Raw genomic sequence first — 122782 nt, forward strand, 5'->3', positions numbered from 1 at the left:
GCCCTCTATTATCCCCTCCTAATTATTTGCCTTGGACTCATGGAAATAACTTCTGCCTGTAGACACAAGTATTCTCAAGACAAGACTGGCCTACCCAGACTGGTTGTTGTGTTCAGAAGAGAGAGAAATGCCTCTGTCTCACTTCTGACTTGATTTCAGGTAAGGGAGGCAAAGACATTTCCATGAGTTTGTGGAGACCAGAAGTGCCTCACCTCTCTCCACAAGGCTGAAAGCAAAGTGTTCATTCTGGAGCTTGGTGTGTAAGATTGGGACCTGCTAGAGTCAATACTCACATTATCATCCATTTGTCCTCTTTATGAAATAAATGCAGTGAGGACATATTACGTAAAGGTAAAGGGACCCCTGGCCATTAGGTCCAGTCGTGGCCGACTCTGGGGTTGCAGCACTCATCTCGCTTTATTGGCCGAGGGAGCTGGTGTACAGCTTCCGGGTCATGTGGCCAGCAGGACTAAGCCACTTCTGGTGAGCCAGAGCAGTGCACGGAAACGCCGTCTACCTTCCCGCCGGAGCGGTACCTATTTATCTACTTGCACTTTTGTGCTTTCGAACTGCTAGATTGGCAGGAGCTGGGACTGAACAACGGGAGCTCACCCCTTCGCAGGGATTCGAACCTCCGACCTTCTGATCGGCAAGCCCTAGGCTCTGTGGTTTAACCCACAGTGCCACCCGCGTCCCTTCAAGGACATATTATTATATTCAAAGCAGATCACCTGCTGATAAGGAGGTGTGTCTTTCCCCTCTTGGCAGAGAGCCAGAAACCACCTAAGGCTACTCTGAAGAAGGACGTAAGCATCTGATTTTGACAGCCAAAACCCCAGTGTCAACGTCTTTCTGATTGGTTGGGTTATTCGGAACCAAACAAGAGCTGAAAGGGGATAAAACCAGACGGGGCAGGACTTCGCTGGAAGCAGGGAGGTCTCCGTGTCAGTTTCACTAAGAGGTTGGGTAGTTGTGCTGATTCCAAGGTGAGTTGATGTGATGCCTGAAGCCTGGATCATGCCCCCCACACCCTGAATGGGCATATTGAAAACTGCATTTAACCAAAACAAGATTTGTTGAAGAACTGTTAGGGGTTTCCAGCATTCTGGAGGATGACTCCTCTCCTGGTCAACCTTGATGGATCTGAATGCCTCTTCAGCACTCCTGGCTGTCTCCAAAGCCCTCTGAGGCTGCTATGGGGGAGCCAGACCACCCCACCCCATGGCTCCAGTACGAGCTTCCCCACAAGAACCCCTCCATACAACCACCTAATGCCATGTGGGCAGTTGCAATGCATGAAGGACTCAAAAAGGGCTCATGACTTGGTCCCAACCCAGGTAACAGTTTGCAGCTCTGAGCTTGGATTTTATATAATGCTTAGTTCCCTGGAGAAAAGCATTTCATGCTTCTAGAACCCCCTTCTTCATGGTGTTTTGAATTTAAGACATCTCTGATGTAAAAACCCACCCACTCCATTTGTTTTCCTGACCACAACAACAGCAGTACAAAGTTGTTCTCAAGGGTTGTCTTACAAACTACCTTGGCACTTCCTAAATAATGGCCCATCTTCCTGATGGGTTGTAAACCTCCACTCAGCTTCATGGTAACAGCTTTAGGAAATGTCAAATTAAAAACAAAACATTAATTATATCTAATTTCTGGTGTTAACCCCTCCCCTCCCAGCACTATCATCAGGAATCGCTTCAAGGAGTTCTGGCCCTGGACACTGAGGAACCCTGAGAACTGAGGGAATTTCTGTATCTGCTTCCTCTTAGAGCAGAAGTCACCAACATCTCTAGTTGTGTGACTAGCTCCCTTTGTGATAGATTCTTAGCAAACGGGACTTGCAGTTCCCACACATGGTCAGTCTGCTCTCTGGTTCTGTTTTCTAGCACGGGCAAAACCATGCACCCTCTTGGTTTTGAGGGCCTGCTGAACAAATTGGAGAGACAAAAGAAGGCTGTTCAATGGATATTTATTGGAGAGTCAACATGGGTTCAACTAAATCTGTCCCCTCCCCCAGTGATTCCTAACACTGGTCACCCAGCTTTGTCCCATAGACCTCCACCTCACACAGCGTCAGGGTGGATGCATCTCCTGGGAGGTTCACACTGACATAGCGGCCCTTGAGCCAGTGGCAGTTGAGGCTACTGAAGGAGCCACGTCTGGTGTCGGTGATGTTCCCACAGCTGCAAAGAGAAAAGGGAGGTCAGACACATCTTTTTCCCGATGCCTCTGCACAGCACTGGGCTCACAAAACCATCCATGGTTGCACTGGAAGAGCCCTGAAGCCACCTGGGCCAGCATCCTGCATTCACAGTGGCCAACCAGGTGCCCCAATGGAAGTCCGCAAGTGGGACTTTAGAGCAGCAGGGCTCTCCATGTGGGAGTCCCAGAAACTAGTATACACCTCTGACAGTGGAGGGAGAACATACCCATCATGGCTAGGAGCCATGGATAGCCTTGTCCTCCAGGAATTTGTCTAATACTCTTTTGAAGCCATTGTGATGGCCTGGGACTCAGGCTCGGACTTGGAACCAGAGGAGACTCAGTCTGCACAGGATCCTTTGCCTCAGGCATCATCTGAACCAAGTCTGGGGCCTGATCCTGAAGAGTCCCAGTCTGCACAGGTTCCCCTGGAACAAGCACCAGCTGGGCCGAGTCAGGGGCCTGAGCCTGCCCTGGCTCCAGATGTGGGGATGACCTCGTTGCCTCCAGCTGGGCCATCACTTACAGCTGCTCCACTACCAGTTGGGTCAGGAGAGGCTGAGGCGGCCTCTGGGTCCATTAACCCACGGACATCTCCCCAGCTGCAGAGACTGAGGTCTGAGAGAAGGAGAGACCTGAGTACTCGCAGGAGGAGTGCTCACCTTTGGGCAAAACAGGGAGGTGAGTCGCCAGGGGATCAGGACCAGCCGCTACCCCAACAAAGATAAAAGGCTGTTGGACCCCACCCCAGGTTGCAGGAGCAACATTGCTGTATGCCAGATCCTGCCTGAGATCCTGTACCTGTCCTTGCCTGGTTTCCTGCACTGTGTCCTGCCTTGACCCTGTTGGACTGACTCCCAGCAGAACCTTCGGATTCTGGACCGGTCCTGGACCATGTTTCACGGGTTACCCCCAGGCCCAGCACAGCCATCCAAGATGGTGGGGATCACGATTTCTTATGGGAACAGACTGACAGCTCAAAGCTGAGAAGTGAGCTTCTGTCGGCTGCCTTTCCAAAGCAGCCAGAAGCTTATTAGCCATCTTGGTGCTGGAAAGTGGGCAGCTCACCAGTGGAGTTGGGAGAGTAAGCAGGAGACCAGAGAAGAGGTGGCCAGAATGTGGAAAAGTTTTAATACAGGAGAGAAGAAACATGATTCGGCAACAAACTGTCAGGGACTGGACTGAGGAGGAATGGTATAGATGTAGAGCAGTGGTTTGCAGAAGGTCATAGTTCTGAGGCTGCAGAGAGGAGAAGCTGGGAAATATTAGGAGAACAGCAGGAAGAAGAAGCACTGGGGAGAGACAGCTGACAGACTCAGTGTCTTTGGAAAGCATTCCTGACCTCTCCCCTTTCTCCCAGGACCAGGCGTGCATTGAGAGTAGTAGAACAGAAATCTCAGAGGCAGAAAGCACAGATCAGCTGGCACGTAGAATAGGAGGGACTGAGGGGGTGGGACTTTACTCGGAGCAACGCCATTATCTAAGAGAGACTGCGTTCCTTCTTCTCTCTGTGAATATTGAATAAACCACTTGGTAAGAACTCTTGTTTATCTGCTTCTTGGCTGACACTGTGGGAGGGATCAGATTCCCTGAAGCCTGACACAAACTTAATATACGATAATCTTTATTGTCATTGTCCCATACAGAACAACGAAATTGAAAAAAATCTACATCAGACATTCAAAAACCAACAAGCCTGCTATCCCAGCTATCCCAACCTGGTTAGCCCCCTAAAAATTCTGATACCCCATAATTAAATACAATATACTCCCCCAGAGACTACCTTACACTGCGTTTGAAACCAAAATCGCATTTGGGTAGAAACTGTTTCTCAGGCGGCTAGTCCTGGTCTTTATCACCCTGGACCTTCTTCCAGAAGGCAGAAGCTGAAAGAGATCATTTCTGGGGTGCACACTATCCTGCGCTATCTCTGCAGCTTTCTTATGGCACCTGGATGCATAGATTTGATCCAAGGGGGGAAGAGTGCACCCAATTATTCTCTCCGCAGTCTTTACAACCCTGGACAGCATTGTTTTTCCCCTGACCGTGCAGCTCCCAAACCACACACACAGACCATAAGTTAATACACTCTTCACAGTACAATGGTAAAATGCCATCAACAGGTCCTTTGAGAGATAGTTTTTCCGGAGGATTCTTCAAAGATGTGCAGGATCCGCTTTTCTGCTACTCTCCCTTCTCCTCAATTATGAATGGGGGGGGGAGGAACTACAAGTGATCTTGAGGGATGCAGTTGCTGCAGAGCAGGTGGGGAGCAGAGAGGCAACTGGTACTTACAGGGTGTTGGATTTGCCATGGTCAGCCACGGAGTCTCCCACGCGGATCTCGGCTCCCAGGAGTCTCTCGCTGCAGCAGTCCTCGCGGTTCTTCACCACCACAGTGGAGATGGCGTACTGCTCCCCCAGGTCCACATGCCACCATGGTTCTTTCTCAGTGCTGGTGTGGGTGCAGGAGCCATGGAAGAAGTTCCCGTCACAATTCCCGTCTATGGCTTTGCTTGCTGACGGAATAATTGGATGTGAGTAGATGGAGGACTGACAGGCTGGGCGGCCTCTGGCCAGGTTGCGAGCTGGAGAAACAGCGTGGTGGAAAGAAGATGGGGAAGAGAAAGAAGAACATGACGAGAGGAACAGCATTCCGTGGGTTTACTGAGCTTGTAACTGCAGGAAAAAAAGAAATGAGATTTACAGAACTGTAGAGTTGTGTTGTTGTCTGGCAGAACTTGTTTTTGCAAAACCCATGCTGGGTCTTAGTAATCACAGCATCCTTTTCTAAGTGCTCACAGACAGACTATGGAATTACCTGTTCCAGGACCTTTCCTGGCGTGCTCTGGTCTAGGGGGTCACGAAGAGTCGGACACGACTAAACAACTAAACAACAACAGGACCTTTCCTGGTATCGATGTCAAGCTCACTGGTCGGTAGTTACCTGGGTCTTCCTGTCCCCCCCCCCTTTTTGAAGATGGGGACAACATTTGCTCGCCTCCAGTCTGCAAGGACCTCACCTCTTCTACCAGCTCCATCTGGTACACTGGCTGAGACCCTTCCTGCCCACAGACTGTCTTGCCAGAGTGGTGCATGCTCTGGTTATCTCCTGCTTAGACTACTGCAATGCATTCTACGTTAGGTTACCTTTGAAGGTGACCAGGAAACTGCAATTAATCCTGAATGCAGCAGCTAGACTGGTGACTGGGAGCAGCTGCTGAGACCACATAACACCGGTCCTGAAAGACCTACATTTCCAAGCAACATTCAAAGTGTTGGTGCTGACCTTGAAAGCCCTAAACAGCCTCGGTCCAGTATACCTGGAGGAGTGTCTCAACCCCCATCGTTCTGGACACTGAGGTCCAGCTCCGAGGGCCTTTTGGCGGTTCCCTCCCTGTGAGAAGTGAGGTTACAGGGAACTAGGCAGAGGGTCTTCTCGGTAGTGGCGCCCTCCCTGTAGAACGCCCTTCCATCTGATGTCAAGGAAATAGACAACTATCTGACTTTTAGAAGACATCTGAAGGCATGATGTGGAATTAGCAGGGGGTGGAATTGTTCTCCCATCATGGCTTGTCAGGACAAAACTTTGGTTCCCTGTCAGATGCGGGTGATGGTTGCTTGTGAGTAACCAGGCAGGACCTGTCTTTTACAGGTTTTGTTTGGTGCAAACTATTTACAGTGCATAACCCCAAAGTCCATGTCTGTCTCAGTCACTTGCAGATTTTGGGAGTGGCCCCTTCTGGCTTTCCCCCCAACATAAGAACGTGGACACCCCTTCACCCGGCTACCCCCTTACCCCTCTGCTTCGCTGGCGGTGTGGCTTTCCCCACTGCCAGAGGAGGATGCTTCTGAGAAGCGTTGGAGGCTCTCTGTATCCCCCTGCCTCCCTCCCCCGTTCCAGTGGCAGTCCCCTGACATTCCGCCATCAGGCTTTGCAATGGATCATGGGGAAATGATGCCAATCACCACCCACTGGGTAAGATGATGCCCAGGATTTCATTGTCACAAAGCAGCTTAGAGGCCATTGGTTTGGGCAGAAATAAGAGGGCCCTATGGGGATAGGGGGCAACATTTGGCTTTGTCCACAAACCAGTCTCCCTTTCCCCAGGTCTTACCAGCACCTCGCAGGTCAGGCTTGCAGCTCTGGGCCTCTGCACATTCTGCCAGGAGCGCCAGGACCAGCAGCCAAATCCAGATGGGAAGCATCCTGCAAGGGAGAAGAAGAAGAAGAGTTTGGATTTGACATCCCGCTTTATCACTACCTGAAGGAGTCTCAAGGCGGCTAACATTCTCCTTTCCCTTCCTGCCCCACAACAAACACTCTGTGAGGTGAGTGGGGCTGAGAGACTTCAGAGAAGTGTGACTGGCCCAAGGTCACCCAGCAGCTGCAGGTGGAGGAGCGGAGATGCGAACCCAGTTCCCCAGATTACGATTCCACCGCTCTTAACCACTTCACCACACTGGAGAAGGACAGACGTCAGTGAGCAGGGAGCCTGTACTGGAGCCATGGGGGGGGGGTTGGCTCCCCCTTAGCACCATCACAGGGTTTTGGTGACAGCCAAGAGTGATGAAGGGGCATTCAGAATCAAGGGCCATGTTAGTCATAATATTCTCCAAAGCGCTAGAGATCCTTAACAGACTTTAAAAAATAAAAATACAGCTTTTGATCTACCCAGTAAGGATCAGGACCTTCTTTTTTGCAGAGGGGGTGGGGTAGGAAGTTCTAGACCTCAAAGATCACATCCAGTGGGTTTTCTCGACTTACCTTGCCTCTCTTTCTCGGGATCTGCAGGCGCGTCTGTTGCTCTTGGTGGGACAGGAGACACAGGTTCTTCTCCCCAAACTGGAACTGAGACTTCCCTGCTTCCAGAGGAGTCCTGCACCTCCAGGTTTTATCCCCTTCCCAATGGACAGTGCTTGCCTGACGTGGCTCAACTTGGCCAATCAGAAAGATGGTGACACCAGGATCTGGGGATCAAGATCAAGTTTTGACATCCTTCATCTGAGCTGGGTCTGAGTGGGCTTGTGTGGTTTCTGACTCTCTCCCAAGAGGAAATAACGGCATCTCCTTGGCAGGAGATGATTTTAGAAGAAGACATCCTCATTCCACTTATCCCATTTAGAGGTCAGATGGGTGCCAAACTTGAGTACTGATACTGGCAGGTCTCAACCACATCAGCCAAGCTCCAAAATGAACACTTTTTGGTCAGCCTTGTGGAAGGAGAATGAGTTATTTTGAACTTCTACCACGCCATGGCTCACCTCCATGTTCTCTGGGCAGCTGTGTCAGCATCACAAACACCAGCCTTGGATCCATCACTACCTTATACTGGAAATGCCTCTAGGGCTGCTCTGAGAGACTCCACATCCCTCAACAGGCAGAGTTCTTGACCTTGGGCGAGGTGGAGATCTATTGCACAAAGTCAGAAGTCTTATGTTAGAGATCAACTATCTGTATAAGCTTCATTAATATGTAACCCTGAAATTTTGGATCCCCTCCAAACTGACACCAATGTTTTGTGCCTGTTTTGTGTCATTTTGTACCCCAAACCTGTATTTTGCACCTCCCACAAACTGAGGAATTGATATTCCATAGGTATCTGCCCCAAACCCAACATTATCCGGTTCACTGCAAACTGGTGCCAAACTTTTGCAATAATTTCAAATCCTTTCGCACCACAAACCCCACTCCCAAAATGATACTAATCCCTAGTAGTTCATGCCACTGTTAACTGCACTCAAAATCCTGCATTGTGCGACTGGCTCCGAACAGTGCCCAGTTTCTGCATTTGTTTTGCACTGTTTTGGAGAACAAACTGCATGTTTTGCATTGCCGCTTAAAAAGCACAGTAAGTGATACATCAAACCTGGGAACTATATCTGTCCAGAGGTCTTAGAGCAGCGCGAGTGGTTCTGCCTCACAGGGCGCTAACCGGGGGGGGAGGGGCAGAGCTCCCACCTCTTTCCCAGAGGAGCCAGGTAATAATAATAATAATAATAATAATAATAATAATAATAATAATAATAATAATAAATAATAATAATAATAATAAATTTTATTTATATCCCGCCCTCCCCAGCCGAAGCTGGGCTCAGGGCGGCTAACAACAATCAAAATAGTCCAACATTCTAAAACATTCATTATAAAATTAATTAAATCAAATTAAAATCAAATTAATGGCAACCATCAAGCAAAATTTTGTGCAGATTGCCAGAGGAGGGGGTCAGGCTGCGCCCTGACAAAAGGCCTGGTGGAACAGCTCTGTCTTGCAGGCCCTGCGGAAGGATGTCAGGTCCCGCAGGGCCCTAGTCTCTTGGGACAGAGCGTTCCACCAGATCGGGCCCACGGCCGAGAAAGCCCTGGCTCTAGTTGAGGCCAACCTAACCTCTCTGTGGCCTGGGATCTTTAGGGTGTTTTTATTTGCAGACCGTAAGTGTTGCCATTTGCATTTTCAACTTGAATCTGACATCTCACCATGAAGAAATAATTGGATGAGAGTTTGCACAGATGCCAAAAAAGAAAGAGAAGAGCTTGTTTATATTTGTCTGCTGTAAAATCTGCTTTTATTAATTGAAACTCAATGCAATTAAACACACACACAAGCAGATGTATATATAACTATGAAGCAGGCTCTGGCTGGCAATTGCTTATGGCATCACAAAAACTGTTTCTAAATTCCCACAGGTAGGTAGCCATGTTGGTCTGACGCAGCTGAAATAAATAAAAAATTGTCCAGTAGCACCTTAGAGACCAACTAAGTTTGTTCTGGGTATAAGCTCCCCCCCCCCCCATTTTATTTATTTATTAGCGTTCTTATGTTACATATGCACACACTGTCATATTATAAAAAGTTCTGTAATGTAATATGACAATGTTAATTTCAATGTAAATAAGAACGTTAATTTCCAACATGTATACGAAGTATAAATGTATACAAACTTTATATACAAAGTTTATATACCTAAAGAAAGAAAAAGGAAAAAGGAAAAAACAAAGACAAAAAGCTATTCCAAAATCATATATGTACCAACACTACGGACTTCCTGTCAATCCCCTTGTATATTCCTTTTTTACAAATGAATGTACTCTTATTATTGTATATTTCTTTACATTTTATCTAATACATTCCCATATCAGTATGTACCCTTAATCTTATTTCTCAACTCAATTTCTCTCCAACGTCAATCGAATGCTAGCATAGATAGTGAACCTTTACTGTATTTTGGAACATATATCTTATATCTATCCCAGGGTGGTATGAATTCAAAAGAGCTCATTCTCCCTCCTAAAGGTTAGGAACCACTGCTGATGTGGTTAGGAACTGCTAGTACCAGTACTCAGTTTGGCACCGTCTGTTCTCTAAATGGGATAAATGGAATGAGGATGTCTTCTTCTAAAACCATCTCCTGCCAAGGAGGTGCCCTTTATTTCCTCTTGGGAGAGAGTCAGAAACCACACAAGCCCACTCAGATGAGAAATGTCAAGAGCTGATCTTGATTCTCTACATCCTAGTGTCAACATCTTCCCAATTGGCTGGGTTCTTCTAAGCCAGGCAAGAGCTGCCCTTTGCAAAGGGGATAAAACCTGGAGGTGCAGGACTCCTCTGGAAGCAGGGAGGTCCCAGATTTGGGAGGAGAATCTGTGGTTGCAACCCACCAAGAAAGGCAGCAGACATTGCTGCTGATCCCAAGAAAGAGAGCCAAGGTAAGCTGAGAAAAACCATGGGATGTGATCTCTGAAGCCTAGAAAATCCCCCCAGATCTGGAATTGGAATACCTGAAACTATATTTTTAATTTTCAAAACTCTATTAAAAGTTCATTAGGGATCTCCATCAGTTTAAAGAAGGGCATTCTCATGGCTGCATGGTCTTTCATCAATCTGGGTTTTATTATTATTATTATTATTATTATTATTATTATTATTATTATTATTATTATTATTATTATTCATTTTTCTGTTTTCCCATCATACATTGTTTCTGTACAGACTTCCCAGCACAGCATTCCATGGAATTCATAATATACCTAATTTTGCTGCATATCTGTTAATTTATCCCCTTCTAATCCATCGTGGTGGATTATAGAATTACCCCTACTTGTAGATTGATTTTACTATCGTATTTTCCCACTCACTCCTTATCTGTTTTTCATCCCTGATCCTTATTTTGGCTGCCATGTTCTGCCAATTCTGCCAATTCCTGCAGCCCAATAGATAGACTTTCCTCCACCTGAACATGATCCCCCCCCCCTTGTCGAGCCTGGTCTCCCACTTACGGCCACCTCCCTCCCTTGCAGGATGCTGCTCACCTGGACTTGGCTGCTGGCTCTGATGTTCCTGGCAGGGCATGGGGAGGCCCAGAGCTGCAGGCCTGGCCTGCAAGGCATTGGTAAGACCTGGGGGAAGGGAGGGGGGGAAGGGTGGCCAGTCTGGGAGCAAAGCCAAGTGGTTTTTCCAAGTGCACTCTTCTCCCCCCCTTTTTTTTGTATATAAATTTTTTATTAGTTTTTTAACATATCATTTTCAACAGTAATTAAACATACTATTACATTTTATTCAATTGACTTCCATCAATCCTGTCTTCCATCAATCTCTTAGTATTATCTTCCCCATTACATTTCAAACTCATAACCAATATCTCTATCTTTTCTTACTTTGTAACACTTCGTATAGTCCTCCTTACAAAACTTCTTGCAGTCCTACTAGCGTAATTTGTTGGTTACAATTGCTCTTCAAATAATTCATATACTTCTTCCAATCTTCTGTAAATCTCTGGTCCCGCAGGTTTTGAATCCTTCCCGTCATTTTGTCCATTTCTGCATAGTCCATTAATTTTGTCTGCCATTCTTCTTTCGTTGGAATTTCTTCTTGTTTCCATTTCTGGGCTAACAATATTCTTGCTGCAGTTGTAGCATATAGAAACAATTTAACATCTTGCCTATTAATGTCCTGACCAATAATACCAAGTAAAAATACTTCTGGTTTTTTAAAAAAATGTATATTTCAATATCTTTTTCATCTCATTAAATATCATTTCCCAGAAGTTCTTTACTTTTTTACATTCCCACCACATATGATAAAATGTTCCTTCTTTTTCTGGTTTTTCCAAGTGCATTCTTATTCCTCCCCAAACCAGTGGCCAAAAAGCTTTGTGACAGTGAAAACAAAGGCGCCATCTTTTTCAGTGGATAGGGGTGTTGCATTTTCCCATAATCCATTGCAAAGCCTGAAGGGTGAACCAAACCCTGGACACATGCAATTTCTGGACCAATTGCAAGGGAAGCCCCACATGAATCACAGTGGCCAAGCTTCACTCAGAGGAGAAGATGGTGAAATGCAAACAGGGGACACAGAAAGGGCTGAACTCCTCAATGCCTTCTTTGCCTCAGTCTTCTCCGATAAGGAAAACAATGCCCGACCTGAAGAATTTGGAGCAAGTGATTCAGCAAAGGAAACACAGCCCAGAATAACTAAGGAGATAGTACAAGAATACTTGGCCAGTTTAGATGTATTCAAGTCTCCAGGGCCAGATGAACTGCATCCAAGAGTATTAAAAGAACTGGCAGATGTGATCTCAGAACCACTGGCAGTCATCTTTGAGAATTCCTGGAGAACAGGCGAAGTCCCGGCAGACTGGAGGAGGGCAAATGTTGTCCCTATTTTCAAAAAGGGGAAAAGAGAGGACCCAAATAATTACCGCCCAGTCAGTCTGACATCAATACCAGGGAAGATTCTGGAGCAGATCATTAAGCAAACAGTCTGTGAGCACCTAGAAAGGAATGCTATGATCACCAATAGTCAGCATGGATTTCTGAAAAATAAGTCATGTCAGACTAACCTGATCTCGTTTTTTGACAGAATTACAAGCCTGGTAGATGAAGGGAACGCAGTGGATGTAGCCTACCTTGATTTCAGCAAGGCATTTGACAAGGTGCCCCATGATATTCTTGTAAAGAAACTGGTAAAATGTGGTCTTGACTATGCTACCACTCAGTGGATTTGTAACTGGATGACTGACCGAACCCAAAGAGTGCTCATCAATGGTTCCTCTTCATCCTGGAGAAGAGTGACTAGTGGGGTGCCACAGGGTTCTGTCTTGGGCCCGGTCTTATTCAACATCTTTATCAACGACTTGGATGATGGACTCAAGGGCATCCTGATCAAATTTGCAGATGACACCAAACTGGGAGGGGTGGCTAACACCCCAGAGGACAGGATCACACTTCAAAACGACCTTGACAGATTAGAGAACTGGGCCAAAACAAACAAGATGAATTTTAACAGGGAGAAATGTAAAGTATTGCACTTGGGCAAAAAAAATGAGAGGCACAAATACAAGATGGGGGACACCTGGCTTGAGAGCAGTACATGTGAAAAGGATCTAGGAGTCTTGGTTGACCACAAACTTCACATGAGCCAACAGTGTGACGCGGCAGCTAAAAAAGCCAATGCAATTCTGGGCTGCATCAATAGGAGTATAGCATCTAGATCAAGGGAAGTAATAGTGCCACTGTATTCTGCTCTGGTCAGACCTCACCTGGAGTACTGTGTCCAGTTCTGGGCACCACAGTTCAAGAAGGACACTGACAAACTGGAACGTGTCCAGAGGAGGGCAACCAAAATGGTCAAAGGCCTGGAAACGATGCCTTATGAGGAACGGCTAAGGGAGCTGGGCATGTTTAGCCTGGAGAAGAGGAGGTTGAGGGGTGATATGATAGCCATGTTCAAATATATAAAAGGATGTCACATAGAGGAGGGAAAAAGGTTGTTTTCTGCTGCTCCAGAGAAGCGGACACGGAGCAATGGATCCAAACTACAAGAAAGAAGATTCCACCTAAACATTAGGAAGAACTTCCTGACAGTAAGAGCTGTTCGACAGTGGAATTTGCTGCCAAGGAGTGTGGTGGAGTCTCCTACTTTGGAGGTCTTTAAGCAGAGGCTTGACAACCATATGTCAGGAGTGCTCTGATGGTGTTTCCTGCTTGGCAGGGGGTTGGACTCGATGACCCTTGTGGTCTCTTCCAACTCTAGGATTCTATGATTCTATGATTCTATGATTCTATAAGCTGTCCCTGTCCCAGAAAGGGCACAGTTGGCGTGTCAGCCTAAGGGGATAATGAGTGCTTAGAATCATATAACTGTAGAGTTGGAAGGGCAGGAACCTCAGCTAAAGCATCCATGGCAGATGACCATCCAACCTCTGCTTGAAAACCTCCAAGGAAGGAGAGTCCACAACCTCTCGAGGGAGACCGTATCACTGATTCTCCTCTCACCACAGAGGTCATCTGAGGCTCCAGTGAAAAAGATGGATCTAGGAGCTCCAAAAGAACTCCACATCTCATTCTTCAGAGAGTTCACAACCCCATTCAGAGCTGGTAAAGTCCCCAACTTCTGGACCTGAGAACTGCTCACCAGGAAAGTGATTATTGTCCCTGAGCCAAGGGAAAGAGTGGATGAGGGGCCCAGCAGAGTCACAATAATCCCCCCCCCCGTGCCCTTTGACACAAGTGTAATAACCATAGTGGGCAGCCCACATCCCCACAATTTTCTGGAGTGTGACTGAAGTCAGGGAGCAGCTTGAGTCTGTCGTGCATCAATATGAGAAGAACAGGAGGGAGGGAATGTGAAATTGATTATTGATTAGTTAAGTGGGTGTTGTGTTGTGTTTCTGCAAACCACTTGGAGGTTTTATTACAGTCAAATGCAATTTTGTAAAAAAAACCAACAGAATGAGATTCATTCTCAATTTATTGTTGCTGCTGTTAACCTACTGATAATATGAAAGAAATGTAGAAGCATCTGGGTGGCCACTGGGTGAACATGGGCCCCTCTGGCCAGATCCAGCGGCTGCAGGTCTCTTCTTAACTTGATATTTCTCTTCCCATCGTCTTTCCACCATGCTGTGACTCCAGTCCGCAACTTGGCCAGCGGCCGCCCAGCCTGCCAGTCCTCCATCATCTCCCATCCACTTGTTCCATCAGCAAGCAAAGCCGTAGACGGGAATTGTGACGGGGACTTCGCTCATGCCTCCTGCACCCTCACCAAGTTTGAGAAAGAGCCCTGGTGGCATGTAGACTTGGGGGAGCAGTATGCCATCACCGCCGTGCTGCTAAAAGTCTGTCAGCACTGCTGGTGCGAGAGCCTCCAGGGAGTCGAGATCCATGTGGGAAATTCCATTGCTGACCATGGCAAGTCGAACCCCCTGTAAGTTCCCGTTGCCTCTCCCCTCCCCACTCGTCCTTCAGCCAAGGCATCCCAGGAGACGCTCTCAAGATGCCTGCAGATTCGTTAACTTGTAGCTCCTTTGTTCTCTTCCCAATCAGAGTGGGGGGAGCAGGGGGAAGTGGATCCTGCCCATATTTCAAGACCTGCTTCTGTGTGGCATGGCAAGAGCTAATTCCTACTCCTGGGTGGAATGGCCTCTCTGACTTCTCCACTTGGATGCTTCACTGATGTCTCAAGTTCAATAAGTCCAAGACTGAACTTCTCATCTTTCCTCCCCTCCCTCTTCTTTCACTCTCCCTCTTCCCTGACACTCTTGCCTTCTTCATCAAGCATGAAGCCATGACTTTCTCTTTGACTGTTCTCCATCCTTTCTCCTGCACCACATCTTTAGTTTGTTGCGAGATGATGTCTCTTCTCTTATAAACTCATGACAAAAGATTTTCCACAATCTGTTGACTTCCTACTTTGAGTCCTGCAACCTCCTCCTCTCTGGTCTCCCCCAATGGTGGGCTTCCCGCTTTCCTCTTGGCCCTGTAGATGTTGTTGAACTACAACTCCCATCATCCCTGAGTATTGATCATGTTGGCTGATGGGACTACTATCAAGAGGACTGCAGGTTAGCTACCTTAACATACAGTAGTTGGGTCTGTGGGCTTGTCATCAAGCAGCGCTTGCCTTAACATTTGGGGTAAACCATGCATGGGTCATATGACATCAAGCATCAAATTTAAGAATTATGTTCAGATCAGGGTTAATTAAGAGAAGCACTAAGCACAACAGCACCAAAATCAGAGACAGGCTTATATCCAGTCTGAGCACTGTGGTTTTTAGCACTAAGATTGGAGACTAGCCTGTGCCTGCTCTTTGAGAGTCAGCTTTCAAGAACCAAGTAGCTTTTCCTCTTATGCCCAATCTTAGCGCTGTGGGACCACAGCTCTAAGATTGGAGATAAGACTTCACCCAGCCTTTAAGAGGCAGCAAGCAGAGGCTTATCTCTGATCTTAGCATGGAAGCCTCACAGCACTAACATCAGAGAGAAGCAGATGTCTACTCCTACAGATCATTTTGGGACAACCACATCCATATATCAATCACGTCATGTCAGATGATACTGGGTGCAAAAGTCTGTTGTCTCCAATAGTGCTATATTTCAGTTGTGGTGGCCTGGGGCTTAAAATAATAGCAGTTCATTCACTCATCTCCAGTCTAAGTGTCCCAGTACTAAGATCAGAGACAAGCTCACATCCAGTCTCAGTGACATGGTGCTTTGTGCTATTGCTGGTGCCAAGGGAGGCTGTTTTGCTGGCTGACTTTAAAAGGCTGGTGCTTAACAGATCAGAGAGGTGTCCCTACCTGCTCTTTGGTATGAACATGACATGTCTCCATTCTGAGAGCTGGGGCCTCACAGCACTAAGATCTGTGCTAGTTCTCCGCCTGCTCTTAAAAGGCAGCAGACAGAAGCTTTTAGCTGACATTTGCACTGCAAATTGAGGTATGGAAGTCCCGTCCCCCCACAAGAAATAGTGAGTTCCACCAACATGGATGGTTTCAAATGAGGATTGGACCAGTTCGTGGAGGATACTCTCCGTGAGTTCTGTCCCTACTTGCCTGGTCTAGTCTAGATAGTATGAGTCCCTGACACCTGTGCTATTGGGTTCCTTGGAGCATTGTCACATACAGTGGACGCTCGGGTTGCGAACGTGATCCGTGCGGGATGCACATTCGCAACCCGCATCTGCGCGTCTGCACACGCGCAGGTTGTGATTTGGTGCTTCTGCGCATGCACAACGCGCAATTTAGCACTTCTGCGCATGCACAGCCTCCGAAACCCGTTCTGGTACTTCCGGGTTTCAGCAGTCCGCAACCCAAAAAAACACAACCTGAAGTGCCTGTGACCCGAGGTATGACTGTACGTGTGCAGACAGAGTTATTTTGAATGGCTTCCACCCCGGCTGACTTCCTTTTTCTCTCTGCAGCTGTGGAAACATTACAGACCCCACACGTGGTTCCATCAGTACCATCTTCTGCCAACAGCTCAAGGGCCGCTACGTAAGCGTGAATCTCCCTGGACGCAAAGCTGCCCTGACTCTGTGTGAGCTGGAGGTCTATGGGACAAAGTCAGGTGCTAAGTGTTAGGAATCGCCAGCCCAGCCACATGCTTTTGGGAGAGGGCAGAGCAGATTGTATCGCCCACTCTCCAATAAAAATACTTTGAGTAGGCTCTGTCTCTCCCGTTTGTTCATCAGGCCTTCTGATCCAAGAGGGTCTGTGATTTTGCCTGTGCCAGAGAACAGGCTGAACGGCCCCTTCTGGAGCTGCGAGTCCTGTCTGCATATCAAATTCTGCTCTACGAGGATGAAGATGCGGAAATTCCCTCTGCGAGCAACATTATGAAGTGGCTACACCCCACCGTTGTCGTTCATTGGGGTGAGGTAGATAGGGTTGCCATAGGATTGGTTTTCCCCAGACATGTCTGGGATTCCAAGGACAAAATTACCACCCAGGGGGAAATTTTCTCCCCCCCCTTTTTTTTTTGAATTTGCATTTTATTTATTTGTTAACATTCTTATATCACATCAGTAAACATTGTCATATTACATTACAGCATTACAGGACTTACTATAATTTCCAACCTGTATACAAAAATTATATACAAATTTTATATACCTAGAAAGAAAATGAAACAAAAAAAGAAAGGACAAAGATTTTTCCCAAAAATCATATACATACCAACACACTAGACTTCCCGTTGCATATTCCTTTTTTACAAATGAATGTACTCTTATTAGTGTATATTCTTAACATTTTATCTAATACATTCCTATATCAATACGTACTCTTGGTCTTATTTCTCAACTCAGTCTCACTCCAATGTCAGTCAAATGCTAGCATAGATAGTGACCCTTTACTGTATTTTTGAACATATGCTTTATATCCATCCCACTTTTCCATAAATTTTTGTTTTTAATTGCCTCTCAGGGTATTTGTCAACTGCGCCATTTCAGCAAATTCTTGTAGCTTGTAATGCCAGTCCATTATTGTCGGGGCTTCTTGTTCCTTCCACCCCTTTGCCACCCAAGTCCGAGCTGCAGCTGTTGCAGATAAGAATACCTCCCTAAAGGCCTTCGGGATGATATCCAGGGGGAATTTTTCTAAATCAGTAGGAAGTGTGTGTCCCCAAAAAAGCTCAAGGCAATTTCCCCCAAGAAGCTCAACAACGTTTTGTGTCATCATTTGGCAACCCTACGACATATAATTTATTTCTTCGTTTTTATTTGACATTTCCTCAAGTTGCTATCATGAAGTTCAGAAGAGGTTCAGAACCCTTCAGGAAGACAGCTTCAGCTAATGAGGGGCCATTATTTGCTCTGCAAGAAGGAAGTGTCAAGGAGTATGTAAGACAACCCTCAAGAACAACTTTGTACGACTGTTGTTGTGGTTAGGGAAATAAACAGAGTGGACGAGTTTTTATGCCAAAGGTGCCATAGAAACCTTAAGAAGTGGAATTCAGAAGCCTGAAACTCTTGTCTCAGGGGAGCAAAGTATTATATAAAATCCAAGCTCAAACTGCTACTCAGGTTGGGAAGGAGGAAAGAAGCATCTAACCTCATGAACCCTCTTCAGTTATTTATTGATATTTACTCTAGTTATATACCACTGTTGATTAAAAAAAATCACTGGGTGGTTTAGAATTTGAAAGGGCAACCCCCACCACAGGTTGCATAACATACTGTAATAACAACAAAATAATAATACATGTACACAGAGAGAAACATTTAAAAGGCCATAGTTTGTATAAATAATAATAATAATAATAATAATAATAATAATAATAATAATAATAATAATAATAATAATAATAATAATTTATTTATACCCCGCCCATCTGCCTGGGTTTCCCCAGCCACTCTGGGCAGCTTCCAACAAAACACTAAAATACAGTAACCCATTAAACATTAAAATCTTCCCTAAACAGGGCTGCCTTCAGATGTCTTCTAAAAGTTTGGTAGTTATTTTTCTCTTTGACATCTAGTGGGAGGGCGTTCCACAGGGCGGCGCCACCACCGAGAAGGCCCTGGTTCCCTGTAACTTGGCTTCTCGCAGGGAGGGAACCGCCAGAAGGCCCTCGGCGCTGGACCTCAGTGTCCGGGCAGAACGATGGGGGTGGAGACGCTCCTTCAGGTATACTGGACCGAGGCCGTTTAGGGCTTTCAAGGTCAGCACCAACACTTTGAATTGTGCTCGGAAATGTCCTGGGAGCCAATGTAGGTCTTTCAAGACCGGTGTTATGTGATCTTGGAGGCTGCTCCCAGTCACCAGTCTAGCTGCCGCATTCTGGATTAGTTGTGGTTTCCGGGTCACCTTCAAAGGTAGCCCCACATAGAGTGCATTGCAGTAGTCCAAGCGGGAGATAAGCAGAGCATGCACCACTCTGGCGAGACAGTCCGCAGGCAGATAGGGTCTAATCCTGCGTACCAGATGGAGCTGGTAAACAGCTGCCCTGGACACAGATTTGACCTGTGCCTCCATGGACAGCTGTGAGTCCAAAATGACTCCCAGGCTGCGCACCTGGTCCTTCAGGGGCACAGTTACCCCATTCAGGACCAGGGAGTCCTCTACACCTGCCCATCTCCTGTCCCCCCAAAACAGTACTTCTGTCTTGTCAGGATTCAACCTCAATCTGTTAGTCGCCATTCATCCTCCAACCGCCTCCAGACACTCACACAGGACCTTCACTGCCTTCATGCATTGAAAATTGGGTACTTGGGTGAGGCAAGGGGTGTGCTGAGGAGAGCAGCAACCCACTATTGACATGTAAATATTTCAATATTGTGAAATCATGTGTCAAATTACACATGGTGACGTACGGAATTCACCCATGCTCTTAAGACCCCATAACAGAATTTTGTCAGGAAATATGTATACTTATAATGTAAATACTATGAAATTACATAATGCAACACACACACGGGCCCATATGGCCCCCCCCTCTGTCTGGGCCTGCGGGTGCTGCAGGGCGTCTGCCCGTCCCCTTCCCCACTTGGGGTGCCCCTCGAGGGCGGAGTCCTGGGCCCACGGCTGGGAGGGCGGGCGCCCACATGGCGAGGCAGCGGCGAAGAGGCCCGCCTCCGTCCCGGGACAGGGGTGGGCTTCGGGGGCCGTCTGAGCAGGCGGCGGTCGCCCCGGCACCCTTTCTTAGCTCTTTCCTTATTTTATTCCTATTTTGAGAGAAAACTTTTAGTAGGCAGCGGCCGGGCTCTTCCGGGCACGATCAATTTGTTGTGTTCACTTTGAAAGCATCCGATAATACTTTTTCCCCCCAATAAAAGGATGCTTATTCCCAGGTGCATCAGGGCAGCAAATAGCAGCTTTAAAAAGGAGGAAATGTTCGTGGTCAGAGGACTTCCCGCTTTTAAACTGGGCCAGGGGCTGGCAAGCCTCATCCTCTGTAGTCTAAAATATCAGAAACACAGAAGCCGCAGAGAAATGGGCCTGGGGTCTTTCCCACCCCCGCTTCCCTCTTCTCCTGCCCTCCCCAGATGTTGCGGGGGGAGGCAGACTGGCAGCTGGGGGTAAGGGCTCCTTCCTCGACGGGATCCCCGGGAGAACCCTGTTTCCGAGGGTCAGCCTGTCTCTGAGGGTGAAGGGCTCTGGACCGCCCCCTCTCCGTCGAGTTTCGGCCCGGGCTCCACTGCGTTGGTTTAGGGATGAACGCGGAGGACTTGGGGGGGGAGGGAGAGAAAGGGGTCTCAGCGGGCACTGGACTCCGCCTTCCCTCCCCTACTCCTCCCCCCCCCCCATGCCTGTGGGATGGACGGGGCTACGGGGGAGTCGGGGAGGCGGTTGTGGCGTGCGCTCCCTCGGAAGTGGACAGGAGCGCTGCCAAGGAGGAGGAGACTTTCTCTTCTCTGTCTCCCCCACCCTCTTCTCTGCAAAGCTCACTTGATGCTCTCTCGCCCCCTTGGCATCTCTGAACCCCCTGAGACTCCTCCCCGCATCGACTACATGGAATTGGCAGAAATGACTGGCAGAATCCGAGACCAGGGAGAAGAGTTGGTGAAAGAAGACTGGAAGAAATTTAAAGACTATTTACAGAAATATTGTAAAATTTATGAATGTTAGAAGGATGTTGGATAGAAACTAAGGGGTTTCCAGCTGTAATGCTTTAGGAGATACAAAAAAAAAAAAGGTTTACAAACGGGTAAAAGCTTAATGGTAAGGATTTGCTGAACTAACAAATTGAAGTGGAATACAAAGAAGGGAGGTATGAGGAGGTCTGGGGAAATAAGCGTAAGGAAGATATGTTATGGAAAATTATTTGTTTTTTAACTGTTTTTATGTTGTATTTTGTATTTTGTTTCTTTTTCTTTTTTTCATTGTTATATTTTAAAAACTTTAATAAATATCTTTTTTTGGGGGGGGAAAGAGACTCCTCCCCGCGTCTTCCACGCATGGGACCCCCTCCCCACACAAGTGAAGGACGCCAGAGCGAGGTTCACGCATTTTATTGCTCAGAGGCACAGCGGAGACGGAGTGCCCGAGACTGGGGGGCAAAAGGCAACTCCGAGGCGAGGGGGCGGGCGGTGGGGGGGGGGCTCATCCGTACTTCTGGGTCAGCACCTGGGCCACCACGCAGAGGAGCTAGCCTCAGGCCAGGTAGGTCAGGGCGTTGTAGTCTCCGCGGAGGCTGGGGGCCAGAGGCACGTGCATGCGCCTGGGCAGAAACTGGAAAGGAGAGAGAGAGAGAGAGAGAGAGAGAGAGAGAGAGACGGGGGTCAGTGAGGGGGGGAGGATCAAAGGAAGACCCAAGGCGCGCCCTCCTGGCCCTCGCCCGCCCCGTCGGCGCGCTTGCCTTGAAGTTAAAGGGGTCCACGCGGAGGTTGGAGGCGTGCAGATCGCTGCGATCCATGCGGGTGTTGTCCATGTTCATGATGGCGCTGTACGTATTTGTTTTTCAGTCCTAGAAACAAGCTCCTGTTTCTCACACGCAGAGAGCTATTCCTGGTTTCCCCCTCCCCACCAAAAAGCCAGCTTTCATCTGTTCCAAGAGCTGAATTTGAAAGCTCTTGTTAAACAATCCGGGACCATAAAAAGCGCTGCAAGTTGTTTTTTTCTAAAACCAAGCGGTATATAAATGTTATGAAACAAACAAACCAACAAGTCCCAGAAGATCTACCACGAATCACTCAGTAGATCCTGATCTACCCCCTGCTCCCCCCCAACATACCACTTCCTCCCTCCCATCGTTGAGGCAACTTTACGCCATCCCTTGACCTGGTGCCAGGAGGGTCTCAACCTGGTCCTCCTCACAGGGTTGTGGTGGGGAGGAGGACGACCACGTAGAGCACCGTGAGATCCCTGGAAGATATGCATGTAATAAATAAATACAATACAGCGAAAAGGAAAAAGAGTCTAGAAATATTTTTGGAATTCAACATTCTGAGGACCTAACTGCACATGACATTAAGTGTGTGGTGTTGTGAGTGGTTTGGGTTTTTTTTAAAAAAAACAGTTGATATGGGGAGGCACTTTTACAGTAGGACCACAATGTTGGGAGAAGGGAAGTTTCATCTTTGCACCACAGTTGTGGAAGGATGCAGAGAATGTAGGGAACGCCAGGCAGCCCTAGCCAGAACCAAGAGGACCTCTGGCACCTCCTGCCCTACTGTGCTATGCCTCAAGCCCTTGCCATGTGGGCTCTCTAATAACAATAGTAATTATAATTATAATTATAATTATAAAGATTATACTTATACGGTAATTATTTTTGTTTATACCTCACCCATCTGACTGGGTTTCCTCAGCCACTCTGGGCAGCTACCAACAAAATATTAAAATGCAATAATCTGTTAAACATTAAAAGCCTCCCTAAACAGGGCTACAGGTTGTGGAAGAAAGGGGTTAAGTTCACTGCATCCACTGTATTAAAATAAAATATTATGAAAATGATGTATAGATGGTACTTAACCGCTGTAAAGTTAGCAAAGATTTATCAGACAGATGATAATTTATGTTGGAAATGCAAAGAAAAAGAAGGTACCTTTTATCATATGTGGTGGACGTGTCCCAAGGTGGAAGACTTCTGGGAAAAGATTTATAATGAGTTGAAGAAAATGTTGAAAAATACATTTATTAAGAAACCAGGAGCTACTTGGAATAATAGGTCTGGAATTGCCCAAAAAGGATGTTAGATTGTTTTTGTATGCCACTACTCTTTCATGCAGAGATTTACTGACCTTTGGGTCCTGAATCTGGGTCAGGAGGGGATTGGAGTTGTGGGGGCCTTTGGATCTGGGGGAGCCTGGAAACATGATTTGAGATATTGTATGGAAACTGGTTTTAGCTGTGGAGAGTTGGTTGGTCTGTCGAGAGGGAATGGGGGCATGGGTGGGTCAGGGCCCCCCCAAGATCTGCGCTTCAGCACCCTCAGCGTCAAAGATTATTAAGAAAAACTGCAGAAGGGACTTGGAAAAGATTTAAGAGCCTCGGACAGACGATCTCCAGGTTGATGAACTATATGGAATGGACGGAAATGACTGGCAGAATCCGAGACCAGGGAGAAGAGATGGTGGTAGAAGATTGGGAAAGTTTAAAGTTTATATATAGAAATATTGTAAATTTAATGAGTGTTAGAAAATTGTTGGAATGAAATTTTATGGCTTTAGCAGAAATGTTATAAGGAGTTAGGTATGAATAAGTATTTCAGTATTAATGGAAAATAAGGTACAAAATATGTTAAGATATTCATAATGATAAAAATAGAGAAAGATGGAAAGGAATTGCTGAAACAAGTAATAGAAGTGGAATACAAAAAGGGAGGTGAGAGGAGGTCGATGAAAGAAGGAGACAAATTGAAATTGCAGAGTTTTGAGAAACTAAAAGACAGAGTGTGAGATTGGCTTCATTATTACCAGATAAGAGAGGTATACAATTTGGATAAAAAAATTGGCTTCCAGGTGGAAAAATCAAAGTTGGAAACAGAACTGTTAGAACCCAAAACTAAGATTTTGTCAAAGATGTATAACTTGCTGTTGAAATGGAATACTCCGGATGAAACGGTGAAATCTCCTATGATTAAATGGGCACAAGATGTTGGACATAACATTATGTTTGCTGACTGGGAACAGTTGTGGACCACCGGGATGAAATTTACAGCATGTAATGCCTTAAGAGAGAATATTATGAAAATGATTTATAGGTGGTACATGACCCCAGTCAAGCTTGCAAAAATGTATCATTTGCCCGATAATAAATGTTGGAAATGTAAAGAAACTGAAGGTACATTCTTTCACCTTTGGTAGACGTGCCCAAAGATTAAGGCTTTCTGGGAAATGATCTATACTGAAATGAAAAAGGTATTTAAATATACCTTCCTTAAGAAACCAGAGGCCTTTCTCCTGGGCATTGTCGGCCAATTGGTGCCAAAGAAGGACAGAACTTTTTTAATGTATGCAACAACAGCAGCAAGAATATTGATTGCAAAGTATTGGAAGACACAAGATTTACCCACACTGGAAGAATGGCAGATGAAGGTGATGGATTACATGGAATTGGCAGAAATGACTGGCAGAATCCAAGATCAGGGAGAAGAGGTGGTGGAAGAAGACTGGAAGAAATTTAAAGACTACCTGCAGAAATACTGTAAAATTAATGAATGTTGAAGCGATGTTGGACTGAAAATAAGCGGTATTGGTAAAAAGATGAACAAGAATATGTAAGTGTGGATTGACAATGGTTGGAAATATATAGTTATAATAGGTTAAGATAATAAGTAAAGATGAATGATAGAGGGTAAGGATTTGATGAACTAACTATGTGAATTGGAATACGGAAAGGGTGTGTGTGAGGAGGTCAGGAAATAGGTAAATGAAATATAAGACATGAAAATATTGATTTTTTTTAACTTTCTTCTTTACTTTTTATGTATTTTGTCTTCGTATTTTTGTTTTTTTGTCTTTTATCATTGTTATGTTTTTTATTTTCTATCTATAATTTTGTAACTCTATTGTCTGAAAAAGTTTAATAAATATTATTTTTAAAAAGAGAGAGAGAGAGGAGGTTGATGAAATAAGGGAATGAAAGATAGAGTAATGAAATGGTATGATATATGTTTTTAAATTGTTGTTGTTTTGCTTTGTTTAGTTTAGTGGGTTAAGGTTGTGTTTTGTATTGTTTATTGTATTGTATTGTTTTGTTTTTTCTTTTCTTTCTCTTTTTCCATTTTTTTTCCTTCTCTGCTCTATTTTGTCTTTTTCTTTCGCCTATTTTCTTCTTTCTTCTTTCTTTGTAAGTTTCAAAAGCAACAAAGATTATTTTTTAAAAAGGGGGATAGGGATTAGCGGTTAGAGGGGTTGGGGTTAGGGGTTAGGGGTTAGGGGTTGGGGTTAGGGGTTAAGGGTTTAAGGTTAGGGTTTTACGATTAGGGTCAGGGTTAGGCATCTGGTCGGCCACTGTGAGAAGAGGATGCTGGAGGAGATGAGTCCCTGGCCTGCTCTCACCGTCTCTTCGCAGAAACCACAGGAGGGGAGACATGCTCCTGCACTCAGTTTTGGTCAACTCTCCACTGTGTGCTGACCACACCTGCCACTTAGCTATGCTGCAGTTTCTCTTTGATGGTAGCGTGACATCCAAGTGTGGAACAGGTGAGTGATGCCTCCAGCGACCTGGCAGAGGCAAGGAAAACAGAGAAACCCACACAAGACGTACCCTGGCTGCATTTGGTTCATATTATTTACCTTTAATGGTTGGGTTTTTTTACAGGGCATTATTGACAACTGGAAAAGGCACTTCAGGTGTGGTGTGGTGGGAGGAAATGAACGAATTCCTAAGCCCCACAAATAACCCAGGGACGGTGGACCAGCCCACGGCTGAAAAATGTTGCTGAACCCTGATCTAGATCAATGGGTATGGTAAACCTGTTGACAACTGTTAACAACTGCAATTAGTCCTACAGGAAAAAGCAAGGGATAGTTTGCAGATGACCAAAATAAGCTTTAGCGTGTGTAATGAGATAAGAATCCAATTTTTCTATTCAGACCAGGTCTCTCCAAAGTTTTGGCTCATGTGCTCATGAAGAGTCGGACACGACTAAATGACTAAATAACAACAATAAGTTGTAATTCAACAATTTCTCTTTCAAATCTGTTTCTGAAATTCTTTTGCAATAATACAGCTGCTTTGAGATCTTGTATTGACTGTCCTGGGAGATGGAAGTGTTCTCCTACTGATTCCTGGTGTCAGATTTATGTCCATTTATGTGCGCTGTGGGTCAAACCATTGTGCCGCTTGGGCTTGCTGATCGAAAGGTTGGCGGTTCGAATCCCCGCAACGGGGTGAGCTCCCATTGTTCAGTCCCAGCTCCTGTCAACCTAGCAGTTCAAAAGCACAAAGTGCAAGTAAGTAAATAGGTACCACTACGGTGGGAAGGTAAATGGTGTTTCCATGGGCTGCTCTGGTTCCAACAGAAGCAACTTAGTCATGCTGGCCACGTGACCCGGAAAAACTGTCTGCAGAAGCGGACAAACGCCAGCTCCCTCGGCCTTTAAAGCGATATGAGCACTGCAACCCCAGAGTCGTTCGTGACTGAACTTAAATGTCAGGGGTCCCTTTATGCTTTGGTGTAGGTAGGGTTTGACCTGTTTGTCCAATATAGAGAGCTGAAGGGGACTGCTGGCATTTGATGGCATACACAATGTTAGAAGGCCTGAGATGGTATGTTTGATGTTGTTTGGTCCAGTGATGGTGTTGTCTAGGTGTATGTGGCAGCCAAGGTGGCATCTGGGTTTATTGCAGGCTCTGGTACCAGTGTGCATGTCAAGCCTTGTTGCTTAACATGGGTGAGGAGTTGTTTAAGATTGGGTGGCTGTCTGTAGGCAATGAAAGGTCTTCCTCCCAGAGCTTGAGAAAGAGAACTGTCATTGTCTAGGAGAGGTTGTAAATCTCTGATGATGCATTGAACTGTTTTAGCTGTATGAGATTACTAGTGGTGTTCTGTTATTTTCTCTTTTGGGTCTGTCTTGCAGCAAGTTATCAGTCTGGCTTTGTTGATCTGTTGTTTAACTTCATCAGGCGGATATTTTAGTACAGATCTAGCGTGGTATTGCATCGCTCAGGAGGGGTCCATGTGGAGTCTCTTTTTTTGTAACATTTTTCGATGGCAGTTTGTGGTCAATGTTCTGTTCATTGATTGCCATCATGATTATTATTTTTATTCATTTTTGTATAAGCAGTTGTTAACTTTTTTGTTTCTCCCATTGAGGAGCTTGTTTTGAAGCTGAAAAGCAGGTTCTAAAACAGTTCAAAAGAAGAAAAACCTCAGGTGTGTAAACACCCAAGGTTGACACTGACATAACTGGCTTTTAAGTTGATCTAGCAGAGAAGATGAAATATGTGCCTCTCCCTCCAGCTCAAGAACTGGAAGAGAGCTGGCAGCCCAGGTCAGGCAGGAAGGCCGAGCGGGAGGGCAAGCGCCAGGCTCGCCAAGCTCGCCTTTTCCTTCAAGCCAACAGTTTAGTTCTGGGGAGGAAACGTTCCATTCCCCCGCTCCTTTCCCTCTTCCCACGCACTCTTTTTCCCTCGCCTCCATCCAGGGAGCAGGGAAAACGACGGCCGACAGCCGCGCTCCCCTGACCTTCCACACTCGTCCTGGAGAGTGTGGCAAAAAGTTCTGGCCGATCCCTCAGCCCATGGGCTCCTTCCTCCTCACTGCTTCTCCTTTGGAGCTGTCTGGGTAGCAGAACTAAATGCCCCCCCCCCCCGCTGGGCGGATTTTTGCACCCCAGCACTGTGGGATGTAAACACAGGAGCAGTCAATGACAACATTCCTAGAGTGTACATGTTAGAACATGGGGAGGGATGTCTGTCCAGCAAGCAGGTAAACTTCCTGGAGACGGACTTCCTCCGCATGTGACCAGAGGTGGGTGTGGCCTCACCTGTGCAGGTAAATGATAAAAGCACAGGGCAGGCAGCCATCTCTCTCTCTCTGCCATTTTTCTTCAATGAGGAAACATCTAAGGATGCTCTCTTGGCTCCCAGCCAAGAGAGGAGATAAGGACTATCTTGCTACAAGATAGATTCTAAATGTATGTAACCTTTTTAAGCTGTCTGCCTTCTGGGATCATATTGTGAACAGAACATGAGTAAACTCTTTTATACTTTTATAAAGACTGTGTTGTGTCTTGTATTTTAAGAGGGAGCAAAGGGAAAATTACCAGAGTAATTATTATAGAGGTTCTAGCGAACCTGTGCACACGTTACCGTTGCGAACTTAAAGGGGAATGTCTATAAACTCTGCTGATATTTTGGGAACTTGTTAGCACAAGTTGGATAAGGATATAATCCCACAATATATCCTCTCCTGCACCCCAGAACATTCCCACAGGCACCGCTTATGCTAAAGAGGGCCCTGCGTCCAGGCCCCCAGGGTCCCTCTCTCTCCTTCCCGCCCGCCTCCAATTTGAGCGCAAGAAGACTCGAGAGATCAGGGCGAGTCAAGAGCAGGTTTATTGGGGTGTTTGGGGGTCGCGGGGCGGCGTCGAGGAGGCTCCTCTGCGGCGGGCACGGGCTTTGTGGGGCCTAGCGGTCCCTGGAGACCAGCATGACACCGATGCGGTACAGGAACATGTCCAATTCGAGGATGACGTTGCGGGCCGTGAGGAGCCCCGGTTGGTTGGCGGCGGTGGACACCAGGTTGCAGTGGCTCAGCGGCTGCGGGAGAGGCAGAGGGGGAGCGTTAGATGCACACGAAAGCAAATATCAAGAACAAACTTAGTTGGTCTCCGAGGTGCTACTCCCAAGGTGCGGGAGGCAGTGGAAGACAGGAGTGCCTGGCGTGCTCTGGTCCAGGGGGTCACGAAGAGTCGGACACGACTAAACGACTAAACAACAACAACAAAGGTGCTACTGGACTCTTTTTTAATTTTTTATTTCGTTTGCAGAGGTACTGCGTCAGACCACCACAGCTACCTACCTGACGCTGAAAACGAGTAACAGGCCCTGCTCTCAAAGCGTCCGCGGTCTTTCAAGAGCCTTTCGACAAAGCACCTCACCAACTACTCCCGAGTAAACTTAGCAGCGAAGGAATAAGAGGAGTTGCTTTCCCTGCGGTTCCTGCATCGCAGGGGGTTGGAACAGATGACATTTGAGGTCCAACTCTTCAATTCCATGATTCTAAGAGCAGAGAGGTCCTCTTCCGGATCAGGAGTTGGCTAAGTTTCAGGAAGCAGGGAGAAATGGACCCGGCCGCCAACGGAGAGATGTAGAAAGTGGAGTCCCCCAAGGATCGGGACCTGTGCTTTCTAAACGACCCTAGAGTTATAGATGGGCGGCGAAGTGGCCACGTTTGCTGGAGGCACTAAACTGGTTAGGGTCATTGTAACCAAAGGGTTACAATGGAGCTCTACAGAAAGACCTCTCCAAACGGAGCGAATGGGCGGCAGAATGACAAAGGCAATTCATTGCGGACAAGTGTCTACAATACACGAGGGCGAAAAGTCTAAATGTCGCCTATGTTTATGGAGTCTGAACTGACAGAGACTGGCAGCATCGCGACTTTGTGGCCCTAGCGGAGATACGGATGAAGATGCGCCCTGCGTGCGCGGCAGTTGTGGAAAAGGCAACCTCCGCGCTAAGGATCATTAGGAAAGGAATTGACAATAAAGTAGCTACCCATTTCATAATGCCATTATTCAAATCTATGGGGCGACCGCAGGATATTGTAGAGCTGGAAAAGGTTCAGGAAAGGGCCACAAAATGATCAAGGCGCCGGAGCGACGGCCCTATGGGGGAAAGTTGCGTGTTTGAGGCTGGTTTAGAGAAAAGGCAAATAAAACGAGACTTGGGGGAAGTTTAGAATGTTAAGCACGGCCTGGAGAAAGTGGAAAGAGGAAAGTTTTTTCCTGCCTCTCGCTGCCACGGGAGGCAGGCGATGGGCGCCAGCCTGGACGGCTTGACAAAAAGATCGTATAAAATCATCGAGGAGGAGGAGGAGGGGGGGGTCTATCGAGGGCTACCAGCCACGAAGGCTCGCTCTGCCCTCCACAGTCAGAGGCAGCCATGCTTCTGAATACGTTACGGGAAACCACAGGACGGGAGAGTGTCGCTCCTGGGCCCGGATCCTGCCTGCTGGTTTCCTACGGGCATCCAGTTGGCCACTGTTGCCTTTCTGATGTTCTGACATCCGTCTTTCCTCGCCGACGCCCCCAAGGACAGCTGCCTTCTCTCTCCGTTCCTCGACGCGCCGGACTCCATCCTCTCTCTCCCTCCCCAGACGCTGAACTCGGCGGGTCCCTGGCCAGGGGGCTCCAGGGGGCTGCCTGGGCGAGGCTCGCTAGCCTCTTTGGCGCGGCCCATGGAAGCCGTCCAGCGGCGCCCATCCCCGTCACCGTTGCTGGGATGCCGGCGGCGCCCCCCGCGCAAGACCAGGGGAGGCTTACAGCTGCCCCCCACATTCCTCTCTACCCCCAAACAGGCACTCCAGAGTCTTTGAACTGCGCTCTGCCTGGGCCGCCACATGCCTACTCCGGGTAGTCCTCACAACCCGCTTGCGGAGTAGCTCAGTGTTCCCTAAATATATAAAGTGCTACCTCTGGTTACGTACTTAAGTCGTTCTTAACCTGAAACTGTTCTTAACGTGAAGCACCACTATAGCTAATGGGGCCTCCCGTCGCCGTCGCGCAATTTCTGTTCTCATCCTGAAGCAAAGTTCTTAACCCGAGGTACTATTTCTGGGTTAGCGGAGTCTGTAACCTGAAGCGTATGTAACCCGAGGTACCACTGTATTATTTTCGCAATAATTCCTCTTGGTACGGCCGCTTTTTTACGGGTCTTCTCAATAGGCTCGCTTAAAATTACGTTACAAAATCTTCATTCATACATTCATTCATTCTGATTTTGGGAGGGTATTATTGGGTTGTTTCAATTTTGATTATATACATTGAGGTTTTTATGCTGATCATTTCTGTGAACCGCCCCGAGACCTCTGGGTATAGGGCGGCATATAAATTCAATAAATAATCCTTATCCTTATCCTTATTTTGCGTCCCCTCGGCTCGGTACCCTGCGCTGCTCTCCTTCGGTGTTTTGCGCCTAAGCGCCAGAGGAGGGTGTCTACCTTGACGTTGCATAACGCCATTAAAGATGACACGTGTGTGTGGGTCCCTGGGACGTGAGACCTTGGCCCCGTCAAAGCACAAGAGCCGGAGACAGGCGCACCCCGCAACTCCCCGCCCCACAAGCGTCAGCCCCAAAGGCTTTCCAGGGAAGGGTCGTTGCGGAGCCAAGGCGGGAGTGCCTCTGAGCAGGGGCAGAGCACCGTCCCCTCGGAGAAGGAGGGTTTCCAGACGGCAGTAGGGCGGGAGCACGGGAGCATGTGCAGAGTGCTCTGGAGCAGCTCTGGCGAGAAGGACGGGCGGCCCTCTCGCCCACCGAAGGAGTCATGCTGCTCCATGTCAAGGGCTCGGCGGGGGAGCAGGAGGGGCGCTGCAGGGCGTCTGCCCGTCCCCTTCCCCACTTGGGGTGCCCCTCGAGGGCGGAGTCCGGGGCCCACGGCTGGGAGGGCGGGCGCCCACATGGCGAGGCAGCAGCGAAGAGGCCCGCCTCCGTCCCGGGACAGGGGTGGGCTTCGGGGGCCCGTCTGAGCAGGCAGCGGTCGCCCCGGCACCCTTTCTTAGCTCTTTCCTTATTTTATTTGTATTTTGAGAGAAAACTTTTAGTAGGCAGCGGCCGGGCTCTTCCGGGCACGATCAATTTGTTGTGTTCACTTTGAAAGCATCCGATAATACTCCCCCCCCCCCAATAAAAGGATGCTTATTCCCAGGTGCATCAGGGCAGCAAATAGCAGCTTTAAAAAGGAGGAAATGTCAGAGGACTGGAAACCAGTGGCACGTGCATGCGCCTGGGCAGAAACTGGAGAGGGGAGAGAGAGAGAGAGAGAGAGAGAGAGAGAGAGAGAGAGAGAGAGAGAGAGAGAGACGGGGGGCAGGTGGGGGGGGAGGATCAAGGGAAGACCCAAGGCGCGGCCTCCTGGCCCTCTCCCGCCCCGTCGCCGCGCTTGCCTTGAAGTTCAAGGGGTCCACGCGGAGGTTGGAGGCGTGCAGATCGCTGGGATCCATGCGGGTGTTGTCCATGTTCATGATGGCGCTGTCGTTGGAGCCGGGGAATGGGTTGAAGCCCGAGTAGTAGATCCTGGTCAACGGGAAGACCCGGAAAAGCCTAAGGGGAGAGAAGGGAGCCGTCAGGAAAAGGGACGGGACGGGAGGAACCAGACTGGGCTTCTCTCCCTTGGCCGCCCCGTCGAGCCTACCTGTCCAGCGCTTCGCCACCCTTATCGTCGCTCGAGGGGAACCCGAACTGGATCACTATGCGCTCTCTAGCAGTCAGCACCACGTTGGCAGCAGGCGAGGGTCGACCTGCTCGATGGGTGGCGGGAGGTGGCGAAGCTGAGAGCCCTGCAGAGGCCGCCGCTTTTATAGCGGCCCGCGCTGCCCTCCTCCGCCCGCCCCCGCTTATCTTCTCGCCCCGGGGCTGCCGGAGAGGTCGGCTGCGCGGCGGAGAGGCCAAAGCCACCGACGGCGCAAGGAGGAGCCTCGGCGAGGGCGGACAGAGCTCAGCTCCTGCCTTGGCGGCCGAAAGAGCCGGTACTGCGGGGGAGAGCCGAGTTAGAGGAAGACAGCAGCATCAGAAGAGACGGCTGGATCCGTGCAGCCTCGTGTTTTCACGTTGTCACCCAGGTGCCTCTTGCAGAAAACGCGCACGCGGGATCCGAGAGCAAGAGCTTCTTCCTCCATCAGCCGCTGCCATCCAGAAGCATTCATGCCTCCACCGTTAGCCCTCTCTTCCCCCGCCATCCTACTTGGACCGGGGGAGCCTTCTGCTGGGGCACGCGGCAAGTGGGAAGACGACACGGGACTGCCAAAGTTCAGACGACCAAAGAACCCGGGTGGATGCCCCGACTCTTTTCGCCACGCGGGAGAGGCCGGAGGCTTCTAAATCCGACCGCCCCCACCCCATTTCATGGCCTCGCAGGTCCCCAACCCAAATCAAACACGCAGGGGGTGTACGGTATCCGTCTGAAAAGCCTCTCGAGACGCCCCAGTCGGTGGCATGAGGGCCACGCAGGAGACGGACTGGCGTCAGGCTGATGCGTAAAGCGCATATTGCTAAGATCAGCCAGGCAGGGAAAGGTGTGTTGTTGCTTTTTACTTTAGATCAAGCTCAGAAAAAGGGGTCGAGAGATCCTTGAAAGGCAAGCAGGAGACATCTGCAGCAGTCTCTGAGGCCAAGTATTTGTTTTCAGTCCTAGAAACAAGCTCCTGTTTCTCACACGCAGAGAGCGATTCCTGGTTTCCCCCTCCCCGCCAAAAAACAGTATTCATTTGTTCCAATAGCTTCATTTGAAAGCTCTTGTTAAACAATCCGGGACCACAAAAAGCGCTGCAAGTTGTTTTTTCTAAAACCAAGCGGTATATAAATGTTATGAAACAAAGAAACCAACAAGTCCTAGGAGATCTACCACGAATCACTCAGTAGATCCTGATCTACCCCCTGCTCCCCCCCCCCAACACACCACTTCCCCCCTCCCATCGTTGGGGCAACTTTACGCCATCCCTTGACCTGGTGCCAGGAGGGTCTCAACCTGGTCCTCCTCACAGGGTTGTGGTGCGGAGGACGACGACCACGTCGAGATCCTTGGAAGATATGCATGTAATACATAAATACAATACAGCGAAAAGGAAAAAGAGTCTAGAAATATTTTTGGAATTCAACATTCTGAGGACCTAACTGCACATGACATTAAGTGTGTGGTGTTGTGAGTGGTTTGGGGTATTTTTTTAAAAAAAACAGTTGATATGGGGAGGGAGTTTTACAGTAGGACAACAATGTTGGGAGAAGGGAAGTTTCATCTTTGCACCACAGTTGTGGAAGGATACAGAGAATGTAGGGAACGCCAGGGAGCCCTAGCCAGAACCAACAGGACCTCTGGCACCTCCTGCCCTGCTGTGCTATGCCTCAAGCCCTTGCCATGTGGGCTCTCTAATAACAATAGTAATTATAATTATAATTATTTATACCTCACCCGTCTGACGGTTTCCTCAGCCACTCTGGGCAGCTACCAACAAAATATTAAAATGCAATAATCTGTTAAACATTAAAAGCTTCCCTAAACAGGGCTGCCTTCAGATGTCTTCTAAAAGTCTGGTAGTTGTTGTTCTCTTTGGCATCTGGTGGGAGGGCGTTCCACAGGGAGGGCGCCACTACCGAGAAGGCCCTCTGCCTGTTTCCCTGTAACTTGGCTTCTTGCAGTGAGGGAACCGCCAGAAGGCCCTTGGCACTGGACCTCAGTGTCCAGGCAGAACGATGGGGGTGGAGACGCTCCTTCAGGTATACTGGACCGAGGCCATTTAGAGCTTTCATGGTCAGCACCAACACTTTGAATTGGGCTCAGAAACGTACTGGGAGCCAATGTCGGTCTCTCAAGACCGTTGTTATGTGGTCTCGGTGGCCGCTCCCAGTCACCAGTCTAGCTGCCGCATTCTGAATTAATTGCAGTTTCCGGGTCACCTTCAAAGGTAGCCCCACGTAGAGCGCATTGCAGTAGTCCAAGTGGGAGATAACCAGAGCATGCACTACTATGGCGAGGCAGTCTGCGGGCAGATAGGGTCTCATCCTGCGTACCAGATGGAGCTGATAAGCAGCTGCCCTGGACACAGAATGGACCTGCGCCTCCATGGACAGCTGTGAGTCCAAAATGACAACAGGCTGCACACCTGGTCCTTCAGGGGCACAGTTACCACATTCAGGACCAGGGAGTCATAGAATCATAGAATCATAGAATCATAGAGTTGGAAGAGACCACAAGGGCCATCGAGTCCAACCCCCTGCCAAGCAGGAAACACCATCAGAGCACTCCTGACATATGGTTGTCAAGCCTCTGCTTAAAGACCTCCAAAGTAGGAGACTCCACCACACTCCTTGGCAGCAAATTCCACTGTCAAACAGCTCTTACTGTCAGGAAGTTCTTCCTAATCTTTAGGTGGAATCTTCTTTCTTGTAGTTTGGCTCCATTGCTCCGTGTCCGCTTCTCTGGAGCAGCAGAAAACAACCTTTCTCCCTCCTCTATGTGACATCCTTTTATATATTTGAACATGGCTATCATATCACCCCTTAACCTCCTCTTCTCCAGGCTAAACATGCCCAGCTCCCTTAGCCGTTCCTCATAAGGCATCGTTTCCAGGCCTTTGACCATTTTGGTTGCCCTCCTCTGGACACGTTCCAGTTTGTCAGTGTCCTTCTTGAATTGTGGTGCCCAGAACTGGACACAGCACTCCAGGTGAGGTCTGACCAGAGCAGAATACAGTGGCACTATTACTTCCCTTGATCTAGATGCTATACTCCTATTGATGAGGCCCAGAATTGCATTGGCTTTTTTAGCTGCCGCGTCACACTGTTGGCTCATGTCAAGTTTGTGGTCAACCAAGACTCCTAGATCCTTTTCACATGTACTCCACACCCGCCCACCTCCTGTCCCCCCCAAAACAGTACTTCTGTCTTGTCAGGATTCAACCTCAATCTGTTAGCTGCCATCCATCCTCCAACCACCTCCAGACACTCACACAGGACCTTCACCATGTTCACTGGTTCCGATTTGAAAGAGAGGTAGAGCTGGGTATCATCCGCATACTGATGAGCACCCAGCCCAAACCCCCTGATGATCTCTCCCAGAGGCTGCATGTAGGAATTTCACTTTCCATATTCAACTACAGTAATGTGATCTTGGATGAAATAACTGTGATCTTGCGAATTAAGTACGTAACCAGAGGTACCACTGTAGTTTGCACAGACCCAGTTCTTTGAAGTCCCAATGGAAGGAGTCCATTATGCTTTCAAGTGACTCCATTCACCAGAAAATTCTTCCTAAGGTTTAATTGAAATCTCCTTTCTTGTCATCTGAATCCACTGGTTCAAGTTCTCCCCTCTGGAGCAACATAAAACAAGTTTCCTCCATGGGACAGCCCTGCAGGCCTTTGAATATGGCTCTCATGTCACCCCTCCGTGTCTCTTCTCCAAGCTAAACATATCCAATCCTTTCAACAGTTCATCACAAGACTTGATTTCCAGGCTCTTCATCTTCTTAGTCGCCCTTCTTGGCACACCTTCCAGCTTGTCCTTCATAGAATCATAGAATCATAGAATCATAGAGTTGGAAGAGACCACAAGGGCCATCGAGTCCAACCCCCTGCCAAGCAGGAAACACCATCAGAGCACTCCTGACATATGGTTGTCAAGCCTCTGCTTAAAGACCTCCAAAGTAGGAGACTCCACCACACTCCTTGGCAGCAAATTCCACTGTCAAACAGCTCTTACTGTCAGGAAGTTCTTCCTAATGTTTAGGTGGAATCTTCTTTCTTGTACTTTGGATCCATTGCTCCGTGTTTGCTTCTCTGGAGCAGCAGAAAACAACCTTTCTCCCTCCTCTATGTGACATCCTTTTATATATTTGAACATGGCTATCATATCACCCCTTAACCTCCTCTTCTCCAGGCTAAACATGCCCAGCTCCCTTAGCCGTTCCTCATAAGGCATCGTTTCCAGGCCTTTGACCATTTTGGTTGCCCTCCTCTGGACACGTTCCAGTTTGTCAGTGTCCTTCTTGAATTGTGGTGCCCAGAACTGGACACAGTACTCCAGGTGAGGTCTGACCAGAGCAGAATACAGTGGCACTATTACTTCCCTTGATCTAGATGCTATACTCCTTATCCTTATCCTCTCAAACTGTGGTGCCCAGAACTGGACAAAGGGCTCCAGGTAGGCTCTGGCCAAGGCTGAATAGAGTGGTGCTATGACTTCCCTTAAGGGACGCGGGTGGCGCTGTGGGTAAAACCTCAGTGCCTAGGACTTGCCGATCGTATGGTCGGCAGTTCGAATCCCCGCCGCGACGGGGTGAGCTCCCGTCATTTGGTCCCAGCTCCTGCCAACCTAGCAGTTCGAAAGCACTCTTAAGTGCAAGTAGATAAATACGTACCACTTTATAGCGGGAAGGTAAACGGCGTTTCCGAGTGCTGCGCTGGTGCTGGCTCGCCAGAGCAGCTTGTCACGCTGGCCACGTGACCCGGAAGTGTCTGTGGACGGCGCCGGCTCATGACCTCTAGAGCGAGATGAGCACACAACCCTAGAGTCGGACACGACTGGCCCGTACGGGCAGGGGTACCTTTACCTTTACCTTTATGACTTCCCTTAATTGGGACACTAGACTTCTTTTGATGCAGGCTGGAATTGCAATAGCTTTTTCAGTCTTTATTTCATGAGATACTATGACAGCGAAGAAGAGAAATGCAGCATGAAAAGCAAAACCACATGACAAGATACAACCAGGGTTGCCACCTTTGCTCTTGCAAAATACAGGACGGGACTGGGGGGGGGACTTAGGGTGAATTCCCACCCCCACCTGGTGCTGAAATGACTTCAAAGCAATCCATTACAATCCATTGCAGCCTAATAGGAGGACATCTCTGGACTACTTCTCTCTCACACACATTTGTAAATCTCTCTGTTCTCTGCTACCCAGAGCTAAGTACATTACCTTTCACACACCTGCAGTATTATACAGCAAAGTTGCATCACATAACCTTTCTTTTTTGCATTCACATTCACACAATCATTTTGTTGCCTTCACATGGGATTTGCTTGTGAAAGCATACAAAGGCTCATAACAAGATGAGACCGCAGCATCCTACTGCCAAAATGTAGGGAACAGATTTTTGTAGAGAGTCAGGAATGCTTAGTTTATGGCACAAGGTTACATGACATTATTCAAAACTGTGCACGCATTGTACATGAAATACATATTTCATTAAGAATTGCATAAATCTATGGAGAGTAAATGGTTGAAATATGCTGATTTATTGTTAGAAGACAATGAAGGATTTAAATTACTGGTCAACTCACCACTGTGTGCTAACCACACCTGCCACTTAGCTATGCTGCAGTTTCTCTTTGATGGTAGCGTGACATCCAAGTGTGGAACAGGTGAGTGATGCCTCCAGCGACCTGGCAGAGGCAAGGAAAACAGAGAAACCCACACAAGACGTACCCTGGCTGCATTTGGTTCATATTATTTACCTTTAATGGTTTTTTATTGCCTCATGGCTGTCAAAGTGACACAATGGCTTGAAGAGTTATAGGTGAGTGGTAATGACTGTCCTTGAGCTAATGAGGCTTAATTACTTCAAATTTGCAAAGTGCTTTGAAACAGGCTCTTGCTCCGGCCCATTGGTGGTGGGTGGAAGGTATGAGAGCAAGTTCAGGAAACCAGCTTTAGGGGTTAAGGGTTAAGGGTTAAGGGTTTAAGTATCAGGGCTAGGATTAGGGTTAGGGTTAGGTTTAGGGGGTTAGGCATAGGGGTTGGGGTTAGGGGTTAGGGGTTAGGGTTAGGGGTTAGGGTTAGGGATTAGGGATTAGGGGCTAAGGGTTAAGGGTTTAAAGATTAGGGTTAGGGTTAGGGGTTGGGGTTAGGGGTTAGGGGTTAGGGGTTAGGGATTAGGGGCTAAGGGTTAAGGGTTTAAAGATTAGGGTTAGGGTTAGGGGTTGGGGGTTAGGGGTTGGGGTTAGGGGTTAGGGGTTAGGGATTAGGGATTAGGGGCTAAGGGCTAAGGGTTAAGGGTTTAAAGATTAGGGTTAGGGTTAGGGGTTGCGGTTAGGGGTTAGGGGTTAGGGTTAAGGGTTAGGGTTTAAGTATTAGGGCTAGGATTAGGGTTAGGGTTAGGCTTAGGGGGTTAGGCATAGGGGTTGGGGTTGGGGTTAGGGGTTAGGGGTTAGGGTTAGGGGTTAGGGTTAGGGATTAGGGATTAGGGATTAGGGGCTAAGGGTTAAGGGTTTAAAGATTAGGGTTAGGGTTAGGGTTAGGGTTAGGGTTAGGGTTAGGGGTTGGGGTTAGGGGTTGGGGTTAGGGGTTAGGGGTTAGGGGTTAGGGATTAGGGATTAGGGGCTAAGGGTTAAGGGTTTAAAGATTAGGGTTAGGGTTAGGGTTAGGGGTTGGGGTTAGGGGTTGGGGTTAGGGGTTAGGGGTTAGGGATTAGGGGCTAAGGGTTAAGGGTTTAAAGATTAGGGTTAGGGTTAGGGGTTGGGGGTTAGGGGTTGGGGTTAGGGGTTAGGGGTTAGGGGTTAGGGATTAGGGGCTAAGGGCTAAGGGTTAAGGGTTTAAAGATTAGGGTTAGGGTTAGGATTAGGGTTAGGGGTTGGGGTTAGGGGTTAAGGGTTAGGGTTTAAGTATTAGGGCTAGGCTTAGGCTTAGGTTTAGGCTTAGGCTTGGGCTTAGGTTTAGGGGGTTAGGCATAGGGGTTGGGGTTAGGGGTTAAGGGTTTAAGGTTAGGGTTTTACGATTAGGGTCAGGGTTAGGCATCTGGTCGGCCACTGTGAGAAGAGGATGCTGGACGAGATGAGTCCCTGGCCTGCTCTCACCGTCTCTTCGCAGAAACCAAAGGAGGGGAGACATGCTCCTGCACTCAGTTTTGGTCAACTCTCCACTGTGTGCTGACCACACCTGCCACTTAGCTATGCTGCAGTTTCTCTTTGATGGTAGCGTGACATCCAAGTGTGGGACAGGTGAGTGATGCCCACAGCGACCTGGCAGGCGCAAAAGTGGGCACTGACAGAGAAAACCGAACAAGACGTACCCTGGCTGCATTTGGTTCATATTATTTACCTTTAATGGTTGGGTTTTTTTACAGGGCATTATTGACAACTGGAAAAGGCACTTCAGGTGTGGTGTGGTGTGGTGGGAGGAAATGAACGAATTCCTAAGCCCCACAAATAGCCCAGGGACGGTGGACCGGCCCACGGCTGAAAAAGGTTGCTGAACCCTGATCTAGATCAATGGGTATGGTAAACCTGTTGACAACTGTTAACGACTGCAATTAGTCCTACCTGTATTCCTTGCACCAACCGGTCCTCCCTAATCATGTTCAAAAGCACCTCCAGGACAGAAATAAATAACAGAGGGGATAAGGGGCAACCTTGTCGTGTTCGTTTTTCAATTTTGAACTCTTCTGTCACCACATTGTTAACTATCAATTTAGCTTTTTGCTCTGAATAAATTGCCTCTATTCCATTTTCAAACCCCCGTCCCACTCCCATCCCTTCCAAGTTTTTCTTCATAAACTTCCAAGAAATGTTGTCAAAGGCCTTCTCCGCATCTATAAAGATTAATACTGCTTTTGTATTGATATTAGTTTGCAAAGGTTCCAAAATATCAATGATATTCCTAGTGTTATCAAACAAATGTCTACCTGGGAGAAAGCCTGCCTGATCTTTATGAATTACTTCATTTAGTACTTTTTTAAGTCTACTTGCCAAGATATCTGCAAAAATTTTGTAATCCACATTTAGGAGTGAGATGGGACGGTAGTTCTTAAGTTGGGTCTTTTCAGTTTCCACTTTAGGTATCAATGTGATGAAAGCTTCTTTCCACGATTCCGGTGCCTTCTTCCCCTCCATAATCTGATTGCATACCTCCATTAATGGTTGTATCAAGAAGTCTTTCAATGTCTTGTAGTACTTGGAGGTGAGTCCATCTGGCCCTGGAGATTTGCCTAGTTGCATATTCTGAATGGCACCCTCAATTTCTTGTTGAGTTATCTTATAATTCAGGATTGTTCTTTTTTCTTGAGATAATTTCGATAGCCCATTAGCTTTTAAGAATTGATCTATCTCCGTCTCTTCTTGCGGCCCTTGCATATAAAGTTGTTTGAAGTATCTCTGGAAACACTTTCTAATTTCCTCAGGTTTCTGGATATTTCTCCCTTCAATCTCTAGGTTTGTAACCGTATTCAGTTTTTGTCTCTTTTTCAACTGCCAAGCTAGCAGTTTCCCACACTTATTCGCTGATTCAAATGATCTTTGTTTCATTTGTTTAATTTTCCACTCAACTTCTTGATTTATCAATTTAGCATATTGTGCTTGGTAGAACTTAATTTCTCTCAGAACCTCCTGTGATTTTGGTTTTGATCACAATTTTTTCTCACCATCTCTTATCTTCTCTAAAATCTTATCCTTTTTTTCATTCCAATGTCTTTTCTTTATCATGTTCTGTTGTATCAAAAACCCTCTCATAACGGCTTTACTTGCGTCCCAGATTATTCTTTTTTCCACCGTAGTGTTCAAATTTATTTCAAAATAATCTTTTAAGGTTTTTTGGGCCTTCTTCACAATCTCCTGATCTCTTAATAGGGTGTCATTCATTTTCCATCTGAAGGAACCGATGGGAGTCCGGCTCACCACATGGTCTGAGGGACGGTGGACCGGCCCACGGCTGAAAAAGGTTGCTGAACCCTGATCTAGATCAGTGGGTATGGTAAACCTGTTGACAACTGTTAACGACTGCAATTAGTCCTACAGGAAAAAGCAAGGGATAGTTTGCAGATGACCAAAAATAGCTTTAGCGTGTGTAATGAGATAAGAATCCAATTTTTCTATTCAGACCAGGTCTCTCCATAGTTTTGGCCCATGTGCTCATGAAGAGTCGGACACGACTAAATGACTAAATAACAACAATAAGTTGTAATTCAACAACTTCTCTTTCAAATCTGTTTCTGAAATTCTTTTGTAATAATACAGCTGCTTTGAGATCTTGTATTGACTGTCCTGGGAGATGGAAGTGTTCTCCTACTGATTCCTGGTGTCAGATTTATGTCCATTTATGTGCACTGTGGGTCAAACCATTGTGCCGCTTGGGCTTGCTGATCGAAAGGTTGGCGGTTCGAATCCCCGCAACGGGGTGAGCTCCCATTGTTCAGTCCCAGCTCCTGTCAACCTAGCAGTTCAAAAGCACAAAGTGCAAGTAAGTAAATAGGTACCACTACGGTGGGAAGGTAAATGGTGTTTCCATGGGCTGCTCTGGTTCCAACAGAAGCAACTTAGTCATGCTGGCCATGTGACCCGGAAAAACTGTCTGCAGAAGCGGACAAACACCAGCTCCCTCGGCCTTTAAAGCGATATGAGCACTGCAACCCCAGAGTCGTTCGTGACTGAACTTAAATGTCAGGGGTCCCTTTATGCTTGGTGTAGGTAGGGTTTGACCTGTTTGTCCAATATAGAGAGCTGAAGGGGACTGCTGGCATTTGATGGCATACACAATGTTAGAAGGCCTGAGATGGTATGTTTGATGTCGTTTGGTCCAGTGATGGTGTTGTCTAGGTGTATGTGGCAGCCAAGTTGGCATCTGGGTTTATTGCAGGCTCTGGTACCAGTGTGCATGTCAAGCCTTGTTGCTTAACATGGGTGAGGAGTTGTTTAAGATTGGGTGGCTGTCTGTAGGCAATGAAAGGTCTTCCTCCCAGAGCTTGAGAAAGAGAACTGTCATTGTCTAGGAGAGGTTGTAAATCTCTGATGATGCATTGAACTGTTTTAGCTGTATGAGATTACTAGTGGTGTTCTGTTATTTTCTCTTTTGGGTCTGTCTTGCCGCAAGTTATCAGTCTGGCTTTGTTGATCTGTTGTTTAACTTCATCAGGTGGATATTTTAGTACAGATCTAGTGTGGTATTGCATCCATCAGGAGGGGTCCATGTGGAGTCTCTTTTTTTGTAACATTTTTCGATGGCAGTTTGTGGTCAATGTTCTGTTCATGGATTGCCATCATGATTTTTATTTTAATTCATTTTTGTATAAGCAGTTATTAACTTTTTTGTTTCTCACATTGAGGAGCTTGTTTTGAAGCTGAAAAGCAGGTTCTAAAACAGTTCAAAAGAAGAAAAACCTCAGGTGTGAAAACACCCAAGGTTGACACTGACATAACTGGCTTTTAAGTTGATCTAGCAGAGAAGATGAAATATTTGCCTCTCCCTCCAGCTCAAGAACTGGAAGAGAGCTGGCAGCCCAGGTCAGGCAGGAAGGCCGAGCGGGAGGGCAAGCGCCAGGCTCGCCAAACTCGCCTTTTCCTTCAAGCCAACAGTTTAGTTCTGGGGAGGAAACGTTCCATTCCCCCGCTCCTTTCCCTCTTCCCACGCACTCTTTTTCCTTCGCCTCCATCCAGGAAGCAGGGAAAACGCCGGCCGCCGGCCGCGCTTCCCTGACCTTCCAGACACGTCCTGGAGAGTCTGGCAAAAAGTTTTGGCCGATCCCTCAGCCCATGGGCTCCTTCCTCCTCACTGCTTCTCCTTCGGAGCTGTCTGGGTAGCAGAACTAAATGCCCCCCCCCCGCTGGGCGGATTTTTGCACCCCGGCACCACATATGCTAAAGAGGGCCCTGCGTCCAGGCCCCCAGGGTCCCCTTCTTCCCGCCCGCCTCCAATTTGAGCGCAAGAAGACGCGAGAGATCAGGGCGAGTCAAGAGCAGGTTTATTGGGGTGTTTGGGGGTCGCGGGGCGGCGTCGAGGCGGCTGCTCTGTGGCAGGTGCGGGCTTCGTGGGACCTAGCGGACCCTGGTGACCAGCACAGCGGCGACGCGGAGCAGGAAGTTGTCCAATTCGCGGATGACGGTGCTGATCGTGAGGAGCTCCGGTTGGTTGGCGGCGGTGGACACCAGGTTGCAGTGGCTCAGCGGCTGCGGGAGAGGCAGAGGGGGAGCGTTAGATGCACACGAAAGCTCATACCAAGAACAAACTTAGTTGGTCTCTAAGGTGCTACTGGACTATTTTTCTGATTTTTTATTTCGTTTGCAGAGGTACTGCGTCAAACCAACACGGCTACCTACCTGACACTGCAAACGAGTAACAGGCTTTCAAGAGCCTTTCGACAAAGTACCTCACCAACTACTCCCGAGTAAACTTAGCAGTCAAGGAATAAGAGGAGCTGCTTTCCCTGCCGTTCCTGGGTTGGAACAGATAATAATAATAATAATAATAATAATAATAATAATAATAATAATAATAATAATAATAATAATAATAATAATAATAAAATTTTATTTATATCCCGCCCTCCCCAGCCGAAGCCAGGCTCAGGGCGGCTAACAACAATGAAACAGTACAAAAGTACAGCATAAACAACACTCTAAAATCATTCATTATAAAATTAATTACATTAATTTACATTAATTTTAGGTCCCTTCCAACTCTTCAATTCCATGATTCTAAGAGCAGAGAGGTCCTCTTCCGGATCAGGAGTTGGCTAAGTTTCCGGATGCAGGGAGAAATGGACCTGGACGCCAATGGAGAGATGTAGAAAGTGGAGTCCCCCAAGGATCGGGACCTGTGCTTTATAAACGACCCTAGAGTTATAGATGAGTGGCGAAGTGGCGACGTTTGCTGGAGGCACTAAACTGTTCAGGGTCAATGTAACCAAAGGGTTACAATGGAGCTCTACAGAAAGACCTCTCCAAACGGAGCGAATGGGCGGAAGAATGACAAAGGCAATTCATTGTAGACAAGTGTCTACAATACACGAGGGCGAAAAGTCTAAATGTCACATATGTTTATGGAGTCTGAACTGGCAGAGAGTGGCCAGGATCGCGACTTTGTGGTCCTAGCGGAGATACGGATGAAGATGCGCCCTGCGTGCGCGGCAGTTGTGGAAAAGGCAACCTCCGCGCTAAGGATCATTAGGAAAGGAATTGACAATAAAGTAGCTACCCATCTCATAATGCCATTATTCAAATCTACGGGGCGACCGCAGGATATTGTAGAGCTGGAAAAGGTTCAGGAAAGGGCCACAAAATGATCAAGGCGCCGGAGCGACGGCCCTGTGGGAGAAAGTTGCGTGTTTGAGGCTGGTTTAGAGAAAAGGCGAATAAAACGAGACTTGGGGGAAGTTTAGAATGTTAAGCACAGCCTGGAAAAAGTGGAAAGAGGAAAGTTTTTTCCTGCCTCTCGCTGCCACAGGAGGCAGGCGATGGGCGCCAGCCTGGACGGCTTGACAAAAGGATCGTATAAATTCATGGAGGAGGAGGAGGAGGAGGAGGAGGAGGAGGAGGAGGAGGAGGAGGAGGAGGAAAGGGTCTATCGAGGGCTACCAGCCACGAAGGCTCCCTCTGCCCTCCACAGTCAGAGGCAGCCATGCTTCTGAATACGTTACGGGAAACCACAGGACGGGAGAGTGTCGCTCCTGGGCTCGGATCCTGCCTGCTGGTTTCCTACGGGCATCCGGTTGGCCACTGTTGCCTTTCTGATGTTCTGACATCCGTCTTTCCTCGCCGACGCCCCCAAGGACAGCTGCCTTCTCTCTCCATTCCTCGACGCGCCGGACTCCATCCTCGGGGGTTCGGCGGAGCCAGTGGCGTAGCGTGGGAGGTGCAGGGGGGGCCGGCCGCACCGGGTGCAACACCTGGGGGTTAGGGTTAGGGGGCGCAAATCCACGGGTTAGGGGGCGCAAATTACTTGCCTTGCCCCGGGTGCTGACAACCCACGCTATGCCACTGGGCGGAGCAGGCTCTCTCCCTCCCCAGATGCTGAACTCGGCGGGTCCCTGGCCAGGGGGCTCCAGGGGGCTGCCTGGGCGAGGCTCGCTAGCCTCTTTGGCGCGGCCCATGGAAGCCGTCCAGCGGCGCCCACCCCCGTCACCGTTGCTGGGATGCCGGCGGCGGCGCCCCCCGCGCAAGACCAGGGGAGGCTCACAGCTGCCCCCCACATTTCTCTCCACCCCCAAACAGGCACTCCAGAGTCTTTGAACTGCGCTCTGCCTGGGCCGCCACATGCCTACTCCGGGTAGTCCTCACAACCCGCTTGCGGAGTAGCTCACAACCCGCTTGCGGAGTAGTTCCCTAAATATATAAAGTGCTACCTCTGGTTACGTACTTAAGTCGTTCTTAACCTGAAACTGTTCTTAACGTGAAGCACCACTATAGCTAATGGGGCCTCCCGTCGCCGTCGCGCGATTTCTGTTCTCATCCTGAAGCAAAGTTCTTAACCCGAGGTACTATTTCTGGGTTAGCGGAGTCTGTAACCTGAAGCGTATGTAACCCGAGGTACCACTGTATTATTTTCGCAATAATTCCTCTTGGTACGGCCGCTTTTTTGCAGATCTTCTCAATAGGCTCGCTTAAAATTACATTACAAAAACTTCATTCATACATTCATTCATTCTGATTTTGGGAGGGTATTATTGGGTTGTTTCAATTTTGATTATATACATTGAGGTTTTTAGGCTGATCATTTCTGTGAACCGCCGCCCTGAGACCTCTGGGTATAGGGCGGCATATAAATTCAATAAATAATCATTATCATTATCATTATTTTGCGTCCCCGCGGCTCGGTACCCTGCGCTGCTCTCCTTCGGTGTTTTGCGCCTAAGCGCCAAAGGAGGGTTGCATAACGCCATTAAAGATGACACGTGTGTGTGGGTCCCTGGGACGTGAGACCTTGGCCCGGTCAAAGCACAAGAGCCGGAGACAGGCGCACCCCGCAGCTCCCCGCCCCACAAGCGTCAGCCCCAAAGGCTTTCCAGGGAAGGGTCGTTTGTGCGGGCGGGTCCATGCGGAGAAAAGGCGGGAGTGCCTCTGAGCAGTAGGGCGGGTGCACGTGAGCATGTGCAGAGTGCTCTGGAGCAGCTCTGGCGAGAAGGACGGGCGGCCCTCTCGCCCACCTAAGGAGTCATGCTGCTCCATGCCAAGGGCTCGGCGGGGCAGGAGGGGCGCTGCAGGGCGTCTGCCCGTCCCCACTTGGGGTGCCCCTCGAGGGCGGAGTCCTGGGCCCACGGCTGGGAGGGCGGGCGCCCCCATGCCGAGGCAGCGGCGAAGAGGCCCGCCTCCGTCCCGGGACAGGGGTGGCCTTCGGGGGTCCGTCTGAGCAGGCAGCGGTCGCCCCGGCACCCTTTCTTAGCTCTTTCCTTATTTTATTTGTATTTTGAGAGAAAACTTTTAGTAGGCAGCGGCCGGGCTCTTCCGGCACGATCAATTTGTTGTGTTCACTTTGAAAGCATCCGATAATACTCCCCCCCCCCTAATAAAAGGATGCTTATTCCCAGGTGCATCAGGGCAGCAAATAGCAGCTTTAAAAAGGAGGAAATGTCAGAGGACTGGAAGCCAGTGGCACGTGCATGCGCCTGGGCAGAAACTGGAAAGGAGAGAGAGAGGGGGGGGTGAGGTTGGGGGGGGTCGTTCGGGGGAGGAGGCTCAAGGGAAGACCCAAGGCGCGCGCTCCTGGCCCTCTCCCGCCCCGTCGGCGCGCTTGCCTTGAAGTTCAAGGGGTCCACGCGGAGGTTGGAGGTGTGCAGATCGCTGGGATCCATGCGGGTGTTGTCCATGTTCATGATGGCGCTGTCGTTGGAGCCGGGGAATGGGTTGAAGCCCGAGTAGTAGATCCTGGTCAACGGGAAGACCCGGAAAAGCCTAAGGGGAGAGAAGGGGGCCGTCAGGAAAAGGGACCGGGCGGGAGGAACCAGACTGGGCTTCTCTCCCTTGGCCGCCCCGTCGAGCCTACCTGTCCAGCGCTTCGCCGCCCAGATCGTCGCTCGAGGGGAACCCGAACTGGATCGCCGTGCGCTCTCTAGCAGTCAGCACCACGTTGGCAGCAGGCGAGGATCGACCTGCTCGATGGGTGGCGGGAGGTGGCGAAGCTGAGAGCCCTGCAGAGGCCGCCGCTTTTATAGCGGCCCGCGCTGCCCTCCTCCGCCCGCCCCCACTTATCTTCTCGCCCCGGGGCAGCCGGAGAGGTCGGCTGCGCGGCGGAGAAGCCAAAGCCACCGACGGCGCAAGGAGGAGCCTCGGCGAGGGCGGACAGAGCTCAGCTCCTGCCTTGGCGGCCGAAAGAGCCGGTACTGCGGGGAGACGCGTCTGTGCTGCCGGGGGTGGAGTGGGGGCGATTTAGAGGAACAGAGCAGCATCAGAAGAGACGGCTGGATCCATGCAGCCTCGTGTTTTCACGTTGTCACCCAGGTGCCTCTTGCAGAAAACGCGCAAGCAGAATCCGAGAGCAAGAGCGTCTTCCTCCATCAGCCGCTGCCATCCAGAAGCATTTATGCCTCCACCGTTAGCCCTCTCTTCGCCCGCCATCCTCCTTGGACCGAGGGAGCCTTCTGCTGGGGCACGCGGCAAGTGGGAAGACGACACGGGACTGCCAAAGTTCAGACGACCAAAGAATCTGGGTGGATGCCCCGACTCTTTTCGCCACTCGGGAGAGGCCGGAGGCTCCTAAATTCGACCGCCCCCACCCCATTTCATGGCCTCGCAGGTCCCCAGCCCAAATCAAACACGCAGGGGGTGTACGGTATCCGTCTGAAAAGCCTCTCGAGACGCCCCAGTCGGTGGCATGAGGGCCACGCAGGAGACGAACCGACGGCTGGCTGATGAGTAAAGCGCATATTGCTAAGATCAGCCAGGCAGGGAAAGGTGTGTTGTTGCTTTTTGCTTTAGATCAAGCTCAGAAAAAGGGGTCGAGAGATCCTTGAGAGGCAAGCAGGAGACACCTGCAGCAGTCTCTGAGGCCAAGTATTTGTTTTCAGTCCTAGAGACAAGCTCCTGTTTCTCAAACGCAGAGAGCGATTCCTGGTTTCCCCCTCCCCGCCAAAAACCAGCCTTCATCTGTTCCAATAGCTGAATTTGAAAGCTCTTGTTAAACAATCCGGGACCACAAAAAGCGCTGCAAGTTGTTTTTTTCTAAAACCAAGCGGTATATAAATGTTATGAAACAAACAAACCAACAAGTCCTAGGAGATATACCACGAATCACTCAGTAGATCCTGATCTACCCCCTGCTCCCCCCCAACACACCACTTCCCCCCTCCCATCGCTGGGGCAACTTTACACCATCCCTCGACCTGGTGCCAGGAGGGTCTCAACCTGGTCCTCCTCACAGGGTTGTGGTGGGGAGGAGGACGACCACGTCGAGATCCTTGGAAGATATGCATGTAATACATAAATACAATACAGCGAAAAGGAAAAAGAGTCTAGAAATATTTTTGGAATTCAACATTCTGAGGACCTAACTGCACATGACATTAAGTGTGTGGTGTTGTGAGTGGTTTGGGGTATTTTTTTTTAAAAAAACAGTTGATATGGGGAGGGAGTTTTACAGTAGGACAACAATGTTGGGAGAAGAGAAGTTTCATCTTTGCACCACAGTTGTGGAAGGATACAAAGAGCCCAGCAGCAGTTGACTTGGGAAAGTCAGGCAGCCCTAGCCAGAACCAACAGGACCTCTGGCACCTCCTGCCCTGCTGTGCTATGCCTCAAGCCCTTGCCATGTGGGCTCTCTAATAACAATAGTAATTATAATTATAATTATTTATACCTCACCCGTCTGACGGTTTCCTCAGCCACTCTGGGCAGCTACCAACAAAATATTAAAATGCAATAATCTGTTAAACATTAAAAGCTTCCCTAAGCAGGGCTGCCTTCAGATGTCTTCTAAAAGTCTGGTACTTGTTGTTCTCTTTGACATCTGGTGGGAGGGCGTTCCACAGGGAGGGCGCCACTACCGAGAAGGCCCTCTGCCTGTTTCCCTGTAATTTGGCTTCTTGCAGTGAGGGAACCGCCAGAAGGCCCTTGGCACTGGACCTCAGTGTCCAGGTAGAACGATGGGGGTGGAGACGCTCCTTCAGGTATACTGGACCGAGGCCATTTAGAGCTTTCATGGTCAGCACCAACACTTTGAATTGGGCTCAGAAACGTACTGGGAGCCAATGTCGGTCTTTCAAGACCGTTGTTATGTGGTCTCAGTGGCCGCTCCCAGTCACCAGTCTAGCTGCCGCATTCTGGATTAATTGCAGTTTCCGGGTCACCTTCAAAGGTAGCCCCACGTAGAGCGCATTGCAGTAGTCCAAGCGGGAGATAACCAGAGCATGCACTACTATGGCGAGGCAGTCTGCGGGCAGATAGGGTCTCATCCTGCGTACCAGATGGAGCTGATAAGCAGCTGCCCTGGACACAGAATGGACCTGCTCCTCCATGGACAGTTGTGAGTCCAAAATGACAACAGGCTGCGCACCTGGTCCTTCAGGGGCACAGTTGCCCCATTCAGGACCAGGGAGTCCCCCTTACCCGCCTGCCCCCTGTCCCCCCAAAACAGTACTTCTGTCTTGTCAGGATTCAACCTCAATCTGTTAGCTGCCATCCATCCTCCAACTGCCTCCAGACACTCACACAGGACCTTCACCATGTTCACTGGTTCCGATGTGAAAGAGAGGTAGAGCTGGGTGTCATCCGCATACTGATAAGCACCCAGCCCAAACCCCCTGATGATCTCTCCCAGCGGCTGCATGTAGTAATTTCACTTTCCATATTCAACTACAGTAATGTGATCTTGGATGAAATAACTGTGATCTTGCGAATTAAGTACGTAACCAGAGGTACCACTGTAGTTTGCACAGACCCAGTTCTTTGAAGTCCCAAAGGAAGGAGTCCATTATGCTTTCAGGTGACTCCATTCACCAGAAAATTCTTCCTAAGGTTTAATTGCAATCTCCTTTCTTGTCATCTGAATCCACTGGTTCGAGTTCTCCCCTCTGGAGCAACATAAAACCAATTTCCTCCATGGGACAGGCCTGCAGGCCTTTGAATATGGCTCTCATGTCACCCCTCCGTGTCTCTTCTCCAAGCTAAACATATCCAATCCTTTCAACAGTTCATCACAAGACTTGATTTCCAGGCTCTTCATCTTCTTAGTCGCCCTTCTTGGCACACCTTCCAGCTTGTCCTTATCCTCTCAAACTGTGGTGCCCAGAACTGGACAAAGGGCTCCAGGTAGGCTCTGGCCAAGGCTGAATAGAGTGGTGCTATGACTTCCCTTAAGGGACGCGGGTGGCGCTGTAGGTAAAACCTCAGTGCCTAGGACTTGCCGATCGTATGGTCGGCAGTTCGAATCCCCGCCGCGACGGGGTGAGCTCCCGTCATTTGGTCCCAGCTCCTGCCAACCTAGCAGTTCGAAAGCACCATTAAGTGCAAGTAGATAAATACGTACCACTTTATAGCGGGAAGGTAAACGGCGTTTCCGAGTGCTGCGCTGGTGCTGGCTCGCCAGAGCAGCTTGTCACGCTGGCCACGTGACCCGGAAGTGTCTGTGGACGGCGCCGGCTCATGACCTCTAGAGCGAGATGAGCACACAACCCTAGAGTCGGACACGACTGGCCCGTACGGGCAGGGGTACCTTTACCTTTACCTTTATGACTTCCCTTAATTGGGACACTAGACTTCTTTTGATGCAGCCTGGAATTGCAAAAGCTTTTTCAATCTTTATTTCATGAGATACTATGACAGCGAAGAAGAGAAATGCAGCATGAAAAGCAAAACCACACGACAAGATACAACCAGGGTTGCCACCTTTGCTCTTGCAAAATACAGGACGGGACTGGGGGGGGGGACTTAGGGTGAATTCCCACCCCCACCTGGTGCTGAAATGACTTCAAAGCAATCCATTACAATCCATTGCAGCCTAATAGGAGGACATCTCTGGACTATCTCTCTCTCACACACATTTGTAAATCTCTCCATTCTCTGCTACCCAGAGCTAAGTACATTACCTTTCACACACATGCAGCATTATACAGCAAAGTTGCATCACATAACCTTTCTTTTTTGCATTCACATTCACACAATCATTTTGTTGCCTTCACATGGGATTTGCTTGTGAAAGCATACAAATGCTCATAACAAGATGAGACCGCACCATCCTACTGCCAAAATGTAGGGAACAGATTTTTGTAGAGAGTCAGGAATGCTTAGTTTATGGCACAAGGTTACATGACATTATTCAAAACTGTGCACGCATTGTACATGAAATACATATTTCATTAAGAATTGCATAAATCTATGGAGAGTAAATGGTTGAAATATGCTGATTTATTGTTAGAAGACAATGAAGGATTTAAATTACTGGTCAACTCACCACTGTGTGCTAACCACACTTGCCACTTAGCTATGCTGCAGTTTCTCTTTGATGGTAGCGTGACATCCAAGTGTGGAACAGGTGAGTGATGCCTCCAGCGACCTGGCAGAGGCAAGGAAAACAGAGAAACCCACACAAGATGTACCCTGGCTGCATTTGGTTCATATTATTTATCTTTAATGGTTTTTTTATTGCCTCATGGCTGTCAAAGTGACACAATGGCTTGAAGAGTTATAGGTGAGTGGTAATGACTGTCCTTCAGCTAATGAGGCTTAATTGCTTCAAATTTGCAAAGTGCTTTGAAACAGGCTCTTGCTCCGGCCCATTGGTGGTGGGTGGAAGGTATGAGAGCAAGTCCAGGAAACCAGCTTTAGGGGTTAAGGGTTAAGGGTTAAGGGTTTAAGTATCAGGGCTAGGATTAGGGTTAGGGTTAGTTTTAGGGGGTTAGGCATAGGGGTTGGGGTTAGGGGTTAGGGCTAGGGTTAGGGATTAGGGATTAGGGGCTAAGGGTTAAGGGTTTAAAGATTAGGGTTAGGATTAGGGTTAGGGGTTGGGGTTAGGGATTATGGGCTAAGGGTTAACGGTTTAAAGATTAGGGTTAGGATTAGGATTAGGGTTAGGGGTTAGGGATTAGGGGCTAAGAGTTAAGGGTTTAAAGATTAGGGTTAGGATTAGGGTTAGGGGTTAGGGATTAGGGATTAGGGATTAGGGGCTAAGGGTTAAGGGTTTAAAGATTAGGGTTAGGGGTTAGGGTTAGGGTTAGGGTTAGGGGTTAGGGGTTAGGGGTTAGGGATTAGGGATTAGGGGCTAAGGGTTAAGGGTTTAAAGATTAGGGTTAGGATTATGGTTAGGGGTTGGGGTTAGGGATTAGGGGCTATGGGTTAACGGTTTAAAGATTAGGGTTAGGATTAGGATTAGGGTTAGGGGTTAGGGGTTAGGGGTTAGGGATTAGGGATTAGGGGCTAAGGGTTAAGGGTTTAAAGATTAGGATTAGGGTTAGGGTTAGGGATTAGGGATTAGGGGCTAAGGGTTAAGGGTTTAAAGATTAGGGTTAGGGTTAGGATTAGGGTTAGGATTAGGGGTTAAGGGTTAAGGGTTAGGGTTTAAGTATTAGGGCTAGGCTTAGGCTTAGGTTTAGGGGGTTAGGCATAGGGGTTGGGGTTGGGGTTAGGGGTTAAGGGTTTAAGGTTAGGGTTTTACGATTAGGGTCAGGGTTAGGCATCTGGTCGGCGACTGTGAGAACAGGATGCTGGACGAGATGAGCTCCTGGCCTGCTCTCACCGTCTCTTCGCAGAAACCACAGGAGGGGAGAGTTGCTCTGCACTCAGTTTTGGTCAACTCTCCACTGTGTGCTAACCACACTTGCCACTTAGCTATGCTGCAGTTTCTCTTTGATGGTAGCGTGACATCCAAGTGTGGAACAGGTGAGTGATGCCCACAGCGACCTGGCAAGTGCAAGAGTGGGCACTGACAGAGAAACCCAAACAAGACGTACCCTGGCTGCATTTGCTTCATATTATTTATCTTTAATGGTTTTTTATTGCCTCATGGCTGTCAAAGTGACACAATGGCTTGAAGAGCTATGGGTGAGTGGTAATGACTGTTCTTGAGCTAATGAGGTTTAATTACTTCAAATTTGCAAAAGGCTTTGAAACAGGCTCTTGCTGCAGCCCATTGGTGGTGGGTGGAAGGTAATAATAATAATAATAATAATAATAATAATAATAATAATAATAATAATAATAATAATAATAATAATAATTTATTTATACCCCGCCCATCTGGCTGAGTTTCCCCAGCCACTCTGGGCGGCTCCCAATTGAGTGTTAAAAACAATCCAGTGTTAAATATTAAAAACTTCCCCCCAAAGGGCTGCCTTTTAAAGATAGGATATCTGCTTATTTCCTTCACATGTGAAGGGAGGGTGTTCCACAGGGTGGGTGCCACTACTGAGAAGGCCCTCTGCCTGTTTCCCTGTAACCTCACTTTTCACAATGAGGGAACCGCCAGAAGGCCCTCGGAGCTGGACCTCAGTGTCAGGGCAGAAAGATGGGGGTGGAAAGGAATTGCTGAAACAATAAACAGAAGTGGAATACAAAAAGGGAGGTGTGAGGAGGTCGTGGAAACAAGTGAACGAAAGATAAGATAATGAAATGGTTTTGTTTTTGTTTTATTAGTTTTATGTGTTAGTGTTTTTGTATTGTATTGCATTGTCTTCTTTTTTTTTGCTTTTTTGTAGTGTTGTGTTTAAATTGTTGGAAAATTAATAAATATTATACAAACAAACAAAAAAGACACTCCTTCAGATATACTGGACCAAGGCCGTTTAGGGCTTTAATGGTCAGCACCAACACTTTGAATTGTGCTTGGAAACGTACTGGGAGCCAATGCAGGACCGGTGTTATGTGGTCCTGGCAGCCGCTCCCAGTCACCAGTCTAGCTGCTGCATTCTTGAATAATTGCAGTTTCCGGGTCACCTTCAACGGTAGCCCCACATAGAGCGCACTGCAGTAGTCCAAGCGAGAAATAACTAGAGCATGCACCACTCTGGCGAGACAGTCTGCGGGCAGGTAGGGTCTCATCCTGTGTACCAGATGGAGCTGGTAGACAGCTGCCCTGGACACAGAGGTGACCTGCGCCTCCATGGACAGCTGTGAGTCCAAAATGACTCCCAGGCTGCGCACCTGTTCCTTCAGGGGCACAGTGATCCCATTTAGGACCAGGGAATCCTCCACATCCGCCTGCCCCCTGTCCCCCCAAAACAGTACTTCTGTCTTGTCAGGATTCAACCTCAATCTGTTAGCCACCATCCATCCTCTAATTGCAAGAGAGCAAGTTCAGGAAACCAGTTTTAGGGTTTAGGGTTCAGGGTTTAGGGTTTAAGGTTAGGGTTAGGTTTAGGGGTTGGGGTTGGGGTCATGAAGAGTTGGACACAACTAAGCGACAAAACAACAACAACAATAACAAGGAAAAGCGGGACATTCTGAGATCAAATCAGAAACAGGGACAGCTTTTCTAAATCGGTGGTGTTCCTGGAAAATAGGGACACTTGGAGTCTGATCTACTAGTCCAGGATCCTGCTCTCTCAGTGGCAGTTGTCCATGAGAAGTCCGCAAGCAGAAGAGGAGTGTAGCAACACTCTCCTCATTTGTGATTTGCAGTAATTAGAATTAGGAGGATTGAGGAAGGACTTCGGCATCATGGCCACGGAAGGTCTAATTCCCACTCTGACACTCAACTTGCACGGATCAGAGATAATCCTGACAGGAGAACTTGGTAGTCGTGGAAGGACTCAGGAAATCTTAAATTGACTGCTGCCAGCTGGCCTACACTTGGACCTTGTTCCGGGGGAGGCAGGCAGAGATGTTTCTATGGGCTGGAAGAGGCCATTTCAACACAGAAGTGCCTACCCATTCTCCACAAGGCTGACCGCACAAAGTGTTCATTTTGGAGCTTGGCTGATGTGGTTGGGACCTGCCAGTATCAGTACTCAAGTTTGGCACCCATCTGATCTCTAAATGGGATAAATGGAATGAGGATGTCTTCTTCTAAAATCATCTCCTGCCAAGGAGATGCCGTTATTTCCTCTTGGGAGAGAGTCAGAAACCACACAAGCCCACTCAGACCCAGCTCAGATGAAGGATGTCAAAATTTGATCTTGATCCCCAGATCCCGGTGTCACCATCTTTCTGATTGGCCAAGTTGAGCCACGTCAGGCAAGCACTGTCCATTGGGAAGGGGATAAAACCTGGAGGTGCAGGACTCCTCTGGAAGCAGGGAAGTCTCAGTTCCAGTTTGGGGAGAAGAACCTGTGCAACAGACGCTTCTGCAGATCCCGAGAAAGAGAGGCAAGGTAAGTCGAGAAAACCCACTGGATATGATTATTGAAGCCTAGAACACCTCCCAAAAAAGAAAGTCTAGACCCTGAATGCCCCACAGAATTTGCATATCTAAAACTGTGGTTTTCTTTTCTTTTCTTGACATTAAACGTCGGTTAGGCACTGTGGCGATCACACAGGGTCCCCGGACGTTTATCGGTCTACTGATCCCTGTGCCACCACTGTGCTCGCTTCCCTGCTGCCACCAGCCAGTTACTCTCTGGTAAAACACTGAGTCCAGTCAGTTGTTAAAAGTGAGCCAAAAAAAATTTTATTGTACAAACAATAACAAGTTTATGGTTTCTCAGATAATATTCCTGTCAGTATCTTAACTTTAGTTTCTTTACCGGCCTATGCTTTCCTAAGGGACGTGGGTGGCGCTGTGGGTTAAACCACTGAGCCTCTTGGGCTTGCCGATCGGAAGGTCGGCGGTTCAAATCCCTGCGACGGGGTGAGCTCCTGTTGCTCGGTCCCTGCTCCTGCCAGCCTAGCAGTTCGAAAGCAGTTCGAAAGCACGTCAAAGTGCAAGTAGATAAATAGGTACCACTCCTGCGGGAAGGTAAGCGGCATTTCTGTGCGCTGCTCTGGTTCGCCAGAAGCGGCTTAGTCATGCTGGTCACATGACCCAGAAGCTGTACGCCGGCTCCCTCGGCCAATAAAGCGAGATGAGCACCGCAACCCCAGAGTTGGTCACGACTGGACCTAATGGTCAGGGGTCCCTTTACCTTTACCTTTCTAATACCTTCTAACTGATTATCTCAACTGTTTGACTGACTCCTCTTAACAAATTCTCTCTCTCTCACACACACACACACCAGACTAGCCCAACCCACAGACTTATCCTGTCTCTTCTAACTCCAGACTGTCTTCTCAACAACTCCAACTCTAACTCTAACTCAAAAACCATCTGGGCTTAAACCTTATACACAGCTAACTCCACCCCCTGGGTTCCCATTGGTTAGTCATTTTACAATTAGTTAACCCTTTTCCCTATGAACCCAGTATAATGTCACACACATCGGAGGGCAAACGCCACAGGCACCTCTATCACTTTGGAGAAGAAGAGTTCTCCAGGCCAACCCAATAGCTCTTGTTGCAGGAAACCCCTCCCCCTCCCCAATCATTCAGTTTGTACAAACACGACACACACATCATACACGACGCTTCTGTTATAAATTCATAGAAAATCACCCGTACATCGGATCTGCACCATTCCACTTTTATTTTACACCATGAGGGAAGGACTATCAAAGATGGGAGACTTGACACAAGGCAGCCAACATGTCCTACCCAGTTGGCATGCCAACCTTGTCCTAAAGAGAAGATAATTCCACTCACAAAGGACCTGCAAATGGGAGTAGATTCAGTACGGACTGAAACAAAGGACAGTGACCAGCCCTTCCCTCTGGGGGCAGGAAACAGTGAAGTCCTCTTTGTCCTCAGGAATGTAATCATGGGGAGGGGAAAAGGAGGAACCGGACAGGTGACAAGACACTCAGGTTACCACCACAACTCCTCCCTCAACCCCTCCTCTTTGTGATGTGTCAATGATGTAGTCGTGATGTAGTTATGTTGTAGTCTTAGGGGTGTAGCATGGGGGATTAGCAGCCAATAAAGTCTGGGGGTTCCATTGTTTGGGGCTTCCATCTGGTGGCAGGTGGGAGTCCTGTCGTGACCGTCTTCAATAAAGACCAAGCCTCCTGGCTGCTGTTTTGCCCTGGTATTCCTGGCTGGTGTCCTTGTTTTTTGTCCAAGGGAGCCCTCAGATTTCTCCGTTAACATGCTGCTAAGGAGGAACACGACCCCCATGGCTTCCAGCCTAGCCTTCCCTCACTGCCTTCTCTGCTCCCTCCTTGCAGGATGCTCCTCGTCTGGACTTCGCTGCTGCCCCTGGTACTTCTGTCAGGGCGTGGGGAGGCCCAGAACTCCGAGCCTGGCCTGGAAAGTACCAGTAAGAGTGGGGGAAAGGGAATGGAAAGGGGTAATCGCCTGTGGGCAAGCAAAACGGTGCCCCTCTCCACGAACAGAGGTCACTCTTATTCCTCCCCCAACAATGGTCTATAAGCTGGTTTCCGACAGTGAAAATCATGGAGGTCACCTTACTCCATGCATGGGTAGGTGGCCTAGGAGTTGGTGGGGGGGAGCAGCAATGAGGAAGATTTCCATGTTGTGGCTGGCATCCACAGCAATCTCTCAAAATTCAAAATGTAGCCACTGGTCCAAAAAATAGGTGACCCTCCAGGTCTATGCCAGGGCTGAAACTCCTTCAGTTCACCTGGTCCCAAGTCGTTCAGGTGTTTACATGTTAGAAACAAGTCCTCGAAGATGCCCCGGCAGGTAACTGACAGCTTCCTCAGCACAGGTCCACTCAGCAACTTGGCCGCAGCATCATGCACCAGCTGCAGCTTCTGAACCCATCCCAAGGGACGTCCCACATAAGGTGCATTACAGTAGACCAGTTGTAAGATTACCAACGCATGCATCGCCGTGGCCAAAGTATTCCTGTCCCGGAAAGGGCAGAGTTGGTGCAAATGGGAGCTTCTGCCCACAGAGGTAATCTGAAGCTCCATTAAGAAAGATGGATCTAGGATCCCCCCAAAACTCTGCACCTCATCCTTCTGAGGGTTCGCAATCTCATCTGGCAATGGGGAAGCCCCCAACTTCTGGACCTGGAAACTGATCGCCCACAAAGTCTCATTCTGGCCAGGATGAGTATGATGACTGCAAACCACTCGGAGGATTTATGACTGGCAAATGCAATATAAATTTTGTAAAACAGAATGACATTTATTGGCACTGCTGTTATCTGTAGGTTAACTGCTAGTTCTTAATATGGGTGGTGACTGGGAGAACAGGATGATGGACTAGATGGGCCCTTTTGGCCTCATCCTGCTGCGTCAGGACTATTCTTGTGTTCTTACTGCTCCCTTACTTGCAGAGCCAGCGTGGTGTAATGGTTAAGAGCGGTGGACTCGTAATCTGGTGAACCGGGTTCGCTTCCCCGCTCCTCCACTTGCAGCTGCTGGGTGACCTTGGGCCAGTCACACTTCTCTGAAGTCTCTCAGCCCCACTCACCTCACAGAGTGTTTGTTGTGGGGGAGGAAGGGAAAGGAGAATGTGAGCCGCTCTGAGACTCCTTAAAGGGAGTGAAAGGCGGGATGTCAAATTGAAACTCTTCTCCTTCTTCTTCCTCTTCTCCTCCTTCTTCTGCCCTGTCTTCTTTCCATTAAGCTGTTGCTCCACCTCGCAACTTGGCCAGAGGCCGCCCAGCCTGTCAGTCCTCCACTAACCCCCATCCAAGCGATCCGGCAGCCGGCAAAGCTGTCGATGGGAACTCTGACGGGGTCTTCGGTCATGCCTCCTGCACCCACACCCATAAAGAATATGGACCATGGTGGCATGTGGAATTGGACGACCGGTATGCTATCTCCTCTGTGGTGGTGAAAAACCGTGCAGACTGCTGCAGCGAGAGACTCCTGGGAGCCCAGATCCGTGTGGGAGACCACGTGATTGACCAGGGCAAGTTCAACCCCCTGTAAGTTCCCGTTGCCCCTCCCCTCCCTACTTGTCCTTCAGCCAAGGCATCCCAGGAGACACTCTCAAGACCGCCTGCAGATTCGTTCACTTGTAGCTCCTTTGTTCTATTCCCAATCGGGGGGGGGAGCAGGGGGTAGTGGATTCTGCCCATATTTCAAGACCTGCTTCTGTGTGGAATGACCTCTCTGATTTCTCCACTTGGATGCTTCACTGATGTCTCAAGTTCAATAAGTCCAAGACTGAACTTCTCATCTTTCCTCCCCTCCCTCTTCTTTCACTCTCCCTCTTCCCTGACACTCTTGCCTTCTTCATCAAGCATGAAGCCATGACTTCCCCTTGGACTCCCCTTTGGTTTGAATCCTATCCTTGAGAGTGAACAAGCATGTTCCCTCCTCCATGTGACAGCCCTAAGATATTGGAAGATGGCTATCATATCTCCTCTCAGTCACCTCTTTTCCAGGCTAAACGTACCCAGGTCCTTCAACTGTGCTTCCTAAGGCTTGGTTTCCAGACCCTTGATCATCTTGGTTGCCCTTTGTGGCGTTTGCCCTCCTAGGTGGGTCATAAGGAAAGGGTTAAATGAGTGTGAAGTGATTGGCCAGTGGGAACCCAAGAGGAGGAGTTAGAGTTAGAGTTGGAGTTGTTTGGAAGTCAGTTGGGAGTTGGAGAAGGAAGAGGGAAGACAAGTCTGTGGGTTGGTCTAGTTTTGAGGTGAGAGTGAGCGAAACTGTTAGGAGGAGTCAGATAGACAGTTGGGATAATCAGTTAGAAGTTATTGGGAAGGTATAGGCCAGTATAGAAACTAAGGATAAGAAACTGACAAGAAAAATTATCTGAAACCATAAACCTGTTAAGGCTTATAAAATAAACTTGATTATTTGTTTTAATGTTAACAACTGTCTGGACTCAGTGTGTACCCGACAGAAACGGGTTGGTGGCAGCGGGGTAGTGATCATAGTGGTGGCACAGGGATCAAGAGACCGTCAAATGTCCGGGGACCCTGTGTGATGCCACACCCTCCTCTGCAAACCTTCCAGCTTGTCAACATCCTTCTGAGACTGTGGTGCCCAGAACTGGACACAGGACTCCAGGCATGTTCTGACTAAGGCAGAATAGAGGGGTACTATTATTTCCCTTGATCTGGACACTAGACTTCTGTTGATGCAGCCTAGAAGAGCATTGGCTTTTTTTGCTGCTGCATCACACTCTTGACTCATGTTCAGTTTGTGGTCCACCAAGACCCCTAGATCCTTTTCACATGTACTGTTAGTGAGCCAGGGGCTCCCGCAGCCATGGAAATACCTCAGAGGGTAGACGGAGTCATTCTGAATTGTTTCCACCCCAAGGTTGACCTCCCATTTCTCTCTGTAGTTGTGGAACCATCACAGATGATGGCCTTGGCTCCATCAGCACCATCAATTGCCAAGGGATGAAGGGTCGCTATGTGAGCGTGAACCACTATGGACTAGCTATCCTGACCTTGTGTGAGGTAGAAGTCTATGGAACAAAGTTGGAGGATGAGTCTCAGGGATAACCAGCCATGTGTCACGCGGAAAGGGGCATGGGCAGAACTGATGGAATCGGTGTTCGTTGTCCAATAAACATCATTTGAGCAGCCTTCTTTCGTCTCTCCGATTTGTTGGTCAGAACCAAGGGGGTCTGTGGTTTTGCCTGTGCCAGAGAGCAGAGCCATAGAGGAGGCCAAGTGACGCCTTGTGGAGACTGCAAGTCCTATTTGCCAGGGATCCCTCACAAAGAGAACTAGTTGCACGACGAAGAAGGCCAGAGAATTATGCACTAATGTAGTGATCAGGTGGGATTGCTATGAGGAATTATAAAAAATATGGAGCAAGCCAATTGTGTCAGCAATGAAAGCATTGTGTTGACTGGGGTTGAGACATTTTGATATGATTTCTGATCAATCCATGCCTCTGCGTCTCTGTCCTATGCCCGACAGGCACGTATCAGCATTCTAAACACAGGCCAGTTGTTCATCAGGCATCCTGGGTCCTAAAGCTAGTAAGCAGCTTCTTTGATGTAATTATTGTTAGTTTTGTTAATCTTAGGGCCAGGAAGAGAGTTCACAAAGATGGTAAATACTGCCATCCTGCCCTTCCTGTTTACTGCTGTTTACGACCTCCAGAGTTTCCTAAAAGCATTCCTCCTTGCTTCCTATTTTATTTACTCTGAACTATGCATGCTCAAGTAGGAAATCTTTTCTTTGTAGTTAAAAGAATTGCTTCTGATCTGACTTTGTCCCATGTGGGGTTTTCTTGAGATGTTCAGAGGAAATCTGATTGGTTCTTACGAACACTGTGTAAAAAGTTCTTTTGTGAATAAAACGACCTGGGCCGGAGGGTGGAGATGAATTATTATTATTGGCACCCCTCCCAGAGTCTTGCTGGTCAAGCCTCCTGTGTATTCTATTAATCAGAGTCCAATCCTTCCTTGCTTTGGGAATGCTACACACTAAGACAGAGGTCCTCGAACTACGGTCCGCGGGCCAGATCCGGCCCTCCAGGGTCCTGAACCCGGCCTGCCTGGCAATTGCCTCCACCACCGCCACCCAGCACCTTCGGGCACAAGAGGCAGGGAGGCAGGCTCCCCCCAGGCCCAGGGAAAATCCTCGCAGAGCCCAGAGGTTCCACCTCTCTACCTTATTCGTATGTCTTTGGCCTCACTCCCGACGCACATGCGCCCCTTGTCAGTTGGGGAGGTTTTTCTACGGCGCGTGTGATGGGACGTACATGGCCAAGATGGTGGCTGCTCCCAGAGGCGGTTCTTGACCAGCCAGGAGCAGCAGTGGGGCCAGCATGGAGGTGGATGTGGCAGATAAGCATGGGAGGCAGTGGGGGGGTGCCTGACTGGGGGGGGGGTGGAGGGGAAGGGCAGGGACCCCGGGCCTCCTCCCTTAGTCCTCACACTCCCTCGGTCTCTGCAGTGTTGCAGGAAACCCACCCCCCATCATTCAGTTTGTACAAACTCGACACACACACTCACACACGACATACGTGACGCTTCTGTTATAAATTCATAGAAAATCACCCGTACATCGGAGCTGTACAGTTCCACTTTTATTTTACACCACGAAGGAAGGACTACAAAATGGTGAAGGTTTGATACAAGGCAGCCATAATCTCTCGAGGGTACCAACACGTCCACAGGAAACCTGCCCAGTTGGCATGCCAACCTTGATGGTCCTAGACAGAAGACCATCACACTCACAAAGGACGTGCAAATGGGAGTGGATTCAGCAGGGACTGGAACAAAGGACAGTGACCAGCCCTTCCCTCTGGGGACAGGAAACTGCAAACTCCCCTTTGTCCTCTGGAAAGTACTCATGGGGAGGGGGAAAGGAGGAACTGGACAGGTGACAAGACACTCAGGTTACCACCACAACTCCTCCCTGAACCCCTCCTCTTTGTGACGTGTCAATGATGTGGTCATGATGTAGTCTTAGGGGTGTAGCATGAGGGATTAGTAGCTGATAAAAGTTGGGGTCTTCTTTTGTTCAGGGCTTCCATCTTGTTCCACCTGGTGGCAGGTGGGAGTCCTGTGGTGACAGTCTTCAATCAAGACCAAGCCAACTGGCTGCTGTTTTGCTCTGGTATTCCTGGCTGGTGTCCTGGTTTTTTTTGGTCTAAGGGAGCCCTCAGATTTCTCAGTTTACAGCAGCGGCAGCGGCGATGATGGTGTTGGGCGTGACGGGGAGTGTGTCAGTAGCCCTGCACCCGCTCGTCATCTTCAAAATCAGCGACCACTGGATCCGGATGCACTCGCAGGAAGGGCGTCCCCGTGAGTAGGGGCAGGAGGAGGGGAGCTGCACCTGTTGGACTTCCGCCTGCGAGCTGGCAAGGGGCAGCCTCCCACAGGACCCTGGAGTGAAGGAACCGAGCCTCGCCAGGGGGGCCAACATGTCTCCTGCAGCCCCAGGCCGCCCACCTTGCAAAGGCGCCCGGGAAGGGAGCAGAGAGAGAGAAGTCCTCCTCCGCCCCCAGCTCTGGTGAGACTCGAACTCGCATCGCCCTGGAGCACAAGCCTCACTGGCTGGGGCTGGTGGGAGGAGCCATCCCTGTCCTGAATCCCCCCTCCCCGTGGGAAGCCTGTGGGCTCCTCAGACTGCTCATGGACTACAACCCCCATCAGCCCCGGCCAGCACAACCTGATGGGAGATTGAGTCTGAGAGCTGCCTGAGGGCCACTGGTTCTGCTTCCCTGGAGTAAGGGCCGGGATGCTGAAGGGAGGCTTTGTTTGCTGGCTGGATTTTGGGTTCTAGCTAGGCAGGTCTAGTTGGTGGATTGTCCTCTTCTTCTTCTTTGTATGATTTTTATTGAAGATTTAAAGAAAACATATTATCCAAAAACATATCATCCTTAATTCTTTTTCCCCATTTTCCTCCCTCCCCCCACCCCACCCCCCACAAAACCCACCCACCCCAGCTTCCCTCAGTTCCAGTGTTTGATTTCTCTGTGAATGCTGTCCTCTGCATGTAACAACGTTGTATAAATCCTTAAATTATTTAACTGATTATTGTCAATAAAAAGCTTGTGAATGTTTATTCAAAACCTGCCAAGGACTCCAATTCACTTTGTTGCCTCTTCAAATACTTTGTGAAAGGTTCCCATTCATCTTTAAAGTCACGGTTATCCTTGTCCCATAGCTTATATGTCAATTTTGCCAGTTCTGCATAGTCCATCAGTTTTTCTTGCCATGATTCTTTAGTTGGGGTTTCTTCAGTCTTCCATCCTTGTGCTATTAGGACTCTTGGGCCGTTGTCGCATACATGAAGATGTTTTTCAGTTTTTTTGGTAGGTATTTCCCTACAATCCCTAACAAAAATGCTTCAGGTTTTTTAACAAATGTTAGATGGAACATTTTCTTCAATTCATTGTATATCATTTCCCAATTTTTTTAAATTACCGTATTTTTCGCACCATAGGGCGCACCGGACCATAGGGCGCACCCAGTTTTTAGGGGGGGAATTCAAGAAAAAAAGTCTTTTTCCCCCCCGCAGCCCCAAAGAGCAGCGTACAGGCTGCACACAACCTCTCCCTGCCGGAGGGGTTGCGTGCAGCTATGGATCAAGCCAAGGCAGCGAGCGGGATGGATCCCGCTCGCTGTTTTGGCTTCCCCTTTAGCCCCGTGCAGCCTCTCCTTGGCGGAGGGGCTGCACAGGGCTTTCCTGGCTTCACTGGGAGGTGGGGGGATTCCCTCACCTCTCCCCAAAGCCCGCAGAAGCCGTGCAAACCCTTTAAAGAGATCACGGCTTCTCCTGGCTTTCCTGGGAGGCGGGGGATTCCCCCACCTCCCGCGAAACCGGCAGAAGCCACGCGCCTTTTAAAAGGGCTGCATGGCTTCTCCTGGCTTTCCTGGGAGGCGGGGGGATTCCCCCACCTCCCGCAAAACCGGCAGAAGCCGCGCGCCTTTTAAAAGGGCTGCATGGCTTCTCCTGGCTTTCCTGGGAGGCGGGGGGATTCCCCCACCTCCCGCAAAACCGGCAGAAGCCACGCGCCTTTTAAAAGGGCTGCACGGCTTCTCCTGGCTTTCCTGGGAGGCGGGGGGATTCCCCCACCTCCCGCAAAACCGGCAGAAGCCACGCGCCTTTTAAAAGGGCTGCACGGCTTCTCCTGGCTTTCCTGGGAGGCGGGGGGATTCCCCCGCCTCCCGCAAAACCAGGCTCCCCCCCCCCAGCCTTCTAACCAAGTCGGGGGACAGCGGCAAAGGCGCGCTGCGCCCCTGCCGCTGTCCCCCGAGTTTGCGGGGCTGGCGACGGGGAGGAGCAGGCTTCTCCCCCCGCCAGCCTTCTAGACAAGTCGGGGGACAGCGGCAAAGGCGCGCTGCGCCCCTGCCGCTGTCCCCCGAGTTTGCAGGGCTGGCGACGGGGAGGAGCAGGCTTCTCCCCCCGCCAGCCTTCTAGCCAAGTCGGGAGACAGCGGCAAAGGCGCGCTGCGCCCCTGCCGCTATCCCCCGAGTTTGCGGGGCTGGCGACGGGGAGGAGCAGGCTTCTCCCCCCGCCAGCCTTCTAGACAAGTCGGGGGACTGCGGCAAAGGCGCGCTGCGCCTCTCCCGCTGTCTCCCGAGTTTGCGGGGCTGGCGACGGGGAGGAGCAGGCTTCTCCCCCCGCCAGCCTTCTAGACAAGTCGGGGGACAGCGGCAAAGGCGCGCTGCGCCTCTCCCGCTGTCTCCCGAGTTTGCGGGGCTGGCGATGGGGAGGAGCAGGCTTCTCCCCCCGCCAGCCTTCTAGCCAAGTCGGGGGACAGCGGCAAAGGCGCGCTGCGCCCCTGCCGCTGTCTCCCGAGTTTGCGGGGCTGGCGACGGGGAGGAGCAGGCTTCTCCCCCCGCCAGCCTTCTAGCCAAGTCGGGGGACAGCGGCAAAGGCGCGCTGCGCCCCTGCCGCTGTCTCCCGAGTTTGCGGGGCTGGCGACGGGGAGGAGCAGGCTTCTCCCCCCGCCAGCCTTCTAGCCAAGTCGGGGGACAGCGGCAAAGGCGCGCTGCGCCCCTGCCGCTGTCTCCCGAGTTTGCGGGGCTGGCGACGGGGAGGAGCAGGCTTCTCCCCCCGCCAGCCTTCTAGACAAGTCGGGGGACAGCGGCAAAGGCGCGCTGCGCCCCTGCCGCTGTCCCCCGAGTTTGCAGGGCTGGCGACGGGGAGGAGCAGGCTTCTCCCCCCGCCAGCCTTCTAGCCAAGTCGGGAGACAGCGGCAAAGGCGCGCTGCGCCCCTGCCGCTATCCCCCGAGTTTGCGGGGCTGGCGACGGGGAGGAGCAGGCTTCTCCCCCCGCCAGCCTTCTAGCCAAGTCGGGGGACAGCGGCAAAGGCGCGCTGCGCCCCTGCCGCTGTCTCCCGAGTTTGCGGGGCTGGCGACGGGGAGGAGCAGGCTTCTCCCCCCGCCAGCCTTCTAGCCAAGTCGGGGGACAGCGGCAAAGGCGCGCTGCGCCCCTGCCGCTGTCTCCCGAGTTTGCGGGGCTGGCGACGGGGAGGAGCAGGCTTCTCCCCCCGCCAGCCTTCTAGCCAAGTCGGGGGACAGCGGCAAAGGCGCGCTGCGCCCCTGCCGCTGTCTCCCGAGTTTGCGGGGCTGGCGACGGGGAGGAGCAGGCTTCTCCCCCCGCCAGCCTTCTAGACAAGTCGGGGGACAGCGGCAAAGGCGCGCTGCGCCCCTGCCGCTGTCCCCCGAGTTTGCAGGGCTGGCGACGGGGAGGAGCAGGCTTCTCCCCCCGCCAGCCTTCTAGCCAAGTCGGGAGACAGCGGCAAAGGCGCGCTGCGCCCCTGCCGCTATCCCCCGAGTTTGCGGGGCTGGCGACGGGGAGGAGCAGGCTTCTCCCCCCGCCAGCCTTCTAGCCAAGTCGGGGGACAGCGGCAAAGGCGCGCTGCGCCCCTGCCGCTGTCCCCCGAGTTTGCGGGGCTGGCGACGGGGAGGAGCAGGCTTCTCCCCCCGCCAGCCTTCTAGACAAGTCGGGGGACAGCGGCAAAGGCGCGCTGCGCCTCTCCCGCTGTCTCCCGAGTTTGCGGGGCTGGCGACGGGGAGGAGCAGGCTTCTCCCCCCGCCAGCCTTCTAGACAAGTCGGGGGACAGCGGCAAAGGCGCGCTGCGCCTCTCCCGCTGTCTCCCGAGTTTGCGGGGCTGGCGATGGGGCGGAGCAGGCTTCTCCCCCCGCCAGCCTTCTAGCCAAGTCGGGGGACAGCGGGAATGGCGCGCTGCGCCTCTCCCGCTGTCTCCCGAGTTTGCGGGGCTGGCGAGGGGGAGGAGCAGGCTCCCCCCCCCCCGCCAGCCTTCTAACCAAGTCGGGGGACAGCGGCAAAGGCACGCTGCGCCCCTGCCGCTGTCCCCCGAGTTTGTGGGGCTGGCGGTGGGGCTCTCCTGAAGCCTGGAGAGCGAGAGGGGTCGGTGCGCACCGACCCCTCTCGCTCTCCAGGCTTCAGCGAAAGCCTGCATTCGCACCATAGGACGCACACACATTTCCCCTTCATTTTTGGAGGGGAAAAAGTGCGTCCTATAGTGCAAAAAATACGGTACATTACAATCCCACCACATATGATAAAATGTCCCCTCCTTTTCCTTACACTTCCAACATATATTTGAACTAGTTTTGTACATTTTCCCTAACTGCACTGGTATCGTGTACCATCTGTACATCATCTTCATGTAATTCTCCTTCAACATGGAACAATCTGTAAATTTTAAATCAGTTTTCCATAATTTCCCCCAATCTTCCATCATAATGTTGTGACCTACATCTTGTGCCCATTTAATCAGGACTGATGGTGGGTTGTCATTCTTGGGAAGGGCTCAGTATGGGCTGTTTTAGCTTTTCGCAGAAAACCAGCAGAGTTGGGCTTCTCAGGCTTACAGTGGGGAAGATACAGCACTAAAGGAAAAAGGAGAGGGAGGAGGTGGAAAAGCAAACCTCTTTCTTCATGACTGTTTTCTTGTAATGAGCTTGTGGAATGAGCCCAAAGCCGCTTGCATCCCTCACTATGACTAGCAGTGACAAATATGGAACCGGATATTGACCATCTCATTAGCCAAAAGCAGGCCCATACTTCCTATTGAAATACTTATAAATTTATGTTGATTAAAATTTTAAATATTATATTGTTTTTCCACCACAAATAAAATATGTGTAGTGTGCATAGGAATTCGTTCATATTTTTTTCAAACTGTCATCTGGCCCCCAACAGTCTCTGAGGGACAGTGAACCGGCCCCCTGTTTAAAAAGTTTGAGGACCCCTGCATTAAGAGGACATGGATGTAGAAATCCCACCTGTGCACATCATTCCCCAGGTTGGCTGGGGGAACCCAGCCGGATGGGCAGGGTATAAATAATAAAATTATTATTATTATTATTATTATTATTATTATTATTATTATTATTAACCAGAAATCCTTGAAGCGATTGCACCTCAGCATTCTTGATAGTGAAGGTGAGGAAATACCACAGCAGATTACATACAATTAATGTCTTGGTTTTTATTTGACATTTCCTCAAGCTTTATCATGAAGCTTGGCAGAAGTTTAGAACCCTTCAGGAAGATGGCAATTCCTTCTTTCAAAGTCAATAATTGGCTAAGAGATCCCTCAGGAACACCTGTGCACCATGGTGGTTGTGGTTCAGGAAACCAATGGAGGGAATGGATTTTTTACATCAGCGGTGTCTTAAAAGCAAAACACAGAGAAGAAATGGATTCCGGAAGCAGCAGGGAGAAATCCAAACTCTTCTTCCTTCAGGTATACAGGGCTGTGGCCGTTTAGGGCATTAAATTCTATAAATTCCTAGGGGGTCATCTGTCAGTATTTTCATCCCTCCCATTGCAAAGGATCACCTGATCCTATTGTCTACTTTCATACTGTGAGAAAGGAAGGGGTGGAAGCCACTCTTCGAGACTTCCGTCCTTGGTACTGTTGTGCTTTTTCTGGCAAGGAGGCAGGATCTCCTCCATGTTTGAGGACTTCCGGGTTGGCGCGATCTGGAAATGGCGGATTCCCTCCGAGCTGCGGAGGGAATCGGCTCAACTGAGGACGGGTCTTGCCGCGCCGGCTACGCGGGGACCCTTAGAAACCGCAGGCGCTGAAGCCTGCGGACTAGAAGACTCGGTGGGCGCCTTAAGCGCCCCCCCGACCCACGAAGAGCCTTTTTAAAGGCTGCGGAGAGGGTACGGAGGGTGGCGTGGCGCTGAGAGTCGATCGCTACCTCGGTTGAGCGGAGCCGCGAGCCATGACTGGAGAGCGCTGACTTCCTTCCTTGAAATTCGGACTGAAAAAAGAATAACCCGTGAGTAAGATGAAATTGGACTTTAAGAATATTTTCCTGTGAATTCGAGACAACCGGGGGGTGTGCTAAAAGGAAGTCCGCACCCCCCCTCTTGCAGATGATCTAAAGCAACTATAGAAGAACTAAGCTGGAGAGCCTACCCTTTGTGGGGTGAGTTAAAAAGGACATTAACTTCCAAGATTTGGCAAAAAGAAATTTTGAGCTGGAGTGAAAGAGTGGAATTTTAGAAGCTTTTTTTCTGTTGTATGTAACCCCCCCTCCCGGGCCCGGGAGCGTCCTGTATTTGAGCTTGTGGAAGAGGAATGCGGAGTTTGACAGCTGTTAAAGCTGTCAAACGGACAGTTTAAAGTTGAAAAATTGTCATCTAAGATCCCTCTGGATTAAAATCAATTAAAATTGAACTAAAATTGTTGGAAACAAAGTAACAACAACAAGTCAGAGGATTATTGGAGAAAGATTATTAAGTAACCAGATTCCCTCTAGGGGGAACTCTGTGACATTACAATGGCTGTGGATGGAAAGTTACTAGTGGAAATTGAAAGAATGTTTCATTTGGTGGGAATCTTACAAGAGCAGAGTCTGGCTATGAATAAACAACTCATGACCTTGACTTCTGGAACAAGCAGCTCTGCTGAATGTATTGAGGACCTGAATGAGAAAGGATCTGCAGCTGAATCGGAAATGATAACTCAAGAAGTGGAGGAGATTAAACAAGGAGAAGAGAAAGCAAAGATGGAAAGTACCAACCAGAAGCTTACACCAGTGGAATATAAGCAAGGAGACTTTTGGATTACATTGACTACAAATCTGCGAAAGATGCAAAAGACGAAGGAGGAGGCCCGGGGAGTATATGGAATACAGGAACTCAAAATAAAGAAGAAATATGATTGGGGCCTTCACTCTGACTCTGAAGATGCATGGCCTGAGGAACTTTTGCAGCAGTTGTTTTCAAATGTCCTTGTGGGAAGAGAACCTGGTTTGATGGGGACAGAACTCCTTCGAGATTCGACGACCAATATAAAGGACTACCAACAAGACCGGCGGAGAGGGACTGAAAGAGACTTGAAAGCCTCGGACGTGAGGAATCCAGGCTAAGAACTGTTATTTTGGACATGTATTGGGGAAGGGACGAAAACCGGGGATGGGAGGGAGGGAAGAATAGAACGTTAAAAACACTCAGGACTTTTGGGTTTAGTTAATTTGACTTTTATCTAAGACAAAATGGGAAATCGATGGAAGGGAATTTGAGTCCAACTTAGAAAAACTTTTTTTTCTTTAATAAAAGAGGTAATATTAAGATGGTTAAGAGGAGAAATACCAATTTGCTGACATAATTATGGGAATTGGGATGCATGAAGGGGGGTGGGGGGAAGTTAAGGAACAAGGTTAAGAAAGTAGGATTTTCTGAAATTATACATGTTTTCGTCTTTTGTCTTTTCTGTGTGTGTTATGTATTCATAAAAGGTGAAAAACCAATAAAAATTATTTATTTATTTTTTAAAAAAGGATCTCCTCCATGTTTGTTATGTTCTTTTATTTGAGTAATTGCAGAAATAAATTAGGTATGCTGCAAAACCTCCACAGCTTTGCTTCTGTTGACTCTGCTGAGTTTGGGTGCAAACATGAGCAGCTGTGAGTCCACAGCCACAGGACCTGCTCCTCGTTGGTGTTCCTATGTTCCTCTGATCGGAGGGTCAGAGAAGGAATTCCGGTCGCCCAGCCCCTGCAGGCGCTGAAGAGGTGGGCTAACAGGCATACTGAAATCATCCTGGCTGAGGCCGATGTTTACGACTTTTGTAATTCTGTAGATCTTGTTATGCTGAAAGCCACCTTGAGCCTTGTTTTGCAACTGTGGAAAGGCGGCATACAAATGAAAAATGAAAAACGAAAAAAATGAGATGAGAGCTGTAGTCAAAAACATATTCAAAATAAAAAAAATTCCTTCCTGTAGCACCTTAAAGACCAACTAAGTTAGTTCTTGGTATAAGCTTTCGTGTGCATGCACACTTCTTCAGATACACTGAAACAGAAGTTGCCAGATCCTTCTATATATAGAGAAGGTGGGGAGGGGTATTACTCAGAAGGGTGGTGGGAATCGGAGATTGGCAGATAGCTGAGATGAGCCTGATGAGCCTGTTGACGACTCTTAACGACTGTAATAGGTCTTACAGGAAAAGGCAAGGGGTGGGAAGGTGAGAAATGGTTTAGTCATGTATAATGAGATAAGAATCCAATGTCTCTGTTCAGACCAGGTCTCTCCATTGTTTTAAGTTTGGTAATGAGTTGCAATTCAGCAGCTTCTCTTTCCAGTCTATTTCTGAAATTCCTTTGTAGTAAAACAGCTACTTTGAGATCTTGTATAGAATGTCCTGGGAGATTGAAGTGTTCTCCTACTGGTTTCTCTGTTCTGTGATTCTTGATGTCAGATTTATGTCCGTTTATTCTTTGGCGTAAGGTTTGGCCTGTTTGTCCAATATAGAGAGCTGAAGGACACTGTTGGCATTTGATGGCATACACAATGTTAGACGATGAGCAATTAAATAGTCCCGAGATGGTATGTGTGATGTTGTTGGGGCCAGTAATGGTGTTGTCCGGGTGTATGTGGCAGCAAAGTTGGCATCTGGGTTTATTGCAGGCTCTGGTGCCAGTGTCCGTGTTAAGTCTGGTTGTAGTATTATTGTGGGTTAGGAGTTGTTTAAGATTGGGTGGCTGTCTGTAGGCAATGAAAGGTCTTCCTCCCAGAGCTTGAGAAAGAGAACTGTCATTGTCCAGGAGAGGTTGTAGATCTCTGATGATGCGTTGAACTGTTTTAACTTGGGAGCTGTATGTGATGACTAGTGGTGTTCTGTTATTTTCTTTTTTGGGTCTGTCTTGCAGCAAGTTCTCTCTGGGTATCAGTCTGGCTCTGTTGATCTGTTGTCTAACTTCATCTGCTGGGTATTTTAGTTCTGAAAAGGTTTGCTGTAGATCTCTAAGGTGAGAGTCTCTGTCTGTAGAATTGGAACAGATGCGGCTGTAACGTAGTGCCTGGCTATATACAATGGACTGTTTGGTATGTTTGGGATGGTAGCTAGAGGCATGTAGATATGTTTGTCGGTCAGTTGGTTTACGGTATAAGGTGGTGTCTATGCGTCCATCCTGTATTTTTATAGTAGTGTCCAAAAAATGTATTTCTTGCATAGAATTATTCATTGTAAGGTTGATTGTGGGGTGAAAATCATTGAATTTCTGGTGAAAGGTGTCCAGGGTCTGTTGACCATGTGTCCAGATGATAAAAATATCATCAATGTATCGCAGGTACAAGAGAGGTTTGAGTGGGTGGGAGTTTAGGAAACGTTGTTCTAAATCTGCCATGAAGATGTTGGCATACTGTGGGGCCATGCGGGTGCCCATTGCTGTGCCGCTGATCTGAAGGAACAGGTCATCACCGAATTTGAAGTTGTTGTGGGTAAGGACAAATTGGCAGAGTTTGGTGGCAAGGTCCGCTGTGGTTTTATCTGAAATGGTGTTCCTTATAGCTTGTAAACCATCGTTGTGTGGGATGTTGGTATACAGGGATTCCACGTCCATAGTAACTAGTATAGTATTGTTGGGAAGGTTATTTAAAGATTGTATTTTCCTCAGAAAATCTGTGGTGTCACGTACATAGCTGGGAGCACTGATGGCATATGGTTTCAGAACAGAGTCCATATAACCGGAGACACCCACTGTAATAGTGCCAATACCTGAAATGATGGGGCGTCCTGGATTTCCTGGTTTGTGTATTTTAGGTAGAAGATAGAAAACATATGATTGATATATATGAGACCCTGGGATTCCTATAACAATTCTGGTGTGGGGAGCTCTGGGCTGCCACTTGGATGAGGAGGATGTTGTCTGGATGCTGCACAATGAGACATCAGCCGCTTCAAATCTGCAGTGGACAAGCTCTCTGTTAACTCTGTCCAAAGGTGCCCAACAGGCAATGTGACATGGCTGCTGTGTCCACACTAGGGCATAAATACATGTTCCTGTGGGTCACGGCTTCCGCTGGGCACTTTTGATTCCATGCCTCCCAAATCCACCTCCCTCTTTCCTGTCCCCACTGGTGGGCAGTGTCAGGTGGGAGGGCCTCACACTCTTTGGGGCCCCCCCTCTGCCCTGCGCCCCACGGCGACAGCCAGGATGTGGTGTGAGTGGCAGGATTTGTCCCAGGAGGACGTGTTGGGTTCCCAGTGGGGTGGGTGTGAAGACACCCTGAGCAGCTGGGCCAAACATCTCCCCCACCTGAGCATTGGGGGGGGGGACTAACAGTGTTTTTAATAACCAACAGACAAAGAAATAAGTCACTGAGCAACGGGAGCTCACCCCATCACGGGGATTCGAACCACTGACCTTTTGATCGGCAAGCCCAAGAGGCTCAGTGGTTAGACCACAGCGCCACCCGCGTCCCATTAAAGGAGCTTTAAATGTGCCATTAAATGTATAGGTGTGTGCTGTCAGGGGGTTAGGTTCACCATTAAACAGAAATAAATTATTTAATCCAGATCAGAAGATGGTGGTCTGCCTGGCAACAGGGAGCACGTCAAACGAGAATTCCAAGGATGCTGGGTGTGGGGAGATATGGGGATATTTCCTGGGGAGGTTATATTTATTTAGAAAAGCATATATCCCTGTCCTTCCAGGACTCTTGCATTGCTCAGGGTGGCTTAGACCAATTTATGACTTTTTATTAGTAAGTGAACAAACGGTCCATTGGTGCTGAGGTGCAGCCCCAGTTGCGATGCCCAAAGAGGTTATGGTGACGCGTCCACAGCTGCTCCCATTGGCTGGGGGCTGTCTATGATGTCACAAAGGCACCTGTCAGCTGCCTGGCTATAAAGGTGGCCTCTCCCTCTTCCCAGCATAGACCTCGGTGGGCAGCGGCTGTGGCACTCAGCTCTGGGGGGTCTCCTTCCTCGGGGAGGCAAAATGGCAGGAGGAAGGAGGCACTCATCCTGCAATGGGATGCTGAGGAACAGGCAGAAGGCAAGTTCACTTTGTTATGGAAATGACGGGGGGGGGCCACATCTTTAAAGTTGTTACAATGTTACAAATATCATGCCTGGATGTATCCTTTTGACTTGACAGCTCAGGGAAGATACCTAGCTTTATAAATTCGTAGAAAATCCATACTTTAACTGGCTCTCCTCATTCCAACACCATTTTAACCCTTAAAGAAATTTGGCTCCACCTCCCTCCATGAACCAAGAAGCGGGAAGCCATGCAGGCAGCAGGAACAGGGCGTCCCACCATAATTCCCCAAGCCTGAGAGCACAAACATGGCCCCCACCAAGAAGGTATCAAGAGTTTTATTGTTCTTTCGGTGATGGGGACTTAAGAGGTGTTGGGAAAGGGGTCTGAGAAAGTGACCTCATGTTGGACTTGTTTACCCCCCCCCCCATTTGTGACATGCTAGTGATGTAGTGATGATGTATCAGTGATGCCTCTCAAAGTGTATTCTGGGGGAAGGAGGGAAGGTTTAAAAGTCAATGTCACCTCATGCTCGGGGTTCTTACTCCTGGGGGGACCTGTTGCGCAACAATGAAGATCATGGTCTTCTGACTGCTGTTTTGCTCCAAATTACTTGGCTGGAACTTCCTTCTTTTACTGACTGCATGGACCCACAGGGGACTCGCACCCTGATTAAGTTGAGCAGTCTCTCATTCCAGAATTTTTTAAATAATGAGGTCAAAAAATAATAAAAAGGAGGTGAGTTTAAAGACAAGGCAGGAAGGTGAATTAGGACAACCACTGGGCAGCTTAGCATGTCTAAACAACACATTTAAACCTAGTTTAAGCCAAATCCAGACTTGCTTAAATATTCTGAGGAGTGTAAATCTCCAAGGGACTGGAACTTGCCTTCAAAAAAATGCAATTTCTGGACTCCTAGAACTCTAAGACTCTGTCCCCTCCAACTGGGCGCAGACTCTGACCTGCAAGAGGAAGTAATATTTGACCCTAGGCAGTGCCAAGTGATTTGAATATATGAAGCCTCCAATTTCTCATTTAACACATGTTTGAACAAACACTAAAAGCCATATTTATTTTGGCCACATCCCAGCCATGCCCATTAAAACCCAAAGTCAATAGTCTGATTGCATTGACAGCATCAGTCTACCTATGTGAGGCCAAGAGGCTCTCTTAAGAATTTCATAGCAACTTTCTGGATCAGACCAGAGGTCCAGCTCCTCGCCCAGAATCCTGTTCTCTCTGTTGCCAACCAGGTGCCCATGGAAAACCCACCAGAAGGAGAGGAGCGAAACAGCACTCTCGCTATTTGTGGTTCCCAGCAATTGGCCTTCAGAGGCATCTTTCCATTTTAAATTTCGGAACAGAGTAGTTGCTTTGGAAGACGATAATCGGGCATCCACACAACATGACCAGTCCAACAAACTTGATGTTGAAGAAGCATCGCTTGGACACTGGTGATCTTTGCTTCTTCCAGTACACTGGCATTAGTTCACCTGTCTTCCCAAGTGATGTGTAAAAATTTCCAGACACCATTGATGGAATCTTTCGAGGAGTTGGAGATGGCGTTTATAAGTGGTCCATGTTTCACAAGCAGACAGTAAGGTTGGCAGTACAAGAGCTTTGTAAACAAAGTCTACCTATGTGAGGTCAAGAGGCTCTCTTAAGAAATTCATAGCAACCTTTTTTTTTTTTTTTTTTTTGCCCTATGCAACATGCCTTTAATGGAAGTCAACTGCTGGAGCATCAGATGCAGTGTGAAATAGAAGAAACACAGCAAAATCTGGGAGGAGAAAAATGTTGCTTTCAAATGAAAGTTGCCACTTTTAAAAAACAAGGATAACTTGAAACGGTTCCATTATAAAATCAGATCCCAGAGCTGCCCTGGGTTGTTTCTGCTTCCCTTCCTCCCACCCCACCCCACCCAGCCACACGCACAGGCTCCTTCCCTCCTGGCAGGGACAGGCAATCTGTACAAAACAACACTTTATATATGTACTAGTATTTAGACCCATTCCTAAATTAAAAAAAGATGACTTTTTATATATTGAACATAAAATTTTAAAAACTTACAAAATGGTCACCTCTCTTACAGAATGGATGCAAACTGGATTATGGATGTGCCTCCAAGCTAAGTTGGTTTCTCCCCCCCCCCCTTGCTCTCCCCCTTCATAATAAATAAATAGAATTCATTGAGTTTTGGATCCTTTTGTGAGACAGAGTGGGTGGCCCCTGAACTGTTACTGGGCTTTCTTCCCCATCCCGTTCTTTTCCGCAGAGTTTGTGGAGGTTAAGTTCACTGGCCCGTCGGGGTGCTTGGAATCCTTGCGTGGCGGCATGCGCTCGTTGACACGGTCCAGTCCCCTTGCTTCTTCAAAGCTGCGGATCTTGTGCTGTGGCGAAAATCCACGGATGGCCGTCTGTAGAGTCTGTTTCCCCCCTGAGAGGACTCCCAGGGGCAGAGTACCTGTAGGAGTCAGTCCTTTGAGCATCAGAACACTCTCACTCTCCTCCCAAAGAACTGAAAAGACTCGTGCCATCTTCCCAATGGCTCTGATCTTATTCCTGATGATCTCTTTACGGGCAGTGGTGCCTCCGTCCAACGCTTCATCTCCATCAGAAATGAGCTCATCATCAGAGCAGATGTTAAGGATGTTAACCAGCATCTCTGTAACCTTTTCCCCTACGAAAGGCAAAGACCATGTGAAAACATCCATGAAGTTTGGAAGCCAGTAAGGGTGTGGAGAACAGTTGAACTGCCTGATGTTCATGACATTGTTTTCATATTTCAGCACAGCAGCCTTGTTGTTATAGACATCTAGATAATTTGGTGCAGAAAAGATTGTGATTAGGGATGGAAAGCCTGTAGTCTGGCTCTTTCTGTACATTCGGTACCCAGCATCCTGGGCTTCATGTGCTCAAATCACAGATAACAAATTATTATTTTGCAAAAATTCACAAATTGCAGGGTAACTGTAGAAATAGGAGCAACCTTGAACAGTGTTGTGGGTAAAATGTTCCAGTGTCTTCTCATTGCCATAATCCTCTGATGGATCAGACCACAGCAGGTCACACATTGGACCAGAGGCTGGAGGCTCCTTAAACCTGTCTAATTTCCTAATATCATCTAGACATGTGATTTCAGGAGACAGCCCTCCATGCACGCACAGAAACTGCTGGTTCAAAAGGGCAGCAAGAGGAAGACAGTCAAATGTATCCATGCATGCATCATACACCCGCTCGGAGTACTTGATTCGACATTCTTGTTTAAAGGTGAAGTATTCTGTGAGGTGCCTGCACTCGTGGTTCCCTCGGAGCAGGAAAAGAGTTTTGGGGTGGTTTATCTTTAAACTCCATAAATACAGCACACACTCTATACTGAAGTAGCCTCTGTCCACGTAGTCTCCCAGGAAGAGGTAGCGCGTGTTATTGGGTGATCCTCCAACTTCAAACAACTTCATCAGGTCAAAGAACTGCCCATGAATGTCACCACACACTGTGATTGGAGCCTCAACTTCAATCATGGTCTTCTCATGCCTCAGAATGGAGGCTCCATCATTGATTATCTTCAGCGCTGCATCCTCCTCCAGACGCCCTTCTTTCACCAAGTGGTTTCTTAAGACCTCCAGCCTGGGTTTCCCATCCTCAAAAACTTCTTTCAGGGTTAACCGCTGTGTAGGAGGGAAAGGGACAGCCTTCACGATGCGCTCCGTCGTGGACAGTTTGCTGCTCTGGGCGCGCCCGGACATGGTCCTGCCTGCCCCGTTGCGGCTCCCGGGACCTTCGTGCCTCCCTGCGGGAGGGGCCGGGACTCCGGCGGCGGCGGCGGCAACGGCAGCGGCTGAGCAGGCCAGGGCGGGCGGGCGGGCGGGCGGAGGGAGGCGCGGACGGGGGAATCCTCTCAGTGCCACGGCGGCGGCTGTCTCCACCCGAGCCCCCCGAAGCTGCCCCTACCACCTGAAGGGATCCCTCTATATTGCTTCAAAATTTCTTCGGAGGCTAAGCGAAGGGCCTTTACCTGTGCCCGTCTCAACTGTTTTCCCACAGCAGTTCTGTCGGGTCGTTATTCCAGAGTTCCCATAGCAAATAGAACATGCACCTGTAATGACACGGCCCTGGAGACTATGGAACATGTAATGCTCTTCTGTCCTAATAGGACAGATGAAAGATCTCGGTTTTTAACTCCCCTCGTGAACAAGCTTCATCTCCCAATCCAGCCTTGGATAGTGTCCCCTTTTTTTGCAGGATTCTGATTGTTGGATTACCGAGATGACAGCTAACTTCCTGCTTAGTGTGATGAAGAGGAAAGCGGCACTAACTTCTTCCTTAACACCACAGCTGCAGTCGATACGCCGCACAATCGAACGAAGTTCCAAGTAGCCTTATTGTACAAGGACAATGGAGTTAGGACAAATCTGAGGAGCTGAAGGACCCTTTAACAGTCCTCCTCCAGCCTCAGCAGTTTTGTGTGTGTGTGTGTGTGTGTGTGTTTTTCTTCTGTTTAAGTATTTGCCCAGGACGATATCTACCTTTACCTCCCCACCCCCATTTTATGTTGTTATTTTAATGTATATCATGCTATGGCCACACGGCTAATGCAATAAAATTTATATGAAGAAATAGCAACCTTCTGGATCAGACCAGAGCTGCATCTCCTCGTCCAGAATCCTGTTCTCTCCGTTGCCAACCAGGTGCCCATGGAAAGCCCACCAGAAGGAGAGGAGCGAAACAGCACTCTCACTACTTGTGGTTCCCAGCAATTGGCCTTCAGAGGAGGAAGAACATTGTCACCATGACTAGCAGCCATAGAAGGCCTTAGTTGCCATCTGGCACTCAACTGCCATAGATCACAGAGTGTGGTGGTCATGGCAGGGCTCAGGAAATCCCAGACTGGCTGCGTCCAATACGGTGGTACCTCGGGATGCGAACGGGATCTGTTCTGGAGCCCCGTTCACATCCTGAACAGAACGCAAGATGCGACGGCGTGTCTGCGCATGCATGGGTTCCGTTACTTCCGGGTTGCCACGGAGCGCAACACGCTCTACCCAAAGCACATTCAACTAAAGGCATTACTGTACTCACTTTATCATCCACCTGCCCTCTAAATGCAACAAGGATATATTGCTAAACTCAAAGCAGATCCTCTGGTGATAAGGCGGTGCAAATTCCCCCTCTTGGCAGAGATGTAGAAACCACACAAGCTGTGTGAGAAGACGGATGTAAACAGTGGATCTTGATAGCCAAATTCCCGCCTTCCTGATTGGTTGGGTTGTTCTGAGTCAAACAGGAACTGCCTGTTTGAAAGGGGATAAAACCAGGAGGGACAGGACTCAGCTGGAAGCAGGGAGGTCTCTGTCTCAGTTTCAAGAGAAAAACCTGGGCTTGCCAAGCCACCAAGAAGGACAACAGGCACTGATCCCAAGAAAGAGAGCCAAGGTAAGTCTGGGAAATCCACTGGATGTGAGCCTTGAAGCCTAGAACATGCCTAGAAGTCTTGACCCTGAAGGGGCAGATCTGAAATGGCATTGTTATTGTTCAGGGCTTATATAGGACTGTAAGGAATCTTTGGAGGACGACAACCGTTCTCCTGCCCAACGTGGTCCTTGATTGACCTGAATGCCTCTTCAGCACTCCTGGCTGCAAGCAAAGCCCTCTGGGGCTGCTAAGGGGGCCAGACCCCCAGGGCTCCTGCAGGGGCTGTCCCTCACTGCCATCTCCACTTTTGCAGGATGCTCCCCTCCTGGACTTGGCTGCTGGCCCTGGTGCTCCTGGCAGGCCAGGTGGAGGCCCAGAGCTGCAAGCCAGAACTGCAAGCTATTGGTAAGACATGGGGGACGCAAGGGCCAGTCTATGGGTCAAAGCAACACTTTGGAGTTTTATTACAAGCAAGCCTGTCGTGCTTGGGGGCTTCCCAGAAGTATTTGAGTGGCCACTGTGAGAGCAGGTGCTGGATGAGACGGGCTGATCTCTTATTGCATTATTATTTGTCCTTGTCCCCATCTTCTTTCTCTCATTCCCTGACTCCAGCTCGCAACCTGGCCAGAGGCCGCCCAACCTGCCAGTCCTCCGTCTTCCCTCACGAGATTATTGGAGCAGCAAGCAAAGCCGTGGATGGGAACTGCGGTGGGGACTGGTATAAAACGGGCACCTGCACCCACACGCAGCTGGACACGGAGCCCTGGTGGTACGTGGACTTGGGCCAGCAGTACGCCATCTCTGCTGTGGTGGTGAAGAACCGCGGGGACTGCTGTGGTGAGAGACTCCAGGGAGCTGAGATCCGCGTGGGAGACTCTGTGGCTGACCATGGCAAGTCCAACCCCCTGTAAGTTCCAGTTGCCTCTTCCCAAAATCTCCTTCCAGAAATCTCCCTTCTTGTAACATGGAGTCCTTGTTTCAGATCCCCCCCCCTCCACCCCAGGAGAAAAGAAGCTTGCTCCATCTTCCAGGTGACAGCTCTTGAGATATTGGGAGATGGCTCTCATACTTCCCTTTCTAGGCTAAACATCCCCAGTTCCACCAACCCTTCCTCATTCAGACTTGGTTCCCAGACTCTTGGCCGTCTTGGTCGCCCTCCTCTTCACAGCTCCCAGCAAACACGATGTCTACAGTTTTAATTCTACCAACGTTTAAGGGGGGTGGGGTGGTCATGATTGCTTTTCTGTTTGTTTTGCAGTTCTTCTTTTTATCTGTAAGCCTGTCATGGTCCATTTCACGGGTGATCGAGGTCCCGGCAGGGGACGTCAGGACCAAGGGCAAGATGGCGGGGTGGGAGCAGGAACGGGGGTCCAGAAGCCAGAAGTCAGGAGCCAAGAGTCTGAGGGTCAGAGAGCCGGGAGTCCAGAAGCCATTGGGTCCGAGGGTCAGGAAGCAGGGAGTCACGAAGTCAGGGGTCCAAGGATCAAGAAGCAAGGGGTCACGAAGTCAGGGGTCCGAGGGTCAAGAAGCAGGGAGTCACGAAGTCAGGGGTCCAAGGATCAAGAAGCAAGGGGTCACGAAGTCAGGGGTCCGAGGGTCAAGAAGCAGGGAGTCACGAAGTCAGGGGTCCGAGGGTCAGGAAGCAAGAAGCCAAATGCAGCAAGGCAGGAAGTGTGTTGCTGTGGCAAAGAGCCAAAGGCAAAATGCTGACCTTATATCCCTTCCCTGCTCTTGCCACCAGGTGCTGTGAGTTACCAAGTCGCCTCACCTGTGTGGCCGCACCTTGCCTCTCCAGAACAAACTTAGGAAGGCCCCAGTCCTGCAGAGTCCTACTGGTCACAGGGCCTGGCTCCTGCACGCACACCTGACAAAGCCATGCTGAGTCCCATCAGGGGGAAAGACAGGCCATAAATAAAAACACCCCCCACCCCAATCCCTCCATCAGGGATGGAGTCAAGGCTTCCTTGGTCTCCTCTCCTCCTCCCGACCTCTTCATCACATCGCCAGTTCACTTTGCTTCTCCCTCCTCTGTGAAGTTGTGCTTCCCTTAGCCAAAGCTCTGCTCCGCCATCAGCTCCTCACCCCCCTTGACCCCCACGGCCCCCTGCTCCTGGGTCCTCCTCGCACTCCACCTGGCCGCCTCCTGTCTGCTCTCTTCGGCCAGAAGCCACTGGCCACCAGGCGCTGCCCTTCCTCCAATCCCTCGGAGATCCATTAGACGCCCCTTGTCCTGCCTTGGCACAGATATCTGGCCCCTTTGTGGAGACCTGGGCATGCAGTGGACCCTTAAAACAACGCCAGCGGTTAATGATGAAAATTGGGGAATGTGAGAAGCCACCTTTGAGCGATAGGAATGGGAGGGGGCTGATATTTGGGAGTCCTTTCACATACAGCTTTGAGATTTTTCCCTTTAAAATCTAAAGCGGCATAGAAACAAAACGTATGAATAAATGAATGAAGATCCCCATAGACTGAGCTGTTCTGAATTTACAATCCCCTCCACTTTCTCTCTGCAGCTGTGGGACCATCACAGACACCAGCCTTGGCTCCGTCAGCACCTTGTACTGCAATTGGCTCAAGGGCCGCTATGTGAGCATCCACATCCCGGGGAGGGCTGAATACCTGACCTTGTGCGAGGTGGAGGTCTATGGCACCAAGGCAGAAGACCAGTGCTAGGGAGTGGCAGACTCTGCGCGTGTGTCTTGGGGGGTGATGAAATAAAGAATTATTCTTCCTCTGAATTGGCTTGTTTTGTCTCTCCCACATCCCTCCCTGTGAGATAGATAGATAGATAGATAGATAGATAGATAGATAGATAGACAGACAGATAGATAGACAGATAGACAGACTTAATTCGCATTAGCCAACGGCCAGGGCAACATAAAACAAGCAATATATACAAATAAAAAGACAGCAATGGGCAAAAAGGGCCATCAAATGACCAAGATTATCGTTCAGATCCTCCCTGCGAGAGATGCTGTCCTGTGGACTGCAGCACAGAACAGGCCATCTGCCGTCTGAGGTTGACCCACAAGTCTTCATTAGACCCACACTCAGGCCTTGAGACTTCATCCCAGAGAGGAAAGGTTCAAATCATAGAATTGTAGAGTTGGAAGAGACCCCAATCCAAGTCGCTGCCATGAAGGAATCTCAGCTAAAGCATCCTTGAAAGATGGCCGCCCAACCTCTGCTTGAAAACCTCCAAGGAAGGAGAGACCGTTCCAAAGTCAAGCTGGTCATCATGTTGGGGGCTTTTTAGCTGAGAAAAAGAAGGGGGGGCATAATAAGAGGTGTGTGAAATTAAGTATAGCACAGAGAACGTGGATAGAGAAGAGATTTTCTTCCTTTGTTCTTAACCAAAGCCCTCAAGAAAAGAAGGGATTCTTCACAGTTAACCTGTGGAACTCCCTCCCACTTGAGGCAGTAATGGCCACCAACCTGAATGGCCATTATCGGAGAGGTTTAGGCGAATGCGTGGAGGAGTAGAAGGCTATCACTGGCTCCAAACATTGTGGCTGGTGCCTTGGAATAACGGGAATCGCAGCTGGCAATTCCAGGGGAGTTTCTGCCCAGGGGAAATTCTGCCAAGCAAAGCCTGGGAAAAGAAGCCAAAGTCTCTGAGATCCGGGCAGTTGCAGAGGCCAGGAGAGAGCAGCTCAGAGAAGGAGGGGTCCCTTTGGCACAAGGGGGGGGGGGGGGCAGAGAGCAAGGGTGGCGACTTTAGTGATGGTGTGATAATTTTAAAGTCTTAGATATATAATAAATGTTCATAAATGTGCCAACCAAGCATGTACAAATATCAGCACAGGAAGACCGACCTGAAACCATTTTTTATTCCCAAACTGACCAAATGTTTTCTCTGCAAGGTCAAAGGAAAATGGAAAAGCCTCCCATTGTCTTTTCCTTCACAAATCCTGTCTTAAGGGTATGTCTGTGTATGAATAGGGTGAGCCTGTGACCTGGCTCAGGAACTAAGTATTTATCATTACAAAAGACTGGCCAGGCTCCCCAGGCAATCCAATCAAGTGAGCATTAACAGGTAACCTGCCAGACAGGAGATAAACAACGCACTCAGGTTTCTGCTGTAGACCGCCCTTTCTGTGATGTAGGTATGATGTTTCTGGGGGTGGTCTTGGACTCCAGGGCGGGCAATTTAAAATGTCTATATAAGGGCAGGCACACCTTGGTTCTGGGTCCTCCTCCTGCAAGTTCAATAAAGATCAGGCTTACGAGCTGCTTTGCTTCTCAATATTCTCTGCTTGGCCTCTGTTATTTTCTCTGACCAATGGAGAACCTGCAAAGGACTCTATAAGGGCTCTTGTGTCCCCCATTAGGGAATAAGGGCAGATTTTCGTTTATTACAATGGGAGACTCAAATGGAGTTCTGACCCCTTCCACGCCCCACAGGCTGTGCAGTGGGCATTTCTGCACCCCAGGGAGCTGTGTCCCCCCACCACCTTGGACTCCTGAGCCTCCCCCCCCCCCCGCCAGGGCAGGCAGCACCAGACCCCCCTGAACAGATCCCAGGGACTCTAAACCCCACGAAGCTGTTTTGCTGCCCCCTGGTGGAGTCACTCGGCTGCTGCCAGCCTTGCCTGCTGCCTCCTAGGTAACAGCGTAAGAGCCTGCAGGATCAGGCCAGCGTCCTCTTCCCCGCGGGAAAGCCGCAAGCAGCCCCAGAGCCTCTCTCTCCCCTCCTGGGATCAGAAGCGTGGCTGCCTTCAGCTGCGGAGGCCAAGCAGAGCCCGGCTGGAGATGGTCCAAATCAGGGAAGCCGGAAGGCCGGGTTTCTGAGCCAGAGAGATCACTCAGGCCCCAAATCCCCGCAAGTGGCACATAAACATGGCCCAAGCAAGACGAAGAAACTCTGTGCAAGCAAGACCTACACCCTTGTGCAAATTAATTGAAACAAAGCATGTTTTCTATCTTACTCGTAATCCTGTACAGTGGTGCCTCGCAAGACGAAAAGAATCCGTTCTGTGATTCTCTTCGTCTAGCAGTTTTTTCGTCTTGCAAAGCAAGCCCATTGACGGATTAGCGGATTAGCGCTATTAGCGGCTTTTAGCGGCTTATCTGCTGATCGGATCAGCTGATAAGCGGCTTAGCGGCTTAGAAAAAGGGTGGTGAAAGGGGAAAAAACCAGCAGGAACTCGCAAGACATTGTCGTCTTTCGAAGCAAGCCCATAGGAAATTCGTTTTGCGAAGCACCTCCCAAACGGAAAACTCTTTCGTCTAGCGAGTTTTCCGTCTTGCGAGGCATTAGTCTTGCGGGGCACCACTGTACTCAAAACAAGTCAGTTGATCATTATGGTTTTGGAAGCCTGCAGCCAATAGAAGGAATGATGCGCTCGCCACAATATATTGAGGTTCTACGAAAGAGAGTTCTTCCAGAGCTGGAAAAGAGGTGTCCTGACAGTACTGGGATATTGCAGCAGGACCTAGCCCTCTGTCACACATTAAAACTGGTGAAGAAATTGATGACAGAGCAGCAAATACAGGTACTTGATTGGCCAGGGAATTCCTGGACGAAAATCCCATTGAGAATTTGTGGGCTATATGCAAAAGTCGCCTCCGTGCTGCAGACTGTACGACTCCGGAGAAGCTCCTTCAGGCGCTGATTCAGGTGTGGTGCAGGGATCCGAAAATCAACAGTGACTGTTCGAAACTAGGAGACTCCATGCCAAACGGTGTTCAAATACTGCTTAAAAATAGCGGAGGGCATATCCGTTACTAATGTACGTATACTTGAGTTTTGTACATGTATATGTGAGTTTTGTACAATAAACTAGATTGCTTGTTTCAATTAATTTGCACAAGAGTGTAGAAGAAGCTAGACCTAGAACATGAGTAGGCAAAATGAGGTCCAGGGGCCAGATCCAGCCCAATCGCTTTCTAAATCTGGCCCACAGATGGTCTTTGGAATCAGCATGTTTTTACATGAGTAGAATGTGTCCTTTTACCATATTTTTCGCTCTATAAGACACACCAGACCACAAGACGCACCTAGTTTTTGGAGGAGGAAAACAAGAAAAAAAATATTCTGAATCTCAGAAGCCAGAACAGCAAGAGGGATTGCTGCGCAATGAAAGCAGCAATCCCTCTTGCTGTCCTGGCTTCTGGGATAGCTGCGCAGCCTGCATTCGCTCCATAAGACGCACACACATTCCCCCTTACTTTTTAGGAGGGGAAAAGTGAGTCTTATAGAGCAAAAAATGCGGTATTTAAAATGCATCTCTGGGTTATTTGTGGGGCATAGGAATTCGTTCACCCCCCCCCCAAAATAAAATATAGTCCGGCCCCCCACAAGGTCTGAGGGACAGTGGACCGGTCCCCTGCTGAAAACGTTTGCTGACCCCTGACCTAGAAGCTAGGTGCTTCCTCTAGTGGAGCCGTCTAGAAAGGGCCCCCGCCCCCCCCCACTTTGACCCAGGAACAGGACCAGCCCAGTGCCTTGTGGCCTCCCCTTGGGGCCCTGGGACGCCCTCTGCCCTTCTTCCTAGAAGCAGCAGGTCCAAGCCCCAGCTAGTCTCTCGCCAACCGCCGAGATGTGCCCCCTTGGCGTGCCAGGATGCAAGCGGGCCAAGGAGTCCTCAGTCCCCTTACCTAATATCCCTGTGTCCCACAGAGCAGCTCTTGAGAACATCTCCGTTTCCCCATTTCCAAGCAGTGGAAGGGCCAAACTTTGCCCTCAAGATCAAAACTGACCACTAGCCCACTCCAGGCCTGCTTCATCCTCACTACTGAAGGGGTCCCACCTCTGTCCTTCAAGAGCCTGCTGAACCACAGAATCATAGAGATGGAAGGGACCCCGGGGGTCATCCAGTCCAGCCCCCTGCAATGCAGGGATCTCAGCACCCATGACAGATGGACACCCAACCTCTGCTCAAAAACCTCCAAGGAAGGAGAGCCCACAACCTTCCACTGTCAAACAGCTCTTACCATCAGAAAGGTCTTCCTGATGTTTACGGTAGTCGGAATCTCCTTTCTTGTAACGTAAGGCCATGGGTTCGAGTCCTACCCTCCAGAGCAGCAGAAAAGCCTGTCCATCTTCCATGCAAAGCCATTCAGCTATTTCAAGATAGCTTATCTTGTCACCTCCCCATATCTGGATCAGTCCAACAGCCCATCTAGACTCAGCGCCCAACCAGATGCCTGGCCATTTCACGTTCCCCGAGGACATCGGGACGGGACTGGGCCTGAACACCTTGGCCTTGTGGGACAACATTGTGGAGGCTTCCGGGGTCAGAATCCACCCCCTACCCCCGAGAGCCTGCTGTCAAAACACTGTGCAGGCCTCTACCTCCCCAACCCTCAGAGCTGGGACAGTCTCAAGGCAGAGGCAGCCCTGGCTTTGGGTGGGCGGGACTGTTGTGCGTCACTCAAGGGCCTGGGATGACCCCCCACCCTTATGTTTTGACACCCGGCTGTGTTGTGCTCAAGGTGGGAGGGGCCGCAGCCCAGAACAGAGGCCAGTGGGCTCAGGGAAAGTCCCTGGCCCCTCCAGCTGGAGCAGGCATAGGCAACCTTCGGCCCTCCAGATGTTTTGGACTACAATTCCCATCACCCCTGACCGCTGGTCCTGTTAGCTAGGGATCATGGGAGTTGTGGGCCAAAACGTCTGGAGGGCCAAAGGTTGCCTATGCCTGAGCCAGAGCATCTCAGGCAAGCAGGACAAGGAAGACCCAAGACCCTCTGATCCCGACGGCACAGAGGATCGGTCGCAGCCCTGGGCAAAATGGGCCCAGCGGTCCGATGCCGTCTGTAAGGAGGTTGCAGAAGTTTGGAGTATTTTGTGTGCCACAATTCAGGGTTACAGAAGGAGGTGTGTCCGTCCTCAGCACTAACCTCTCCAAAGTCAGTCTTATAAGGGTAGGTTTGAACAATTTGGGGCAATTAAAATGTTAAAAGTTAAATAAACATTGTGGAAGGAGTGTGAAGGTATATAGAAGTGTTAAGGTAAAGGGACCCCTGACCGTTAGGTCCAGTCGTGGCCGACTCTGGGGTTGCAGCGCTCATCTCGCTTTATTGGCCGAGGGAGCCGGCATACAGCTTCCGGGTCATGTGGCCAGCAGGACTAAGCCGCTTCTGGCGAACCAGAGCAGCGCACGGAAACGCCGTTTACCTTCCCGCCAGATTTATCTACTTGCACTTTGACGTGCTTTCGAACTGCTAGCTTGGCAGGAGCAGGGACCGAGCAACGGGAGCTCACCCTGTCGCGGGGATTTGAACTGCCAACCTTCCAATCGGCAAGCCCTAGGCTCTGTGGTTTAACCCATAGCGCCACCCGCGTCCCTATATAGAAGTGTACATATGGTTAATTTGAATATGTTATTATTGAATAGGTATATTATTGAATATTGTATACCCAATGTATCAGCCACCTGGGGGGTTTCACTGTTTGTGTTTTGGTGGTTGGCAAAAATAAAATACATTAAAAATAAAATAAAATAAAATAAAATAAGGGAGTCAGAATTTGAGAATTGGAAGGGACCCACGAGGGCCATCTAGTCGAACTCCCTTGCAATGAAGGAAACGCGGCTAGAGAATTCCTGACAGGCGGCTGTCCAACCCCCCCTTAAAAGCCTCCAAGGAAGGAGAGTGTGTTCCACCGTCCAACGGCTCTTACGGCCAGCAAGTTCTTCCTAATACAGTGGTGCCCCGCAAGACGAATGCCTCGCAAGACGGAAAACTCGCTAGACGAAAGAGTTTTCCGTTTTGGAGGTGCTTCGCAAAACGAATTTCCTATGGGCTTGCTTCGCAAGACGACAATGTCTTGCAAGTTCCTGCTGGTTTTTTCCCTTCCCCCCTTTTTTCTAAGCCGCTAAGCCGCTTATCAGCTGATCCGATCATCAGATAAGCCGCTAAAAGCCGCTAATAGCGCTAATCCGCTAATTCGTCAATGGGCTTGCTTCGCAAGACGAAAAAACCGCTAGACGAAGAGAATCACAGAACGGATTCTTTTCGTCTTGCGAGGCACCACTGTACTTGGTGGAACTCTCCTTCCAAGTAATTTGAGTCTGATCCCTGGAGCAGCAAAGAAAAAAGCTTGTTCCATGATGACTTCCTTTTACACACACACAACCAGGAACGAGTGTTTGGCCACACTGCCCTGTTAGGGACATAGAAAATAAATTTTATTCTCCGCTTCGGTGCCCACACTGCGGCTGCATCCCTAACCACGACCCCCATGGGAAGAGCGCAGCCGGCATCCCTCGAGACAGACCTCCTCCGCCTGTTGCCAGAGTCCGTGCTCGTTGCCGCAGAGGGGGAGGAGGAGGAGGAGCGATGGCGGCGGCGGCAGCGGCAGCGGCCCAGGCTTGGCTCTTTGACTTACTCAACAAAAACAAACGGGGGAAAATAATAATAATATCATATTCCAGAGACAGGACCCCCCCCTCCCCGCACCTGCCCACCCCCACGCTGTCCCCCTCCTGCCTGCTGCGGGTGGGGGGGCCACGGAGCCTTGCAGAGGCAGGCAGGCGGGCGGGCGGCAAGGCCGCGGGCTTGGCGGTGCTGGGAGCCAGAGGTGGCGCTGTCGAGGTCAAGGCTGCGCTCCAGCAGTGGCGGGCACCGGCGAGCCCAGAGTGTTCGGAGAAGAGATGACGGGGGAGGCTGCCAGGCTGCCGATGGGCTGAGAGGCGGACATGGAGGCGATCCCTGTGCAAGAGAGGGAGGAAGAGGGCAGAGAGTCAGGGCCCCATCGCGGCGGAAGGGGGTGGGGGAGCAGGGGCCCATCAGCCCTCCCTCGGGTCCCACGTGCCCCACGCCAGAGCAGTGTTACCGTCCTGAATGCAGTCAACACAGTTTCCTTCTTTTAGACAACTTGCTGCTCTGTTTGAATACATAATAATAATAATAATAATAATAATAATAATAATAATAATAATAATAATAATTTATTTATACCCCGCCCATCTGGCTGAGTTTCCCCAGCCACTCTGGGCGACTCCCAATCGAGTGTTAAAAACAATACAGCATAAAACTTCCCTGAATCAGGGCTGCCTTCAGATGTCTTTTAAAGATAAGATAGCTGCTTATTTCCTTCACATCTGGTGGGAGGGCGTTCCACATGGTGGGCACCACTACCGAGAAGGCCCTCTGCCTGGTTCCCGGTAACCTCACTTCTCGCAACGAGGGAACCGCCAGAAGGCCCTCGGCGCTGGATACTTAGATTAGCTGCTGAAGATTCTGCTTTTCTCTGTATTACTTCCTTGTTTTCACTATTATTTTTGTCACTGCCCAGATAGCCATTTACTTCATTTTCAAAATCCCGTAAAGCCTTGGCTGTCTTTTTTTCAGGTCTGGAAAAAACAGTTCTGCTTTGCTCCCTTCCACTGCAGCAACACTGAAAGCTGAAGGAAATGGATTATTTAAAAGCGGACAATTTGGAGAGGCCGTCCTCAGATACTCAGAAGCAATTGAAAATGTAATTAGTTCTGGAATCCAAAGTCCAGAGGATCTAAGTATTTTGTATTCAAACAGAGCAGCATGTTACCTAAAAGAAGGAAACTGTGTCGACTGCATTCAAGACTGTAACAGTGCCCTAGAACTGCATCCATATTCTCCAAAACCTCTTCTGCGCCGAGCCACGCCAGAGCAGGGCAGACACGGGCACCCCTGGCTCCGGAAACCTACCTGCCAACATGCTGGAGGAGCTGACGGGCGTGTTAGCTGCCGAGAGCACCGTGGAGGAGCCCATCCTGGCCGGATCTTTCACTATTGGATCTGGACAGGAGAGCAGAGAATGAGAGGGAGGTAGAGTTGGAAGGGGAATCTAGTGTCAGCGTCTGGGTGGGTGCAGAGAAATGAGGGGGGCACCAGGTGGGGAACCAAGAGAGGAAGAAGGGTCAGAGCCTGGGGATTGGCGGTGGGGCGACTCTGAGTGGTCAGAAGAAGAAGAAGAGAGTTTGGATTTGATATCCCGCTTTATCACTACCCAAAGGAGTCTCAAAGTGGCTAACATTCTCCTTTCCCTTCCTCCCCCACAACAAACACTCTGTGAGGTGAGTGGGGCTGAGAGACTTCAGAGAAGTGTGACTGGCCCAAGGTCACCCAGCAGCTGCATGTGGAGGAGCGGAGACGCGAACCTGGTTCCCCAGATTACGAGACTACCGCTCTTAACCACTACACCACACTGGCTCTGAGGGAAAAGGGGGAGAGGACTGCAGAGAGGAAGCGCCGGAAGCTGGAGCAGCAACAGGGTTTAGTGAGCAGGAAGAGGCTGTGGCAGAGAGCAGTCCAGACTCAGAGGCAGGAGAGGAAGGGGCAGGAGACAGAGGGGAGACCAGCTACTGAAGAATCCAGGGAGTCTCTCCCTCCTGCTGCAACCAGCTCCCTTCCATCTTGGTCTCCCAGAACACACAGAGAAATGAAAAGAGCGGAGCAGAGGTTGGCTGCATGCAGACACAGTCTCCGTTTGCTTGGGGGGAAACCCTGGAGAGGAGGGGACTGTGGGAAGGTGTGTGGGGGGGGTGCCATTCAGTCCTCACAACTGCCTCATCGGGGGGAAACCTACTGGGAAGACTTGCTGTGATCACGAGGCCTTTGCTGGTCCCCACTGCCTGCCAACCCAAAGAGCACCCCAATAGCTACTGGAGCAGGAGGGAGAGCTTTGGGGTCCCCCAGAGGGCAAGGGGCCCTGGGGAAAGGGGGAGGCACTGGTAGGGCCTGCAGAGTTTGGGCAGAGCCCGAGGCGAGACCAGGAGTGCACGTTGGGTGCTTGAAGACACCGCCGCAGGGTCGTGGGCAAAGGCCTGGGAGAAATGGCCTGTCACCCCTCATGGCAGAGTCGTGCGCTAGGCCTCAGGCAGGTAAGCAAAAGGACAACGGTCAGGGTGGAGCAACTGGCCAGCTAGAACCTGGTGTCCGAGTGTGCCATTGTAGGGGGAGGCAGGGGGGGTCCTCACCTGGAGGGCTGCGTCCTGATCCGAGGTGGGGCGCAGCAGCAGTGTTCCCACCAGGCAACCATTCAGCAATGGGTCCCCAGATGGATGGAAGCCCGGGTGGCAGGTGGCCCTGGCTCTGAGAAGACAGGGAGCCAGGGCCCAATAAGGAGGGGGGCAGGAGGGGAGAGTGGCGGGGGGGGGCACGTACAGAAGTAAGGGTGCTCCATGGCTTCGCGGGCCGTGAGGCGGGTCTGGTGGTCGTAGCGCAGCAGCTTGTCCAGGAAGTCGAGGGCCTCCGTGCTCACCAAGTGCTGGTTCTCGCTGTGCACAAAACGCTCCCATCGCTTGCGAGAGTGTCTGGGCGGGAGAGAGACGGGCGGGGGGAGTCACAGGCCTGGCGCTCAAGGGCCCCGGAGCCACGCGCTGCAAGGCCAGGGGCCCGGGGCCTTAACCCACACACCCCACGCACAAGGGAAGGGACTTTGGGGGGCAGCGCAAGGTCCTCTGTGTCTGATTGGAAGCCCCTCTCGCCAAGAAAGAGTGACTCTGGCCTGGCAAGGAACAGACTCCCAGAAGGGTCCCCCAAAGGTCATCCAGCCCAACCCCTGCAATGTCCTGGCAAGGCCTCCGGGTGCCCCGCGCTCACCTGCCAAGGATGTCGTTGAAGCGGGGGTCCAGTTCAATGTTGTACTTGTCAATGTAGTCATAGAGGTCCTCTGTGCCCAAAACCTTTGCGATCCGCACCAACTGGGAAGGGGGGGGAGGAGATGGTGAGAAAGCACAGAATGAGGGGGGGGGGACAGGATCCCACCCACGCACTGAGCAAGGGGAGCAGACAGGGCCCAGCCCGGCTAGAACTGAAGCAGGTGCATAATTAGAAAATTCTTGGAAGTAATAAATAGGCTTAGGGGAGGAATATGTGCTAGTAAATATTAAGGATTAGAATATTAATAAAGGAGAAGAGCTTAGTAAATGTTAGGAGTCAATATTATTAGAAATATGAATTTGGAGACCTGTCATACAGGTGATAGAACGAAATTCAGTTAGAGGGGATGCGAGGAAGTCAGTTATTAATGTTATGAGAATTAGATATCTGAAGAAATAATTTTTGTGTGTGTTTAGTTTACTGTATTGTAAAGTGTTTTTCTTTGTTGTGTGTTTTGTAATGTCTTTTTTGTCATAAATGTGGGAAATCAATTTTAAAAATTGGGGGGGGATAGAACTGAAGCAGGTGTAGCCTCACCTGAGCAGGTCTCCCACTACAGTCCTGCTGACACCCCCCCCCCAGACAGACGGCCCGTTTCTTCCTCCCCCTTGGGCAAAAGCCAGAACCAAAACGAGAGTTTGCCTCACCTGGTCGTAGTTGTCGTGTCCGTGGAAGAAGGGCTCCTTGCGGAATATCATACTGGCCAGCATGCAGCCCAAGCTCCACATGTCCAGACTGTAGTCATACATCTGCAGAAGGAAGGAGGGCCGGGGGGGTGGTGGAGAGAGCAGTGAAGCAACCGGGGGGGGGGCGCAGGGGGAGAGCCACCAAGAGAGAGGACACCTCCCCCCTCCCCTGCCCCAGAACCAAGCTTTCAGAAGGCTAAAAACACCTTCGCCCCCTGCCCAGCCTTGGCCACCCCTGTTTCCGTCGGCTCAGACCATCTCCTGCTGAACCCACTGCCGTGGGCAGGCCCCCCAGGGACACCGACCCCCTGCCCCTCTGGAGAACCAGGTGGCACGGAGGGTCCAGCCCAGGCCTGCCCCAAGCAGCGTCTCCAGCAAACACCCTCGTTTTGAGGTGCCTGGGCAGCAAAGCGCCCTCTTCGCACGCAGGCGACCGCAGGCTCTCTCCCGAGGACGGAGAAAGGGCCCTGGGGTGCCCTCCTGCTCTCCCTCCGCCTGGAAGGGATGGGCTGGGCGCCGGGCAGCGCTGCGGAGCAAGGCCCTGGCCTCCAACCTACCTGGTAGTCCACCAGGAGCTCTGGACCCTTGAAGTACCGGGAGGCCACTCGCACGTTGTACTCTTGCCCCGGGTGGTAGAACTCGGCCAGCCCCCAGTCGATCAGGCGCAGCTGCAGGCAGGGAAGGGAAAGGCCAGGGGGGCCCTGAGCGCCAGAGGAAGCCGGGAGGGGGGGAGAGGGGAGAGGACCCCCACCCTGGTCCCAGCAGCCAGGAGCAGACAGGCTGCCCAAGGAAGCATGCTTTCAAGGAAAGGGATCCGAAGAGTGCGCTGTTGATTACTATGTGCATTTCAACAGATACGTTTTTTCACTGTTTTTTCATTGTTTGAATTCGACAGATCATTTTAATTGTTGTTGTTTTTAAAAGAACCCTTCTACATCTTTTAGCTCTGTGTGATTTATCTGTATTTTAATTTTTTGCAAGCCGCCTTGAGCCCCGCTTCTGGCAGGTGGGGTGGAGAAGGGGCATAAATACATACGTAATCTTGGGCAGGTGGAGGACCTTGAAAGCCCTAAACGGCCTCAATCCAGTATACCTGAAGGAGTATCTTCACCCCCATCGTTCTACCCGGACACGGAGGTCCAGCGATGAGGGCCTTCTGGCAGTTCCCTCGCTACAAGAAGCCAAGTTACAGGGAACCAGGCAGAGGGCCTTCTCAGTAGTGGCACCTGCCCTGTGGAACTCCCTCCCTCCAGATGTCAAAGAGAAAAACAACTACCAGATTTTTAGAAGACATCTGAAGGCAGCCCTGTTTAGGGAAGCTTTTAATGTTTAACAGACTACTGTATTTTAATACTTTGTTGGAAGCCACCCAGAGTGGCTGGGGAAACCCAGCCAGATGGGCGAGGTATAAATAATAAATTCTATTCTATTCTACTGAGGTGCAGAGCTCGATGTGTCTCCAGGCCATGACAAACGCTCCCTAGCTGGACACTGCTGGACCGGCCGACTGGCCTTGAGCCAGCTGGCTGTGCCAGGCGAGGAAACCTCCATGGCTCCTCGCGACACCTGCCCCGCGACGGCCTTACCTTCCGGTGCTCGTGGTCTATCATCACGTTGTGAGGCTTGACGTCCCGGTGCATGACGCCCATGCTGTGGCAGTAATCCAGCGCCTGCAGAGAAAGAGGGAAAGAGAGGTGGGCAGCGGCAAACAGGTCGCATTGGGAAGAGCATCCTTGCCTTGCCTTGCAAGGAAGCAGCTCTGGGCTCAGGATCTGGCCCCTTGGCCAGCCTACTCCCCACGACCACACAAGTTCTTTCCCAACTGTGGCTGGAGTCGACAGGGAGTGGATCTGGTGCTTTCTGCGTTCTCCTAAGCCACAGGCAAAGCTGGAGAAAGACTGGACGCCACCCATAGTGAGAAGCATGCGCACAGCCTCTCTTGAGCTCCTGGGTCACAGGTCAGGAGTCCCTGCTCTGCCCCCCAACCCGGCATAGTCACTGTGTGGGGCTAACCAAAGCACAGATCGGCTCATCTCCCCCACCCAATTCCCCTGCGCTCAGTTCCTTACCTTCAAGATTTCATACATGTAGAATCGGATGTCAAAATCCGAGAGCGTCTGATACAATTGCTTGGAAGAAAAGAGATATTGCAGAAGTGCCATTAGCAAGACAGCCCTCAGAGCTCTGGGCCTGATCTGTTTCCGGCAGCAAGGCTCTGCCCTGGCATCTGCAATGCGCTGCCAGCACAGCACCTCTCGACTTATGCTCAGAGCACCTCTCTGCGCATTGCCGAGGGATCACAACGACCTGCCTGATCTGGAAGGATGCTGAAGGGCTTCAAGGTTAGAGGGCTTAAAACGGAGGCTTTGCAGCCCACCCTGCTCACAGCAAAGCTGGAGGATGACTTTCACGCACGTCCCCTCCAAACGGGATCACAGAATTGTGGAGTTGGAAGGGACCCCAGGAGTCATCTAGTCCAGCCCCCTGCAATGCAGGAACAGCAGCTAAAGAATCCCTAATCCAGAACGTCACCCAACGTCTCCAACAAAGGAGAACTCCGCCACCTTCAGAGGGAGTCTGTTCCACAGCCGAATGGCTCTTAATGTCAGAAAGTTCTTCCTAAAGTTTAGTCAGAATAATAATAATAATAATAATTTACTATTTATACCCCGCCCATCTGGCTGGGCTTCCCCAGCCACTCTGGGCGGCTTCCAACACAGTATTAAAACACAGTAATGCCTCAAACATTAAAAGCTTCCCTGAACAGGGCTGCCTTCAGATGTCGTCTAAAAGTCTGGTAGTTGTTGTTCTCTTTGACATCTGGTGGGAGGGCGTTCAGCAGGGCGGGTGCCACCACCGAGAAGGCCCTCTGCCTGGTTCCCTGTAACTCAGTGGTGGACCTCAGTGTCCGGGCAGAACGATGGGGGTGGAGATGCTCCTTCAGGTCTACTGGGCCAAGGCCGTTTAGGGCTTTAAAGGTCAGCACCAACACTTTGAATTGTGCTCGGAATCTCCTTCCTTGCAATTTGTATCCATCGGTTTGGGTTCTGCACTCTGGAGCAGAAAACAAGCCTGCTCCATCTTCCACGTGGCAGCCCTTCAGATGTAATCTCTTCAAGAATGTACTGCAGAACCATCAGGAAGGAGGCAGCCTTAAGGCTCCCTCTTGCTTTGTCTCACCACCTGAAACCCCAACACTTCCAGGGCCTGAACCCAGGGCGAGGGATGGGTCTGTAGGAGAAGGGAGTAGCATCAAATCCATCCAGGAGCTGCTGTCTCGCCTCATCTCCTGCAGGCCGCCTGTGCTGCCCCCTTCCCCTAACGGCACATCACCATCTCCTGCACTGAAACCATCTCCTCAAATGGGAGAAGAACCAGCCACTGCCCAGCTGAGAGACGGCTCTGCCGTCCCTCTGCCTCCCTGGCATGTCCAGGAGAAGAAGAAGTGGTGTTTGGATTTGATATCCCACTTTATCACTACCCTAAGGAGTTTCAAAGCGGTTCACAATCTCCTTTCCCTTCCTCCCCCACAACAAACACTCTGTGAGGTGAGTGAGGCTGAGAGACTTCAGAGAAGTGTGACTGGCCCAAGGTCACCCAGCAGCTGCAGGTGGAGGAGCGGAGACGCGAACCCGGTTCCCCAGCAGCTGCAAGTGGAGGAGCGGGGAAGCGAACCCGGTTCCCCAGATTACGAGTCCACCGCTCTAACCACTACACCACACTGGGAGGAAGTTGGCTTCCTAGGACTAAGAGACCAAAGGAAGAGCGGACAGAAAAACCCGTTTGACTGCTCTCAGATGGGTTTTACGGTGGTGGCCTAGGAAAGAAAGCACCGCACACATGGCCCAGATAAGGACAGGGCTCTTTAATCTCTCCACACCTTTCAGGGGGTATTTGTCTCTCTCTCTCTCTCTCTGTGTGTGTGTGTGTGTGTTATGGGCAACGGATAGAAGGAGGGGCAACAGTGAGGAGCTGGAGGGGGGAGACCTGAATGAAGCTGACACCACATCCCTCCCCCAAGTCAGCCCACCGCTGACTCCAAGTCAAAGACGGGTTTTCCAGCAGCCCTGGAACAGAAGGGTGACATTGCGCAGCCTCTCCTGGACTTTAGACCCATAGTTAAGCTCCACCCCACCCCACCCAATACACATGCACACACATCAGAAAGTGAGGAGGCACCCAGAGGCATCGCATCACCCAACCGGCCTCCACTCACCTTAAAATCTGTATTGTTGACATGCTCAAAGACCAGGGCGGGTGTCCGGGACTGCAGAGCCAGCGCAGAGCGTTCCAGGGCAGGAGAGAGAAAAAAGAGAGAATGACCAGAAGGGTTTAGTCTCAAAGCCCTGAGGGGGGACAGAGAGGAGCACAGTCTTCCTTCTCCCCTAGCCCCCCAAAAGCTACTGTAGCCACGCTGCATCTACGGAGCAGGTGAGCCAGGATGGGGGTGGGCCGAAGGGAGACAGCAGCCCCCTGGGAAGCCCCCTGACTCAGATCTGGGGGATCACCAATGGCCAGGATTCTTGAAAAGGAAGCTGGGCGGGGAAGACTTGGGTCTGATGCAGAGAGGTGCCTGTTCCCCTCGCAAGTAGGACTGCAGGCTCAAGGTGGGCAAGGGATGTAGCTGAGTGGCAGAACACCTGCTCTGCGTGCAGAAGGGCCCGGGGTCCAGGAAGGGCTGGCAGAGATGCTTTGCCTGGAATCCTGGTCAGGGTAGACAATCCTGAGCTATGTTCCTAAGGGGTCCAGAAGCACACCATTAAACTGTCCTAAGCGGCTCTGGGCTTGGGCTCCTGCAGCCAAGAAAGAACGGCTAGATTTCATTTCATTTCACTTTCAGTTTGTATACTGCTTTTCTATATTACAGTGGTACCTCGGGTTAAGTACAGTGGTGCCTCACAAGACGAAATTAATTCGTTCTGCGAGTTTTTTCGTCTTGCGAATTTTTCGTCTTGCGAAGCACAGTCAAGTCGCAACTGCACCTCTTCAAGCAATGCACCCTGGGTTTTAAGAAAAAGGAAACAAACTCACAAGACGTTTTCGTCTTGCGAAGCAAGCCCATAGGGAAATTCGTCTTGCGAAGCAACTCAAAAAATGAAAAACTCTTTCGTCTTGCGAGGCATTCGTCTTGCGAGGTACCACTGTACTTAATTCATTCCGGAGGTCCGTACTTAATCTGAAACTGTTCTTAACCTGAAGCACCACTTTAACTAATGGGGCCTCCTGCTGCCGCTGAGCGATTTCTGTTCTCATCCTGAAGCAAAGTTCTTAACCTGTGGTAATATTTCTGGGTTAGCGGAGTCTGTAACCTGAAGCGTCTGTAACCTGAAGCATATGTAACCAGAGGTACCATGAACAAGGCAGTTTGCAGGCTGAAGAAACAACAAAGTAGATGGCAAAGGTCACACACCTAATGACCATCTGAGCCAATGCAAGAAAGGCAGAATGGAAGCATAACTTTAAAATAAACAACTTATATCTGGATACCAGGGAGAGGCCCTGCAGAAGCTGCCCTGCCACACTCTGCTGGCCTGGAGCTTGGAACAAAGTAGGCTATGGATAAATATAAATACCCCACATAGCCTGATATATAATAATAATAATTTATTATTTATACCCCGCCCATCTGGCTGGGTTTCTCCAGCCACTCTGGGCGGCTTCCAACGGAATATTAAAATACAGTAGTCCATCAAACATTAAAAGCTTCCCTAAACAGGGCTGCCTTCAGATGTCTTCTAAAAGTCTGGTAGTTGTTTTTCTCTTTGACATCTGGTGGGAGGGCGTTCCACAGGGCGGGTGCCACCACTGAGAAGGCCCTCTGCCTGGTTCCCTGTAACTTGGCTTCTCGCAGCGAGGGAACCGCCAGAAGGCCCTCAGCACTGGACCTCAGTGTCCAGGCTGAGCAATGGGGATGGAGACGCTCCTTCAGGTATACTGGATCGAGGCCATTTAGGGCTTTAAAGGTCAGCACCAACATTTTGAATTGTGCTCGGAAACGTACTGGATCAGGGAGCCAAGAGCTCACTAGACCTGCCCTCTGGCCAAAAGGCAGCCCCCTCCAGGCAGAGCCTGAGCTAGGGTGGCCCACCAGGAGAGGGCAGCCTGGGGGTCCCAGAAGGGTGCAGGCTCAGCAGGCAGCTCCAGGTTCCAGGAGGAAGGAACATGGCAGAGAGGGGGAATGCTCTTCCCAGCCACAAAATGACAACTCCCGGTGTTGTTTTTTTGCCCAGCACAGCTGCCTTGCTTGAGGCAGGCCGCGTCTCTGGGATCCAGGTGGAGAGAAGCCAGGGAGGTTTCCATGCCCCACTTACAAGAACTTCCTGCCTCTTTTGAAAATCAGCTTGAAAGGGGACCAGCTGCCTTGGGCTTCATCGAGCGCTGTGCGCATGAATGCTGCCCCCCCCACACACACACACCAGCCCTTACCACGGGGTCCTTGACTATGTCTAGAAGGCTGATAATGTTGGGGCCTCCTCGGAGATTTTCGAGGATCTTGATCTCACGCTTGATTTTCTTCTTTTTTACTGGCTGAAAAAGAGAGTGCAACACAGTCGTTGTCGCAAAGGTCCGGAATCAAGGCAACCGGGAGCACAGAGCCCTTTGCACACTCAAACGCACACTGAGCTCAGGTTTTGCTTTATGGTTCTTGGCTGAGGATCGCAGCACCTGCAATTCCACGGCAAAGGTGAGAGGATGGAGGAGGCGGGGGTCCAAAGGCCCCCCGAGGACTTCCTCAGGTTTCCTAGCCTTTAGGAGACGAGGCTGTTCAATGCAATTTCAAGCTTTGCTTTTGCAATTAAAATGTATAAACACAAAATCCTCCTCTTTCTTTTGTAATTTATATTTAATTCTGGGTTTTCCCCCCCTGCCAGATAAATTTAGACAATGCTTTCCGCCATTCTTTAAAACATTCAATATTATCAATAATTGGTAAAGCTTGGAATAAAAACAACATCTTTGGCAATACGTTCATCTTACCCACCGATATTCGGCCCATTAATGACAATTTTAGACTTGACCAGATCTCAAGATCTCTCTTAATTTCATTCCATAATTTCTCATAATTATCTTTATATAAATTCACATTTTTCACCGATCAATTCACACCCAAATATCTCACTTTCTTCACAAAAACAAGGCCTGTCTTTTCTTGAAGGATTTTCCTCTCCTCGTTATCTAATTTTTTTTGCCACACCTTGGTTTTGCTCTTATTTAACTTGAATCCTGCTACTTGCCCAAACTCCTGAATCAGCTCCAGTGCTTTTCCTGCCCTGGAGTCTGGATCTTGTAAAGTGAACACCAAATCATCAGCAAAGCAGAAACACCACCTTTCAAGAGGTTGTAGCGCTTCACGTCTGCCCCCTCAGCAGCCCCTACAACACCCCTGCGATGTAGGCAGCTGCTGTCCCCATGCAGGGGTTCACCCGCAGCTGCCTAGCAAGTGCCTGCCAGGGATGAGATTTGAACTGGAAACCTCCCAGCCCAACCCCTGGCCCAAGAGACACCACCACACCCACACCCCCGCCAGGAGAAAGGGGTCACAGGCAAGAAATTCAGGACCTCTTGCTCCCCACCCACCTTGAGGATTTTCACCACGACTTTCTCGTTGTTGGTGATGTTGATGGCTTCGAAGACCTCGCTGTATTTGCCACGGCCAAGCTTCCGAACAAGCTGGTAGTCATCTTGATTGCTGTTAGAGAAGAAGAAGGTTTTTTTTTAAAGAGGTTTGCATGCTCAGGTGGGCTGCCTGTGGGCTAATCCAGCAGGGCTTAGCGGTTCCCCTACCCCCATTCCACGACGTGCGACTCGTAGTCCCAATATTCACGGGGCCTCTGTGTGTTGACGTCCGCATAGACCCTCGCTCGGCTTGGCACCGGGCCCGACATGCTCTCCCAGCCTGGAGGTCAGCGCCTCAATTGCTCTGGGGAAAAGGAGGAGGAGAGGATAAGCACAGGGGCATTAGAGAAAGGAACCGAAGGTCATTATTAGGCACTAAGATAAAAGAGAAGAGGGAGGGGAAAGGGGGTATAGCAGTTAGAGTGTCAGACTTGGACCTGGGAGACAGGGGTTCGAATCTCCCCACTCGCTCAGCTGTGGAGCTTAAGTGAGCGAGAGGGAGAACCATGTTTGCCACCTCAAGCTCCTTGGAGGGAAAAGACGGGGTGTAAATGCAGTAAGTAAATGATAAATGAAAGCTCTTCTCCCCAGCTCTTTTGCTCAGAACAACAAAGCAAACCCAGAAGCCGCCAAAATAGCTCTGAAGGGTCTCCTCTAAGTTGGGGCACTTTGTGAAGCTTTGGCCAAGGGTTGGTGGCAAGAGAGAGCCCAGGAGGAGAGGAGGCAGCAAGAAGCACCAGCAATGGGAACCTGGAAGGCCCCCGTGCCCATGCTCACACAGGGGCACAGGCCTCGCTCCGCCTGCCAGCCTCGCCCTTTGGCTGCCCAGGCCCTCAGGATGAGACCTGAAAGAGCAAGAGCAAGAGGCCTGCACACCTCATGTTCTCAAGGAGCCAGCATGGTGGACGGATGCGGAGATTGCATCCATAGTATCACGTCACAGGGGGTGAAGTTCTGGGGATGGCGTGCATATGCAACAAAGCTCTCTACCTTCTGCACATTCAATTCGTGCAATTTCAACCGGCTGGCCTTCAACCACATAGCAGAAATCCTTCACACCCATGTAATCTGTGATCGTAAACTGACCTGGGAGCAGGGGTGGGGTGCCTGATAGCACCACAGCTCATTGCCTGCTGGCAGGGAACTGCCATCAGCTCAGATGCGAGAGGTGGAAGGGCAGTTGTGTTACAGGGAACCTCCGAAAGTCTTGCGAAGCAGCTCCTCCTCTGGCGAGGAGCAAAGCCCCACCTCCAGTGGGGAGGAGGTGGGGGGACCAGGGGATGCTAGGGAGAGCCTCAACACCGACCCTGAGCAAGCCGGAGGGGAGGGAAGTACCCCTTTACCAGCACCCACGCTGCGCAGTAGGTTTTGGCGCAGGGAGGGGAGGAGAAGGTTGGAGGTCAAGCGACTGTTATGCTGGGGAAGGTACAAGGACCGGCCACTCCCAGATTCTGCGAGCGACTGCGCCAGACATGAACTTGCAATGCTCTTCACTGTAAATGGTTTTGCACTAAGAATAAAGCCTGGAAAAGACAGGTCAGAGTCTTGCCGGTTTGCTCTCGAGCAACCACACCACCACCTGACACCTGCCTTGCTCAATCTGAACAGCTCTCCAGGTTTCAAGTAGGAGTGTTTTCCCAACCCTGCATGGAGATGCTTGGACCGATCCTGCGGCCTTCTGCATGGAAAGCAGGAAACCACAGGTGGGGAGAGAGCAGCAGGAGCAGACCGCTCTTTCAGACCAGGGCTGGTGGAGACATTGCCATTTTCAACTGAGCTGAGGCTCCCCGGACAGAACCAGGCCCAGCCCTGGAAGGTGGAGGGAAAGAGGAGCCTGCCTGTCTCCTGTGGTGCTGAGGAACTGGCCTTGGGCTCCAAGCAGGCTCTTAGGGATTCTGCCTCCGTTCAGATGCCAGGCTCCCATCGCCCGACAAAACCCCTCAGGAACAGCCAGCAGGTCTCTTGTCAGGGGAAGGAGCCTGCCCTGCTGCCGCTGACTGCCTTCCAGGGAGGCCGGCCCATGCAGGAAGCGCTCGGGCTCTGCAGAGCCAACAGCCCTCCTGGCAGCATAAACCCTCCCTCCTCCTCCTCCTGGCACCAGATCCACACGCTCTCTGCCCCGGAGGCCAATTAAGCCAGCAAGAGGAACCTGCTCTCTCTGCACTTTCCCCAGTGCCAAGAAGCCAAGAAGAGCAGGCCCCAAAGAGCCCCAAATATCTGCTACTCCACGAAGCCCTTTCAGAGGACACTGTCTGACCCCACACCTGGGACCAAGCTGCCTCCTGCCGCTGCTGCTGGGGCTCAGGCCCAGGAAGTGAGGGCACCATCCTGGTTTTAATGCCTATCCTGGGTGCAGGCCAGCTTCCCCCTGGCAGGCCAAGCCAGAGGACCAGCTTCCTGGCCGGACGTCCATCAGCTCTAAAGCCCAGTGATCCCCACGCGGACTTCCCAAGCCTCTCCTGGCTGTTTCAGAGTCCGGCGGGAAACTCCAGAGTCTACGGAACTCGCTGCCTCAGGAGGCGGGAGTGGCCCCCATCCTGGACGGCTTTAAAAGAGGATTAGGCAAGTTCATGGAGGAGAAGAGGGCTACTGGTGGCCAAGAGCCCTGGTGGCTGTGCTCTGCTCCAGCAGTCAGAGGCAGCCATGCTTCTGAATCGCAGTTGATGGAAGCCGGGCATCCAGTTGGCCACTATGAGAGCAGGAGGCGGGACTAGACGGACCACTGGCCTGATCCAATAGGCTCTTCTTAGGTTCTTATGGCAGGTCAGCCCGGCTCCGTGAGCAGGAAAGTGTACCTGCCTAGAACCCCACAATGGAGGCCAATGCAGAAATCAGCAGAAACACGTCTTTGGCTGTGGCTCCTGCATTGCAGGGCATTGGGCTCCCAACTGATGACTCCACTTGAATGCCTCCCAACCTGAAGGCCCTGCAGGAGCTCCAACCAACATCCCAGGAGGAGCAGAGAGGAAAGCAAAGCACCTCAAGGGAGTTTTGTCCTAGCACAGAGGAGACCTTCAGACCATGCTTGCCATTTTCCAGCTTCCCCAACAGCCAGCTGCAAAAAGGGCTTCCTTTGAATCATGTGAGGGCTTGCACATAGTGAGATGATAGCAATGTGCGCGCGCACACACACACCCCTAGCAACTTAGCCAGACTCTGCTGGTTGAATACTATCGGAGCGCCTGGAAATATCAGACCCAGGCTGCAGGTGGTCCCCACCTGTAGGCAGGGAGCTTAAGAGCATCCCCTGGCAGACTGTGCAACAAAAGGCTCACCCGCTCCACCATCCTGTTTCCACCAACAAGAGACCCCCAGGAAGTTCACAAGCAGGACTAGAAGGCGTGCTTGTCCCCAGCACCGGGAATTTCAGCCTCCAATTCACCACCCTGATTAACGCCGTCTGTGCAGACACTAAGAGCTGAGCAAGAGGGACCAAGCTCTGCCCATGGAAAACAGCTTCCTGTGTATGACTCTCTCCTGAGAAAGACACCGGAACGCTCCCTCTGACAGCAGGATGCTCATTCTGCTTTAAAGGGGGGATCCAAGCGAAGGAAGGCCCCCGAGCCACACCTGCTGTCGAGCGAGGCTCCTCCGAGTAATCCCAGCAAAACTCTGCTCTCCTGTGCACCCTGCTCCCAGGCAAATGGGCCACCTTGCTAGCAAGCGGAACAGCAGTTTCTGAACAGAGGCCAAGCTTGGGGCGACGGCCTGGGGGGGCAACACTGCCTCCCTTCCCTGGGGTCTCCTTTTCCTTGTAGCCCCGCTTGCCTGGACACCCACCTCGGCAAATCAGCTGCAAAGCTGTCCATAGGCACCGGTTTCAGCAGCTTCCCCGGAATCGAGGCTCTCTCTCGAATGAGTCTTAGCCACCTGGGACTCGGATTTGCATCCCTCAGAAGTCCTGCTGGGGGAAACCAGCAAGCGGGGGTGGGGTGGGAGGCAGCTGGATCCCTGGACTCTGCCTGCCTGGGCAGGGGCAGCGCCATCGCTCCTGGAGGCTGCAATGTGCAGCTTCAAAGGCGAGGCTCTGAGCGAGTGAAGGAGGGAAGGCTGGCTCAGAGGAAGGCGGCTGAGCAGCGTCTCTAGAGAGGCTCCCCCTCTCCGCCCGTTTGCTTCCAGGAGGAGGAAGAGAGAGGGCAGGCTGGCACACAGAGAACAGGAGAAGCAAGCAGCAAAGGACTGCTCAGCAGGAGAAAGAGGAGGAGGAGGCAGGGACTGCCAGCCAAAGGGCTTGGCCAGGAGTCCCACTAAGGTCAGACCCTCCAAGTGTCCCTATTTTCCAGGGAGGCCCGTGATTTAGAGAAGCCACCCTGATTATTTGATCCCAGATTGTCCCACTTTTCCTTAAAGGTAAAGGGACCCCTGGCCATTAGGTCCAGTTGTGACCGCCTCTGGGGTTGTGGTGCTCATCTCGCTTTATTGGCCGAGGGAGCTGGCGCACAGCTTCCGGGTCATGTGGCCAGCATGACTAAGCCGCTTCTGGCGAACCAGAGCAGTGCCGTTTACCCTCCCGCCTATGTCAAAAGCCTTGCTGAAATCAAGATACACTATGTCCACAGCATTTCCCTGATCCACCAAGTTTGTAATTCTATCAAAAAAAGAAATCAGATTGATCTGCCATGACTTATTTTTGAGAAACCCATGCTGGGTCTTACTAATCACAGCATCCTTTTCTAAATGGTCACAGACCGACTGTTGAATTATCTGTTCCTTCCCTGGTATCAATGTCAAGCTCTCTGGATGGGAGTTACTTGGATTCCCCCCCCCCCTTTTGAAGATGGGGACATTTGCCTGCCTCCAGTCTGTAGGGACCTCACCTGTTCTCCATGAATTCTCAAAGATAATAGACAAAGGCTCAGAGATTACACCCGCGAGCTCCTTGGATGCAGCTTATCAGGCCCTGGAGATTCGAATTCCTTTAAAGGAGCTAGTTGTTCCCTTACCCCCACTTTTCCTATCTTGGGCCCCAGCTCCCTCCTTATATCATTTATCACCAGGTTGGGCACTGCTTTCCTTTTGGGTGAAGACAGAGGCAAAGTACCGTATTTTTTGCACCATAACACTCACTTTTTTCCTCCTAGAAAGTAAGGGGAAATGTCTGTGCGTGTTATGGAGGGAATGCCTATGGGTGGCATGCCTACAGATTTTCCTCCTCTAAAAACTACGTGCGTGTTATGGTCGGGTGCGTGTTATAGAGCGAAAAATACGGTAGGTGTTGAGTGGTTCCGCCTTTTCTCCGACACCCAATAGCTTTTCTCCGTCTTCCCCACACAGAGGACCTTCCACTGCATATTCAGATCTCTCCCCACCTTTAAAACAACAACAACTTTACAGCTTAAAATAAAAAAATTCCTTCCAGTAGCACCTTAGAGACCAACTAAGTTTGTTATGGTATGAGCTTTCGTGTGCATGCACACTTCTTCAGATTCGTGCATGCACACGAAAGCTCATACCAATAATAAACATAGTTGGTCTCTGTCAGGGAACTGCCATCAGAGCATCAGGTGGTGGAGGGACTCAGGCAGGATGAAAGAGACTCAACTGCTGAAGCAGGGACCAGCAGGGGGAGGAGTGGGTCTCTGAGGGAATGCGAGCAGGAGGGAGGGCTCAGGGAGGCTTCCAGCGAGAACAGTGGGGAGGTATCGGAGTCTCCCATAGGGAGACCCATACCTCGCAGGAAACTGTCACGCCGTGAGTCCAGGAGACGCGTTTCCGTTAAGGAACTTCTTTGTTGGAAACGCTTCCGCAGACAGCCACTGTCGGACTCTACTAGTGACTAGAGCAGACATGTCTGAGGAGCTCCGTCACACACGGAGGTTTGTGGGGGCGCACAAACTCTGAGGGAGCACGTTTTCACGCACAAGCAGCTAATCAAACCCTCACAGCAGTCCGACAGTCTTTGTACGCTGCCTGTGCAAGAGAAGGCATCATGAGCGAACCAACCGGAACCGGAGGAGCAGGGGCTGGAGCTGGTCCAAGCTTGGAAGATAGATACCGAGCGTTGGAGGTTCAACTGGCCCTGCAGACGGCGAGGCTGGAGGAGAGAAGGGCTCAGGATGCAGACAAGAAGGGGAGAGCCACTCAATTCCCCAGAAAGGTACCAGGATTGGTGCAGAAATTTGGGGGGGACCCCAAGGACTACCATGCTTTTAGGACAGAGATGCAATATGCCCTTAATGTGCAGTTCGATGAGTTCCCTGATGAGGAATCGCGAGTTGCTTTTGTAATTGGGCATCTTGAGAAAGGGGCTAGAGACTGGGTGCGACCCCTAATGGCAACGCACAATGACATACTAAAGGACACAATGAAGTTCTTTCGTGCAATGGATATCATGTTTTCCAGCGATATTGAGGAAGGGGTGGTGCGCAGACAGCTAATGGCTTGTAAGCAGGGGAGTCGATCTGTCCGTGAATATTGGACTGAGTTTACCATGCTGATTCACAGACTGAGTTGGGATTTATCGGCGGCACCCGTTCAAATGCTATTTGAAGAAGGTCTTTCTTCGGGGGTGAAAGACGAGCTGGCACGGAGCCCCAGGGCGGAGTCTATGGATCAGCTGACCAAATCTGCGCTGACCATAGGAGCGCGGCAGGAGGCAAGAGCCTTGGAGAGGCGGGAAGGGAGAGGGGAACGTTGGAAGGAGTTCCGCATTCCAGACATTCCTGAGCCAGCTTTCCCGCCGGCAGAGCCGATGGAAATCGGAACAGCGCGCGCGCGCGCATTTTCAAAAACCAGCGAGGGAGCTAAGAAGGAGGGAAAGGGCCCCCGGAAATGCTATCTCTGCCAACAGCCAGGCCACTTTGCCAGAGTCTGCCCCCAGAGGAAGGAATGGCAAGGGATGGTGGGAGCTGTTGAGGGGGGAGAAGAAGGGGGAGCGGAGCAGGTAAAAGCCAACGCCTGGTTGCCACAATTGGGGCACTGCAGCCAGGCCAAAGAGCAGTGAAAGTGCCCGTGCCAGAAGCTCCTCGACCTGCTCTAGTGATTGAAGTGTCGCTAGAGCTGCAGAATGGGCACCCCCTAAAAATAAAGGCGCTATTGGACTCAGGCAGCTCCTGCAATTTTATGAGCAAGGAGTTTGTTGCTGAACACCAGATACAGACCATCCCTTTAAGCAACCCCCTGCAGGTGACCACGATTGATGGCAGGGAGTTGTTGGGAGGAGGAGTCCGCTTGCAGACTGTCCCAATGATAATGAGGGTGGCAAGGCACACAGAACTGATAGCGTTTAATGTGGCCACCCTGGGAGGCGCTCCCATTATTTTGGGAATGAGCTGGCTAGCTCTACATGATCCGCTGGTTGGCTGGCATCAAAGAGTGGTGTCCTTTGGTTCAGCACATTGCCTAGAACACTGCAAAGGGGAGAAGGGTTCAGTAGGGGCCCAAGCCACCCTAGCAGGGACTGAAGTAATGGGGAAGGTGAAGGTACCACCACAGTATGCAGATCTCAGCGACGTGTTCAGCGAGAAGGAAGCTGACCAACTACCACCTCATAGACCCTTTGATTGTCAGATCAATTTACTCCCTGGAGCACAGCTTCCCGTGGGCAAGTTGTATGCCATGTCAGACAGGGAAATGCAGGAGTTGCGAGGGTTCATTGACAAGAACCTGAAGAGAGGCTTCATCAGAGAGTCCAAAGCAGCAGGGGGGAGCCCAGTGTTCTTTGTGGACAAAAAAAATGCGGACAAGCCGAGACTTGTATGTGATTTTAGGCGGCTGAATGCAGTGACTGAACCGGTGGCGTTCCCTATGCCCAGAATTGATGATATTTTGACCATGGTGAGGAAGGGAAAGATTTTCACAAAGCTGGATCTAAGGGGGGCGTACAACCTGATACGCATAAGGAAAGGGGATGAATGGAAAACCACCATGTTTACCCCTTTGGGGGCGTTTGAATACCTCGTTATGCCATTTGGATTACAAGCAGGCTCCGCGTGTTTTCAATCTTTTATGAACCACGTGCTGGGCCCTTTGCTCTACAAGAATTGCGTTGCCTTTCTAGATGATGTGTTGGTGTATTCTGAGAATGAGGAGCAACATGTGAGAGACGTCAGAGAAGTGTTGAGCAGACTGCAAGCCAACAGGCTGTGGGTCAAACTGGAGAAGTGTCGGTTCCATACCAAGGAGGTGGAATTCCTGGGGTACCGCCTGTCAGACAAGGGATTGGCCATGGATCCCGGCAAGGTACAGGCAGTGCTGGAATGGAAAACACCCAAAACCAAGAAGGATGTGCAGAGGTTCCTAGGGTTTGGAAACTTTTATCGTAAGTTCATCCGCAACTTCGCCCATCTGACGGCGCCCATCACTGACTGTCTCAGCAGTAAGAAGAAGTTTGTATGGACGGCGGAGGCGGGGCGAGCGTTTGAGGAACTGAAAAGGGCCTTCGCCTCTGAAGAACAACTTCTGCATGTGGATTTACGAAAGAAGCTAAGGGTTGAAACAGACGCATCTGACAGAGCCATAGGGGCGGTGCTTCTTCTGCAGCCGGGGAAGGAGGAGTCGGAGTGGCGTCCGTGTGCCTTCTTCTCGCGGAAGCTGAACAAATCCGAGAGGAACTACACGGTGTACGACCGAGAACTGCTTGCTATTCATGAGGCGTTCCGGAGATGGAGGCATCTGCTAGTTGGTGCACAACATAAAGTGCAAGTGTGCACGGACCATAAAAATCTAGAGTACTGGAGAACGGCGCGAGTGCTCAACCAAAGGCAGTTGAGATGGGCCCAAGAGTTCTCCAAATTTAACTTTGAGATTTGTTATGTGCCAGGCCCAGAGAATGTTAGGGCGGACGCTCTCTCACGCAAGCCTGAATATTTGGAGGGGGAGGGAGCACCCGAAGAAACCCATATCATTCCAGAGGACCGCTGGGTGTGTGGGGCGACTTTGGTGGGGCAAAGGGAATTGGTAGAGGGTACGGTGCAGGATGCATACGCCCAGGGGAAACTCAGGGATCTCAGAGGGGAGGAAGACAAACCCGGTGGTTTTGAGGAGAGAAATGGGGCATTGTATTATAAGGGAGCGTTATATATACCTGAAGGGGAATTGAGGGAGAAAGTACTCAAGCAGCTGCACGATAGCCCCACAGCAGGGCACTTTGGGCAACACAAAACCATGTGGCTGGTTACCAGGGAATTTTGGTGGCCCAAGGTCAGGGAAGATGTGCGGGAGTATGTGAGAGGGTGTGAACAATGCCAAAGAGCCAAGGGGGAGAGGCAGGCGCCGGCTGGTTTATTAGAACCACTGCCCACACCTGAGAGACCGTGGGAAGCAGTGGCAATAGATTTCATGACTGATCTGCCAAGGTCTAGAGGGAAAACAGCCATCATGGTTGTAGTAGACCTGTTAACTAAAATGGCCCACTTCATAGCCTGCTCACATGCGGTTACAGCAGAAGAAACCGCCAAATTGTTTGTAGAGAATGTGTTTAGGTTGCATGGCGCCCCCTTGAGGGTGGTTTCAGACCGAGGGAAACAATTTACTTCCAGGTTCTGGAGGAAGCTCATGAGCTTACTGCATGTAGAGGTTAATTTCTCGACGGCCCGTCATCCTGAAACCAACGGGCAGGCGGAAAGAGCAAATGGGGTTCTCCAACAATATTTGAGGTGTTATGTTAATGACAGAGAGAATGATTGGGTGGAGAAGCTGGCGTTGGCAGAATTTGCCTACAACAATGCAGAGAACGTGTCCACGGGGATGAGCCCCTTTTTGGCTAATCACGGGTGCCATCCCAGAGCCTTCCCAGGGGGGGAGGGGGAGAACTGGAGCGTTCCAGCTGCAGAACAGTTCGTGGAAGAAATGGAAGCGATCCATCGCCAGCTCCAACTCAACTTAAACAGGGCTAAGGAGGAATATAAGAGGCAAGCAGACAAAAACAGAAGGGAAGGTGAAAGCATCAGGGTGGGGGACCAGGTGTGGCTGTCAACCCAAGGGTTGCCATTCAAAGGAGGTTGTAAGAAATTAAGACCCAAAAGGCTGGGTCCGTTTGAAGTCATACAGCAGGTCAATCCAGTGGCTTTCAGGCTCCGGTTACCGAACCACATGAAGCTGCACCCAGTTTTTCACAGGTCGTTGCTGTCACCGTATAGAGGAGACAGTGAGGGGAGGGTCACTAGGGGACCAGCAATGGAGGAGAAGGAACACAGCTACCATGTAGCGGAGATCCTCGATTCCAGGTGGAAGGGAGATCAAGTAGAGTATTTGGTAATGTGGGAAGGGGAACCGGAGTCGGAAAACACCTGGGTTAGGGCAGAGGATGTCAATGACGAGGTTTTAATAGAGACTTTTCATCAGAGGTTCCCACGTAAACCTCAGCCTGTAGCGAGGTTCCGAAGGGAATACTTTGCCACCACCGACGAGGAAGAGGAATTGGAGGGGTTCCCAGATTCTGAAGAGGAGGAGGATTCAGCTGGCCAGGACGACGATCGATGGAGAGAATTGTTCGAGACGTCAGAAGATGAGGAAGATTCGTTTCGGGGTTTTAGCCCTTCACCTCCCAGGGGGGAGGAATTGGGAGGGGGTGAGGGGGGCCCTGGAGGGGAGGTGGATGTCAGGGAACTGCCATCAGAGCATCAGGTGGTGGAGGGACTCAGGCAGGATGAAAGAGACTCAACTGCTGAAGCAGGGACCAGCAGGGGGAGGAGTGGGTCTCTGAGGGAATGCGAGCAGGAGGGAGGGCTCAGGGAGGCTTCCAGCGAGAACAGTGGGGAGGTATCGGAGTCTCCCATAGGGAGACCCATACCTCGCAGGAAACTGTCACGCCGTGAGTCCAGGAGACGCGTTTCCGTTAAGGAACTTCTTTGTTGGAAACGCTTCCGCAGACAGCCACTGTCGGACTCTACTAGTGACTAGAGCAGACATGTCTGAGGAGCTCCGTCACACACGGAGGTTTGTGGGGGCGCACAAACTCTGAGGGAGCACGTTTTCACGCACAAGCAGCTAATCAAACCCTCACAGTCTCTAAGGTGCTACTGGAAGAAATTTTTTTATTTTGTTTCGACTACAGCAGACCAACACGGCTACCTACCTGTAACTTTACAGCTGTTTTCATCCTCTATATTTTAACATCTTTGGTTTTTTTATATTGTTTCCATTCTAATGTATTAAAGTTTAATTATTTTTAAAATGATGATCTTCTATCTGTTTTTAGCTTTTAGTATTTTATCTGTCTTGTTTTAATTTGTGTAAGCAGCCACGAGCCCCAGTTCAGGAGAAGGATGTAAATATTAGAATCAGAGAATTGGAAGAGACCCTGAAGGATAGTCAGTTGTCTCGGTTATGACAAACATTCTTCCCTTTAACATGCTACCTTCTCAGAATCACTTCCCGAAAACAACGGAGGAATCCACTTACTCCTAAACCACAGGCTGCTTTGGGCACTTGGCCAGCGGATTACGAATGCAGCCGTAGGAATGCACTTATCCACGGCCTCCGTCCCGTCCGGCTCCAGCCCATTTCAGACACAACAAGGAACCCGGAAAGCAGTGCAAGGAAACTGAGCCGGGCCACTAATATCCCCAGCTGACCTCTGTTGACTGGCAAATGAGCACAACACTGATCTAGCAGAGATTGCCAGCGCCGAGGCTGCCTTTCACTTGGAAGCAGCGGCCACGCTGGGTAACCCGCAGGTCAAAGATATCCTCTGGAGCTGCAGCGGAGGCCCGTGGCAGACACAGCCCGCTCTGCTGGGAGCCCGAGTCAGAGCGGCTTCGATGCTTGGCTCCAGGAAATGGCACTGCCATCCCGCCTCCCACAAGCATGGGAGTTGCAAGGGGCCCACCCAGGGCAGCCCCCTGCAATGACCAGGGAACCCCGGAAGCTGCTCGACACAGAGTCAGTCTGTTACTCCACACTGAGCGACAGCAACTCTCCAAGGTTTCAGGCAAGGGTCCTTTCCAGCCCTGCCTGGAGGTGAAGCAAACTTGAGGCTGCTTCTTTCTGCGTTCAAAGCACCCCTGTGGGATGTGCCCCTGAGCCGCTGCCCTTCCTCAAACCGGCACTGCCCAGCAAATGGCCCCAGGATGGAGCAGAGGGTGCAAATCAGCTGCCAAAGCTGCCAAGTGACCACATGGATCTGTGGAACTTGTACCTTTGCAAGTACCCTATGGAGTTTGCTCCACGTCTGTGAGGAGCAGATCTTTCAGTGTGGTAGCCCCTGTGAACTGGAAATCTGCCTAGTCACATTCAGCAGACAGCCTTGTTGTGCTCAAAGTGTTGGTGCTGACCTTGAAAGCCCTAAACGGCCTCGGCCCAGTATACCTGAAGGAGAGTCTCCACCCCCATCATTCTGCCCGGTTGCTGAGGTCCAGCTTTGAGGGCCTTCTGGCGGTTCCCTCACTGCGAGAAGCCAAGTTACAGGGAACCAGGCAGAGGGCCTTCTTGGTAGTGGCGCCCGCCCTGTGCAACACCCTCCCATCAGATGTCAAGGAAATAAACAACTATCTGACTTTCAGAAGACATCTGAAGGCAGTCCTGTTTAGGGAAATTTCAAATGTTTGATATTTTATTGCTTTTTTATCATTATTAATATTCTGTTGTGAGCCACCCAGAGCGGCTGGGGAAACCCAGCCAGATTATAAATAATAAGTTGTCGTTGTCATTGTTGTTATGCTCTTTCAGACACCTGGTCAAAACTTTTCTGTTTTGACAAACCTACCTGGAAACATATGCAAGTTTTACTTGGGCTAATAATAATAGTGGTGATGATGATGATGACGTGGCTGGCTATATTTGTATATTGACAATTCCTTTATATAACTGCCTAGGGTCTCTTTGACTAAGTGGTTGACAAATTATTCTAACTAAATAAAAAAATAGAGCACTGATTAGATTTTTCTCATGTTCAGTTGCACACCTGAATACTCATTCTCTGCCCCTACACTTCCTGAATACTCTTTTGTCACATAGGACAGCCGAAGCTCCAGAGCAGAATTTGGCTCGCAACAATCTCAGCATGTTTGCAATCCTCATTGTTGCAGGAGAAAACACAAGTGCGTGCACATTCAGACAGCATCCTCTGAAAGCTTGAGCAAAAGAGAGCTTTTCCCACCCACCCCTCCCTGACCACAGTAATCCCTCCCGAAATATTTCAAAGTCTCTATATAGGCAGAACCCAGCAGAAAAGGTCACACAGGCACAACACCCAAATTTGCATAACCTGCCTTGGTTGACCAGGACTTCTGTACAACGGGGTGGTTTTAAACATGTAACTCGAGGCCTGTGCTTACAGTGCTTCAGTGCATTAAACAACAGAGTGGAGCCTGAGGTAAGCCTCGCGCCAAGGTTGTGTGCATTTAAGTCAACACAGCACTTATTTCTGGAAGTGGAGTTCAGCTGGAACTCTGAGAAATGTCTCCTGTCTGAGGCTCCTGCACGTGATAAATCACTGCATTTCCTCCACTTCTCCATGCGCAGGCCAAGTGTGGCGAGCACCCTCAGCGCCAGGCCCTGTCTGCGCATGGCCAAAGAGATGACGGTTACCACCTTCATGTGGTTCCCCATGTACGCTGCGCAGACTCTCTGAATTGAGAGCCAGTGTAGCAGTCAGAGAGTCAGACCAGGATCTGGTAGGCCCGGGTTTGAGTCCGCACTCAAACACGAAGCTCAATGGGCTAGTCACTCTCTCCGCCTAGCCTACCTCACAGGGTGGTTGTGAGGATAAAATGGGCCAGGTGAGGGACCTATGTACACCACCTTGAGCTCCTTGGAGGAAAAGGTGGGCTATAGATGCTAGAAATGAAGGAATCCAGGACCCGAGACCCAGCATGCAATGCTTGACAACAGCCAGACAGAAACAGTCAAACACAGGGTGCAAACAGGGAGCAGAGACAGCAGCAGAGCGAGGTCTCCGTTCGCACCAGAACCCAAGCTTGCCTCCGCACCGGCTCACGCTTTCCCTCTTGCCCCGAGAAAAGAGAGGGTGAGCTCCAGGTCACCGGCAGAGAGTCCGGCTCCCTCGTAGCCAGAGCCGCCTCCTACCTTGAGCCTTGGTTAATCTGCAGCTCCACCGCAGCCTCCGGGAGCCGTCCTGCGAGACGCAGAGCAAGGCACGTGCAGCATTCCAGGCAGGCGGGAGCTCAGGAGGGGCGGTCAGACGCTTCCACGTGGTCAGCAGGTCTCCATCGGGCCCAAGAGGACAAAACGCAAAGGAGATTCCCGAAAGCCCAGGCGTCTCTTCACAGCATCGCCCTGTGCCTGGAAGAACAGCAAAGGCTTAGGCAGCTCATCTTCATCTCCACCGCAACACACACACTTCACCAACAACACAAGCAACAATTCCAAACCTCAGCCGTTGTGAACGGTGTGCTAAACTGAAAGAGTATGGACCAGTCTTCCTCAGCCTGGTGCCCCCCTCCAGGTGTTTTGGACTGCCATTCCCCATAATCCCCTGCCAGCATGGCCGCAGGAAGCTAGGGCTGATGGGAGTCGTAGTTCAAAGCATCTGAAGGATGCCAAGTTGGGGGGAAACTGGTAGAGGCAAAATCCCAGCAGATAAGCCAGCAACCATCAACTCTGTCCTACTCAGAGGAGACCTCACTTAGTCAAGTTCATTCATTTCAGCGGGTCTACTCTGAGTAACAGTGAGCTGCCATATTACCTGCAGTTTAAATGGAGGAGGGAAAGGGTTATATTAGAGATAGAAACTAAAAGAACAATTTCCTAAAGTAAAAAACATGCAGGGTTCATAAAGGGTTTTGATCATAGACTCACAGAACTGTACAATCATAGAATCTTACAGTTGAAAGGGACCCGATGGTAATCTAGTTCAACCTCTTGCAATGTAGGAATCCCTGGGTGGGCTGAAATCAGCGATCTTCTCGTTAACAACAAGCAGCCCTGACCCACTGCGCCAGAGAGAGCATTGATTGGAAATACTCCCGTCTGCTCCAGTGCCAAGGAATCAAATTCCACTTGGAGAACAGCACCTTCTACTGAGCAGTAATGGGCGAGATATACTTTTCTAAATAAGCAAAATAAATATTGATGGGGTGAGCAGAAAGCAGAGACACACAAAGCAACCGGCCCGGGCTGACTGTCAGCTGCTGGAGGCGATTTCTCCAAAGAATGCCTGGGCCTGGTTTGATCCAGCCATTTTTACAGGATCAAGAGAGAGTGTGCAAAGATCAGTTATGCCTTGATTCAGGCCTAGCCAGCATGGGGGTGACCTCCAGACTCCCACCAGCCTCAGGAAACAGGGCCAGTGGACAGGGATGGTGGGAACCATATTTGAGACCCCTGCCTGAATTGTCCAGCCATCCAGACCAGGCTTGCTTGCTCTGAAAGTTCAGCACATTCTTACAGATCTTGCACATATATATCAGGCTCCCAAGCACAACGCAAACCAACACAGCAATGGGAAGGGCCGCAAAACATCTCTTTTGGATGCCAAAGGTCCCAGGTTCAGTCTCTGCAAATAGGGCCAGTAACTCAAAATCCTGAAAAGCCATTACTATCAGTCGGAGCAGACAGTGCTGAGCGACACGGACCAATGGTCTGAGTCACAGAGTCAGAAGGGACCCTGAGGGTCATCTAGCCCAACCCCCCGCAAAGCAGGAATCTCAACCAAAGCATCCATGACAGGGGGCCATCCAACCTCTGCTTAAAAACTTCTAAGAAAGGAGAGTCCACCACCTTCCACGGAAGATCGTTTCAGCATAAAGCAATTTCCTGTGTTCACACCTTAGCAACCCTACGGGGGGGGGGGGAGGATGGAAGAGAAGAGCTCCAACACCCTGAGAGCCCAAAATGCTGCAGGCGCCATCACTCGACTCCCCGCCTGTCTGCACCCCAGTACTGGCCAGGCTCACTCACAGAGGCAAGAGGCCCATGCACAAAGATCTCCCACTTAGATTACTGCAATCTGCTCTACGTGGGGCTACCTTTGAAGGTGACCCGGAAACTACAACTAATCCAGAATGTGGCAGCCAGACTGGTGACTGGGAGCGGCCGCCGAGACCACATAACACCGGTCTTGAAAGACCTACATTGGCTCCCAATACGTTTACGAGCACAATTCAAAGTGTTGGCGCTGACCTTGAAAGCCCGAAACGGCCTCGGTCCAGTATATCTGAAGGAGCGTTTCCACCCCCGTCGTTCTACCCAGACACTGAGGTCCAGCGCTGAGGGCCTTCTGGCGGTTCCCTCACTGCGAGAAGCCAAGTTACAGGGAAACAGGCAGAGGGCCTTCTCAGTAGTGGCACCCGCCCTGTGGAACGCCCTCCCTTCAGATGTGAAGGAAATAAGCAGCTATCTTATCTTTTAAAAGACATCTGAAGGCAGCCCTGTTTAGGGAAGTTTTCAATATTTAATGCTGTATTGTTTTTAACACTCGATGGGAAGCCCCCCAGAGTGGCTGGGGAAACTCAGCCAGATGGGCGGGGTACAAATAAATTGTTGTTGTTGTTGTTGTTATGCCATGGGCAGAGTGCAGAAGGCCATCTAAAGACTGAGCACAAGACACCCCTGCTCCAATCCCCAGCATTGCCTTTGAAAGGATCTCTGGATACGGGGCTGGAAAAGGCCATTGCCTGAGAGAATCCAAGGCTCCGCAGCCGGCAGGAGTGGACAGCACTGAGCTAGTCCAGTTCTGCATAAGGCAGAACATCAGCAGATGCAGCGCCCGATCCAAGGTGGTCTAATGAGAACGGTTTCCCAAAACTCATGGGTCCTTCCCGATTAACTTCAGCTAAACATCAGGAGAAACTTCCTTATGGCCAGAGCTGCTGGACAGCAGAGGAAACTGTCTCCGGAGGTGGCTCTCCTTCGCTGGGGATATTTCCGCAGAGGCCAGGCGTTCATCCACAGGGATGCTATAGAGCTCAATCAGAGACTTGTTGTCAGAAGGAACCTCAAGGGGTCATGTAGTCCAACCCTCTGCAATGCGGCAAAGTCTGGCTCCTGGTACTGGCCAGGGGACCAAAGCCGCACCCCAAAGGCTGCTCCCACTGTCCCCAGGAATAATGTCAAGTCAAGGGGGAAGCCAGTCTGGCCCCACCCATTGGTCAGAGGAGGAGGAGCAGTAGCAAGGGGATTGTTCCTTCATCCCCTGGTGGAAAGAACACTTGGCTCCAATTGCCACTTCTCTGCCCCACGACAGCAGAAGCAAAGGGAGAGGCCACTCTGCCCACTCACCCACCCCCCACCCTGTACAGGGAAAGCTGCCGTGGGCAGCTGTTTAAGCAAGACCACCGACAGGGGAAGTTTGGCCTGGCATGAGCGCCCACTTCCGGCTCACCACTTTGGCCTGCCTTTCACAGAATTGAAGGGATCCCAAGACCCTGCAAATTGCAAGAGTCACAACTTGGAAGAAGGGGCCTCGCCTCCATCTTTCCCCTCTGCTTCCCTTGCCTTGTGTGAGCTGCTTTGGGAGGCTAGAGCTGTCAGAGAACAACTCCAGGAGATACAAGCCGGATCTTGCAGGGAGCAGGAGGCGGCTGGAGGAGAGGACCTTCCCAAAGCCCTTTCCAAGCCAGCGACTCCCATTAAGGGCTCAAGGTAGCGCTCAAACACACACAAAGGGGACAGGCCTTTCCGGATCACCTGGTTGGGCTGTTGAAAGAGCGCCGTTCCGGCACCGGGCTGTTTGTGCTGAGGACTTTTTATCCGCAAAGGCCAAAGGCAGACCTGCTTAAATCAATGTGCTCCTCCCATGTCACCCAGGCGGCTTATCACGGGGCATGATCTTGCGCTTAGTGGGCAACAGCCTCTAGCCTGATCCTAAACCGATTAGAGCAGCATTTTCCGAATTCCAGCTGTTTTTGGACTACAACACCCATCATCCCTAGCTAGCAGGACCAGCGGTCAGGAATGATGGGAACTGTAGTCCAAAAAGCACACGAAGACCCAAGTTTGGACACTGGATTAGAGGAACGCAGGAAGAAGCTGTCAAACCATTGCTCCATTTAGCTCAGTATTGTCCACACTGACAGGCAGCACCTCTCCAGGGTTTCAGGCAGGGAGTTTGGCCCCGTTCTCGCAGGAGACGCCCCTGGGGTTTCAACCCGGGACCTTCTGCATGCAAATGAGGTGATCCGCAACTGAGCTCCGGCCCTAAAATAAAAATGCATCTATGCAAACGGAAGAGGTGAGAGTTAAGCAAAGAATTGATTCCGGTCTCGGAGTGTGTCTTGTGCGTCTCAGAACTTGTCGTTCTTTGATGGGGGGTTATCTAGGAGTCTTGGTTGACCATAAACTTGACATGAGCCAACAGTGTGACGCAGCAGCTAAAAAAGCCAATGCAATTCTGGGCTGCATCAATAGGAGTATAGCATCTAGATCAAGGGAAGTAATAGTGCCACCGTATTCTGCTCTGGTCAGACCTCACCCGGAGTACTGTGTCCAGTTCTGGGCACCACAGTTCAAGAAGGACACTGACAAACTGGAACATGTCCAGAAGAGGGCAACCAAAATGGTCAAAGGCCTGGAAACGATGCCTTATGAGGAACGGCTAAGGGAGCTGGGCATGTTTAGCCTGGAGAAGAGGAGGTTAAGGGGTGATATGATAGCCATGTTCAAATATAGAAAAGGATGTCACATAGAGGAGGGAGAAAGGTTGTTTTCTGCTGCTCCAGAGAAGCGGACACGGAGCAATGGATCCAAACTACAAGAAAGAAGATTCCACCTAAACATTAGGAAGAACTTCCTGACAGTAAGAGCTGTTTGACAGTGGAATTTGCTGCCAAGGAGTGTGGTGGAGTCTCCTACTTTGGAGGTCTTTAAGCAGAGGCTTGACAACCATATGTCAGGAGTGCTCTGATGGTGTTTCCTGCTTGGCAGGGGGTTGGACTCGATGGCCCTTGGGGTCTCTTCCAATTCTATGATTCTATGATTCTATGATTCTAGTCTGCCCTCGGGATGCGGGGACCAGCGCTGGGGATGCGGCAGCTACGGAGACAGCCGGGAAGGTTGGGGTGGGGAATTTGTGGGTGCCAAAGCCCACCACCACCATGCCCACCTCTCTCTGCAAGCTGCAAGACCCCCAAAGGGAATCTGATGTGCAGGCACCCTCTCTGCACACCCCCTACAAGATGGGCACCCCACTCCAGGGGGGCCAGTCACAGCTGCTCAGTATCTGGGGCCCCATTTCACGGGGGGAGTGGGGGAAAGGAGAGAGAGATGACAGGAAGGGCCTCCCCATCCAGAAGGGACCCTTGGCCACCCAAACCTATCCTGACCCCACCCCCCCAAGCCCACAGATCCCCACCCCCCACAACTGCCCCCCACACTTGACAGGCAGGCAGAGGAGCCAGCTCACTCCTGGGGGAAGAGGTCCCTTCACCTGCCCCCCAAATTGATGGGCATTCCTGTGTGTGTGTGCCATGTCATGTGATCGATTATGTGGGGCAGAGCTTACCTGGAACACCCCCCCCCTCTTATTTGATTCAAGTTCGCACCTCTGGAAGGGGGGGCTCTCTCTTTTTCTCTCTCTTTCACCCCCTCACTCCACGTCCAGGTACGAAGGCCTCTCTCTCCCCCCCCCCAATTTCCCTCATCCCCCCACAAGTCGCCCCCCCTGCCCTGCAACAAGCCCCCACCCCACCCATATCCTCCACCAACACCCCCCAGGTCCGCCACACACACACAGCGTGACCCCTTCCCCCCCAAATGAAGGACCCCCCCCTCAGAAGAGGGTCCCCCTCCGCACCCCCCATTTTCCCTTCTCGGCGGCGAAGGGGCTTCTCTCTCTCCCCCCCCCCGCTTCTTTACCTCGGCCGGGCCGCTGAAGCGGCGGCGGCGGCGGCGACCGGGTCGAGCAGGTCTCTCCCGGGTCCGCTCCTGGTGGGAGGAGGGGGGCAGGGAGGGGGCTGGCCTCTCCCGGGTCCGCTGGGGGGGCGACAATATGGCGGCGGCGGCCGCGGGAGGAGGAGGGAGGGAGGGGCGAGAGAGGGTTTTTCCCCCGCCGGGCCGAGAGGGGGCGCTCGGCCAAGACTCGCCGCTTCCGGCGCAGGGCCATAGAGAGCGCGGGGAGGGAAGGGCCGAGCGGGGAGAAGCCGCTCTGGCACGACGGCCGCACCATAGAGGCGGACATTCGACCGCTGCGCTCACGCGCCGGCCTCCGCGCGCACGTGTGAATGGAGGGCGTTTTCACGTGTACGATCCGGGGATGGGGCCCTGTTTCCAGGCACCCAGGCGTGTCCCGCTCGCCTGAACTCCCTGGGAGGGCGTCGGAAGAAAACACGTGTATGCCCAAACGTGGGGAAGGTGGAGGTGAAGGAAGCACACGTGTGTGTTTGTGTTTGTGTGTGTGTGTCCCGCCCGAGGAGCAGCGTGGAGTTAACCTACGGAACTTCCCCCCCCCCCCCCAGGAGGCAGGAGTGGCTTGAAAAGCCTTTTTGATGTATGGAAGTGAGAGCTGGACCATCAAGAAGGCTGGTCGCGGAAGAATGGATGCTTTTGAATTCTGGTGCTGGAGGAGACTCTTGAGAGTCCCATGGACTGCAAGGAGATCAAACCTCTCCATTCTGAAGGAAATCAGCCCTGAGTGCTCACTGGAAGGACAGATCCTGAAGCTGAGGCTCCAAGACTTTGGCCACCTCATGAGAAGAGAAGACTCCCTGGAATGGAAAAGACCCTGATGTTGGGAAAGATGGAGGGCACAAGGAGAAGGGGATGACAGAGGACGAGATGATGGGACAGTGTTCTCGAAGCTGCCAGCATGAGTTTGACCAAACTGCGGGAGGCAGTGGAAGACAGGAGTGCCTGGCGTGCTCTGGTACACGACTAAATGACTAAACAACAAGTCCACTGAAATCCAAAAGAACTATGTTGTTGTTGTTTAGTCGTGTCCGACTCTTCATGACCCCCTGGACCAGAGCACGCCAGGCCCTCCTGTCTTCCACAGAACCATCTTTATATATGCAACTACAGTGGCTTGAATTTTAGTAGCAAAAAACCTGGAAATGTGACTCAATTTCTACAAAGCTTGACTGGCAGGTGAAGACGATGGAAGACGTGGAACTTGCGAAAATGACTGGGAGAATAAGAGGAAACTCAAAACCAGAAAGTGTGTAAAGAATGGATAACATTTAAAGAATACCTAAAGCAATATTGTGAAAAGGCAAATCTCCAGACAGGTCTAGATTGAATCTTGAATATTCAGGAAAAGTATAAACATTGAAATTTTTCTGGATACAGTGGTGCCCCGCAAGACGAATGCCTCGCAAGACGAAAAACCCACTAGACAAATCTTGCGATTTTTTTCGCTCCCCCCCTTTTTCTAAGCCACTAAGCCGCTAATAGCCTTTTAGCCGCTAAGCCGCTAAGCCTTTAATAGCTGCTAAACCGTTAATAGCGCTAATCCGCTAATAGGGTTGCTTCCCAAGACGAAAAAACCGCTAGACGAAGAGACTCGCGGAACGAATTATTTTCGTCTTGCGAGGCACCACTGTATTAACAAATATAACAGGAAATGCGTAAAGGTTAAGAATGTAGAAAGCACAATGAGGTTAATCAGAAGTCAAAAGTGTGTGTGATGTTTGACAATGTGTTGTTAATGTTTAGTTGTCACTGAGGCATTGTCTGTGATGTTATATGTAAATTGTTTTGCAATAAAGTTAAATAAAATAAAAGAGGATGGGCAAATTCATGGAGGGCCCTTGAGGGCTCCTAGCCAGGATGCGGCAGCAATGCAGCCCTTGCAGAAAGCCTTCAGGCCTCCCAGGGCAGGGCAGGGCAGCGGCAGTGCCTGCCTCTTGGGCTGCTGCTTTTACGCTGGACATGGGTGCGGATCTCTCCCACATCAGCCACAGCAGGTGCTGCAAGTCTCCCAAGGTTTGGCCACTCCCCGAGGTGCATGCTTCACTTGGTCTCCCAAGACAGGCAGGTGCCAATCAAAACTAGATGCAGGTACACGCTGGGACTCCCGCAGTTCTTCCGACGACAATCCCCCTTGAGCTGGTGATGAATCATAGGACAGCAGAGTTGGCAGGGACCCAAAGGAGTCATCTAGTCCAACCCCTGCAATGCGGCTCTCAGATAGATCAAACATGATGAGACCGGATTTGCAAATGGTGACCCAGTGGCTGGCATGCGAAGAGCAGGGGGCTTAAGGTCACCCCAAAGCACAACCACCACCTGGTCTCCCGTGAACGTACCTGGCTATTAGGATCTTCCACGGAGGCCCTACTAGAGATTCCCCACAAAGTTGCCCAGGATTTCAGGCAGGGAATATTCAGAGATTCCAGATTCTACTTGGGTCTTTCCTCTGGGGCCCTAGGTGTTGCAGGAATTTATGTACAGGTTGGGGGGGTTGCCCCTCCAGCAGATATCATGCACATGCAGCCCACTACCAAAATCAGCACAATCACTTTTGTGACTTTTGTGATTTGTCCCCACAAAACACTTCATCACAGATTTTCCCTGTCTATTCAAAGGGCCTTTGCTGCACAATACCAAATGTAAGAATTCACTGATAAATGTTTCTATGAACTGGCTCACTGGGAAAACTTCAGAAATTCATATAGACATGTGAGCTCAGCTCCTCAGCAGCCCCTCTGCCTGAGGGATAATCCCTGGCATCCGGATACCTGAGTGCCAGACAGGTAGCCATTCCAGAAATAACAAACCCAGATGAAGACAAAAGGGTGTGGTTAACTTGGCTGGGAAACAGGGAAATGTAAACATCTCTTTTGTTCCACTTGATGGGTGTTTGGTGGAGGGCAAGGGGAACCATGGGGCAGGGTCCAGGATGCTCAGATTACTGCCACCAGACCTCCCCTTTCATGATGTAACCGGGATGTATGAGTGATGTAGTTTGGGGGGATGTAACATGGGGATTAGCAGCTAATAAAAGTTTGGGTTCTCTTTTTCGGGGCTTCCATCTTGTTCCACCTGGTGGCAGGTGGAAGTCCTGTGGCGACCGTCTTCAATAAAGACCAAGCCTACTGGCTGCTGTTTTGCTCCGGGATTCCTGGCTGGTATCCTTATTTTTTGTCTAAGGGAGCCCTCAAATTTCTCCGTTAACAGTGGCAAAAACCTTCATCTGCCCAGGCCTTTTGTGATCTGGACTTGCCACCCTGGCAGTGCGCTGAAGGTAAAATTATCTCGCCACATGCAGTGAGAATTTGGGCTCATTCTGCATGGCTCTAAGGCGCCAACTGCACCTTAAAGGTGGGGGTGATGCTTTCTGTATTTT

The 122782-nt window shown here is 50.4% G+C and overlaps 4 protein-coding genes and 1 pseudogene across 5 annotated transcripts; 2 read left to right on the top strand and 3 right to left on the bottom strand.

Annotated features, from left to right (window-relative positions):
• Positions 1-1966: 1966 nt before the first annotated feature.
• Positions 1967-7160, bottom strand: LOC308593050 (fucolectin-like). Its single transcript, XM_081205256.1, has 4 exons — positions 6976-7160; positions 6326-6417; positions 4504-4795; positions 1967-2189 (listed from the first exon to the last, which is right to left on the bottom strand). The coding sequence occupies exons 2-4, from the start codon at positions 6414-6416 to the stop codon at positions 2030-2032; spliced, it is 543 nt and encodes a 180-aa protein (XP_081061382.1). The 5' UTR covers position 6417; positions 6976-7160; the 3' UTR covers positions 1967-2029.
• Positions 7161-9895: 2735 nt separating this feature from the next.
• Positions 9896-81492, top strand: LOC308593047 (fucolectin-like). Its single transcript, XM_081205252.1, has 4 exons — positions 9896-9915; positions 79080-79171; positions 79379-79673; positions 81283-81492. The coding sequence occupies exons 2-4, from the start codon at positions 79081-79083 to the stop codon at positions 81440-81442; spliced, it is 546 nt and encodes a 181-aa protein (XP_081061378.1). The 5' UTR covers positions 9896-9915; position 79080; the 3' UTR covers positions 81443-81492.
• Positions 51215-60214, top strand: LOC308593601 (uncharacterized protein; the record flags this gene model as incomplete). The annotated part of the gene is made up of 6 exons (XM_081206055.1): positions 51215-51263; positions 52556-52606; positions 54852-55035; positions 56920-57011; positions 58292-58595; positions 59969-60214. The coding sequence occupies 6 exons, from the start codon at positions 51215-51217 to the stop codon at positions 60129-60131; spliced, it is 843 nt and encodes a 280-aa protein (XP_081062181.1). The 3' UTR covers positions 60132-60214.
• Positions 75544-77180, bottom strand: LOC308592847 (serine/threonine-protein phosphatase 2B catalytic subunit gamma isoform pseudogene; annotated as a pseudogene). Its single transcript has one exon. The product of its transcript is annotated as a serine/threonine-protein phosphatase 2B catalytic subunit gamma isoform pseudogene (transcript).
• A 6386-nt stretch (positions 81493-87878) lies between the features above and the next one.
• On the bottom strand, positions 87879-113881 carry LOC308592888 (casein kinase II subunit alpha-like). Its single transcript, XM_081204905.1, has 13 exons — positions 113629-113881; positions 99829-99964; positions 99622-99733; positions 98470-98571; positions 96260-96310; positions 94113-94172; positions 93630-93713; positions 92601-92711; positions 92005-92106; positions 91298-91398; positions 90860-91008; positions 89402-89491; positions 87879-88423 (listed from the first exon to the last, which is right to left on the bottom strand). The coding sequence occupies exons 2-13, from the start codon at positions 99927-99929 to the stop codon at positions 88308-88310; spliced, it is 1179 nt and encodes a 392-aa protein (XP_081061031.1). The 5' UTR covers positions 99930-99964; positions 113629-113881; the 3' UTR covers positions 87879-88307.
• Positions 113882-122782: the final 8901 nt, after the last annotated feature.

This window comes from Podarcis bocagei (genome assembly GCF_964188305.1).
Source record: "Podarcis bocagei genome assembly, chromosome: 8".
NCBI lineage: Eukaryota > Metazoa > Chordata > Lepidosauria > Squamata > Lacertidae > Podarcis > Podarcis bocagei.

Excerpts from the sequence above, each read along its gene's own strand:
- LOC308593050 (XM_081205256.1), bottom strand. The coding sequence starts at position 6,416 with ATGCTTCCCATCTGGATTTGGCTGCTGGTCCTGGCGCTCCTGGCAGAA. Across the intron at positions 4,796-6,325 it reads GCCTGACCTGCGAGGTGCTG|CTCGCAACCTGGCCAGAGGC; the intron begins GTAAGACCTGGG and ends CTGTTTCTCCAG. Across the intron at positions 2,190-4,503 it reads CATGGCAAATCCAACACCCT|CTGTGGGAACATCACCGACA; the intron begins GTAAGTACCAGT and ends TTCTCTTTGCAG.
- LOC308593047 (XM_081205252.1), top strand. The coding sequence starts at position 79,081 with ATGCTCCCCTCCTGGACTTGGCTGCTGGCCCTGGTGCTCCTGGCAGGC. Across the intron at positions 79,172-79,378 it reads GCCAGAACTGCAAGCTATTG|CTCGCAACCTGGCCAGAGGC; the intron begins GTAAGACATGGG and ends CCCTGACTCCAG. Across the intron at positions 79,674-81,282 it reads CATGGCAAGTCCAACCCCCT|CTGTGGGACCATCACAGACA; the intron begins GTAAGTTCCAGT and ends TTCTCTCTGCAG.
- LOC308592888 (XM_081204905.1), bottom strand. The coding sequence starts at position 99,929 with ATGTCGGGCCCGGTGCCAAGCCGAGCGAGGGTCTATGCGGACGTCAAC. Across the intron at positions 91,399-92,004 it reads GACACGACAACTACGACCAG|TTGGTGCGGATCGCAAAGGT; the intron begins GTGAGGCAAACT and ends CCCCCTTCCCAG. Across the intron at positions 91,009-91,297 it reads TTCAACGACATCCTTGGCAG|ACACTCTCGCAAGCGATGGG; the intron begins GTGAGCGCGGGG and ends TCTCCCGCCCAG.